This window comes from Callorhinus ursinus, unplaced genomic scaffold, assembly GCF_003265705.2.
Source record: "Callorhinus ursinus isolate GAN/ISIS: 27379988/994484 unplaced genomic scaffold, GSC_fseal_2.0 scaffold52, whole genome shotgun sequence".
NCBI classification, from domain to species: Eukaryota; Metazoa; Chordata; class Mammalia; order Carnivora; family Otariidae; genus Callorhinus; species Callorhinus ursinus.
The window spans coordinates 5,148,090-5,266,802 of NW_027397114.1; the positions used below are offsets into that span (position 1 = coordinate 5,148,090).

The following is a 118,713-nucleotide window of genomic DNA, read 5'->3' on the forward strand; positions in this document are numbered from 1 at the left end:
GGTCTTCTATTTTTATGCTTTTCCCTTTGTTCTGCCGATAGGAGGTACAGAGGTATTTCCCTCCAACTGAGGGCTTTGGAACTCTCCTACAGGCTTTAGAAATGTCACATGGCACTGCAGTAGCAGCAGCTGGGCAGAAACACATGGGAAATACAGTCTGGAAACTCAAGATTTAATTCTAGCCCAGCCACTCACTCACCTCGCGGCCTTTGGGATGTCAGAGCCTTTCTCAGAATCTGTTTCTTCATCTGTAAAATGAGGGAGTGGGCCCAGTAGGTTACTCTGGGCTCTTTGGGTTGCAAATGACAATAAACCAACTCACGCTAGCTTGAGCAAAGTGGGGACTATTAGCTATTGGTTGCCAAAGAAGAATGGAGTGGCCAGGCTATGGGAAGGCAGCTGGACCTCAGGAACAAATGGAGCCAAGCATTTAATGGTCATCAGGACTTTCTCTTCTGTCTCCTGTCTCCATTTTCTTTTGAATGTTGACTTCTTTCTTTCCCACTCACCAGGTTTCTTCACGTAGAGGCCAACATGGGCCCCGTGGTTCCAGGTCCTCCATCTAACAGCTGGGCTACCTGAGCAATCCAGAAATTAGAGAGACAGCACTGAGTTTCAAGTCCAAAATTCTCATGGGCCCAGGCTGGCTCAGTGCCCACCTTGAACTGGTCAGCTGTGGCCAGAGAGGCAGAGCTACTTAATGAAAAAAATGGCTGCTTCCTAGTCTCACGGTGATGATGTGAATGGGGAAGGGGGTGCGGGTGGAGACAGATCCAAGAAAATCTAGGGGACGGGACATATGGGAAAATATGCAGTATAGTAAGTTTGCAGTTTGTTAATGAAAGTTCTGCTATTGCTGTGTCAACACAGCAAAAACTGTTTTCTTGAGTCTCAAAGTTCTTAACCACCTTTGTTCTGAGAAAATGTTGGCAGGAAACTAAGCAAGTTTTGAGTAAGTTATTGGTCAAATCTCAGCTAACACAATTGATTTTCTCAAACAGATACAATTAAAATATAATCCTGGTAAGAGGATTCTGTGAAGATCGGAGCAGGAAGCAACAGAAATCTATCTCCTCACCTAGACAACAACTGGGCTGGCAACCACTGTCTGATGTAACTGCTTTGGAACTCTGGAGTCCATTAAAGGCTTGCAAGTTCCAGGGGAAGACTCAGGCAGTAAATTGCAGTCAATTTCAGTCAATTTCAGCTCTTAGCACAGTAGCAGCAGCTCATCCCCACCCCCATCCAGGTGGCAGGCAGCTGTGCATGTGTTCCCAGAGCGGCTTGCACACAGCTTGTGGGAACCCCAGTGGGCAAAAAGGACCCTATCCTCCAAATATCAGAGATCTGTGCTCTGACTGCTGATTGCTGTGTCTGATCTCAGAGGCACAAAGAGGGCCCCTCCTAGTAACACAACACCTACCAAAATGAAATAATGAAGAAGTAGAAAATTTGAATAGATCTATGACTAGTAAAAAGTTTGCATCAGTAATCAAAAATCTTCAGGTGAAAAAAAAAAAAAAAGCTCTGGACCTGATGGCTTCACTGGTGAATTCTACCCCATACTCAAAGAAGAACTAATACCAATTCTTCTCAAAAATTTCCAAAAACAATGATGAGGAGCGAACACTTCCTAAGTCATTCTATGAAGTCAGCATTACCCTGATACCAAAGCCAGACAGAGACACTGTAAGAAAACTACAGACCAACATCCCTTATGGACATTGATGCAAAAATCCTCAATGAAATACTAGCAAACTTAACTGAGCAGCATATTAAAAAGATTTTACACCATGACCAAGTGGGATTTATTCCTGGAGTGCAAGGATACATCAACATATGAAGATCGATTGATGTCATACACCACATTAACAGACTGAAGGGAAAAACATACATGATTATTTCTGCTGTTGCAGAAAAAGAATGTGACAAAATTCAACAGTTTTTCATGATAAAAACCTGCAACAAATTGGATTAAAGGAAACGATCTCAACACAATAAAAGCTATATATTAAAACCCACAGGATTCACAGAACTAGAACAAAAGGATCCTAAAATTTGCATGGAACCACAAAAGACCCCAAATAGTTAAAGCAATCTTGAAAAAGAAGAGCAAAACTGGAGGTATCGTAATCCCAGATTTCAAGATACACAGAAAAGCTGTAGTAATCAAAACAGTAGGGTACTGGCACAAAAATAGACACGTAGAAAAAAATATAGACCCATAGATCAGAGGGACAGGTTAGAAAGCCCAGAAATAAACCGATGATTATGTGGTCAGTTAATCTTTGACAAAGGAGGCAAGACTGCAATGGGAAAAAGACAGTCTCTTCAACAAACGGTGCTGGGAAACTGGACAGCAACATGCAAAGGAATCTGGACCACTTCTTACACCATACACAAGAATAAACTCCAAATGGATTAAAGACCTAAATGTGAGGCCTGAAATCATAAATATCCTAGAAGAGAACATAGGCAGTAATTTCTCTGACATCAGCTGAAGCAATGCTTTTCTAGATATGTCTCTTAAGGCAAGGGATAAAAAAAAAAAAACCTATTGGGATTACATCAAAATTAAAAGCTTCTGCACAGCAAAGGAAATAATCAACACAACAAAAAGACAACTTACTGAATGGGAGAAGATATTTGAAAATGACATAGCAAATAAGAGATTAGTATCCAAAATATATAAAGAATTTTACAAGTCAATATCAAAAAACCAAAAAATCCAATTAAAAAGTGGGCAGAAGACATGAACAGACATTTCTTCAAAGAAGACTTACAGATGGTCAACAAACACATAAAATGATGCTCAACATCATTAATCATCAGGGAAATGCAAATCAAAACTGTGATGAGACATCACCTCAAACCTGTCAGAATGGCTAAAATAAAAAACACAAGAAACAACAAGTGTTGGCAAGGATATGGAGAAAAAGGACCCTCATGCACTGTTGGTGGGAATGCAAACTGGTGCAGCCACTGTAGACAACAGTATGGAGGCTCTTTAAAGAAATAAAAATAGAATTATCATAGGATGCAGTAATTCCACTACTGGGTATTTACCCAAATAATACAAAAACACTATTCACAAGAATATATGCACCCCTCTGTTTATTGCAGCATTATTTACAATAGCCAAATGAACAAAGAAAAAAGAGACAAACAAAAAAGCCAGACTCTTAAATGTAAAGAGCAAACTGGTGGTTACCAGAGGGGAGATGGGTGGGGGGATGGGTAAAATAGGTGAAGGGGATTAAAAGTGCCAAAAAACCCACTATGACATCGCGGCTTTCTTTATACTGAAGCTTGGGTGGTGATGTCACAAACACAGAACTGAGTCTAAATTTATAACTGCATCCTGAAATGAAGTATGAAGCTTTTGTTCCTTTTATTGTCAAATAGTTTTATCCAATCAGTTGGGTTTGAGAAAAAAAGAACCCACAGGGAATATCATATTCAATGGTGAAAGACTGAAAGCTTTCCCTTTAAGATCAGGAAGAAGTCAAGGATGTCTGCCTCTGACACTTCTCCTCAACATAGTACTAGAAGGTCTAGCCGGAGAAATTAGGGAAGAAGAAGAAGTAAAAGGCACCCAACCTGGAAAAGAAGAAGTAAAATTATCTCTGTTCACAAATGACAGTATCTTATATGTAGAAAACCCTGAAGATGTCACAAAAATGATTATAACTAATAAACGAATTCAGCAAAGTAGCAGGATAAAAGTCAATACACAAAAACTGGTAACATTTCTATATACTAGCAGTGAACAATCTGAAAAGGACATTACAAAAACAGTTCCATTTGGGTGCCCGGGTGGCTCAGTCGTTAAGCGTCTGCCTTCGGCTCAGGTCATGATCCCATGATCGAGCCCAATCGAGTTCCGCATCGGGCTCCCTGCTCCGCGGGAAGCCTGCTTCTCCCTCTCCCACTCCCCCCTGCTTGTGTTCCCTCTCTCACTGTGTCTCTCTCTGTCAAATAAATAAATAAAATCTTTAAAAAAAAAAAAACCAGTTCCATTTATAACAGTATCAAGAAGAATAAAATACTTAGGGATTAATTTAACCAAGGAGGTGAAATACTTGTACAATGAAAACTACAAAATATTTCCGAGAGAATTTAAAGAAGATATCAATAAATGGAAATACATCCCATGTTCATGAGTTGGAAGACAAATGTCTATACTACTCAATCTGCAGACTCAACACAATCCTTATAAAAATCCCAATGATGTTGGGGTGCCTGGGTGGCGCAGTTGGTTAAGTGGCAAGATTCTTGGTTTCAGCTCAAGTCTTGATCTTAGGGTCGTGGGATGGAGCCCTGTGTTGGGCTCAACACTTAGCATGGAGTCTGCTTGGGACTCACTCTCTCTCTCTCCCTCTCCTTCTGCCCCTCCCCCTGTGCTCGCTGTCTCTCTCTCAAATAAATTTTAAAATCCCAGTTATGGTTTTTTTTTTGTTTTTTTCAGAAATAGGAAAACCCATCCCAAAATTCACACAGAATTTCAAGGGACTCTAAAGAGCCAAAATAGTCTTGAAAACCAAGGACAACCCTGGAGAACTCACATGTCCTCATTTCCAAACCTACTACAAAGCTATAGTCGTCAAAGCAATGTGGTACTGGCATAAAGACAGACATATAGACCAATGGGATGGAAGAGAGAGCCTAGAAATAAACCCTCTCATACAGGGTCAAATGATTTTTGAGGAGGCTGCCAAGACCGTTCAATGGGGGAAAAGATAGTCTTTCAACAAATGGTGCTGAGAAAACTGGATCTGCACATGCAAATGAATGAAGTTGGAGCCACACTTAACATCATGTGCAAAAATTAAGTCAAAATGGAGGAAAGACCTAAAACTGTAAAACTCTTAGAAGAAAGCATAAAGCAAAAGCTTCATGACATTGGCTTTGGTAATGATTTCTCGGATAGGACTCTAAAGGTACAAACAACAAGAGAAAAATAAACAAAGTGAACTTCCTGACAATTAACATTTTTTGTGTGTCAAAAGACAATATTGGGGGGTGCCTGGGTGGCTCAGTTGTTAAGTGTCTGCCTTTAGCTCAGGTCATGATCCCGGGGTCCTGGGATTAAGCCCCACATCGGTCTCCCTGCTCAGCTGGGAGCCTGCTTCTCCCTCTCCCACTCCCCCTGCTTGTGTTCCTGCTCTTGCTATCTCTCTCTCTGTCAAATAAAAAATAAAATCTAAAAAAAGGACAACATTGGGATGCCTGGGGGCCTCAGTCAGTTAGGCATCTGCCTTCGGCTCCAGTCATGACCCCAGGGTCCTGGAATCGAGCCCTGCATCCGGCTTTTTGCTCAGCAGGGAGCCTGCTTCTCCCTCTCCCTCTGCCCGCCACTCCACCTGCTTGTGCTCTCTCTCTCTCTCTCTCTGTCAAATAAATAAACAAAATCTTTTTTTAAAAGCAGGAAAAAAGAGACAATATCAAGAGTAACAAGGCAACCCACTGAATTTGAATAAATATTTGCAAATCATATATCTAATAAGGAATTAATACCCAGAATATATACAGAACTCCTAAAACTCAAAAACAAAAATGCAAGCAGCCTGATTTTTAAAATGGACAGAGGGCTGGGGCACTTCGGTAGCTCAGTTGCTTAAGCATCCCACTCTTGATTTCTGCTCAGGTCATGATCTCAGGGTTGTGAGATTAAGCTCCATGTAGGGCTCTGTGCTGGGTGTGGAGTCTGCTTAAGATTCTCTCTTTCCCTTTCCCCCCAAGCCCTGCTTATCTGCAGTCTCTAAATAAATAAATAAATAAATAAATAAATAAATAAATAAAATGAACAGAGGGCTTAAACAGACCTTTCTCCAAAGAAGATTTACAAATGGCCAAAAAAGCACATGAAAAGATGCTCAACATCACTAATCATTAAAGAAATGGAAATCCAACGAGATACCACTTCACACCCATTAGGATGGCTACCGTAAAAAAAAAAACAAAAAAAAAAACAGGATATGAGGGCAATTTGGCTGGGACATCTGTCACCCTATTGATCGCCAGGGTTGATGAGGCTGATCTGGCTGGCTAGCCGGGTGTCGCCTCCCAGCCCTCACTGCTCTATGTGCATCCCTCCTGAAGCTGCTTGCTCCATAGAAGAGGATGCTCTTCCCTGGTAGAGGGGGACTGTTCCTCCAGTCACCAGTTATACCAGTAGCTGCGTTCTCCTGCTAGAACCTCCAAACAAGCTCTCAGGATCCATTTGTAGGAGAACGTCGGATAGTCAAACTTCCAAGGCTCCAGACACATCTAGATGAGGTGCTGCATGTGGCTGTCTGCCTTTCAAACAAACAAACAAACAAAGAAACAAAGCCAGAAAATGAGTGAAGAAATGAAAACCTTTGTGAACTGTTGGTGGGAATGTAAAATGGTACAGACATGGTGGAATAGAGTATAGCAGTTCTTCAAGAAACTAAACATAGAGGGACATCCGGGGGGCAAAGTCTGTTGAGCATCTTACTCTTGGTTTCAGTTCAGGTCATAGTCTCAGGGTTGTGGGATCGAGCCCCGCATCGGGGTCCGCTCTCAGTGGGGAATCTGCTTGAGATTCTCTCTCCCTCTCCATCTGCCCCTCCCCCCAGCTCATGCTTTCTCTCTCTCTCTCAAATAACTAAACAGATCGTAAAAAAAAAACAAAAACAAACCTAGGGACGCCTAGGGTGCTCAGTCAGTTAAGCGTCTGCCTTCGGCCCAGGTCATGATCCCAGGGTCCTGGGATTGAGTCCCGTATCCGGTTCCCTGCTCCTCAGGAAGCTTGCTTCTCCCTCTCCCACTCCCCCTGCTTGTCTTCTCTCTCTCACTGTGTCTCTCTCTGTCAAATAAATAAAATCTTTTAAAAAATTAAATAAAAAATAAATTTAAAAAACACCTAAACATAGAATTATCATATGATCCAGTAATTACATTTGTGGGTATATACCCAAAAGAATTGAAAGCAAGGTCTTGAAGAGCTATGTGTACAGCAAGTTCAAGGCAGCACTATTCACAATAGCTACAATGTGGAAGCAACCCAAGTTCCATCAACACACGAATGGATACGCAAAATGGTATATGCATACAATGGAATATTGTTCAAGCTTAAAAAGGAAGGAAATTCTGACACATGCGACAACATGGATGAAACTTGACGAGTAAAATACTGAGTAAAATAAGTCAGACCCAAAAGACAAATAAACTGTATGATTCCACTTTTATGAGGCACTTAGTCATATATGAGTGGTCAAAGTCACAGAGGCAGAAAGCAGGAAGGTGGTTGCCAGGGACTGGGGGAAAAGAGCAAGAGAATGGAGAGTTACTATCCAATGGGTATAGTTTTACAGATGAAAGGAGCTATGCATTTGGATGGAGTCCCCACAAGGAGGTGGTGATGGCTTCACGACATCACGAATGCAGTTGATCCCACTGAACTGTACACTTAAAAATGGTTATGGTAAATTTCATGTTCTGTATTTTTTACCACAATAAAAAAAATTGGAAATGAAATTGGAAAAATGAACAAAACCACAACAAAAGCAACCGAACGGCACAAGCAAGCTGGGAAGGGGATGAGATGGAAGAATAAGACTTATTTATATTATGTTTTAGTTCAGAATTCCACAAACTATAGAAGTTGGTGACTGTGTGTATATATACACGAACACACACATATATATATCTCATGCCCCATGGAGATGCACCCAGATGACCAGGAAACATCCCTGAAGTTGAGGTCTTCTTCCTCTTGTCTCTGTGTCTCTGTGCGAGCAGGAAACACATTTGGTGACAAGAGAGTCATGGTCAGGTGTGAAGGAGGGAGAAGATCGATTCAACTTTGCATTCACCACTGCGGTGGAGCGTGTGCGAATTACATACTCCCACGCCCAAATTACTAGTTTAAATGAACCGCAAATTAACAAAAGCAATAAACGCGGCTTTGTATTGGACCCTGGGCACATACACTGAACCTAAATTTGACCTAACGATCTTTAACAACATAAAAAAAACTCTTGAATGTGGAGGCAGGAAATCGATTTTTTAAAATAATTTTTTATTTCGAAATCATTGCAGATTCCTAGGAAGTGACAAAGATAGTAGGAAGAGGTCCCAGGTTCCCTTTGCCCAGTTCCTCCCAGTGGGTACATCTTACCCGCAGTCTCTAAGTCAGGAAACGGACACTGGGACAATGTTCGTGTTTGTCATTTTATCACCCATGTGGACCTGTTGTAACCACCACTGCAAACAAGGTACAGAGCCGTTCTGCCACGACAAAGACATCGTTCCTGCCACTTCTGGATAGTTACACCCACTCCCTCCCACTCCCAACCCCACATCACCCCTGACCATTGGCACCCGCTAATTCATTCTCTATCTCTATCACCTTGAGGAGACTGAGTTTTATTTTTTTTTAAGATTTATTTAGTTTTGAGAGAGAGAGAGGGAAGGCATGTGCACGTGCACAGGGGGGAGGGAGGGGCACAGGGAGAGAGAGAACCTCAAGCAGACTCCCCGGTGAGTGTGGAGCCTGACACAGGGCTCCCTCTCACAACCCTGAGATCATGACCTGAGCCGAAATCAAGAGTTCAACACCCAGGCGCCCGGAGGAGACTGAGTTTTAAATCCAACTTTTGGTCCTGCCCACTGTGTGACCTTGGATAAGTCACGTCTCTTTTCCAGACTTTGTTCATCTCATCTATAATAAGACGAGGTTGGACTACATCAACATTTCTCTCAAATTTCCGTAGGATGATAGGATTCTGAAGTTCCACAGGGATTAGGAGAAAGAAAACGGGTTTTATGGTGAAATAAACTACATCCAAGGAGCTCCTTAACCTGGGTGCTTCTCTTGCGGGAACTTCTGAGCTTTGCTTTTGAGGTGGCCACGAGCACGGTGGCCACAGGGTGAGTCAGTCAACAAAGAGTGACGACTACCACACGGGCATTATTTTAGACTTTGGATGGGACAGGGAACGTGGCAAAACACTGTCCCTGAGGAGGCTGGGTCCAGAGAGGGGAAACAGACTGTGAACACATAGGCACACAGAAAAATAAGAGGCTTCCCAGTACTGCGAAGCACGGTAAGGAGGAGAATGGGGCGCTGTGAGTGTAATAGAGTGCGGTGGTCAGGGAAGGCTTCTTGGAGAAGGTGACAGCTGAACTGGAATGAAGATGATGAGAAGGTGGCCGCCATGGGAAGAGTAGGGGAGAGGCTGAAGGAAGGGGGACAATTCCAAGCAGAAAGGCCATCAAAGGCCCTGGGCCAGGCTGATTTGGGACAGTCAAGGCTCAGAGAGAGGGAATGCAGTGAGGAGGGAGGGGAGAAGAGGTGATTTCGGAGGGTGTGAGAGGGGCCACACCTGGTAGGTCCTGAAGGCCACAGTCAGGGATTTGGAGTTTATTCTGACTGCAATGGGCAACCAGCAGCGGCTTCCAAGCAGGGGAATGACGTGTCCTATTTGGGCTTTAGGAAGATCTCCCTGACTTCAGTGTGTAGGATGAACAGCAGGGGCAAGACAGACACAAGAGCAGCGGAGGCAGGACGCCAGCTGGAATGTCACTGGGATGGCCTAGGCTAGACTTGACCAAGTCTCAGTCTAGGGCTAGAACGGTGAGATGGTGAAAAGTCGTATGGGTCTAATTTAGAGGCAGGATGAGAGGGTAAGAGACGGAGGGAAGTCACAGTCACTGGTTTTTGGCCTGAGCAGCGGGCCGGCTGCCATCTGTCTATTTAGGGAGGGACAGCTTGGGAAGGACTCGGATTTGGGGCGGGGCGGAAGGAAGCTAGAACCTAGCGGTGGCTGTGGTGTGTTCCTTCGGTGTCCAAGTGGAGGTAGTTGAACGGAAGTTAAAGACAGAAGTCTGCAGTTCAAGGGAGAAGCCTTGGCCAGAGTTAAAGATTTGAGATCTGTTGGACAGTAGATGGTCTCTGAAGGCACAGAACCGGATGAGAGCCACTATGGGAGGGAGTGAAGCTAAGAACGGAGCCAAAGTCAACTTGGGTCCCTCACGCCAACTATCCTTCAAAGAAGGTGGAGGAAGGTGGGGAAAGCGAAGGGGCCCGAGAGGGAGCTGTGGGCGAGTAGGAGGAAACCCAGGGAGGGGGGTGTCAGGAAAGTCTGGGAAAGAAAGTTTTTCCAGAAGGAGGAAGCAACCAAGTGTGTCAGATGTCACGGACAGACGGAGTACATGAGGCTAGAGAATTGACTTTTGACTTCGGCAAAATGTAGGTCAGTGGTGATGTGGACAAGAGTCACTGCGGGTCAATGATGGGGACAAAGGGCTGGCTGGAGCAGTATGGGATGGGAATGGGGGAGGGGAGGGGCATGGAACAGCAGGCCCGGGAATGAGAGTATCGGGGCAGGGCTTCTCTAAGATGGGCAGTGAGGCGTACTTGTGCCCAGAGGATAATGACAAAGGTCCACTCATGAGGGAGACATGGCTGATGCAGCATCACTTCGGGAACCAGGTCCTGAGAGGGTACGAGGGGTGGAGCCCCGAGGGGGGATGTCAGGTGTCAGGTGGTTCTCCTGTGACTGTATCCATTTTGGTCTCTGAAGTCTGTGGCACCATCACCAGCTGAAATTGAGGCTGGGAGTGTGGAAGATTCAAAGAGAGGAGAAGGTATAAATTGGTCATCTCAAGAGTGAGGATGGGAAGCTTCGAAGGCGTGTTGGAGGAGTTGAGGGCCCGCTTGGGATCTGCAGTTTTGATTCTAAAGTGAGTTCAACTGCATAGGTGTGCTGCTTCTTGAGCAAAAGCTGGACCCAACCAGAGTCTGGGGTTTTGCCGGGTGAGAACGACGGATGGAGAACGGGGTCAAGGGGTTAGAACCAGGACAGTGCTGATCAGGCTGGATCAAGGACTCCGGGTTGGGTAAGGAGGCCAGTGAGGATGTGGGGGACGGCACTGCAGGGGGGCTAAGCCTTGGAGGGCTCCTGGGCTCAGAGAATTGCTGCCATGGGGCTAATGCAGCGTCTGAGCTGGAAGAAGAGGAGGTGGTGTTCAGGGGGCGGGAGGTTTGAGGGATGACACGCGGGAGTGTGTGGCTGATATGGGGGTGGAGGCAAGGCTCTTGCAGTCAAGGGGGATCCTGAATTCTCTCACCTCCTTAGCCATCCCCATGTGGGAGTCTGAGAGCTACATCCTACCAGAGCTGGAAGGGGGGACCTCTTCACTGTACAGAGAAACAGACCCGGAGATGCCAGGTGCAGAAACTTCCAGGTCGGAAGCCAGAGTTACGAATCTCAGCCCCAGAGTGAGGGGAGATTCTTGTTGGTGTCATCCCTCCCCCCCACCCCCCAGCCTGCCCCCTGCCCCATAGCTTTCCCCTGCACTCCCCCTCCTCTGGGGAGAGTCTCCTGCAGACAGAAGCCCACAGCCACAGGGAGCGCCTTCTTGTTGTTAACCACACCCACAGGTCCTTACAAACGCCCGGTGGCAGATCTGCACACTCGTTCTGTCATTCGGTCTCCCACTCAGTTAATCATTCGCCATTCGTTCGTTCGTTCGTTCGTTTGTTCGTTCATTCATTCATTCATTCAGGGATTCTTTTCACTAGGTTCAAGCTGTTAAGCCAAGTGCAAAGGATGCGTTCTCAGTCACCGTGAAATTGCTCATCCACCCAACCAACCAGCCAGACACCCGGAGTGCCTGCCAGTCACAGAGCTGCATCGGCTAACATGTGGGCATCACATGTCGTCAAACGTCTGGCAGGTGTCCAGGCTTTCCCCCGCCCGCTGCCGATCTCGTCCCTGACTGCCTATGTCATATGTGTGCCAAATGTTGGAGCCCTTCTCGCCTCTCCCTCATAGCAGGGCTATATATGAATATATGAACGGCTGTCGATCAAAGTCCACAAGGAGAGTCTTCATAAACTTCTAAAGCTGCCTCTATTTCCACTGAAGAATTTTTTTTTTTGATTCAAGGAAGCAATGCTTGCTTATTGTAAAAAAAATACAAAGCATACCGAGTAAAAAACCTCCCTTACAATTGGGTACCTCCATCCCTCCATCCCACAGTGCCAACCACTGTTAGAAGTGGGGCAGTGGGTGTGGTTTGGTTCGTATCTTTCTAGATCTTTTCTATACATTTGCAAAGGAAAAATATATATGTATATAAATATGCATGATCAAGTATATATTTACAAATTGAGATCATAAACTATTATTCTGCAACTTGCATTTTCTCTGTGACAGCAAGTGATGAGCGTTGTGACAGGTTGGTGCTGCAGATCTTCTTCATCCTTTTTAAAGGCTGCACTGCATTCACACTATGGATGGACCTGGCATATTAATTGGCTCCCGTCAACGGACATGTAGGGTGTTTTGATTTACACCCCCCCCCCACCTACAATGCTGCAATGGACATCTTTCTGAGTTCCTCTGTCTGAGCTTTTCTGAAGGCTCATTCCCAGAAGTGGAACGGCTGGGTCATGTACATTTTCAATTTGAACGGCTACCCAGTGCCAGGCAGAGTGCCCAACACATAGTAGGAGCTTTATAACAATCCGTGGCGGGAAAGGATGCTGCTAGATTGCCCTCCAGGGTCACACTATTTCCCCTCCCACCAACAACAAGCAGAGAGACCTAGAACTGGCGGTGTCTGCCACCAGGTCCCAGCAATGCTGGGTTTCAGGATGACCACTGACTATTTCTCAGACCACTCTGCTGCTGCTGGGGGGGCTGAAAAGCCTCGTGCCATCTTTGATGAAAAGAAGGCAGCATCCAAGCTGAAGGGGATCCTCCTCCGGGTCTGCAAAGCCCATTGCTTAACGTCCTCCCACTCAGGTGGGTGTTTCCCCAGCGAGGGCAGCGTCAGCCCTGGGACTTCTCTACCTAGGGACAGCCACATTTGCACAAGGCAGACCTATCTTCCTTCTGCTCCCCTAGATCAATCCCTGAAACTCAAGGGAAACTTCTCGTGACTGTGCTCATTCTCCTAACTGCCAACTCCGACATGATATTGTCCCTAACTACTGTTGCTCCTCTGGAGCTCTGTCCCCAGACCCAGCCAGGCAGCCCCTGTTCCTAGCATCTTCGGGGCTGGCTGTGCCATTTCCCTGCCCCTGGCCCTGCCACCTGCCTGGGTTGTGACACTCTAAGGCTGGGTATTATTGAGAGAGCACTGGAGGAGGCATCCACACCCGCACAGAGGGCCAGTCCTACCTCTGATCTTCCCAAGAGCTTTGGCCCGTGTTGTTGCTGTGCCCCGTGTCTGGGGAGGAAGGCTGGGCTGGTGGCATCCATGGGCTGCAGGGGAGCAGGGCAAAGGCAGGGTCATGGTGGAGAAGCCCAACCCTGCCTGAGCCCCGAGACACCAGCATGGTGGGGGGTCTCTCTGCATTCCCCACGCAAGTCCCCCAGCTCCACACTTTGCTGCAGGCCACATGGGACTGATGCCCCCACGAAGACGCTCTCCCGTGATGCAACGGTGAATGCCTCTTTCCTCTTAGGGGTTAACCCCACAGATGAGCTCAGGTGGGAGTGCCCAGAACCAGAAGGGGCTGGAAGAGTAGGGAGAATTTACCCTTTCCTCTCCTCCCTCCAGGAGACTCCAGGGTGGGGCAGATCAAGGTCTCCGGAGGTCCTGCCCCCTTGATGGCCAGCCTCCCCCACACCGCTCTCCTCTGCCCCCTTCCCAACGCCATGGTGAGAAAGGCAGGGAGCTGAGCTCCACATCCCCTGGGCAGAGCAGTGGGAGAGTGGGATGGGGAAGAAAAGAACAGTCACTCTCACACCATCCCCGGTCCCCCGTCCAGGCTCTTTAGCACCCTGAGCCCTGAGTCTGGGTCAAAGTATCTGCAAAGATTCTCTCCCAGACGGTGGTTCACAGATGTACCGTCTGCCCGGGCTCATCATCAACACATCAATGGTGGGATTTTGGGTGCAGTGACCTACCCCCGCCACCCGCCCCGCCCCGTGCCCCAGCAGCACCTGGGCTCACTCCCCCATTACCTCCCCACACAGCCAGAGGCAGACTCTCAAGTGACAATCAGTTAAAATTTAGTGAGGACACATGTGTGTGGAGGGGTACAATGGGGTCTTCTCTATTCAGGTAGACCTCGGAGCCCATGCAGTCCAATCTCCCACAGAACAGGAGTGCTCTCTAGAATATCTCGGAGCTGGCTGTCCAGGCAAGAGGTGTATACCCCACAGAAACAGGGTTCTCAGAGGAGCCCATTCCACCGTCAGGCACCTCAGGTGTTCACATGTCCCTCCTGGCAGCTTCTGACGTGGGATGGGGTGGGGATGGGAGGACGCTGACCCTCCAGACCAGCCCTCGGGACGAGAGCAACTGAAGTGGAACCGGGACAGGAAAAGCAATAAGTTAAAACCAAGAACAGCCCAAGACATGGCAGGATGGGTGGGGGCATCACAGGGGTCCCAAGAGTCTCTGGCTTAATGGAGGCGGCGTTGGAGAGGAGGGGCTGACACTGCAGTTGCAGGCAGGCGGGGGCTCAGAAGGCTGGGTTGTCGATGCCCCTGGGTTGTCGGTGCACCCCAGCATATTCTTCAGGACTGAAGCTGTAGGGAGGGGGTGGCTCCATGGGGGGCAGGACAGGCTTCAGAATAATCTGCAGGGAAAAGAGGGGACATGGAGGCTTTTCAGGGCTCGGCACCAGCCATCACCACCCAAGTGCTGGCTGGAGAGGGACGACCCGATGGTGGCCGCAGAGCCCTCTCTAGGTCTGGAGACCTGGTGTAAGGAGGGCCTCGCTGTTACCTGTCGCTCTAAAAATCTGGACAATAGGGAGGTAGGGCCGGCTAAGGAACAGAGCAAGAAGTGGGACAGAGACACCCACCTCGCTGTAGGGGGGCGGGGGCTCAGAGGTGGGCGTCGTGACCCTCTCTGGGGGGGCAATGGAGGGTGGCTCCGGGGGCCCCTGGTGATCCACTGGGGGGCCCTGCTCCTGTTCTCCACAGCTGCGACAGAACCGCTTAGCCAGGCAGCAGACGCACAAAAGGGGCAGAATGATGAGGAAGGTGATGACGAAGATCCTGGGTGAGGAACCACCGACATCTCCCTGAGTCCCTGGGCTGTCCCCACCGCCCCTCCCACCCCAACCTAGACCGCCCCTCGGGCAGCAAGTCCCGGTGCCCCCCGACAAGTGGGGAGCGTGCCGGACGAGCCGGCCCTGGGCTCACCTCAGGGGACTGGAGAATAGCTCATATTCTTGGCAGCAGTCGTCACCACAGCATTTGAATCCTTTGGGGCAGGTGCTGGGGGTGGGGGATGGGGGCAAAGAGGGGCTGTTGGTACCAAGGTGGCAAGAAGATCCCAGCCTCCCCACAACTCACGCATATCCTCAGGGCAGGAGCCACGGCCCAGCAGGGTGGGGTGTAGGGACCCTCCTTGGGCCCTGTGGGCGAGCTGGGGCTGGGACCCAGGAGCTGGATTCTAGGCTCATCGCACTACTTGTGCCAAGTTACACTCCTTTCTGGGTCTCACTCTCCTTATCTATGAAATGGGTGTAGTGAATGTCCTGTCGACTTCACTGGGCAGGTGTGGGGCGGCATGTCGTAGCGGCTGCAAGAGCCCTCCAAGGAGATGGACAGGGAGGGGAGCAGTGGGAGCTAACTCGAGGGGCCCCTGGCTGGTGCCCGTGGACTAAGAGGTGGGAAGGAGAGGGTGTTCCTGGAACATGCAGGGCTGACTTGATGGAAATGTTCATCTGCTCAGGACCACCGCCCCCCCCAGCCCCTCCTCATTGCGCTCAGGCCTTTTGGCATTTATATATTAGGATCGCCACAGCCGGTTTGCCCGCCCCACCCCCCGGGGGGGGGATACCCTCGGAGGAGAGACAGCCTGAGACCCAGAGGGCCGAAAGAGGGGCGGGGATTAGACTTCAGACACGCCCACAAGTGCGACTCCGTCCAGCTTGGCTGGAGGAAGTGGGCGGGGAGTGGGGGAGTGGGAAACCCTCTTCCCTAGAAAGGCGGAGGTGACTTTCTGCACCCCCCCCATGAAGGCAGACAGGGAAGGATTTGGGGTGTCTCCTCCCCAGACTGGACGTTATAGCCCAAATCCCAGACTTACAAGAAGAGTCCACATTTGGCTGCAGCCTGTGGAAGAAAAGAGGTAGAGGTTAGGGGGGGTCACAAACCAGGGGGCGGCATCTCCACCCACCTGCTGCCCCGGTACCTGAGAGCGTGCAGCGGGTTCCCAATGGCTCGGCATCCTCCCCTGGGCCTGCTCTCCACCTCACTCCAGGTCTGTGACCGGAGCCCCAGCTGACACACCGGGCGCCCCCCGCTTTCCTTTCTCTCCGCACACCAGCTCACCCCCAGACCTGTAAGCTCACGCTTCTGACCACCCCTCCGGTCTATCTCCCTTCCATGCCTCACCTACAATCAGGGACACCAGCAACTCTCTCCTGCTCATCCCAATCACTCCCCATACCACGGGCAAGTTCCTATCCAGCAAATCTGACCATCCAAAAATTCGTTGGAGGCCCCCTTCAGTGGCTCCCTGGTGCCTGGACCCCCAGCGACCAGCCTCTGCCCCCCCTTGCCCTCTTGCACACGCACCCCCTGGGAGTTCCCTGAAAACTCCTGGCTGTTTTACACCTGCGTGCAAGGGCAGGCCCTCTTCCTCCTGCCTTCATCCTTCAGGGTCTGCAAATCCCCATTCATCTTTCAGATCTCTGCCTGGGGTGGGATGGGGGCGTTCCTTGCTCTTGGAAGCCACCCAGACTCTCCTCTCCGGGCCCAGCTTCTCCTTCCCTCCCTTCCTCTACTGTACCAGTTCTGCAGGGAATCTAGGGTATTGGTCCAGAACTTAACGGGATGAATAGCAATGATGTGTATAAGCCCCGCTTGGAACATGCTTACCCCAGGTATCTGCAAGGCTGGCGCCCGCCCCTCTCCCTCTGCCCATCTTACTGGGAACGACATCTACTCCCCCACAGCGCCCCTCACCACGCTTTTCTGCAGCTCCTACCCACATCTAGCATACTGTATGTTTCCCTTTGTCTTGTTCATTGTCTGTCTCATCAGAAGAATGTAAACTCCAGGAAGGCAGGCATTTTTATCTGTCATCACTGGTGAAAAACCCAACCACAATATTGGCAGAATGAATGAAAGAGCATTCGCTGATTACCCGGTTTCATTTCCTCCCAGACTGTGGGGTGAGGGGTCTGGGGTGGGGAATGCAGGGGTGGGAACACGGGAGGGAATGGGAGGTCACCTGTCACTCCGCCCCAGCCTCGGGGGACGAACAACGGTGGCCTAAGAATAAGATGCCAGCTTTGGCAAGACTACCACGTCTTCATACCTTTACCTGAAGTAACTCAATCACCTTTCAACTACTAACAACAGTAAAGCCAAGAAAACCTACAAAGACAGCCAATAACAGGTGGGCTGATTCAGCTCCACCCGGAAGCCTCCCCGCCACAAGCCTTGGCCCCTGGGGACTAGAGCAGGAATCAACTCCCAAAAGCCGGCCCGGCAAGGGTGGGAGCTTCACAGCACATAGAGGCACCTGCAGAGATGGGGACAGACCGAGGGGTCCAGGCACTCAGGGGCACCCTCTTCCCCCTCCAGATTCCAGACCCCGTCTCTCCCCGCTCTCCAGGCCCCCAACTAAGGAGGGCTGAAAACGAACAGCTTTAATAAATTAATCCTGAGTTGTGCTGTTTGGGAGGGTTGATCTCCAAAATTCTCTCCCCCCGCTTTAACCTGGGGGGTGGTCTTGTCAGAGGTGGCTCAGTCTGAGTTTTATTGAGCGTCCGAGGGGTCATGGAGAACCGCAGCTTACTGACCCTGCCATATCAGCTGAGATGGGGACATATCAGCACCTGCCGCCCGACGTTGCTGGGAGAAATCAAGAGGATGCTCAGCTTAGTGCCGGCACCACTGGCTTGCCTAGTGGCTGAGGAGTAGCGCCAAGGCTTCGGGGGCAGAGTCCCGCGAGGCAACACAGTCGTGTGACTGTGCCCTGTTCTGGGGAGGGGCCCCGGGATGTCGCACTCTTAAACTGAAAAATCCCTGTTCCAGGCCCATGTGAGTTGCCAGCATGATCTCCCATCCCAGGACTGGACAGATCTCCCCCAACATTTTCAGAGTTTAATGGAGGAACGGGAGGAATGAGGGGGCGCATAAACCCTGGGCCCCGGTGAGAATCATGGACCTCAGAGGTCAACCCAGCCTTGGGTCAAGCAGCCAGATCAAATCCTGCACAGGCTGGAATCCCACTCCCACTCCCAGGAGGGGTGAAAGGAGCCTTCTCTCCCCTAAGGCACAAGCTGAGACACAGTCCCAGAGAGGGCCTGTGCTTCCTCCAAGGTCACCCAGCACTGGAGAAACAGAGTTAGGGTGACAGCCTGGCCAGGCGTCCAGCCCTCAGTCCCCGCTAGTCCCCGCTTTCTGACGCAGCGGGAAGAAGCGGGAAGGACGAGCTCAGGCTAATAGGGTCAAAGTCCCCACTCACCGAGAGGCACTAGGTGTCAGAGGGTGGTGGGCGGGGGCCGGGTCCCTACAAGGTTCCACCCCCCCCGCAGGCGTAAGAACCCAGGCCTTCTCAGGGCCTCCCTCCGCCGCCCCCACCTCCCCGGCAAAAAGAGAAAGGAAGTCGCTAATTGCGTACGGTCACGAGGAAATCCTGACAATGGAAGGTGGTGACCGAGCTCCAGTAGTAGGCCCCTGACCCACAAGGGTAGGGCCCTGAAAGTTCTATAGCTTTACCTCCCAAGCGCTCACCTGTTGGGGGCCGGCCAGCAGGCCGAGCAGCAAGGTGGGTATGAGGCCGGGGACCCAGGTGTCGGACATCCTGGCACGGGGGCCAAGGAGCTTCCGTGTGTAGGGGGAGGAGGGGAGAGGCGGGGCCGCGACCTCTCCCACGTCTCTCCACCTATGGGGCCCCGCCTCGGGATGGGGGCGGAGCTTATGCACCCGCGAAGGGCTGGACTTGGGGCAGGAAGGGGGTGGGGAGGAGAGGGGAGGAGAGGGGAAAAGATCGGGGTTGGGTCAAGGGAGTTGGGAGGTAGAAGAGATTAACTGGTAAAAAAAAAAAAAAATGTGGGGTCGGGTCTAGAGCTACTCCTTGCCCGTCCCCGCTCCTCCACCCTTAGGTGGCCCCGGGCTTGAGAGGGGCAGTGCTGCGCCGGGCCGGGGATGGGGTGGGGGGGCGCTGAGGGAAAGGATGCGGGCAGAGCGAGCCGCCCATTGCAAGCCCCTTCCCATCTGGGCTTGCGGGGGACAGTGGTTGAGGGAGAGGGAGGCGGAGGCCCGGGAGTGGATTGAGGGCATTGTACGGTGGGTGGCGGCGGGGGGGGGGGCCCCCCTTTTTTTTTTTTTTTTTGGCCAAGAAGAGAGGGACCGGCGACCTGGTTGATTTCAGGAGCACAGCATTAGTACATCCGTGTCCCCCGAGGGTCCCCTGCAATCCTGGGAGGATGTGTTGGTACACTGCCTCCATTTGACTCTAGGGGAAATTAAGGCCCAGGGTTCAGAGACTTGCCCCCTGGCTCGGCAGCTGGGGGAAAAGCGGAAGCTAGGCGAGCAGGGGAGCCGCCGAGCAGGCCCATCCGGATTCCTGGAAAGACCCCGCGGAGGCGGTCCCAGCTGGGAGGGCCGGATTCCGACCCTCGGCGGCCGCGCCCCAGCCCTCCAGGCGCGCTGTGCTTCTCGGGTCCGGCCGGCAGGTGGCAGCATCGCCCAACGCCGGATTCCCACGGAGCCGGGCGGCGCGCCGATGGGACCTGGGGCCGGGTCTCACCGCGCTCCGGCTCGCGGGCGCGGGGGCAGCTGGCTGGTGCGCGGGGTGGAAGGCCGCCTCGGGGGGGCCATAGGCGCCGGGCGAGAGCCAGATGCCCAAACACAGAGGAGACGTGTGGGCCCCGTGCCGGGGCTGGAGAGATGGAGCCCGGACCCCTGGGGAGGGGACGCAGGGGAGATGGTGGGTGGGGGTGCTGCTCCCGGCCCGGGGAGACGGGGGAGGAGGGCTCCCGGAGAGGCTCAGCAACCAGCTGGTTAGGCGTCTCTTGCCGCGTCTCAAATCTGACTTTGCCACTGAAAAAGATCCCCGACTTAGTAGGGATGGACAGACTTCCTCCTCTGGCTGTCTTTTCTTTTTCTCTCACCGCTTTCTGTTTATCTCTGTCTTCGTCTCTGGCTTGTGTAACCTCTCCTTGTCTCTCCCCATTCCTCCCGGTCCGTCCTCCTGTTTGTTCTCCCCATCGCTGTGTCCACGCGGTTCCTCTCCATCTGCGTGTTTGCTTGTTTTCCCTTCTCTGTTGTGAATCACTGTCTCCCTTGGAGTCTGTTTCTCTCTCTGTGTTTCTGTTTCCTTTGTCTCTGATTTGGTCCTGTGTCTCCCTGACTGTATTTCTCACCGACTCCCTGGTCTCTCTCTGTCCCTCTTTCCTGGTCTCTGTTTCTCATTATCTGTTGGCCCTTTTTTTGCCCCTAAGGACAGAATCTTCCATTCTTCTGATCCAAGTGAAATCAGTGTCTGGCTGCACAAAATGGCCTCTATGTCCAGTTCCTGGTGACTCTGAGTTTGGAGGAGGTCATGGGCATCTCTTCCCTCCTGCCCAAGCAGCTGGCTCTGGCCCCAGCTGGCCCTTCTCCCAAGGGGGTCCTAAAACAGAGAGTGCTGGAAACTTCTCCCAGCAACACCCACACTGCTGTCTCCTTGGTGAGGCTGCTGCTGACTTGGGCATCCCTCCTGCCCCTGCCCTGTCGCACCAACACCCATGGCTGGGATCCCCTGCCACCCTGAGCAGACCTGCAGTCCTACAGAGGCGTGGCCTTTAGGGGAGAGGAAGATGGGTGAGCTTAAGGGCAGAGGGTATCTTGGGGAGTGAAATGACAGAGCTGGGAAGGGGATGGAGGAGTTTGAGGGGTGGACGTGGAAAGCTTGGGAGGACTGACAAGGTCAAGGGACCAGGCAGGTGCCAGGGCCCTGAGGAGGGGCAGGCGGAGGGCAGGAGGCTGGCCTTACTCCCCTCGGGCTCTCTGGCACCCACCTGACACAGATCTGTTGTCCGTTGCCAGACAAAATACAGGATGCCCAGTTAGCCTGGAGTTTCAGATAAACTGAATAATGTTTTAGTATGAATATACTAAATATTCCCATGCAATATTTGGAACATACTTATACTAAAATTTATGTGTTGCTTATCTGGAATTCAAATGTAACTAGGTGTCATGTATTTTTATTTGTTAAACCTGGCAACCCTACCTATGTTCCTAAAAATGTCATAGACGCAGACATTTGAGAACAGCTACTCCATGCCCTCTCCCACATCTCCCCAGTGGGAGAGGGAGGCTCATGGGGCAGAGTCCAGAGGGCCCCTGGCACCTGCCTCTTGGTCCCCAGTTGTTTTTTTTTCATGACACCAACCTGCCTTTCTCTGCACCTTCCTGCAGTTGGGGACAGGGTGAAGGACCCGGAGTTGGGTGGTCCCAGCTCAGTCAGCCCAAGAACACCAAACCTCACTGTCAACATCCATCGTGGCTCCCAGGGCCCCAGCATTCTTGATGGGTGAGGTCGGGGTGGGGGGCACAATGGGGCCCCAGGCCGAGGAGACAGGGGACATTCTTGTCAGGAGGCAGGGAGTTCCTGCACAGGGACACCATCTTCTGTTTGACAATCCGGCCACAGGAAGGAAGTGTGTGTATGCGCGTACGTGTGTGCTTAGGCACGCGGGAGGGGAGGCCCGGAGGCCTCAGGCAGTCCGTGGGTCCCTCTAGATTCCGCGCCAAATTCCATCTGGGGTTTCCCAAGAGCAGCGAAGTCGGAATGTCTTCATACTCGCTAGCTGCCTCCCCGTTCGCCCAGTCACTGAAGAACGAAGAACGAGCCGATTGTCTGCATCCTACGAGGGCCCAGCTGCAGGGGTCCTGGAGGTCAGCTGGTCCACTTCTCCCTTCTCAGAGAAGCCAAGTGGGGCCTGGAGGGGTGGGAAGGCCAAGTCACAGGGGACGCTGGCGCTGAGTCAGGACCAGAGCCATGCAGGCCTCAAGACCCCACACCCACAGGCAGCCTTGGAGGAGAAAGCTGCCTGGTTGCTGCGGTGGAGGGAGGGACTCCTCACAGGGGGTTGGGGTGGGAGGTCTTGCCCAGTCCTGAGTGAGCGGAAGAGCCAGGCCGAGTTCTGTGCCTCTCAGCCCCTCCCCTGTACTGTGGTGGACACTGATATCCATGATGACTTATGGCTGTGGGGCTGGATCTTTCTTTTCAAAGTCCGAGGAATGCTGTTCTGCTCCAGCCCCGCTCTGCCTACAGGGAGGGACAGTGTTGTGTTGGCTAAGCGTGTCCCTTACTGCGGTGCGCTGTGTGATCTTAGTCAAGAAACCCACCCTCTCTCTGCCTCTTAGACTCTCTGTGGAGGGGGTTGGGGGTGGAGAACACCACGTCCTTTGTCACAGGGGGTCATCGTGAGGATGACATAAACTGCCCAGTGTTGGCATGCAGTGATGGTAAATACATGTTAGCTTAATCATAACAAGCAATAAATGTTTAACTCCCAGCAGAGGAAAGGGGCCCAAAGCTCCTTCTCTCCATTTCACGTTGAGGCTGAGCGAGGTGCGCAGGAGTGAAGGGCCTTGCTTCCATCTGAGACCCTCTCTCTGGATAGGCCACTGCAGCGCAGCCCCCTCTGCTGTGCATGAAGTGAGTCTGGGCCCCACCCAAGAGCCAGGTAAGAGAGGGCAGGGCCAGTGACCTGCCTCAGAGAGTGACCTGGTGTCGTTGACCACTCTTCCTAGAGAGCCACAGGGGACCGATTGTGGCCGTGGTGCTGGGACCAGAGATTTGAGCGATTCTCTCGGTTCCCGGTCTGTCCCCCGCTTCTGCTCTCCCACTGCCGGCTGAGCCCTGCCTCGGTTGGCTTCCTGGTGGGTGCCCACCTCTCCCTCGGGCTCAGAGCCCAGGCGGGCTACGCCTGTGCTTGTCACGGGTGTCTCCCCTGTCACCGCCTTCATGCACAGTGGCTCCCCCACCTGCCTTGCAGTGGGTGCTCTCTGTGTCCTGCCAGCCACCCAGCAGCCCCCTGCGGCCCACTGCTCGCCCTTCTTCCCCTGCGTGGGCAGTTGTCCCCACCTAGAATGCCTGCCCCCAGGCCCCTCCCTGAAACCTAAGACATTCTCACACATTCTTCAAGGCTCAGCTCAAACACCATCTCCTCCAGAAAGCCTTCCAGGATTCAGATCTTCACACCCAGGCCTTTCCTCTGGGCCTCTCGGCTGGCCCTGGGCCATTCTCCCTAGAAGATGTGTATACATGTTCTAGTGTTCCCACCAGGCTGAGGGGGCTGGCCCAGTTCTGATTCATCTTTCATTTCCCCATGACGCTTTGTTCCAAGTAAACACTGACTCTGTTGTCACTGAATTGAAACTGGTTGGGGGCCTCCCAGGTTCAGGGGCCAGATTTCTCTGAGGGGATAAGGAATGAATTCTCAAAATCCTTGGTGGGGGGGCTCTCATTTCGGGGAGGGGGTTGTCCCAGGCTCACTGGGCCTCTCATCTCCACCGGCTGTGTGTTTTGGGGGAATCCATCTCTTCTGCTTCCCGCCCCCGCTCAAGTGGACACATACCCTCTAAGTGAGTAAGATGTCTCCCTAGGGATCGAGCAACTCCTACGGGGCGAGCTGCAAGGAATGCTTGGCTCACTGTCCACCTTCCAGGAGGAGGCAGGATGGCACGTTGGGTTGCCAACAGGAATTCCTGGCCCTGGGACCAGGATTTGAGCCTCCTTCCCAGCATTGCTTTGGAAACTGAAGTCCACCAGTCCCTCGCTCATTCTCGGGGTGATGGGCACAGAGTGGGGAGGTGACTTCTAGAGTTGATCCCAAATCTGAGCCACCAACCTGTGGGTCAGGAGGGTGGAGGGAGGCGGGCCACCTGACAGTTAACGCTGCAGGGAGCTTATTATCCTAATGAGCGGCTGGAGGAGCTCCACTAACACTCACCTTCCCAGAGGCTTAGCGAAGACAAAAACGGCATTTGGGAGCCATTATCCTTCCAAAGTGTAGGTTTCCGGGGCACAGCCAGGGATGGAGAGAGAGAGAAACACCTCCAAGAGGTGGGGAGAGAGTCGGGGCAGGGGTGGGGGGCTGGGGGGGAGAGGGTGATCTAGCGGGCTGGCAGCTGGAGCAGAGCCGCTGAGACCCAGGTGGGAGGGGCTGAGGCCAGACCAGGCTGAAGGTCTTGAGACACCACCCCCCAGCCCCCCACCCCCTGCCAGCCCTGGTCCCCTCTCTCTGGGGCTCCTTCTCCCCAAGGCTTCCCTGCCCCTCCCCTTCTCGGCAGCCCCACTCCCACCCCCAGCCTTGTGTTGACTGTAGCCAGAGGGAAAAAAAGAGGTTGGGAATCCCCTAGTATCTCCTACTTTCTAGCTCTGCTCTAGTTGACCCCTTGAAAGAGGACCCTCCTGCACCCCGTTTGTGGGTGCCTTTGTGTCAGATCCAGATGTTACGGGGGATTGTAGTCAGACTTCAGAGGAACTTCCCAGTCCCAAAGAAGCTGGGAGTTCCGGCGGCCAGGGGAAAGAGGAGCCCCTCTGCAGGCTGGGCGGATTGTCGGGAGAGCCTCTCACGGGTCTGGGGGCTCAGGCTGAAGTGCAGAGAAGGCACAGCTTGAGACACCCCTGAAGTGGATCACTTCTTAAGGACCCGGGGGTCAGGCAAAGAATGAGGGCGAGCAGAGGGGCGGGAGAAGCGGGGTGGGCAGAGACCACATTCTTCCGCAAACCATAGTTCCTCTCAGGAGCCACATCATCTGGCCCCCGGCCCAGGACAGACTTGGCCCCAGTGGTGTGAGCGCACCCATGTGTGGGCGCGTGCAGTGGGTCTGCCTATGTGTACAACATGCACGTGCACGCGTGTATGCACACCTCCCCGCCTCCCCTGCTGATGTGGTAGCCCCCCTCCCTGCCTTATCACCAGGCCAGCCATTCCGGGGTGGCCTCCAGGATCCCCCTCACCCCAGTGGCCCTGTTAGCACCTCCTCCCTCCCTTGTTAGCGCCTCCCAGCCCCTCTTCCGCCTGCGGCCCCTGCCATCCCTGGAGAGAGGCCCCATGGCTTGCAGCCCAGTTCTCGCCTTCCCACTTCTCTTGGGCGGCTATTTCCCTTCTTCTCCCAACGCCGAAGGCCCCTGCCCTCTCCATCCTCTCTCATCCACACGGAGAGGTCCCTTCCCTGAACAGGGGAGCCTGGGGGATGAAGTCAGGGCCCCAACAGTGGAGGCCGCCCGCCTCCTCCAGGCTGTGGCACCCCAGGAGCCTGGTGGCTGGTGCCGACTGCTGGGTGCGAAGGGGCAAGTTTGGGAGGGAGCCCGGTTCTAGGGGCCAACGCTAAGCCCGGGTGCCCGTGGTGCCCCCCTCCCCAGGGCCAATGCCCAGCCTGTCTGCAGCACTGGGGGAGGCGGAGAGGGGGGTAGGAGCGTCGTCCTCCTCGGCCCCGGGGCTCCGGGCCGGCTGTGGCCCAGCTGAGCCTGGGCTGCTGAGTGGGACAGGGTGGTCCTATGCCCGGAGCCAGGCTGTCAGGCCGCCAGGACTGCAGGTTTCCTCTACTGAAGGGCCCCTTCCTGGCCGGCTTTGATGTGTCTGCGAGGTTAGCGAAGGATGTTTGGCTTCAGGGCCCCAAGCCAGGATAAACTCCCTCTGCCTGCTGGGCCAAACCACTGCCTCCTCACTGCCCGGCTCGCCTGCCTCCCCCAGGCTGGGGCCTGGCCTCCCCCAAGGCCAGCGCCGCCCTGCCTGCCCAGTGTGGTGGGCACCAAGGGGCCGAGGGGCCTGCCGCCTGGGAGAGAGCCGGTGGTCAGTGCATGTCCCCGTTGCAGAGACTGGCACTGGGGGGTCTTGCCTGCCTGCTAGGTGATCAGGCCCGGCCCAGGTGAGGATGGGGGGGGCTGGACCCCAGCTTCTGTGAGGGGTGGGAGTGAAATGCAGTTTGGGGGAGGGGTGTCCGCGTGGAGCTGGCTGCACAGGCTTCAGCGCTTCCAGATGTGCTGAGGCTCCAGATGTGGAGATGACTCAGCCCGGAATGGGGAGGGGTGGGCGGTCCATGCGGTGGGGGTGGGCATGACAAGCAGGGGGCAGTGAGGCCCCCCCAGCAACTGCCAGTTCCTGCTCCCCTTCCTCTGGAGCCCCCAGACCCGGCTCTGGAGCTGCCTGGTGTGCAACCTGTGTGCAGATGGCGAGAGGAGAGACCTCCAGCTAGGAGGTCGCCCAGAGACCCAGAGACAGAGGCAGAAGGGCGGGGGTGGGCAGTCAGTAGGGAGGGGGTGGGTAGAGGAGGTGGGGGGAAGGAGAGAGATGGGGGAGAGGCAGGGAGAAGCTCAGGACTGAAATGTTAGACCCCTCTTGGCTCATCTGGGGGTGTGGTGCTGGGAGGAGGTGTGTGTGTGTGTGACCTCACTGCTGGAGTGTAGGTTCTATGAGGGGTAGGGGGTATCGGGGTGAGCATCACGCGTCTGACACCCGTAAGCTGTATTTGTGAGCTGAGTATTAGAAGATCCTGTGCATGCCGGGTGCGGTGGGCTATGGGGCCAGGTTTCTATGGTCTGTGTGATGGAGAGAGAATGTGGAGCCGGTATCTGTGTGGTGACTGGCAGGGCGGGGGACTGGGACGGTGTGTGCTTAAGTGAAGCTCCACGTGCCTTTGGGTGTGGTGGGTCAGTCCCTCGGAGCTGGGGAGTCAAGAGGCGCCCAGGCACACTGGAGCAGGGCTCCAGAGTCCTGGGGCTTCCTCCACCTCCTCCGGCCTCCCCACTCCCTGGCCCTCCCCCTGGCCAGTGAGACCATCTCTTGCAGCGCTGAGCAGCTGCTGAGCTTTGGGGGGGCTAGCGCCCCAGATTTGCCGCTGTGCTGATGTGCCTCCCTGCACCCCCCTCCCCAGCTCCGCAGAGCTGGCCTCCTTTCTGGCCTCCAGGTGGGTCGCTGGCCGTGCCTCTGGCCACTGCCTGGAGAGCCCCACCTGTGTCAGCTGCCCATGCCAGGGTAAACAGGGCACTTAAGTGTCTGGGCACTGCCTCTCCGCTCCAGGCTCTGCTGAGGGTTGGGTTGCCTCCTCCAGCTGAACGGCAGGTCCGATGCCCCAGGCCCTGTAAACAGGGTGCTCTGGGCGGGTAGGTGTTAAGGGGGCCTGGTGAGCGGCCGGCTAATCAAGTTTAATAGCGAGACGACATGTTAGCCCCTATAAGGCGGGTGGGGGGGGGTGGCTGTAGTAACCGGCACCCACCACGCTGCGGGAGTCCTCACCCCTCGCAGGCAGCATTGGTGGACTCTTCTATTCCCAGCCCCCTCCCTCGCCTACCGGCTCCTCTAGGATCTCAGCACAGTTCTTGGCACCCACTTTATTTGTGAGTGCAAATATCCCCTCAGGGGTGGCCCCCCGGCCCGCTCCTTTTATGCTGTCCTGTTTGCTCTCTTCTCAGTCCGTGGGCGAGCCCTGTCCCCTAAATCACAGGCGTGAGGTGTGAACTTGGGTGTGTACCTGATCCTCCAGACACAGCCATACCATACCCACCGCCCGATCCCCGGGGCCATCTCACTCCTCCTGGGACTCAGGCCTGCAAGCCAGCTCCTCTGGGGCGGGTTCTCCTGGCCTCCCCACTTCTTTACCCCCCTCAGCCCCCTCATTCAGCACCCATCCCCTCCCCTCCTCTGGGGCTGAGGCTAAGGGTGAGAGGGGGCACTTCTGTAGCTGTCCCACCTTCGGAACTCACTGCTGCCCCCACCTGCAGGGCAATGGAGAGGCAGGAGAAGCCTCCGCCCCCAGGAAGCCCTTTGAGGGGCAGGCAGTGGGGATGGAGGGGAGGGGAGGGGGCCCCCGGGCAGGGGTGGGGCAGGGAGGAGCAGCAGGAGAGTCTCCCTCCTGGGGCAGCTTGGAGGCCCTTCACCCACCCTCCTGGAGAGCAGGGCAGTGGGGCCCAGGGGGCAGGGGCCAGGCGTCCAGGCCCACAGGGGCCATGCAGTAGAGGCCGGGTGCTCCCGGGGCCCGCCCTGTCCTCCCAGCCTCCGTGTTGTCACGCACCTCGGTGTTTCTGGGTCTGTGTCTTTCCTTCCTTCTGTTCCTCTGCGTGTGCACATCTCTCTCTATCTCCCACTTTCTTCTCGAGGTCCTTTTCTCTTGCCTTTTCCCTCCCCTCCCTTCTCTGTGCTCCTTGAGGGGAGCAGCTCCAGTCCGGAGCTGGGTTCCCAGAATGGAAGGTGGCTTTTTCAGGGAGGTCCTTGGCCTGGCCCTGTGGTCTCAAAATAACCATGTCCAGCTTCCCACTTTCTTTGCCCAGCCCCCCCCCCACGGGATCCCCCTGTGCTTGGGGTCCTTGGAGCCATAGCAGTCTTGCCCTTGCCAGTTTGGGGTGGGGGAAGGGGCTGCCCATCTTCAGAACTGCTCATTTGGCAACCAGACGGTGAAGGCACCTCTCTCTCTCTCTCTCTCTTTCTCTCTCTCTCATTCCTGAGAAACCCGCATTCGGGGAGAGTGTAGTCTAGGCCCCATTCCTGGGTGACCAGATGCCCAGTGTGCCCAAGATCCAGATCTATGTCCTTGCCTGGGTGTAATTGTTAGCAGCACCCCCAAAGTATCCTGACAGGGACTATGAATGATATCCCCATGCCCCGTGAGACCCTGGGGAGTCTCACAGCCTTCCCCACCCACTTCAACCTCCTGGGAGAGCTGTGTAGCCTGCTTGGGCCTCACCCACCCAAGGACAGCAGGGCCAGACAGCAAAGAAGGGAGCTGTATAAATAGCCATTTTGGGGGGAGGCTCCCCAGCATTGGGCAGGGTGGATCTACTTGCTGGAGAGTGAAGAAGGAGAGTTGTGGTTGCCCCCAGGCAGCATGTAATTTAAGATTTATTTTGGGGCACTCTCTCCAGCTTGGGTGGGGCTGAGGTTAATTTAAGGGTTTAATGGGGTGGGGGCTTAGAGGGGAGGTGGGGAGAGAAGCCTTCCCCCTCAGGCCTGTCTGGGAACGGGGGCCCTTTTCCAAGATTGCCGCCACCCTCGGATCCTGGGTCCGCCTGCAGAGCCCTCCCTGGACCCCCTGCACCTGCTAGCCAGGGCTCGGGCTCATGGGTCTCAGACCTCCTCGAGCCACCAGGCACCTAGCTCAGGGCAGCTGAAGGAAGAAGGAAGGGGTGATGGCAGCAGCTAGCACGTGAGTGCTGCCTGCCGGAGAGGGCCCTGCTGGGGGATCGTGGGGCTGGGGGAGCAGTCGTTCCCCGGAGGCTCTCTGCCGGCTCTCTGCCGGCTCAGCTCCTGCTCCCTGATCCTCCCTTCTCTGTCCTTCCTCAGGGGTGCGGGGCTCCCGAGGTGATGGAGGAGACACAGGCTCTGCCCGCACGGAGCCCTGGGTCACAGGCTCAACTCTCAGTGGCTGGTCATTATTGTCTTTGCAGCCCCTATCATGATCTTCATTTTTAGTCTGTATTTGTTTATGGCTTTAGAGTCTGGGTCTCGTCCTGGAACTTAAACTCTGGGATGGCGGGGACTTTATTCTGGCCCTCCCAGGGTCTTCAGTACTTGCCTGGCACCGCGTAGGAGCACAACAACTATTTCCCGAATGGACGGAGGGATGGGTGAGAAGGGAGACAGCGCCAGTTCAGAGAGCCCCAGGTCAAGAGGCAGCGGTGGACACGGTCGGAGGTCTCCCTTGGTACCCCGCACCCCTGTGCTCTGGCCCCTTCACCTCGCAGCCTCCTGCCCCCTCTTTGGGGCCAGCAGTCACCCTGAGCTACGGGCTGCCGTGCAAACGTGGGCCCCTTTCCACGTGCGCGCCCTTTCTCAGCCTCCCCCTCCTCCTGTGGTTCCTTTGGCTGCCATGGCCACTTGATCAAATCATGCTAGTCCTTTCAGGACCCGGGCAGAGTCAGTCACCTTTTCTGTGAAGTCTGCTAGGGTTCCTCCGCTGGATCCAAACCCCCACAGCTTGTGCTCTGCGCCTCACCTCTCAATCTGCATGGGCCCGCTGGGGTTATCCCTTCTCTCTCCTTTAGGCCAGACGTCCCTGGGGGCCAGGCTGGCCTGGAGCTGTCCTGGAGCCTGGCAGCCCACCAGGATTTAATCTAGGACACCCAGGAGGCCAGAGGTGGGGTGTGTGCTCCCCTCCGGCCCAGCTTCTGGATCTGGGTGATTCTCTGGTGAGAGGTGTACGTGATGGTGTATACTGTTACTATTGGTGGTGGTGGTGGTGGGTGATTTCAGGAACCAGGGATGGCAGCCATGACCCAAGTGGGGAAGGAGGGGCATGGAGTTCCTCTTAGAAAGATGTGGAGCCTCGGGTCAGAGAGAAGGAGTGAGGTGGAAGAGGGCACCTGGGGGAGAGTGAGGGGCACTGAAGGGTGGGGTAAGGCTGGGTGACGGAGAGGATGGGGGGTCTGGAAACAGAGAGTTGGGGAGGCTGGGGTCAGGGAGAAGGCATGGCCAAGGCTCTGAAAACGGCAAAAGCTTCTTGGTCCCTAGACCACGTGTCCCTTCTTGGGCTTCAGCCTGCTTTACCTCTGTGGCCGTCGACATTGTTGGCCTTTAAGAAGACCTCCTCCTTTCGGGACTTTGGGGGCCTCTCCTCTCCTGGTTTCCCGCCTCCCTCTCTGGCTACTCCTTCTCCAGCTCCTCAGCAGACTCCGTCTTCTCTCTCTTCCCTTGGGCTTGGGCCTGGCCTCCTCTCTGCACTCTCCAGGGGCCCTTCACGCCTCCAGCCTGCCTGGTGGGCAGCCCCACTTGGATGCTGTGCAGGTGTATCCAAGTCCCCGCGTTGGGCAGAAAACCGCCCAGCCAGATGTTCAAACCAGAAAGCCAGGAGCCAGCCCTTATCCCTCTGCCCATCTGTCACCAAGTCCTGTGACTTATGTCTCCTAAATCTCCATCAGTCTGGCTTCCTCCTTCCACCTTGCCGCCACCGGCCTGGGCCTGGCCGCTGTCACCTCCCACCTGGCCCTCTGCTGGCAGCCTCCTAGGGACCGTCTCTCCTCCATTCCGATCACTTTTCAGCCAGTCCTCCTAAAATCTTCCTGGAATGCACATTTGATCATGTCATCTCCCCCCCCCCCCCCCCGCCACCCTAAGCACTCCTGCATCTCCCTCCTCCCCTGCCCTGCACACCCTCCCCCCACCCCCGCCTTCCGCCTGCAGCCTCTACACCTGCAGCTTCTGTACTGGGTTCTCTCTCATCCTGCGTCCTTGCAGGGGCTGCTTCCGAGGCCAGCTACGCTCCCCCTCAGGGCTCCACTCTGGGAAGTCTTTCCTGATGCTCTGCTCCCCGAGCTCAGGTCAGGACTTCTCTCCCAGGGGCTGCTGCAGCGTGGAGCTCCCCCGCTCCCAACACACTGCATTGAGTGCATGGCACTGCACTTCACTCCTTGCTTCTGGAAGCTCTCCTGGGGCAGAGACCATCACTGCCCACGACAAGGCTGGGCCCAGGAATTGCTTGTCAGTGGGACATTCATTCAGGGGAGGCTGACAGGGCAGGAAGGACGAAGACAGAGGGCTTCCTCCCAGAGCGGGGCCATGAGGCGGTGGGGTGGGGGAGCTCCCAGGGCCTGGCGACCAGCAGGAGGCCTTGGTTGGGGTGCTGGCCCTGGAGTCCAAGGGGAGGCTGCCCTGGGACTGTGCTGCTTGTCCTGTGGAAACGGACCTCCTTGGGAGACATGAGACTCGGCAGAGGGCTCCCGCTCTCGGCCTCTGCCGCCCAGGATGGGCCGAGGCCGCCCACCTCACCCAGCAGCATCTTCAGCGCGGGGTCCGAACAAACTGGCCACACACAGATATGCCCAGTGTCTCCTCCCATTTTGAGACCAGGTCCCCGGGTGGGGGGAGATGCTGCTCCCTGGCGTCGTGGACAGTCCCAAGTGGAGATCTTTTCTGAGAACGTGTAAAAAAATTCAGAGGCCATTTTACTCCCTACCCTATACGATGTTCTTGTATGTTTTAATATGAAAATAATGCTTTAAATCACTTACCATTGCCGGGGGAAATGGACACTCTGGGGAGATGAGGCAAATGATCGGGCCTGAGCTGTTCTTGCCCTCTGTGTGGGTTTGGCAAGAGTGCAGACCAGGAGCTACAGCCTGGGTCCTAAGCCCTGCTCTGCACGCACTGAGCATGCCTGCAGCTTTCACACAGTGGGCGGTGGGCCGATCATGCGTTGGCTGAAGACCGTGGCCACCATTCAGTGGAGCAGTGGGTGTGAAGACCCAATGATTCACACATGGAACCTTGGGTGCCAGGCTGGCCCTCTCCAGGCCACCTCAGGACCGGCAGAAGCAGAAGGGCGCATGTAAGCCCGTGCCCCTGGCCTGGCCCCCACCCCAGCTTCCGGGGAGCAGGCTGGGGGCTGGGGGTCCAGGCAGCGGCCGCCCTCTCGCCGGCTGGAGGAAAGGGTGAGCTCACCCTCTGGCCCAGGCAGAAGAGAGCGAGCGGGTAGGAGAATAATTAAAATGCCAGAGGTTAGGAGGTGAAGTTACAATGGAAAGAATGAAGCCCAGCTCTGCCGCCACTCGCTGCCGGCCCTCCCGCCCCGCTCCCTCTGCCAAGCCCACATTTGATTTTTATTTCGGGAGCCGCCAGCGCAGCACTTGGGGGGAGCTGAGAAACCTCACTCCTGCGGGCCCTGCCACGTCTGGAGCTGGGGCCCATGCAGGGGAGGGCTCCTGGGGCCCCGAGGAAGAGCCTGGAGGACCCTCACCCCCAGGACCCACCAGGCACAGGGGAGGGCGGCAAGTGGGGCAGGAGTGGGACTGGGAGGCAAGGAGTGGAGACCCTGAAAGAGTGAAGGATATTCCTTCCTGTTTTCATTGGCCTTTGCCCCTTCACTTCACTCATTTGCAACTGAGGGAGAGAAAAATCCTCCAGCCTCTAGCCTGCCCCCCTCCTTGTTCCAACTTTTGCCCCCCACCCCAACTCTGGGGATGTCCAATCTCTTGACATGTAAATAGATATGGACGGGCTCTCCCTCCCACCTTATTCCTCATGACTTGCTGTGTGATCCTGGGGAAGTTACTATCCCTCTCTGGACCTCAGTTTCATCTGTGAAATGGGAAGGTAGGTAAGATAAGCAGGTTGGTGTCCAGAGGCCCAGGCACTGTCTTCCGCAGGCCATCCTCTCCTGGGCCCATCTCATCTGCCCCCTCCAGGGACTGGGGAAGCGGGGAAGCTGCTGGCCCATCCTCTGAAGAGCACTGAGCCCCTTCTTCCTGTAGACGGGAGCCTCGGGGGCCAACTCACATTTTCCTGCTCTCGGCTTTCTCTACCACCCGTAATACACTCCAGATGGTTTCTCCATCCGAAAGCCGAAAGCCGAGGCAGCAGATTCCAGAGGGAAAGTGGTTGGGCTCCTCTCTGGGCTCCTCTTTCCATCAGGCTGGAGAGGGGGCCTGGGTGAGGGACTGGGGTGACTGGAAAAATGGAGTGGGGAGTGGGGGTGGCCCTAGCTCCACAAGAGGAGGGTGGGAGATCTTCCCCAGGCTCCTCTCTGCCAGATAAGGCGCTGGGGTCAGTGGGAGAGACTGCGAGGCTGCGCGGAGGCTGGGGCGCGGCCCAAAGCACCTCGTGGCTTCCCGCAGGTTCTTTCCCCGACGGGGCAGCCCACCAAGAGCTGTTCAGGGGGTTCTGGGCCCCGGGGAGGAAGGCTTTCCAGGGTTTCCAGTGCTGGGGAAAGAACACCATCCAATGAGCCAGACACAGTCCTGACTCTGCCAATTCAAGGCCCTGCAAACCTTGACTTTCTAGAGCCTCCGTTTCCTCCCCTATAAAATGGGGATGACTAATGCTGCTTGGCGTGGTCGTGGAGGTGACATGGCTCATGGACAGAAAGGCTTCCCAAGTCTCCAGGTGTCCAGACAAGCCCAGGGGCTGCCTGGGGGACCCTGTGAGCACACAGCTTGCCTCCCCCTTAGGAAAAAGCCCTGGACTATCCTGACCAGGCGCCCCCTTGCTGCCGCTTCCCAGCGGTTCCTTCTAGGACCCCAAGGGGACTTTAAGTCACCCTTTGGAGGCTGTTTTGGCGATAAGCCTGGGAAGAGGGTGCCATGGGCCTGAGGCTGAACCCAAGCCAGGGCCGGCCTCTTCCCAGGCCCCGCCCCCTCCACCTCAGCCTTGTAGGACTGAAGCCTGGGCCTGGAGAGCCACGTAGAACAAGGGGGCTGGGGAGGGGGGCAGTGTCTCCCAGCCAGGCCCCGCCTGCCCCTCAATGTCCCAGCCACGCTCTAGCCTTCTCCTCTCCGCCTCAGCTGTACCAAGGGGAGTGCTTCGATTTTTCCACCAGAAGAGCCAAGAGCAAAATGGGAAACAAATCCAGCTTGGTCCCCCTGCCTGACCCGTGGGGGATGGAGGGAGGCCGAGAGAAAGCCCCCAGCCCCCTCCCAACCGCCACTCCTATCTCCCCACCCAGGACACTGGGCTGCTCCAGGATCCTGGGGCCAAAGGCCTAACTGAGGAGGGGAGGGGAGAGGTGGGGAGGGACCCTCACTTCCCCACACCCACCATGAGGCAGAAAGTCGGGCTCACACTCTCACTGACCGCCCCCCGCCCCCCGCCCTGGAAGAGAATGAGAAAAGAGGCCACCTCTTCACTTCCCACTCTGAGGCTCTACGTTGAGACAAGCATCAGAGGGGAAGGGACAGTTACTGCTCTCAGGTGCTCCCTGTCTAGACAAAGAGATGGGACCTCCAAGCCCCCTTTCCAATTAATAACCTCCCCCAGGCTCTTCCCCTCATTGAGCTCCCTCCTGCCCCCAAGCTCCCCCCCCCCCCTGAGACCCCCCTCACTGAGTCGCTCTCCCCCCACTGCATCCTGTTCCCTCTCCCTCCTTCCCCCACCCTGGGCTACCCTTCTCTGCAGTGAGCTCACCTCAGCCACTCCAGGAAACAGCAGCCGCACAGAGATGCACAGAGATGCAGGCAACGTCCCAGCCAAAGTCGTGGACACCTGGCAGGCCTGAGCCTTTCCTCTCCTCACCCTATGAGGTGGTCCCCTCTCCTGGCCAAAGCCTGCCTCCCTGGGGCTCAGGGCCCCGCACTCCTGCCCCCACTCCCCTCCCTGATTCTCCGGGTGCTGCCCACATCTCCCACTGGACGGGCCTCCTTCCCATCTGCCCACAGACACAGGGAGGTGTCCCTCACCACCCTGCACTCCTGAAGCCCCGCATCACCTTCTGGCCCTCTCCTCCCTTGTCAGCACACTTCTTCTAAGCGCTGTCTCGGTGGCCAGTGAGCTCACTCCTCAACCTGCTCCCATCTGGCTTACCTTTGGGAACCTGGAAGGGATTCTGTCTGCAAAAGGAAATGAAGTTCTCTGTGGAAGAAGATGACATCAGCCGGAGCCTCTACAACCTGTCACACACAACGTCCACCTCTCGATAAAAGACTGCCAGGAGGCTGTCTTCTTCCTCCTCCTACTTCTCCCTGCTCTCCTCTTTCTCTTCCTCTTCCCTTCGGCTCCCTTCCCTTCAAGAACAATTCTGTCCAGAAGACTTTAGGTAGGCCAAGCAAGGTAGATGTCCCTGGGGGTGGGAGTGGGGATGGGGAATGCAGTGGTCCAACAATGGTTTTGGAGCTCAGGTGAAGTAAGGAGGGCTTCTCTGCTTGTGGGGACAGCCAGAGCAGGACCAGCAGTGAGGCAGGGGGGAGAGAGAGAGAGAGAGAGAGAGAGAGAGAGAGAGAGAGAGAGAAAGAAGAGAGTCAAAGCTCAGTCATGCAAGCAGATAGCGTCACCCAAATGTCAGAGCTCAAGCAGAAAAAGGAAGGCATCCAAGGAGGAAGGCAACCTGGAGTGAGATGTTAAAGCCCAAACAAGATAAGGAAGATATCCACGTGGGGACCAGCTCTGTGAGGGAGATTGGTTGGACCCTGAAGGGGCATTTGACCAAGGTAGTGGCCAAGCACAGAGAAGGGGTGTCCACAGGGGATGAGAAGGGCATCCTTGAAAAGGGGGGTGGGCAGGGCATCCAAAGGGTGTGGGATGTCAGAGCCTGTTGAGGTGAAGATCACGTCCATGTCGGGGAGAGGGTGCTGGTGGTGGCCTGGGGCAGGGTGTTGGAGCCCAGGAGGGCTCAGGAGGGGTCCACATAAGGAGCAGGGGCAATGGGCTATTGGTTACCCATAGTGGGACCAATCCAATAAGGAAATCTATTGAGGGAATGAACCAGGTTTCTCAATGTTGGCAAAGGATGTTAGAAATATAGGAAGGGAGAAAACTAGAATGAACCCTACGATGTAGTGTAGAATGATGTAAGTGTATATAGGTGTTTATAGGTGTTTATGTTTTGTGTATGTGTCAATGCATGTATCTTTACGTATATACATGCATATATTTCCTAGCTTCACCCACTGAGAGGGCTTGGGAGCAGTGACATCTTAATAATAAGGAGCATAGCTAGCAGCCGAGTCTTAATTTCTTTCCTTTTTTTTTAACTGAAGTATAGTTGACACACAAAGTTAACATTAGTTTCAGGTGTACAGCACAGTGATTCGACAACTCTATACATTATGCTATGCTCAAGTCTTGATTTCTAAATACCACGGTCCACCAGAAGAAACCAGGACTCCTTTCAGGAAATGGCTGATTACAGGGCCGGGGCAAGGAAAGTACAAGACAAGCCTGAATCATCTCGTGCCAGAAAATAAAGAAGTACTCAGAAATGATTAAATAGAGTTACCATATGACCCAGCAATTCCATTTCTAAGCATATCCAAGAGAAATAAAACCACATGTCCACACAAAGACTTGTGCAGGAATGTTCACAGCAACACTGTTCATAATAGTCAAAAGGTGGGAACAGCTCAGATGCCCAACAACTGATGAAAACAAACAAAACATGGTATATCCATACAATGGAGTATTATTCAGCCATAAAGAGGAATAGAATAATTATACATGCTACACCTTGGGTGAGCCCTGAAAACATTATGCTAAGTGAAAAAAGCCAGTCACAAAACACCACATATTGTATGATTCCATTCACATGAAAGTCCAGAATAGGGAGATGTATAGAGACAGAAAGTAGATTAGTGGTTGCCTAGGGCTGAAGTGGGGACAGGAGCCTACAAGGAAGATAGCTAAAGATTACAAGGTTTACTTTTGAGACAATGAAACTGTTCTAAAATTGATGGTGGTGATGGCAGCACACATCTGTGAATGTACTAAAAACCACTGAATTGTACGGTATGTGAATTATACTCAATAAAGCTCTTCTAAAAATAAGTACTCAAAGAATGATGGAGACATGTCAAAAGAGTACAGAAGCCAGCTGGAAAGGACTTTCATTGGCTGGATCTGGTTCTTTTGAGCATCAGAATAATTAATGATATTAATAGATTCTAACTTATTGAATAAAATGGGAATCCATGACTCCATACTGATATAAATAAATGAATACATGGGAAGTCTGTTGAGGAATGAGATATTTACACATTCTCAAAGTACTTTCCTACAAAATATTTATCAATTGTAAAGGGAAAAGGGTAACTTTACAGTGGAGAAGGCTGGCAGACACCAACTTAATCAAGTAGTCAAAGTGAACATTGCAGTAATGGGACAAATGACAATCATGCACTACCCAATAGGGTGCAACGGGAGAGAGACATAGTAGTATCATTTCTGCGACATTCCTACATGAAATGCTCAACCTGAATTTAATCAAGAGGAAACATTGGACAAGTCCAAGTTAAGAGACGGTCTACAAAACAACGGGGACCTATAATCTATAAGAGTGTCATCGAAGTTAAGGAGGGACTGAAACACCATTCCATATTGAAGGAGACTAGAGATATCTGAGAACCACATATAACATGTGATTCTGTCCCAGATCCTTTTGTTACAAGGACATTATTGGGATCACTGGTGAAACGTGAATGGGAGGTGTGGGTTAGATGGTAGTAATGTTCGTGTTAATTTCCTGACTTTGATCATGGCATTGTGGTTATCCAGGAGAATGTCCTTCTTCATAGGAATCACACACTGAAGTGTTTGGGAGATGGTGGCTACTTACTCCCAGATGAGTCAGGGAAGTAGTTTTTTTTGTACTATATCAGGGACCATTCTATAAATTTGAGATTGCTTCAAATTAAATAAAATCAATTATCATGTATGTGAAGAAACTGGACTAATGCCTGAAATCTAAGAGAAAAACAGATCATAGAAAATACAACCTCACAGGAGATCCAGATAGTGGAGTTACCAGACGCAGTTTGTTTGTTGTTGTTGTTGTTGTTTTTCAATTCTGAGCTCAGATCAATGTAGAAACCTTCACAGTTACAAAGGTCAGTAGTAAAACCTTTCATCATTGCTCAGAACTGATTAGCCTTTTATATACACACATTCCCCCACAATTCTCATTCAACCATCAGCAAGTCCTCAGTTATCCACTGTCATCTTTACAAACACACTCACACCCCACAGACATAAGCCTTATTGTTTTAAATTCCTTTATATATTTGCTTCTCAGAACTCCAGAGATCATGCATTCGGTAGACTGGAAGGTCTTCTGATGCTCAAATTTGGCTATTTTCATAAGACACATTTTTAAAATAAGATTATACTGTGTAACAAAATGGATAAAAAGCTGTAGGGTTTCATAAAAGAATTGGGATTAATGAACAATAAAGAATCAAATGGAATCTTAGAATGGAAAAAATACAATAACTAAAATTAAGAATTTATTACACAGATCTAAAGGCATTGTAGATGGAGCAAAAGAGAGAATTGGTGAGCTGGAAGAGAGTTCAGTAGGAAATACCTAGACTGAAGCACAGACAGAAAAAAAAAAGATGGAGAACACAGAAAATAACACTAATGTTATATGCAACACAATAAAAGTTCTAACATATGTTTCTGGAGTACCCAAAAAGGAGAAGAGAGAGATAATGGGGTAGAAATAATATTACTGGCCAAAATATACTAGCCAAAAATACTCTATACTTGACATAAGAATCAAACTAAATAAGGTAATTACAAAGAAACCATACTCAAGCACATTTGTAGCTAACTTGCTAAAAATTAAAAACAGAGATAAATCTTAAGAGGCACGTTACTTCAAGGAAACAACCCTAAGACTGACAAATTGAAGAGATGAAACATACACAATCTAAATGTGTTTTGAATATAGTTTGAACAGATGGGATTAACAGCATATTAGACATTGCAGAAGAAGAGATCAGTAGACTTGGAGCCATACGATGACATATCAGTGGAATGTTTCTGAAAGGAAGCACAGAGAGAAAAAAAAAGAAGCACACGGAAAACATAAGAGAACCAGTGACTTATGAGAGGCTATCAAGTGCTCTAACATACTTATAGTGGAAGTCCTGAAAGAGAGGGGAAAATGGAAAAATAGTGACCCCAAATTTTCCAAATCTGACAAAAACTAGAAACAAAGATCCAAGAATCTCAGCACTCACCACAAAATGATAGTGAGGTCCATTATAATCAAGTTGCTGAAAGTCTGTGATAATGAGAAAATCTTGAAAGAAACAAGAGCAGACAAAGGACATTACATACAGAGAGATAAAATTATCACAGCCTTATTGTCAGAGACTACACAAGCCAGAAGACAGTAGACTATAAGTTTTTAAGTTGTGAGTAAAAAAGCTACTATCAACTTAATTTCTAAGCTTAGTGAAAATATCTTAAAAAGGAAGGTGAAATAAAAACTTTTCCACACACACACAAAAGTGAAGGAATTTATCATTAGTCAGCCTGCACTATAACAAAGTTTTATAGGCAGAAGGAACAGGATGCCAGATGGAAATTTGGATCTACACAAAGGAATAAATAGAATCTGAAATGGAAAATATGTGGTTAAATATAAAATATATTTTTCACACTTAAAAATTTGTTTAATAGACAATTGACTATTTAAAAAAAGAATAAAATGTATTGTAGGGTTTATAACATGTAGAAATGAAATGTATAACAACAACACAAAGTGTTAGAGGGGAAAATGGGACTATACTATTTTAAGTTTCTAACTTTTATATGACATGATATAACGTTATTTGAAGGAAAACTGTTATAAGTTAAAGATCCATATTATAAACCTTAGATCAAGTGTTGGCAATATTTTCCTGTAAAGGGCCAAATAGTGAATATCTTAGATGTCAGAGGCCATACAATCTCTGTTGCAACTAATCAACTCTACAGTTGTCATATAAAAGTAGCCATAGACTATATGTAAATGAGTGAGCAGAGTTGTGTTCCAATAAAACTTTACTTGTGGACTCTGAAGTCTGAATTTCAAACAATTTTCATATATCATAAAATACTATTCTTCTTTTGAATTTTTCAACCTTTGAAAAATGTAAAAACTATTCTTAACAAACTGCCCAGGCAGAAGAACCCCAGATAATTTATGTAGATACTCTGTTCTTAAGGTGATCATAACTCTCCACTCTTTACGTGTGGGCTAGGCATGGTGACTTCCCTCCAAACAGTACAATATGGAAAGGGATGAAAGGGTAATGTTAGAGAATCCTGACAAATACTACCTCAGCCAGATGATCAAGATGCATCTAAACAATGATAAGTCATGTTGATAGTATGTACTCTTGATGTGATGTGATTAAATGACACTTCAGGGGCGCCTGGGTAGCTCAGTTGGCTAAGCAACTGCCTTCGGCTCAAGTCATGATCCTAGAGTCCCGGGATCGAGTCCCACATCAGGCTCCCTGCTCAGCAGGGAGCCTGCTTCTCCCTCTGACCTTCCCTCCTCTTGTGCTCTCTCTCTCATTCTCTCTCTCTCTCTCAAATAAATAAATACAATCTTTTTAAAAAAATAAATAAAATGACACTTTACCTGTGTGGTCTTCCTTAAAAAAACCACAACCCTAGTCAAAGCATGAGAAAAACATCAGACAAATCCAAATAAAAGAATATTATACAAAATATCTGACCAGTACTCTTCAATATTGTCCAAGTTATAAAAAAAATGAATGAATGAAAAAGAAAAAAGAGAAAGAATGAAGAGAAAGAAGAAAAAGGAAAGTCTGAGAAATTGTCACCGCCCAGAGGAGCCTGAGAAAACATGATGATTAAATGTAGTGTGGCATCCGGGATTGGATTCTGGACTGACAAAAAGACATTAGGTAAAAACTAAGGAAATCTCCCAAGTAATCACTGATGGATGAGTGGGTAAACAAAATGTGGAATATACATACAATGGGATATTAATCTAGCTTAAAAAGGAAGGAAATTCTGACACAGCTACAACATGGATGAACCTGGAGGACATTAGGCTAAGTGAAATAAACTGGTCATGAAAAGATAGATACTATGTGGTTCCACTTATATAAGGTATCTAGAGTAGTCAAATTCATACACATAGAAAATAAAATGGTGATTGCTAGGGAATGGAAGAGGGAAAAATGGGGAGATGTTTAATGGGTATAGAGTTTCAGTTTTGCAAGATGAAAAGACTTCTGGAGATTTGTTGCACAATGATGTGAATATACTTAGCACTACTGAACTGAACACTTAAAAATGGCCAACATGGTAAATTTTCTTATGTGTATTTTATTACAATTTTTTAAGGTTTTATTATTTATTTATTTTAGAGAGAGAAAGAGAGAGTGTACAAGCAGGGGGAGGAGCAGAGGGAGAAGGAGAGAGAGAATCCCAAGTAGACTCTGCACTGAGTGTGGAGCCCTATGTGGGGCTCAATCCCACAACTCAGAGATCATGACCTGCGCAAAAATCAAGAGTCAGACACTTAACCAACTGAGCCACCCAGGCGCCCCTTATTTTATCACAGTTTTTAAAAAGTAAGAAAATCTGAATAAAGCATGGACCTTAGTTAATAATAATGCATCAGTATTGTTCATTAATTGTAACAAATGGACCATACTATAACATAAGATGCTAATAATAGAGGAGACTGAGCACAGGATATATGGAAACTCCATACTTTCTTCACAATTTTCTAAACATCTAAAACTGTTCTAAAAAATAAAGTTTGTTATTAAAAAGAATTATTCCACGGGCCATAAAAAACAGTCCATGGATCATATGCTCCCTTTGCCCTAAAACAACCACTAAAAATATTTAAAAGCAATATAGATATTAAGGCATTTGTAAAGATCAAAAGAATATTTTTAAATAATCAATTAATTTTTAAAAAGGCAAGAAAAGAAGAGAAAAGAAATAAAGAATACATGGGACTCAAAACAAATAACAATGGATGGAACTGGAGGGGATTATGCTAAGTGAAATAAGTCGTCAGAGAAAGACAATTATCATATGCTCTCACTCCTATGTGGAATTTAAGAAACAAAACAGAGGATCATAGGGGAAGGGAGGGAAAAATAAAATAAGATGAACTCAGAGAGGGAGACAAACCATAAGAAATTCTTAACTATAGGAAACAAACAGAGGGTTACTGGAGGGGAGGTGGGTGGGGAGATGGGCTAACTGGGTGATGGGCATTAAGGGGGTCATGTGATGTAATGAGCACTGGGTGTTATTTGCAACTGATGAATCACTGAACTCTACATCTGAAACTAATAATACATTATATATTAATTAATTGAATTTAAATAAAATTTTTAAAAAAGAAAAAATATAACAACATGGTAGATTTAGACCCAACTGATCATTACATCACGGTAAATGATCTAAATACTGCAAGACAGATTATCAGATTGGATCTTTAAAAATCAAGCCCCAACTATATGCTATTTTTAAGACATAAGACTGACATCTAATATTTCCACAAAAATGATGGAAATGAGAAAACAATGAAATCACATATTTGAAGCACTGCAAAATAACTGGCAAACAAGTGAAAATATCTTTAAAAGATAAAGATGATTCTCATCTGGCATGTGAGAAGCTTGGAAGTCATAATCCCATCCTAAAAACAACTAAAAAGCTGAACAAACTGAAAAAATCAACAGTTCGTCTCAGATCCATGACAGGGCAAACTCCTGTTCCAATACTGGATAGACAGATAGGCTGATACTGAGAATCACAACCTACCTGAGCAGAAGTCTATGCAGGGACCAGTGCCAAGGTGGGAAAACCTGAGCTATAACTGATGAATTTCAAGAGGCTCAGTGTGGAAAGCCTGAAAAGTTAAAAATTTCAGAGGGATCCAGGTATAGAGGAACCCGACACTTCTGTGAATTTTACTTCCAAGAGCTCCAAAAAGTTTCAATCAGAGAAAAATTCCCTAATGTTTCCACGAAGGAGAAGAAGAAAGAAACCATTGTGAAATATCTTGTGTACATTAAAAGAATAATAAAGGAATATGATGAAAAACTCTATGCCCACAAATCTGACAACCTAGATGAAATGGACCAATTTCTTGAAAGATACAATTTGCCAAAACTCACACAAGGAAAAATAGACAATTTGAATGGGCGTATATCTGTTAAAGAAATTGAATTGATAATTCATAACCTTCTCAAACAGAAAGCACCAGGCCCAGTTGGGGTCCCTGGTGAATTCTACCAAGAATTTACAGAAGAAATTATACCCGTTCTCTACAATCTCTTCCAGAAGATAGAAGCAGATGGATTATTTTCTATCTCATTCCATGAGGCCAGCTAAATTATCCTAATAGCAAAACCAAAGACAGTACAAGTAAAGAAATCTAGAGACCAACACCTCTCATGTACACAGATGCAAAAATTCTCAACAAAATAAATCCAATAATACATCAAATCAAATCAAATCAAAATCAAATCCAATAATATATAAAAAGAATTATGTATCACAACCAAGTGGGATTTATCCCAAGTATGCAAGGCTGGTTGAACATTTGAAAATCAATTAATGTAATCCATAATATCAATGAGCTAAAGAATAAAAATCACATAATCAATAGATGCAGAAAAAACATTTGACAAAATCCAACCCATTTGTGATAAATACTCTCAGCAAACTAGAAATAGAGGGAAACTTCTTCCCTTAGCAATTATAGAAAAGTTAAAGGAAAAAAAAAAGAACTTAAACCAATATGAGTGATATATATATATATATATATATATATATATATATACATATATATACACATATGTATCAGTGATACATATAAATTCATATAGGTAGATAACATATATATATCAATGTGGCCAATAACTTCAGGTTCATGTGCATGGAAAAATTACCAAAATTGACCTTATACTAGGTCACAAAGAAAGTCTTGGAAAATGTCAAAGAATGGAAATCATACAGAGTATGATCTCAGACAACCATGGAATTGGGCTAGAAATCAGTAGCAAAAGGATAACTTAAAAATCTCCAAATGTTTCAACATTAAGCAATACACTTCTAAATAACCTGTTACTCAAAGAAAAAATTATGCTTGATATCAGAAAATATTTTAAATAAATTATAATGAAGTATATTAAAACTTTGGGATGTAGCTAAAACAGTTCTTAGAGGGAAATTTATGGACATATATACATTAGAAAAGAAGAAAGTCTGAGAAGTCATTTAAAATAACAAAATAGACACCGGGCCTCCTGGGGGAACATGAGGGACACCACAGATTCCGTTTGGAGGCATCTTTGAGCTCGCCGAGTAGACACCATGAGCAAAGCTCACCCTCCTGAGTTGAAAAAATTTATGGACAAGAAATTATCATTGAAATTAAATGGTGGCAGACATGTCCAAGGAATATTGTGGGGGTTCGATCCATTTATGAATCTTGTGATAGACGAATGTGTGGAGATGGCAACTAGTGGGCAACAGAACAATATTGGAATGGTGGTAACATGAGGAAATAGTATCATCATGTTAGAAGCCTTGGAGCAAGTATAAACAATGGGTGTGTTCATCAGAAGAAATCAACTGCTTCCACATGTCCCCTCCATAGTACCTGTTTTACCACAATATTAAAATCAGGTCATGTGCATTTTCATATTGAAATTTTTGTTAAATAAACTTTTATAATAGCCAAAAAATAAATAAAATAAAATAACAAAATAAACCCCCTAACAAAACAAACCTAATAAAATAGAAGGGAGAAACAATAAAGACCAAGAATGATCATGAAAGAAATAAAGGGCACCAATTACCAACATTAAGAGTAAGAGGTCATCACTATAAATCTTACAGACAATTAAAATATTATGAGGATATTTTAATCACTGTATGCCAATAAGCTTGAAAATTTTGATGAAATGGGCAAATTAATTGAAAAACATGACTTACCAATCTTACAGAAGACAACATAAAGAATAGTCCTGTATCTATTAGTAATATTTGTCAGTAATTAAACATTTTCCTACAATGAAAATTGTCAGTCCAGCTGGCTTCACTGGTGAATTTTTCCAAACACTAAAGAAAGAAATTACACCAGTTTTACACAAACTCTTACAGGGGAGAGAGAAGAGAGAGGGAGAGAGAGAGAGAGAGAGAGAGAGAACTGCCTAACTTTTTGGATGAGGGTGACATAATATTGATATTAAAACCCAACTAGGACATTACCAAAAGAATAACTACAGAATAATATCTGTTAAAACATGGATATAAATTCCAAACAAAATAACAGGAATCAAATCCAGTGTTATATAAAAGATGATAATACATCATGACAAATTTGAGTTCATTACGGGAATGTGAGGTTGCCTCTACATTTGATAACGCATTATGTAATTTACTGCATTAAAAGTATAAAGGAGTAAAGTCATATTTCAATAGATACGAAAAAAACATTCAATAAAAATTCAACATTTATTCATGATAAAAATTTCATAGCAAACTAGGAATAAAAGGGAATTTTCTTAATCTGATGATATCAAACAAAAAAAGTTATAACAAATATCACACTTAATGGTAAGGTATTAGAAGCTATCTTTTTGAGACTGGAACAAATGAGGATGTCCACCACCACCACTTCTACTTAATTTTATGGGAAGTCCTAGCCATTGCAATAAGGCAAGAAAAATAAATGAGATGTAAGATTTGAAAAGGAAAAAAAGAAACCTGTGATCATTTGTTGATGGCATGATTATGTATGTTGAGAATCTTTAAAAATCTATAGGTATGCTAGAAGAAAGAATAAATTTGGCAAGGTTACTAGATGCAAGAGCAATACACAAAAACCAATTGTATTTTTATAATTTGACAATAAGCAATTAGAAAATGAAAAAAGATTTCATTGACAATAGCATTTTTTAGATTAAAAAAACCCTAAGTATTTAGGAATAAAATCTGGCAAAATATGTTTATAATTCTGCAGAGTATTATGGAGAGAAAAAGAGACTATTTATTTATTTATTATTTTACGTAGGCTCCACACCCAGTGTGGAGCCCAACATGGGGCTTGAACTCACAACCTTGAGATCGAGACCTGAGCTGAGATCAAGAGTTGGATGCTTAATGGACTGAGCCACCCAGGAACCCCAGAAAAGAGACTTTTTAAAAAAAAGAAATAGGGATATACTATGTTCATAAATAGGTAGTGTCAATATTGTAAAGTGGTCAGTTCTTCCCCCAATTGTCCAACAGATTCAATTCAACCTTAATAAAACCTCATACACTGCTGGTAACAATTAAAAATGGTGAGACCTCTTTGGAAAACAGTTGGTTAGAAATAGTTGGTCAGTTTCCACAAAGGATAAATATAATGTTACTATGTGATCCAGCAATTCCAATCCTAGGTATATGCCCAAGAGAAATTAAAACATGTCCACACAGGGACGCCTCGGTAGCTCAGACGGTTAAGCATCTGTCTTCAGCTCAGGTCATGATCCCAGGGTCCTGGGATCGAGTCCTGCATCAGGCTCCTTGCTCAGTGGGGAGTCTGCTTCTCCCTCTGCCTGCTCTGCCTGCCACTCTCCCTGCTTGTGCTCTCTCTCTCTCTGACAAATAAATAAATAAATAAAATCTTAAAAATAAAACTACGTCCACGCAAAAACTTGCACATGAATGTTCATAGTGTCATTATTCATAAAAGCTCAAATATGGAAACAGCCCAAATGACCATCAACTAATGAATAGATAAATAAAATGTGGTACATCTGTACAATGAAATATTATTCAGCCATTAAAAAAGAATGAAATACTGACATGCTACAAAATGGATGAACTTTGTAAACATTACACTAAGTGAAAGAAGCAAGTTATGAAAGACCACATATTTTATGATCCCATTTTTGTGAAATGTCCAGAATAGGCAAGTCTATAAAAACAGAAAATAGAATTAATGATTGCCTAGGGTTGGAGTGGGGAGAAGTGACTGCTAATGGGCTTGGGGTTTTTCTTGAAAGGTGATGAAATTATTCTAAAATTTATTGTACAAATGTTTGCACAACTCTGTGAATATACTAAAATCCACTGAATTACATTTATTTAAGTGTATAGTTGTATGGCATTTATATAATGATTTATATGATGATTTGTATGGCATGTGAATTAAATCTCAAAACTATTAGTTTTTTAAAAACTCAATTAAATATTTCTGAAGGGTTTTTTTTTGGTGGAAATTGATAAGCTGATTCTAAAATTTATATGGAAATTCAAAAGGCAAAGGATAACAAAGATTGTCTTAAAGAAGTACGAAATTGGGGCGGCTGGGTGGCTCAGTCAGTTAAGTGTCTGCCTTCAGCTCAGGTCATGATACTGGGGTCCTGGGATCCAGCCCCACATTGGTCACCAGGGAGTCTGCTTCTCCCTCTCCTTCTGCCCCTCCCCCCATTTGTGTGTTCTCTCTCTCTCTCTCTCTCAAATAAATAAATGAAATCCTAAAAAAAAAAGAAGTATGAAGTTGAAGGACATAAACCAGCTGTTAGGAAGACTTATTTCAAAACTACAAAAATTAAAACAGTTAAAACTTATAGACAAATAGACTAATAAAAATACAATGGAGTGTCCAGAAACAGATCTACACTTATATGGTCCAATGATATGATGTGGGGAAAGAATGATCTTTTCAATAAATGGTACTGGATAAATTTACTATCCATCTGGGAAAAAAAAACTTTGTTTGATTATATAAGAATAGTTTGATTCTTACCTCAAACTATACAGAAAATTCATCCTAGGTATATCATTAATACAAGTGTAAAGGACAATAGAAATATGCCTTTGAAATTTGAAGGAAAAACATTTGTCACCTGGAACTATATACCCAGTAAAAGCATCAGTTGGGTGTGAGGGTAGATTAAAGACAGTTTCAGATGTTCAGAGTTTCAGAAATTATATCTCCTTTGCACACCTTCTCTAGAACTTATTGGAGGATGTATTTCTAAAAACAAGAGAGTAAGACAAGAAAGAGGAAGACACAGCCTTCAGGAAATGAGGGAATTTGATGTAGGAAAGAGGCAAAGGAAACCCTAAGGAGGATGGTGGAAGGTTTCAGCATGAGAGCTGTTCATGGGGTTAGAGAGACATGGGATTGGGGTGGGTCCACAGTCTGCAGGAGAGGCTGCTTCAAGAAGAGGAAGCTGACACAACACCTGACGTGTCAAAACATTTTAACAGGAGATTTGGACAAGTAGGGTTGAAATAATGGTCATTACTTAGAAAACTAAATGAACGTCAGCAGCAACAACAAAAAGATAATTACTAACTCTAGAAGAAAAAGCAAAAAGATCATAGTACACTATACAGCACAGACATGAATAGCAATCACATAATCGTAATAGGGTAAACACTGAAAACTGGCCTAACCCAAACTATCATGTAACCATATTGGGAGGTTTGGTGGGACTGGAAGTGTGATGAAGTGTGGTAGAGGCAAGGAATTAAAAAGAATTAAACCTTCTTAAATAACACACACAACTAACCATAAAAAAAGATTGTATTTTTGTAAAATCAAAGACTTCTATTTATTAAGAGACATGATTGGACGAAAATGCAAGCCACAGAGTGAAAGATATTTTCAGTATATGTATCTGACAAAGATCTTGTATCCATAATATATTAAAATTATCCTACAAAATAAGAGAAGAAGATAGACAATTTGATTGTTTTAAATGGGAAAAGACAACATACTTTTCATAAAGGAAGGTATACAGATAGCTAATATATACATGTAAAGGCATTCAACAGAGTTATCAGAGAAATGCAAATTAATACCACAATGAAATACCACCACACATTCACCAGAATGACTAAAATTTAAAAGACTGATAATACTAAGTGTTGACAAAGATGTGGCCACTGAACTCTTACATTGCTGGGAGAAGTGTAAATTTGTCCAATCACTTTACAAAAACCCTGGCAATAACCACTAAAGCTGAGCATATGCATTCATTATAATTCAACAGTTCCACTCTCAAGTACATATCCAATAGAAGTGCACACAATACATGCACCATAAGGGCATTGCAGGTTTGATTTTAGCCACATTACTCTTAATGGTAAAAAACTAGAAAGACTCCAAGTAGCCATCGGTAATGGAATGGATAGATAAATAGTGGTATATTCATCCAATGGAATACTGTACAGCCATGCCAAAGAACACTCTATTTCTACACGAAAAAACATGGACAAATCTCACAAACATAACACTGAGTCAATGAATATGAACATACTATAAACATAAGAATATTCTTATAAACAAAAGAATATACTATGTGTTTCTATTTACGTAATGCTTAAAAATAAACAAAGTTTATTTATTTTTTCCATAGTGCTAGAAGTTAGCTATCTTGGGGAGGGCAATAATTGGATGATGTATGAGGGAGACTTATAAGGTGCTGGTAAAATTCCAGTTTGTAAAAGCTCATGATGTATGCTCTTAAGATTTGTGCACTTTATTTATTTATTTATTTTTGAGAGAGAGAGAGTGTTTGTGTGCTTCAACGAGAACTTTGGGGGAACAGAATTCAGTCCACAATGGGGACAAATCAAAAAGACACAGATGCCAGCTTGAAGACGTTCTCACTGGCAGAATCTGGACAATTTGAACATCAAAAGAAATAATATCAATACTGGCACGAATAAATGAAGGAATAAATGAAGAAAAGATGAGGCTTTCCATTGAGTAGAATAACAGAAGGGAGGTGGGACTAGATAGTCACCATTTGGCAACTATCATAATAACAATATTTCAGCCAAGAGAGAGCAATAGTTACTAAAATTAATGTCCAAGTTGGATGACAAATGACAGTTTGCATAGTACTTTACAAAGTACCTCCCCATGAGAAAATTTATTAATTAAAATAGGAGAAGAGATAATCTTACAATAGATAAACCTGGCAGACAACATCTTAAACCATCAAGGTGAGCATCATCAGTAATGGGAGAAAGTAAAATCATGCATCACCCGAAAAGGTGCATTGGGACCACAGCATCCCTTCTGTGATGCTCTTGCCCCAGATGCACATCTTGAATCTAAATCGTGATACTGGATTGGATCTTTTGGCTACCAATGACGTTATTGGGAAAAATGGTGAAATATGAATAAATTACAATAATGCATCTCTAATTTCTGTGGTTGCCTCATGGTTATTTAGGAGAATGTCACTGTTTGCAGGATTTTTACTATTTGGGGGTGATGGGACATCATGTTGAAAATTTGTTCTCAGATGCTTTAGGAAAAAAAAATGTCTTTGTGCGATTCCTGGAACGTCTCTGTAAATTTGAAATTATTTCCAAACGACGAAAAAAAATGGTGGCAAAAAAAGCTTATAAAAATTCTGTGTATGGAAAAAGTATGTGTGTGTATATATGCTAGCAGCCAAGGGGTGGGATGTTTTCAACATCTATGGCTTCTGCCTTTCCTTGCATTCATTCTTCTTTCCTCCAGAAACAGCCTCCAGATTTTATTTTGGGGAGTTGCCCCTCCCCCACACCCGGTCCATGTGTTGCTGGTGTTGGCACATGCCCAGGTCAGCTAGCATATTTCATCTGCCTGGCCACCGTCATTGGTTTAGGGCTCAAGTCAGCCCAATATAGGTCAACACTGGGATTTTTTTCTGAAACTATTGTGAAAGAGGCTGTTTTTCTCCTGGGGTTGCTTAACTTTTGGAAAATAAACCTGGGACTGCTTGAGACCCCCACATGGAGCCGGACTGTTTCAGGGCACAGAAAGCCATTTTAGAGGAAAGGAAAAAGAAGAGATAGAGAAACCAAGTCCTCTTGATTTCATTTTAGCCTACAGACCCAGCTGTACTTGGACTTCTGGGTTCAGTAAGCCAAATATCTTTAATGTTCCGCTTAAGCCACTTTGAGTTAGGCTCTTGGCACTTACCACTAAAAGAATCATGACTAATGTTAGCAATTCCTAATTCAGCCGGGCTAGAGTTCAGGGGGAGGAAGGGAGAGAGAGCTGGAGCTGCTAGCCAGACAAGACAGGGCCTCTGGGCATCAGGATTCAGTGGGAGTGTGGGGCCTTCAGGAGCACTTGAAGGTACTTTTGGAGAAGTGGTGAGCAGGTGGTAGGGAGACAATTGCCAAACAGAAGTCCTTCAGTGACTCTAGGCAAAGCTTGGGGGCTTAAGACTTTATCCCCAATCAACCCCACCTCCTAAGAGCTTGCTGCCCAGCCCACAGCCCAGTGGCCACACTCTTGGCACAGTCCCGACCAGAGCCGCTTGCAGACTTGGTCCTGCTCCCCACTTCCAACCCCATGGTGACTTTGCTTTGCATTTCTTCACAGAGCCTCCATTTACAAAGCACCTTGTCTCTGGTTTGTGCAACTGAGCATTGGGACAACCCTATGAGGACGGCAGGGCATATGATTTCCGTTCTACAGGTATGGAAAGTAAGGTTCAGAGAGCTAAAGCAACCTGCCCAAAGTCACACAGCTGTTCAGTGGCAGAGCCAGGACTAGGGGACAGGGCTCTTCTCTCCAAGTCCATAGCTCTTTCTAGAGCTCTCTGAACTTTGGAATTTCTGAGCTGGGGCTGAGGGATGGCACCTCTACCCTGGTATGGGAGGTGTGTTGGAAGACAGAAACTTTCCCATTAGATTTTGAGACTGCCCTTGAGTGATTGGGGAGGGGTCAGGCTTTCAGGCGCACATGAACTTTCAGGAGAGGGGAGTCAAGTGGGAACACTGTCAGGGGTCAGGATGCTGACTGGGGCAGGGTAGGGGAGCTTCACAGAATACTCAGTGTATAACCCCATGCCATGCACTGGGCAGGGCCCTGAGGAGTCCGGAATTGAGAAAGAATCAGGTTGGACCCCACACGGAAGAAGCCTGCTGTTTGGTGGAAGAGACACGTACATATGACATATGCTTACTTATGCCAGATACTGTTCTAAGTGCTTTAGCTTCTCACAGCAAGCCCATGAGAAAGATCTATCATTATCTCCATTTTAGAGATGAGGAAACTGAGTCACACCGCTGTTAAAGGAGGGGCTGGTGTTGGGACTGGAAGTCTGAGCCCAAGCTCTCAAAAGCTCCATTATTCTCCTACCAGATTCACTGAGCATCTACTACACGCCAGGCCCTGTGCTACTGCGGAGCCAGAATGAACAGGACAGACAGCCTCAGTCCTCCCAGAGCTGCTCCGCAGGGAGGCTGGGATGGGGGAGGGCAATCAGCCAGGCAGGGCCTGGGCTCTCTACCGGAAGCGTGGGTCCTGCGGAGCCGGATGCGGGCGCATCAGAGCCGGCTTCCTACAGAAATGGTAGCCAGGGTGAGTCTCTGAAGGATGAGGAGTCCAGGAGGTGGCGAGGAGAATGCTCCAGGAGGCAGGACGGCCTCAAATCACCCCTGAAGCCCTGGAGGGTGGGCAAGGTTACGGGGCTCCGGCGGTTCGAGGCTTCTGGACCTCAACCCGAGGGCCCAGGAGCCCTGTGCGCAGCCGGGCCGCCGGCACGTTGCCTGAGAGCCGGCCTGGGGGGGCGGTGGGTGCCCGTTTCCGAAATGCAGGCGGGACACTGGGGGCCTGCGGACAGGCAGGATGGGCCCCGGATTCTAGAGACACTGAAGAAAACGAGTCTACAGAAGTGACAAGAGAGCCGTCTAGGCACACGATTCAAACCAAGGAAAGCTGGGCCCAGTAGGGCCACGGGGAGCTCACCGGGAGGGGCCAGCCCCCTCCCCCCGGGGTGCAAGGGGTCCGCGGGGAGGCCATTGCCCAAGGCTGGGGGGCCCAGGAACGGAGGGCGGGGAGGTGAGGGGGATCCAGGTGGGCTGGATGCAGGCGGGGGTGGGGGGGTGAGGGCCAAGCGGGGGATCCAGGCGGGGATGGGGTGGGGAATCCAGCTGGGCAGGACGCAGGCAGAGGGAATCCGGTCGTGGGGACGCAAGCAGGAGGGACCCGGGCAGCCGGGCAGCCTGGACGCGGGCGGGAGGGATGGGGCGGGGAAGGCGGGCAGCGCCCAGGGGCACGCACGTTGGGAGCGGGGAGCTGGAGGCGCGGGAGCTGGGGAGGCAGGGCCCTGGGGAAACAAGGGCTAGGGCCCTGCCCAGGCGAGGGGGGCCACTGGCGGGGGCGGGGGTCAGAGCGGGGAAGAAAGAGCAGACACGTGCCCAGAAGACCACCCAGGCCTTTTGGAGAAGGGCTTGGACAGGAGCGAGAGAAGAGTAGGAGGCTGTTGTGAAGAGGATTCGTAGAGGTGGCGGGCCAGGGCCAAGGAGAGCGCAGCGCGGATCCGAGCCCAGGGATCCAGATTTTAGAGGGAGAAGACACCCCCCCCCCCCCCCCCCGAGCTCATGAGATGTCTGTCTGGGGGCGGGGTGTTAAAAGCCCGCTCTTGGCTGTGAGACCTCAGTTTGAGACCCATGTTGCCACTCCCTAGCAATGCAACCCAGGGCAAGTTACCTAACCTCTCTGAACTTCAGTTTCTTTGTCTGGAAAGTGTAGCTAACGATCTGTTTATCTTATAGAGCTGTTGTAAAGGTTGGAGCAACATAAGCAAGGGGCCTGGTACTCAGTAAGTCCCAAGTGAACCATAGCCATGTTTAGTCTGTAGATTAGGTGGTTTTGCAAGAAAGAGCCTTTTGGGGAGCATAAAAAGTCATAGGTTCTTGTCCTCACTCCCTCTCCACAAGCTGGGTGGCTTTGTGAGGCAAGCTCCCCAGGGCTTCTGGGTCCTCCTTTGTAAAATGGGGACACTCGTACCTCCCACCCTGGACTTGGAGCGAAGCAGATGAGACATTGTGTGAGCGGGAGCTTGTGACCCACCGGGAGAGACTGGGATGGCTGGTCCAGCTGGCACGCGGGCCTGCGCCACAAGCTGGGCTGCCAGGTCTTAGGGGCCTCCCTGCATTCGCTTTAGGGATTTCTTTATCTGCCCTGGAATGTGCCGGCAGTCTTAGGCAATAGGGAATAATGTTTCTCACACTCTTACATCAGCAGTCCCCTAATAGGCATTGAACTCACACACCAACCACCATGTTTAAGCAAATTTTAAAAGAACGTGGTGTTTCTAAAATAATAAAAATGCAACTTTGTAAAAGTAATATGAAAGATAACTGTTTTGTATCATGAGAGGGATGATACCTTCTGAAAATCTCCGCCAGTGTATCTATGCCCTGACAATAAGAGGCCATAAGGGTTTTCACATCCTGTCAGTTTCTTTTCTTACTCCTTATTTGTACTAAATTAGAAAATTCTAAACCACAATTACAGGTCATTAGAAATGGCAGCACATGTGTGGTGGCTGTCAGATGGTTGTGGATTCGGACCAAACAAGAATCCAGAAATCACAGAGCCGTTTCTCCCTGCAGACTGTTTTCCACTCTTCTGGACACTAGGTCAACAGGGACAAAGCTTCTAAAAGTTAGAAGACTGAGTATTTCACCTAGAGAGAGAGAGTAGCAGACAGAATTTAATCCTCTCTTTAGCTGAATTTGACTCTAGAAAGAATTCTTTAAGTTCTGATGTAATATTTGGATGTGGTTTTATATTAATCTTAATAATATGCCATTGATTCCATTCTCCTGCTCAGAAACTAAAGTCACCAAATGTTGAGACAGAATCAAACTCTCATAATGGAGCAGTCACACTGCAGTTTGGTTTTAAGAAATGTGTCTAAGTTGATCCTCAACCATGAACATCATAATAGTTCGGTGATGTCTGGGCAATATAGAAATGGAACAGAGTGCCATGTGAGCAGGACACTTAAGATTCTAGAACGGGGGGCACCTGGGTGGCTCAGTCGGTTAAGCGTCTGCCTTCGGCTCAGATCATGATCCCAGGGTCCTGGGATGGAGCCCTGCATTGGGCTCCCCGCTATGCGGGAAGCCTGCTTCTCCCTCTCCTGCTCCCCCTGCTTGTGTTCCCTCTCTCGCTGTGTCTCTCTCTGTCAAATAAAAAAAAAAAAAGTAAAAAAAAAAAAAAATCCTAGAACGGGTCTTAAGTGGCATTATCAATGACACGAGAAAATGGTTTTATCTCATCATTCTTTTCAAAACTTCTTGTGGGAACCTTTTTCTCCAAAGCTAGAATCTCTCAGGGTGGAAGAGTAGACTCTTGGACTTGCTGCCCTTGTCTTCGCATAAGATGCTGAAAAGGAGTATGGTCAGTGAACGAGACTGGATCATAGTCACGGTTTTGACTGTTTCCTTCAACTCTATTGGAGAGCATTTTGATTTGGCCATTCATTACAGAGATCCAAAATAACAGGGGCTTAAACAAGACAGCAATCAATTTCTCTTCTGGATGGTAGTCCAGAGATAGGTGGTCCAGGGTGGGAAAGTGGTCATTCCCCATTAGTTTGTCCAAAGATACAGGCTTCTTCTATCTTATTGTTCTGCTACCTTTAGGTCTTGCCCTCACTGGCATGCTCCAAGGTGGCTCACCATGACGTGAGATTCCAATCAGGAGTTGAAGGAAAGTGGAGTGGAAAGGCATGCACAGTCCCTATAAAGACCTGAAAGTCATACTTCAGCTCACATTCCATTGGTCAGAACACTGTCACATGACCACATCTAGCTGAAAGGGAGGATGGGAAATGTAGTTTTTATTCTGAGTGGTCATGCATCCTGCTAAAAACTGAGAGAGAGGGGGACAAGGGATATTGGGGGACAATAGCTGACATTACTAAAATGTGGGGGGAAATCAGGAAACAGATAGAAACTGGCTTTCAGGCACAGTCTCTTTTTTCCTTGGAAGGGTGCCCTTCCTGGTGCTCCCTCAGTAGTGATTGCCAAACCATCTTTTCTTTTCTTTTTTTTTTTTTAAGATTTTATTTATTTATTTGAGAGAGAGAGAGAGAGAGATCACGAGCGGGGGGAGGGGTAGAGGGAGAAGCAGGCTCCCTGCTGAGCAAAGAGCCCCATGTGGGGCTTGATCCCAGGACCCTGGGACCATGACCAGAGCCGAAGGCAGATGCTTAACCGACTGAGCCACCCAGGCACCCTCAAACCATCTTTTCAGTTCATATCATGATTCATGAAATAATTCATGTAAGCAAAGAATCTTTTTTCCTGAAGCAAGGATTTTTAGTGATAAAACTAAAAGTTATCAAATGCTTTTCTCAGTTATATGAACCACACACATGCTAAGTGTGGTTGGATTCAGCACATTATTGATTTTAAATGTTTTTTTTTAAAGTTTATTTATTGAAGTAATCTCTACACCCAACATGGGGCTCGAACTTGCAACCCCAGGATCAGGAGCCACACATTCTTCCTACTGAGCCAGCCCGGTGCCCCTGCACATCATTGATCTAAGCCAATGTCACATACACGGGCCCATATGAATGTTTGAAAAAAGAGATGAGTTGAAACTGTTTCTTCAAATCATTGATCACGCCACTTCAGACCAGTTCTAAGATCTTAAACAGCTTGCTCAGATGGCGATACGTTCATTTTCGATAGTCCAAACCTAAACTTAGAGGAGCAAAAATGTTCAATGTTTAGTGAGGAGTGTAAGATGGCCGGGTTTATTAAAACCAAATTATTTTTTCCTAATGTATGCATCTGGTACTATGCGATGTCCACACTGTCATTCGATAAAGGAAGTTTGCCAAAAGCTGGTTCTGCTTTCTCTCTGAGAAACATGTGTCATGAATAAACAGTTCTTTCACAAGCTTCTCAGATAACATTACTTGTATCTGTGTTTGACTAAGAGGAGTGCAATTTTAAATGCTGCCTGTGTCATTTTGTTTTTCTTCTTGCCTTTAGTGGGGGGAAAAATATCAATCAGTTTAGTCCTGGAAAGCTTATTTTACTCTTTGTTCTGGGAAAAAAAAAACAACCCTCTAATGGTTTACCAGAAAGGTCACTGTGCTTTGTTTAAAAATGGTATTAAAGTCTTGATGGTTTTATGCCGCTATTTGACAAAGTTTCATAACACATAACACACTGGGGATTAAGATGGGCTGGTTAGCTGGTTCAGTGAAGTCCAGTGTTGGATATTCAATATCACACTCATTATTTACACTTTTTTTTCTCAGCTGCTTGTGCAAAATCATCACATGTGTCCTGGTTCTTACAGATTTACATTTTTCCAAACTAAATTCTTGTTCACTATTTACTTTCATAACACTGTGCTCAGTTGTAGTATTTGGATTACTATTTTCATCACTCTTCTCAAGCTTTAATGAGCCACTTTTGAGCTGTTGACTTATTTGAGTTGAGGATATTACACATCACAAAACTAATAACTAAAACCCATAAATGACAAGAAAATATATCGCGGGAGACAAACTGCCAAGATGGATCAACCAAACGCAAACCTTATAGCTCATGCACAATGTTGAAAAATGCGACAATTATTAAGGACATAATGGGGTTGCTGTGAAAATCTTAACTTTGCACTTGAATGTTGTGAGTAAAATAATTCGATCCTTTCTTCCTTGGAGATCTCTGCCACTTGCAGACCACTTGTAGACTTTTAGGGACCCCCCCCCGCCAACTGTCGATGGACCACACTTTAGGAAAATTTCTATAGCCAGCAAGCCTACTGTCTGAGTCATGGGATGGAGGGTGGGGGTGTCCTGGCCACTGGTCTCTGGCCACCTCCAGTTGGAAGTGAGTGTCCTTAGCTGAGTGACATGTTTCATGGGAGGAACACTGATGGACACATCAGCGGACACATCAGCGGACATCCAAGAGAGATCTAGGGCAATATAATGACAAGAAACCCGGGCAGCTCAGTTTGAAGGAGACTCATGGAAACAGGAAGCGTCTGTCAGAACCCAGCTCGTGATGGGCAGTTCCCGCCACATTGTCACCTGATGTCCCTGCTTAGGTACTCTGCCTCGACCGGGGCCCTGTGGCATAAAAGAAGCTGTTTTTCAAACAGTGTATAATCCTCCAATGCAGATGGCCTTTCTCCAAAACCCTAGGGGGCTACACTGTGATTCTCCTACTGGGGTGTCAAAGCCTTTTTTGATGTCACAAATACCTCTAATACCATAGGGTCCGAGCGTCCGATTGTGCCAGTGGCCATGCCTGAAACAGTTACAGAGCTCTTTCCTGCTCTGGGTCTCACTCAAATTTGGGAGCCTTTCATGTCACCTGTAAATGGGTCAGAGCCGTGTTCCCAAATGTAGAATATGTTTTCTCCAGCACTAGCAAAGCCCTAAAGATGTGCTTTCTTATTTGTGGCGAGAAGTACAAGATGCAATTATTTCTCCCTGTCTTTGGAAGGATGTCCACGCATGCCCCAGACCTCTAAACCCCTAAGAACTTCACTGATGTTATGAGCTTCTACACTTTGGCAGCGTTTTTTCCTTCCCATCTCCTGGGATGCACACGTCTTGTGAAAGCTTCCCCCACTTCTTGCTCTCTGGTCCACTCTACATGATGTCAATTGTAGATCATCAAAATAGTAGATCAATCTGATATTCTGTAGAATGTCCAGATGATCCAGGTCCCCTCAGACTGTTATCACAGAGAGTGGGAGCGTAGTATACTCTGGGACAAGACCTTAAAATGTGTACCGTCATCCATCCCAAGTGAATGCAATTGTTTCTGCTGCTCCGGACAGGGAGGAGAAAGAATGCACTTGCTGGACCAATGGCCACATACCATGCACCCAAGGTGAGCTCATCTGCTTTAGTAAAGCTATCCCACCTGGCCCAGCACCTGCAATGGGATTAGTTGGTAGTGTCCACTGAGGTCCTCCAGCAGCTATCTGGTTGACTTTCTGGTTTTACAAGACTTATAACCATTCTAGCATGCCTGCTTCCCTGCGCCTTTCCATCCCTGTCTGTCTCCTATGGCAATTCTAGCATTTCTACTTTACTTAGTGTGAAGTTGGCCCACAGTCGATCCCGATCCCAAATCCTATTACAGAGTCTGCTTCCTGGGGCTCCTGGCTGCCTCAGTCAGTAGAGCACATGACTCTTGATCTCGGGGTTGTGAGTTCAAGCCCCACATTGTGTGGAGAGATTACCTAAAAAAAGAAAATCTTAAAAAGATAAAGGCTGTTCCCTTGGACCATTCCTGGTACCAACTGTCTTTAGGACAAGTCCCTGGGAAATGGACTCTGTAATGGAAATTTATGTGCAGGAATCTGTCGGGGAGTGAATAAAACAGGACTTAGCAGAGGGAGATCGTTAACTGCAACACATTCCAAACAGAAGCCTCAGCCGATCCCACCAAGAGCTCTGGAGCTGAGGTGGCCCTTAGGAGTTGGACCCCTTGAGACAAGGGGTTGGGGCTTTTGTGCCCTCACGTTAACCAGTCAGAGGTTGACTGCCTCTGCCGAGGGAGCATGACCTCTGGCGAAGAACATCACTTTGGCTGACAGTGATTCTTGGAGAGGGCTGGGGAGCCAGCAGCCTTCCACATTGCTATCTGCGGGGGAAATGGGTATCTCAGGCCTGTGGCAGGCGTCTGGGCAGCACACCCCGGGGGTGCCTACAGCAGAGGCTGGGGCAGGGCAGATTTCAAAGACCTCTCCAGCCACCGGAGCTTCTTTGAAAGGTAGTGATGGCCCCGTCACCGGAAGTATGTGAGCCTGAGTCTATAATGACCTGTCCAGGGCTTTACAGAACAAAAGCATGGCCCGAGCAGAGCTTGGCCTCAATGAATGGTTTTCAAACGGGGTTCCGTGACACCTGAAGGGTTTCTTAGCGTTCTCAGGGGGCTGCGTGGCGAGTCTGTATTCAGGTTCATCCACGCCCTTTCCCTTCACTGCTGTGACCAGAACAGCCCCACTTTCATCTGCGCATAGGCTAGGGCTCTGCACAAGGTTTTGTTTGCAGGAGGGCTTTTGCTGCTGAAAAATAACACTAGGAAGTTTTACAGAATACCTAACCAGGATTCCTCAAGCTGGTGAAAAATAAGGAAATACGGAGAAACTCTCATAAGCCCGAGGAGACCAAGGAGACATGACAAAACCAAATACGGTGTGACATCCTGGGTGGGATCCTGGGACAGGAAAAGGACATTAGTAGAAAAACTAGTGAAATGCCAATAAAATCTGGAGCTTAGTTATTAGTAATGTACCAACACTGGCTTCTTAGTTTTGGCAAATGTAACATGGTGCTGTAGGCTATGAACATTAGGAAGAACTGGATGAGGGGCATATGGAAAGCCTGTTTCCTTTGCAACTCTGCTGTAAATCTAAAATTGTTCCAAAATAAAAAAAGGTTGTTTTAAAAAATTGCATTAGGAGCCCATCAGACCAGAGATGAGGCGAAGGATGGGCTTTGCTGATGCAGGAAGGCACCCCAGGAAGAGGTCAAACTTGGATATTAGGTGGGGTGAGATATCAGAACATTGGTGATTGGGTAGGATTCTTGCCCACAGATTTCTATGTGGAATGTTGGATTTTCATGTTCCTGTCCTTCCCTATCTCCAGCTTCTCCAGGGAAGTAAGGACCTGTCTGGGAAGGAGGGAACTGAAGTTGGGCTCACCTGAGTAGACGGGACTATTGAAACATTAAAGTTTGAACAGACTTTGAAGGGAGATCAAGAGGCTGGTTTGTGTGCTTCAGTCCCTTCATCCTGGCTAAATACTCTCCAAAGCAGAGCCCAAGCTAAGCCCAGGAGAAGCCGGAGGAAGGAGGAGACACAGGCCCTGCCCCCAGTCTGAGGGAGGAAACCTGAGCTATGACCTCAAGGAACCCCAGTGTGGTGGGGAAACACAGAGCCTGCCCTCAGGGAGCCCTCAGTCTAAATGAGGAGACATAGTCCCTACCTTTGGGAGCTCTTGTCTGATGGGAGGGACACAGTCGGAAGGGGGAGGCAGGATACATTCCAGACATGCCGACTAGTGATGGCTAGGCTGACTTTCAGATATTGGTACTCGGGGACAGGAGAGCCTGGGAGGAAGGCTTGAAGAGGAGTGGACTGTGCCCTTTGTAGAAAGAACCCAGTAGGAAGGGTCCTGGGACTGAGCTGATGGGTCCCCTGGAAGTGGGTCCTGCTCAGACATGGATATCCGCTCAGATGGTGGGTAATCGAACCTCTGATCCATTGTCCTCACAAGGACTGAGAGCAGTTGACAAGCAGTGAAGGGACAGGGAAGGGCAGGTGAGGGATGAGGGAGGGATACACACAGAAAGACAGCAAGGGAGAGAATCAGCCAGAGACGCCAGGAGAAGATCTGAGATGGAGAGATACGGAAGAGATGTGAGCATAAGACCAAAATAGAGGCAGAAGCAGAGAGCCCCGGTCCCGCCCCACCCCGCCTCTGCCCCTGCCCTCCCCACCTCAGCCCCGACCCCCAGCTGACCCAGCCCTGGCCCCCAGCTGGCAGACCCCATTTGCATCTCCCTGCCTCTGTGCTCTCATTCAGGCTTTGGCACTGCCCCGGTGTTTTCCCTCACTAGACGTCAAATGCAAACTAGAGCCAAAATCCACAGGTCCTGGCTGGCTGGGGAGGAGGTCCCTGGGAAGGAAGGAGAGGGAGACGAGGCGCAGCCCTCACCTACTGTGTGGTGCTGGGCAGGGGCAGGTGGAGGAGGCGGGGAGGACCTGTTCACCTCCGTGTGCCGAGGGCCTGGTACAGCGCTGGGCACAACGGGGCAGTCTGCAGTGGTTCCCGACTGGCTGAATGAGTTGTACCTGGCCATTCTTAGAGAACGGGCTAAGGCATGGTGGTGAGAGCCTCAGGTCAAGTGTCAGCTTCACAACTTCCTCACTGTGTGACCTTGAGCAAGTTACTTAACCTCTCTGAGCCTCAGTTTCTTCATCGGTAAATTGAGGATGAGGATATTAACAAAACCTATGTCACAGGATAGCTGTGGCCATTCAGTGAGCTAACATCTATCGGGCCCTTAGGACAGTGTCGGGCATGCAGAAAACAGCAAATAACTCAGCCTGCAGCATGTGTATGATTTTCCTGCGTCTGTTACCCGCATGCATGTTCAGTGTGGATGTGGTGTGTGCAAGGGGTGCTTCTGGGCTGGACCACAGTGAAGGCAGCAGCGATGGAGAGCAGTGGGGGAAGAGTGCCGGCTCTGTGGCCAGGCCAGGCAGGCGTGGGATCTAGTCACAACCTCACCACTTCTTGGTTGGGGGCATCCCCAGCAAGGAGCTTCTCTAGAAGCCCCTTATACAGAATGGGTATAAGACCTTCCTTGGGGGATTGTCCCTGGGGAGGAGCCGACTGCCTCTTGAAGCACGACCTAGGGCTGTCATTCCTTCCCATATTGTATGTGGTCTGTGGTACGTGGCTATGCGAGTCTGGTGGTTGCATGGATTTGCAAATACGAGAGACATGAGGCAATGGAAAGAAGCCTGATCTGGCAGTCGGGGCACCTGAGTGCTCTCCTAACTCTAGGAAGGGTGTCTCGGGGCAATGCCTCAATCCTTCTGGGTCTCGGGTTCTTCATCTGGACAAGAGAGGTGTTGAGACCGACCTCCCAGAGCTGTCAGAAGGATCCGATGAGATGGTGTGTGAGGTGCCACCAGCAAACAGCACTTCTCAAGAGCTTTTCAGCCGCCGGGGTGCCCGCGGCTAGTTTCCAGCCACCTGGCACGGCGATCCTTCCCATACATGCGCACAGATGGAGTGTGCATGTTTGTGCAAATAGCCACTTCTTCGGGCAAGGCAGGAGGGCATCTCTTGGCATCCACCCTGGGTCTCTTGGACCTGTCCAGTGGTGGTGAAGCCTGCAGGGCTCTGGAGCCAGGCTGCCTGGGTGTGAATCCCAGCTCAGCCACCTTCTAGCTTTGTGACTCCAGGCAAATGACTCAACCTCTCTGTGCTTCTCTTTCCCCCTCTGAAATTGGAGACAATAATAGCACCCTCCTCAGAGAGCTTTGTGAGGAAGACACAGTTCAAACGTGCAAAGTGCTTACGGCCCAGCCTGGTACAGATGTTTGTGGTTATTCCTGAGTTGGACTGGGTCGGAGGGGTGCACTCTGCTGCCCAGTTCCCACGTCTTTCCTGGCCAACAGATAGCTCATCCCCTGGAACAGTCCTTCCTGAGCTCTGACCAGTTTCCCTTAGGCAGAAGTTCCTCGAAGGGTGCAGCCTGAGGCACAGCAGCCAGAACAAGCTGCTAAAATAATCACATTTACAGGAGGCCCAGGATGTCGATGGGACAGATATTTTTGAAAGTGAATGTTAGTGAGTTTCAGGAAAGAGAGGCGGGGGACATGCTTCTGCAGGTCCCCAGCTGGCTGGATAAGAGCAAGCTTTTCTGCACTCGATTCCTCCCCCTCTCAGACCCCGTCTCACCCAGAACCTCACAAGGAGGCTAGCCACCTGAGGGGGCGCATGGATTGGCCTTGGCAGGGTCCGATCTCCCTTCCCACGGCTCCTGCTATGCCCTTGCCCTGCCAGTGACCTCGGGAGGAGGAGACCCAGGAGCCAGAAAATGTAAAAGGGTGCTGGTGGGGAAGGGGGTGATAGGAATGAGAGAAGAAATGCGGGGCCATCAGAGAGAGGGAAATAGAAATGGGGGGGGGAGTCCACCAGACCGAAGTAGGCAGAGGGTCCTGTGCACACGCAGATGGATGTGTGAAAGAGTGTTTGCCAGAGTGTGTGAGTGAATGTGTGTGAGAGGGTGTGTACGCGTTTGTGCCTGAGTGTCCGTCTGACCGGGAAGAGACAGATTCACAGACCCACACCACCGGCAGGGACTGTTTCTGACCAGACTGCTGTGCCACAGATGGGGAAGCGGGCTCAGGAATGAAATGTCCAGTCCCTGGGCAAGTCAGGAACGAGACCCTTGGTCCCTAGACAACTAATCCAGAGTTGGGGGGTGGGGATGGAGGGGGAAGATGAGGAGGAAGGCGGCCAGGGAGACCCGTTTTGCGGGGAGAGGATTGGGAACTCTTCCTAACTCCTGCATTTGCCCTTGGTCTCCCCAGCGCTGCCCCAGAAGACAGGAGAGGACAGGGGCAGGGGCAGGGGCGGGCAGGAGCTTCGCAGGGTGCAGGGCCCCTGGTGGGGGGGGGGATGGTCCAGCATCGGGCCTCCCCCTTTCCTGCAGACGTGGACTCCCCACCCCAGCCAGCTGGGACGTGTCACCCCTGGAGCCCCCGGCAGAAGCCGTGGCCTCTCCAGCTTCCTACTGACCCAGACTTGAACGTGGGGAGGGCCCTTCAGAAAGAGGTTTGGGCCCATTCCCAGTTTGGCAAAGCTGAGCCCTAAAATGGAGCGGGGAGGAGCCTGAGCCCACCGAAGTTCTGGCCCTCTCCTCCCTGTCCCTCCTCAGTTTCCCCCACCTGGGCAATGGCAGAAAGGCCAGGACATTCTATCTGTGAGAGGTGAAGTGGAATGGGGAGGGGGACTCTGAGCAGGGCCTCACTGGCTCGTGCATATGGCTTCCCTGCTCCTCCTCCAGAGCCCCCTGCCTGGGAGGAGCACCCTCTGTCCTTAGGTTGAGGGAGGAGGGGAAAGAGGGTCCGCAGCTGGGGAAGGGAAACTGCAACCAGAGCAGACATTCCCAATGACTCACGGACCCGGAACGCCTCGAGAGGGGGCAGGACAGCCCTCTGCTCAGCTGGGGCAGCCGGAGAAGACCCAGGCCCCAGGGGGCCGGGGGGGGTGGTGAGGGGAAGTCAGAAGGGCAAGAAACAGAGCCCTGGAGAGGCTCAGGGAAGGTCACTGAGAGGTGCCTTAGGGAAGAGCGACCTTGGGCCTCCCCACTTCCATCCTAGCCACAGATGGTGCTCCCACTGCAGCAGGCACAGTGAAGGTTGGCTGTTACCCCAGACACCCCCCTTCCCTTCCCCGGCCTTCAGGGAACTCTCTTTCTGGAGAATGGCTTGAGAGAAGGAAAACGTTCTGCACCTACCCCTTCCTGGGACTGAGAATCACACCTTCCCGCCCTAAGGAGGCAGGGGGATGGCACTGATGATCTCCACGGAGCAACCCCCCCACCCCGCCATGTTCCTACCCACTCCAACTTCCTTCACTGCCATGCTCCTCCCGTGACCCCAGACCCCTCCATTTGCTGGGCCTCCTCTCTGGAGAGGGGAAACTGAGGCCCAGAGCAGACTGGAGGTACAGGGCATACAACTGCTCCCTCCCAGGTCTGCCTGACCTGGCAGAGCTCTGGGCTCAGGGTGCCTGTGTCCAGTCCCTCCTCCCCCCAGCAGAAGAGGCCGTAAAGCCTTTAGTCTACGTGGCAGGCAGAGGGGGGCCTGCGAGGGAAGGGAGCTGGGAATGAGGTCAGCGGGTTGGATGGGCCAGGCTGTGGCTGTGAAGGCATCTGGGCTGCAGCAGTCTGGAAGGTAGGGGCCTCCGGGCCGGCCACTCCCAGCCCCAACCCGCCATCCACCCGCCCACCACGGCCTGTCTCCCGGCTCCTCCCCTCCCTGCAGCCCACACTCCAGCCAGGCCAGATGGTTCCCATCAAGCCTCTTCCATGTGGCAGCTCCACCCTACCCACCAGGCTCCCTTCCCCCTCCGGCCACACGGCTCAGCGGAGAGTAGGGGAACAGCTCTCCTGCCCTGCCCTCCCCAGGCCTGGACTGGTATCATGTGGGATCCCTGCACACGTCGACCCCCTATCCCCAACCCCAAGTCCTTCCCTGGCCCCTCCAGCTCTCCAGCAGCCGCCACCACTCAGGATCTTGAAGTGCAGCAGGGATCTTGCCTCAGACCCCTCCATCTCAGCTGTGTGACTGCAAGCAGGTCAATGCCCTACTCTGAGCCTTAGTTTTCTCATCTGGGCAAGGCAGGGGGGAACACAGGGCAGAATGAGCTCAAAGTTTCATTCTACCTGAACATCAGTTGTTGTATTGTATTCCCACTTTTAAAAGAATGTAAAGTTCCCAAATCTAGCAGCAACAGAACACCAACTCTGGAGGGGTCATCTGGTCTACCTCTTTGCCCGCTCCCAAGCCGTGTTTCCTTGATGGTCTGAGACCCACAGATCCCACACACTTTCCTTGCATCTCCCCCTCTCCCCCAAGGGCTCCAGCCTTCTAACTTGAGCTCTGCTGCCACTGAGGTAGAGGTTTTCTGAGCAATTCCTTGGCAAAAGGCTTATAACCGTACGCTGCTCAAAAGCAGTCACTGGCTCTCTATGGCCACCAAGCAGATTTTTAAAAATATTCTGCCAGAATGCCAGTCCTCTAGAAGTTGGTCCCCGCCTACCTTTCCAGCCTTATCTTCCACGTTTCCTCTGCCCAATGCCTTCTCCCCACCACCTCTGTCTCTGTTGGAGTCAGGGGGAGGTTTCCCAAGTTTGGCGGTGCCCTCCCTCCCGTTCCAACCCTGCATTCAAAATCTGTCACTCACCTGCAAGGCTCAGCTCGAAAGCAGCTCCTCCCTGAGACCTGACTTACCTCCTATTGGCATTCTCATCACCTTTGCATCTCCCTGGAGACTTCCATTTACCAAGCATGACACAGGCCAGCAAGGAGGTCTCACTACTTACCCCATTCCGTGGATTGGGGAAAGGAGGATCAGAGAGATGGAGAAACTTACACAAAATCACGCAGCCAGCACTGCCCTGAGTGAGAGACATTTCTGTCTTTCTTTTATTCCCCATCCAGACTTCCCATTCCCTAAGGACAGGAACTGTGGTCCCCAGAGCTCTCCTCAGCACAAGGCTGGCCCCAGGAGGTCTGTAATAACCATCCACGAAATAGAATTGACTAGAGTGTTTGCAATAGACACCAAACTCAGGATGTTCTTCCCTACATGGTGCCCTCACCCAATCTTTCCCTTCCAGGGAACCACACCATCCAGTCTCTCAGAAGACCAGGAGTCATCCCTGCTCCTCACCGCCACACTCCCACATCCGCCCACCCCGGCGCCTATAAAATTCTGCCTCCCAAAGTGCTCCTGAATCTATTCTCTTCTCTGTTTCCATCCCCTTCAACCAGGTTGGTCCAGGCTCCCAGCGTCTCTCAGCCCTGCAGCCGCTGACTTCTACCAGAGCCCCCCCGAGTGACAACGGCCATCTTCTACAAACACAGACCTGACTCCGCCCCTCCCTGCTTCAGACCCTCTACTGGGGCCCAGACCTCTCAGGACCTGACTGAAACCCCTGATGTGCCTTCGTTGGCCTTCCGGCCTTTGCTTCCTGTGCTCCAGTCACCCTGGCCTTCTTGGATTCCGTGGACATCTAGAATTTGCCATGCTCCCCTCTGCCCCAGAGCCTCTGCATATGTGGTACCATGACACTCACTGCCAAACCCCCACCCTGCCACCTATCCCTTACCTAAGGTGTCCCTAGCTCATCTGCCAACCTCTTCAGGACAGCCTTACCGGGCCCCTAGGTCTAGACTCCCCGGGGTACCTACTACTGAGAGTGCCATGTTACTTTCCTTCATGACCTTTACAGCTGCAATGACGTGTTTATTTATGTGATGTCATTCAAGTCTGTCTCTACCAGACATAAGCTCCATGAGGACAAGCACCGACTGGCCAGGCCCCAGAGCAAAGTGCCTGGCGGACAAATATGGTTGAATGAGCAATTCTGGACCCTTTCTCTGTCCAAGCCACACTCTGTCTAAAGGGGTGCTCTGCCCAGGACTGGTACAAGTGAGAGGACTGGGATCCCTCATCCCCCACTCAACCCCACCCCCAGAAACTCCAGAATCCTAGGTTTTCCAGGAAGAACTTGTGGCCAAGGTAGAACGGGAAGACACCAGACACCTGTGGCCAAGGCTTCTTTGTGGGGGGAGGGATGAAGGGATCAGCTGGGCTCTGAACAGATGCCTCTATCTCACAGAGGTTCACCCTACCCCTTGCTTTTTTTCCTTTCAACTCCAAGCTTCAAAGGAGCCTTTGCACCCACCTCCTCGGCACTTGGACCTGACATCTGGCTGTGGCACGAGCCTTGGCCCCCTGGGCCCCGCCCCCTAGGCTAGGGGCTCGCCCCAGGTGGAGGCTTGCATGCAGCATCATCACAGCATCGAAACACAGAAGCATCGGAAGACAGCCCCAGGAAGGGACGGAGGAGCCAGAGATACCAGAAGAGAATATGAGAGAAAGAGAAGGAGGGAGGAGGAGAGTGTGGGTGGGCGGGTTGGAACAATGGGACCAACAACGCAGAGGAGAGAAAGAAAGGGGAGGAAAAAATCTAAGAAAAAGAACGAAAATACATGAAAAGGAGAAATGGGGGTGGGGTGGGGTGATAAAAGAATAGGGAAAAGGGGGGAAGTGGGGAAAGAGAACGGGGCTAAAGCAAGTACAGAGCAGAACCCAACCAGAAAGAGGTAAATAGCAATTCAATGAAACCTGCTCTGCCCCCAGACCAGGTGAGAGCTAAAGATGTGATCAAGCCCCTGCCAGGTCCCTGACCTGCGAGCTCACGCTCCAGCAGGAAAGATGGGCATTGACTCCTCACTTGAGAGCACCACCGAGCAGAAGCAAGAGCCCATCCAGCACCTTACTCTCAGTTGGGACCCGCTGGGGACCTGGTGAGGTGGCTGGAGTGGGCCTGGGGAGTCCTGATGTCACTGATGGATCACGCTCCAGCCTCTCTCCTCCGGGTTGTCCCAGCCCCTTCCCTGGTTCCTCTGCCTCCACTTTCCCCTTCTTGGACTGCGCCCCACCCCCCAAGAATGGGGCTGGCCCTGCCAGGACTAGAAGTCAAGGCTTCTCTTCAAGAGCCTGGACTGAGGGCACAGTCTAGAAAAGAATGAGCTGCTGGCTGGGCCTGGATGTGAGGTCGTGTGTGAGAGGAGGGAGAGCCAAAAGCACAGGGGACCCAGAGAAAGAGCTCAGGCGAGGGAAGGGTGGAGAAAGGACCAGAGTCCTATGGGAGAGAAAGAGGAGGGAGGCAGGGGACAGACAGACAGACAGGAGTGGGGGTGGGGGAGAGCAGGGAAAGAAAGACCGACAGGAGGGAGGATGGGGCATCTTCTCACTCTCCTCCCCTCACAGCTAAACTCCTCCTCCAAGCTCTGTGCACTCTGACCCCATTTCCTGGCCTCCCACCTGCTCCTCAGGCCCTCCAGCCTGGCTTCCTCACCCATCACTCCACTGAAACTTAGGGCACTAATCCATCGCCACCGTGCTGCCAAACCCAGGGAGCATTTTGCCCCTCATGGTACTAATTCTCTCTGCAGCATCTAATTCTCCCTACCTCTAGAACAATCTTCCCTTCCCTTACAGGACACCCACCATCCCTCTCCTCCTTGCCCTTCTACTCGCACTCTCGTCGTGTCTCCTGTGCGGAGGGGCTTCTCCTCCCCTTCCCACCCCTTCAGCCCCCAAGGGTCCTCAGGCTCTGTCCCGGCCCTTCATCTGTCCTCTCTCCATGCTCGCTCAGGAGACAAGTCCTTCCACACCATCGTCCTGGGGGCCCACGTTTGCCTTTCCCCTGAGCTCTAGACCCAGACACCAAAAGGGTTGCCCCCGCCTTTCTGCCTGGATGTCTCACAGGCACCTACCTAACACTCCACATGGACGAACTTCATTCCTCATCTTCCCTCTAAACCTGGGAAAGATGAAGAGACAGAGGGACATCTCTGAAGCCTGAGGGACTTGGGTTGAGGCTGAGAAAGAGCAGAGCCGTGCCTGGAAGCTAAGGAACTTAGCTGAAGACCCAAGGGCCGGGCCAGTGTGTTGCTGAGCAAAGGAAGGGCGAGAGGAGCGCACACACTTGGGGTCTGCCCCAGACTCTGCCCCCAGGGACCCTCAACAGGACCAGAGCACACCTCCATGACAGGGACGTGTGGAGACCAAGCTGTTCTCATGCCTCATCCCTGAAAGCCACACTCTCAGACTCCCTCTCCTTCTCTCTCCTCAACCCTCTCCCAGGGACCCTCTCCCCACACCCCCCTTTGGGGCCAGGGTGAGGGGAGAGGAGCATTCTGGAAGGTCAAGACCGGGGAGGGAGGGCAGGGGAACTTCAGAGCGGCTGGAAAGGGCTGATGTCCACACCCCCCCACCACCACCAGGTGCCCTACTTCTCCCTAGTCCCACACCACAGAGTCTAGACTGGGGGCTTGGGGGGCTCCTGAGGGAGGGGGGCACTGGGGATCACAGCCCTGCCCCATCTCTCATGGAGGGAGGGCACTTGGGGAAATTTGGAGAGGGAGAGAACTCAGAGCTCAGCACTTTCCCCTTTCTGTTTTTCTTCTTGAGGAATTTTTTTCCCTTAGTGCTGATGACTTTACCATTGCTTGGGGGTGTGTAGGGGGGAGATTTTGGCTTTTGTCTCCCCCCCCAACTCCAAATGCCCGACTAAGTCTAACATTCCACAAGAAGCCAGAGCTTCAGAGTTTCCTAAAGATGAGGTGGCGTCTCCTCCCCTCTCCCAGCTCCCTCCCTCATCCCTACCCCCCCAAGTCTCAAGTCCAAGGAGGCCCAGCCAGGCTGGGAGGAGACCCCAAGCACATTCTTCCTCTCACTGTCATGCTGCAGAAATTAAAGACACATCTTCGGGCTGGGCGCCCGCCAAGCGTTTCAAGTCGAAAGTGGCAGAGGAGGCCCTGGGCCTCAGCTCTATGCCACGTGTAAAGAATGCTTGGAAAGCCTCTGCCCACGACTCCTGGGGCAGAGGTCTGAAACTGGATGTTGGGGCTGTGGCTGTCACACACCACACATACGCAAAGCCCACCCCACCCCCCCACCCCAGGGCTCTCCGAACATCCTTCAAGACCCCAGGCCTGAGCTGTAGCAACTCCTCCTTGTCATCCGAGGCGCCATCTCTTCTTTAAGACAGGCCTGGGATGCCCGGACCAGGAGCACCCAGGGAGTGGACTGGAGGCTGGAGTCCTGGCTTCCAGAACTCAGCCGGGGAGGTGGGCAGGACACAGCAACCCTCCTCCCAAGCCTGTGACACCCGGCCCCAGACAGCCGCTGCAGAGGGACGGGACCCTTGTCCCCCTTGTCCCTGACCCACCCCCCCACAGGAGGTGGAGTGGGGGGGTGGGTAACTGCCATCTCAGCAGCCCCACGCTGTCTTGCCCTGCAGTCGCTGGCACTTAGGCGGGGGCAGATCCTGGGCCATAAGTTGCTGCCACATGGTGGGGATAATTGATGAAGGCCCGTCCCACCATTGCTGTCTGCAGCCCTGCCTCTCTGGAAACTCTATATTTTCCCTTTAATTATAGCCCCTGCACTCTCCCTCCGCCGCCCCACCCGCACTGCTCATCCTGGCTGCCCATGGCCTACGTGGCTCCCTCCCCTTCTGTTCCCTTGGTCTTTTTTTTCCTTTGCCTTCGTTGCACAAAACCAGCCGGGGGAGGGCGTGGAGAGGGGGGGGGGGGGGGAGGCAATGGAATTTTGGATGGTTTGGGGGAGGCGGGACTCCCCGCTTCCACGTTTGCAGCTCTGGAGTGATGGGGGTGGGGCACCCGGGCAGGAGGGACAGGAGTTGATGGACACTGCAAAGGGACCCCAACTGCCTTCTCTTGGGCCCACAGATTCCAGTAGGACCAAGAGTAGAGTGCAGCTGGGAGGTTGGGAGATGGGGAAGCGGGGACACTGACTTCTGGGGGCATCCCCCCAAATATAGCCTGTTGTTCTTGGGGTCTCCAGCCCCTTTCAGGGTACAGGTGATTCTCTCCTGGTTCCAGGGGCAGAGAGCAATGCCCTGGGTTTTCAAGAAAGAGGTGGGGCAGCAGGGAACATCCTCTAAAATAAGGTCACTCAACCGTCCCTGCAATTGCATCCCAAACCCCCAAAGGCAAGTCTCCCCCTGACACCCAAATTCCCCCCTATGCTCCAACCTTGAGTCCAGGTACAACCGAGGAGGGGCTTTCTGCAGCTCCCAGAAGGAGCACCCTCTCTCTGGTCCAATGTCTTCCATCCAAGGGCTGCCCAGTTTGACTCTGCGGGGTCGGAGGGTCTCTAACCAGGCCCTGGCCGCCGCCTGGGCCGGCCCTCACACAAGACCCTTTTCTAGGTCACTAGGGATCCCAGCCCTCCTGTACAACCTCACCGCCCCGGGAGGTGGGAAGAGTCCCAGCAACTTCCCACCACCACTCTCCGGCCCTATCACTTAACCCCCAAGCTTCCTCCTGGAGAGATCACACAGTCAAATTTCTCACCCAGTGTCTCAGCCTCCCTACCCCATCTCTCTCAGTCACACCTTGGGTTTGGGGAAGAGCATTCGAGTCCATCTTGGAACCTCAAGCGAGGCAGAATTAACGTCCTCAAAATAAACCCCCTCTTGCCAACAACCCCCACCCAAGTATCTCATTCCTAATGTCTGCGAAGGAATCTCTAACTCGTTTCCCAAAATATGCCTAAGCTTGGTATTCCTGCCACAGGAGAAGACACCCCTAAACAGGCACATCTTTTAAATTCTCTGGTTCTCCTGTTTTAGAGGAGAAGCCGGCCTCTTCATGCTCATCTCTTAGCTCTTGCCAAGGATGTCAGTAGGGTGAATGAGGCATGGCCAGGACTACCCTCGCCAGATCACCCCCATTCCTTCTACCTCTGGAAGCTTCCCCTCCTAGCTCCCCAGTTCCAGTTCCTCCCGATGGGAGGGCCCCAGGAACAAAAGCCCAAGGGGCACCACTACCCACTCTTTAGCCCACACTATACTGAGGACCTAGCCGCACCTCGGCAGCAGCATCTCTGGCCCAGGCTGGGCTGGGGGGCTGGGGAGGCAGAGCAGCGAAGGGGGGAGATGTGCGGTGGACTCCCTTCCCTTCCCTCCTCCTCCCCCTCTCCCTTCCAACTCCCAAATTGGGGGCCGGGCCAGGCAGCTCTGATTGGCTGGGGGACGGGCCGCCGGCTCCCCCTCTCCCCGGGGCAGAGTTCCTCCCCGCTCTCTGTCAGGATGGTATAAAAGGGGCCCGGGCCAGTCGTCGGAGCAGACGGGAGTTTCTCCTCGGGGTCGGAGCAGGAGGCACGCGGAGTGTGAGGCCACGCATGAGCCGACGCTAACCCCCACCCCAGCCGCAAAGAGTCTACATGTCTAGGGTCTAGACATGTTCAGCTTTGTGGACCTCCGGCTCCTGCTCTTCTTAGCGGCCACCGCCCTCCTGACGCGCGGCCAAGAGGAGGGCCAAGAAGAAGACAGTAAGTCGCAAACTTTTGGGGAGTCCAGGGCTACTTGGTATCCTGCCCTGCGCTCGGTCCCGGGGGTCCACGACGTAAGCTGAGACTCGGGATGCTCCGGAGACTCAGAGATGGAAGGGGGATGGTGAGGGCTCTTCCTGGGCGCCGTGGGAGAGAAGGCAGTGCACCCCGGGTGGGGGGTGTAGACGAACGCCCCCGGGTAGTGAGAGGGGAGGATGGAGCGCCGCGGGAGTTGGCACAGGAGGGAGTACTGAGCGTGCACTGTGGAGTACCACGGGGGGGAATGGGCGCCGGGTGAGGGGAAAGTACGTCGAAGGTGGGACTGGGGCGCCGTGCTGGGAGTTTGGAGCCCAAGATGTAAAAGCGATCGGGAAGGCTGTGGGATGATTCATAAGGAAAGATTGTTTGCCCTCTCTGCAGGCTAGACAGTGTTCCTGGGGCCGCGGGGGTGCTGGGCTGAGGGGGGAGGGGGCGCAGAGAGTGGGCGGGTTGGAGGATGAGAAACTTTGGCGCGGACTTGGCAGGGCGGGGTCCTTGCGCCCTCTGCTGAGCCACACTGAGCCCCGCGCCTCCCGGTCCAGCGCTTCCCCGCGCACGAACTACACCGAGTGCACGGGCGTTATTGCCGGTTGTGGACCCCACCTCTAGTCCTGGAAAATAAAGCTGGGGACTGGGTAGCCTCAGTCTCTAAAAGAAAGTGGCCGGTCCCAGGAAATTGCTTGGTGTTGCCCGCCACCTAGTGGCCATCTGAGTAGAAGCTCGCGCGGTGGGCGTGGTTAGCTAATTTCATTACTATTTGCGGACGTTTTGGTTCTCTGGCTAAGGAGTGACCCAGAGGCCCTGGCTAGCTTTAGGAAAGAGAGGTTGTCCCGAGAGAGGGCTTTTGAGATGTCTGGACGCTGGAGGTTAGGGTGTATCCTATTTTGGGGGTACAATTCAAGTCTCTGGGCGGGACCTCGGGCCAATAGGCCCCGCCCCATCCTCTTAGCCCCGCCTACGCCATCCCACCTGCCCTGGGATGGGGCGGAATGGGGGCTGGACCTCCCTTCTCTCCTCCTACCGGTCCCCCCCCCCGACCCCACCCCCGTCTCCACCCATGCCACGCCCCCCGAGTCGGCCCGCTTGATGGGGCCCCTCCTGTTCTCTCTCCTCCCCACTCCCCCACCTCCCCTCCCCCACCTAGTGGCTTTTTTATTTCACTTGGCTTCAGCGCCGATGGGCTGGGGTTGGAGTTGGAAACAACTCTGGCTTAAAGCTTTGTTTAAATTCCTGAGAACTGGAAAGAGTTAGGGCCGCCCTGGCCAGGCGCCTCGGCGCTGTCACTGGCCCTGATGAGGAGCAGATGAGCTTTTAAGGATTTGGGGAAAGGAGCGGGGACGGGGTGGAGGAGGCGGGAAATGGAAAATCTAAAAGTGTCCTTACGACAGACGGGAACGGCGGGCAGTGCTGGGGTCCCTGGAGCCCCGAGGTGGGGGGCTCGAGCGCCGCTGACAGCCCCTCCTTTCCCCTCTTGCCCCAGTCCCACCAGTCACCTGCGTACAGAACGGCCTCAGGTACTATGACCGAGACGTTTGGAAACCCGAGGCCTGTCGGATCTGTGTCTGCGACAACGGCAACGTGTTGTGCGATGACGTGATCTGCGACGAAACCAAGAACTGTCCCGGCGCCCAAGTCCCCCCGGGCGAGTGCTGCCCCGTCTGCCCCGACGGCGAGGGTACGGTCGGGGGGCCTGGGGCTGGGGGAGGGCGGGGCCGCCGGGAGTACCCGGTGCAGACCCCGCCGCTCACCCGCGTCTCTTCTCCCCTAGCGTCTCCTACCGACCAGGAAACCACAGGAGTCGAGGTAATCCGCTGCCCTCGACTTTTGCCACCCGCCCAAGGGTCCTCAAGCGCCTCCCGTCTCTAACCCGGCTTCTTTTGTTTCTTCTCCCCCCCTCCCCAACCCTATAGGGACCCAAGGGAGACACTGGCCCCCGAGGTCCAAGGGTAAGTAAGCGTGACCTTCGCTCGGCTGCAGGTGGGCGTGGCTCCGGGCCTGCGCTCACCGCTGACCGCCCCCCCCCACCCCGCACCGCCGCTGCAGGGACCTGCCGGCCCCCCTGGCCGAGATGGCATCCCCGGACAGCCTGGACTTCCCGGACCCCCCGGACCTCCCGGACCCCCCGGACCCCCTGGCCTCGGAGGAGTAAGTGAAGACTTAAGACAGCCCTGGCAGGCCCTGTGTGCTCCCCTCACCTCCTGTTCTTCTTCGTCTTCTTTTTTTTTTTTTTTTTTTGTGGGTTTTTTTGGCAGATGGCATACTTTATATTTTGAAATGATTTCAAACTTACAGAAAAGTTTCAAGACTAGTGCCAAGAACTCTCACATACACTTCACAGTTTGTCACATTTGCTTTATCAGTCTCTATGTATACACATAACCGTCACTATTTTTCCTTCTGAACCGTTTGTGCCAGAGTTAGTTGCTGATGTTATGTCCTTCGCCCCTAAATACTTTGGTGTGTATTTCCTGAGAACAAGGACTTTCTCTTATGTGACCGTTGCACAATGATTACATTTCAAAGTTCTAACATTGATACGTAACTATCATCTAACATATCGTCCCGGTCCAAATTTCAACAATGTCCCGATAATGCCCTTTACAGCATCTGATCATGAATTGCATTTAACTGTCATGCGTTTTCAGTTTCCTTTACTCTGGAACGTTCTTCAGATTTCCTTTATCTTTCACGACGTGGAAATTTTTTTAAGAAGCCAGTTGCTCTATAGAGGCCAATTGTTTTTATAAGACGGTCCCTCAGTTTGGGTTGGCCGGATGTGTCCCCATAATTAGAGTTGGGCCCTGCATTTTTGGCAGGAATATCTCACAAGTGATGTTGTCCTTCTTAGTGCATCACATCAGGAGGCATATGTCAACATCCTGTTGTCAGTGACATCTTCCGCCTTTCAATTCACTGATTTCTCGTACACTCTCTCTTGTTTTTTTCTAGAACTTTGCTCCCCAAATGTCTTATGGCTACGATGAGAAATCAACTGGAGGAATCTCCGTGCCTGGCCCCATGGTGAGCCACTGGCGGGGGCAGAGATGACAGAAGAGGAGCCAGTGGGGATCCAGGCAGGATGGGCCAGTGGTGCCATATGGGGGTGTTACAGGAGGTCAAGACGACCTTCGGAACCTAAAGTCCAGAGAGGAAGACAACTGGGTGGTCTCAACAGGAACCACTGGGAGATAGCAAGACCACACCCACATGGCACTTCCCTACAGAGCTATCACTATGGCCTCTTTTTTTCTTTTCCCTTCTGTAGGGTCCTTCCGGTCCTCGTGGTCTCCCTGGCCCCCCCGGTGCACCTGTGAGTATCCAGGATGTCGCCATGTACCAGCCTGGGCTTTGGTCTTTAGAAGGGACAATTGGGAGAGGGTAGAGAAGGTGCTCCGAGAGATCTCTTAGTGATCTGGGGAAAGATTGGTAGGGACCTGTCCTTCTAACTGAATCCCTCTTTCCTTGTTCTCCAGGGTCCCCAAGGTTTCCAGGGCCCCCCTGGTGAGCCCGGCGAGCCTGGAGCCTCAGTAAGCCCCCCCGCCCCCAACGTGTACTCTATACAAATACACACTCTTCCTACAAATACGTGGATTCTCCTACTGAAGGACCCCTCCACACCTGCTGTCTGGGGTCTTCCCTACCTCCTCCTTCTAATCCCGGCCTTCCCTTTCTCCCCCCCCCCATCCTGGTTATTCTAATATCCTTTCTTCCTGTTTCCTCTAGGGTCCCATGGGTCCCCGTGGTCCCCCTGGCCCCCCTGGCAAGAATGGAGATGATGTAAGTAGCCCAGGCCAGAAGATCCCATCTAGCCCCCAACACCTCCATCGGCTCGGTCCCTGTAATCTCCACCCCAGTGCCCCACCACCTTCAGGGGTGATGCCCAGAGAAAGGAGGCCAAGTTCCCCCTGATGCACGGGACTGCCCTTGACCAATGATCTTCACCCCTTGGGGGATGTTTCCCCATCTCCCCAGTGGAGGTGACTGGCCCTCCCCTCACCCCAGCCACCTTAAAGCATTCCCCAGCCCCGTCCAATGGGGTGAATGACTTCCTTAGACTTAATGGCTCTGGGCATTCGATTTGCTCTCCATCTACAGAAATAAACAGAAATACCTTTGGAGGGACTCAAAGTTCACCAAACAAGGATTTTACGGTAGCTTTAAGCTGAGCTCTAAATTCAAAGATAAGATTCCGGGCTCCTAAACCTGACCTTCAACAGTACTAAAAAACTCAGACCTTCCACGCTTTTCTAGCCCACGGAGCGGGGAGGGGGCTGGGGCATGATGGCCTTTTTTCTCCCTTCCAGGGTGAAGCCGGAAAGCCTGGTCGTCCTGGTGAGCGTGGACCGCCTGGACCTCAGGTGAGTGGGGATGCGTGGCTGGCCATGGACTTCGCTACAGGTGGGCTTCACTTGGGAGCTGGGTCCTCCGTGGCATCCTCTAATGGCCCTGCCTTTCTCCTCCTTTTCTTTTCTCTCCAGGGTGCTCGGGGATTGCCTGGAACAGCTGGCCTTCCTGGAATGAAGGGACACAGAGTAAGTCCCCTTTGAGCCATCTAAGCTCCCCAAGTCCCAGCACCCGACCATTCCAGCCCCTCTCCCCAAAGGATCCTGTGTGCGCCCTGGAGGGTGGAAGCTACAGAAGTCCCAAGGGATAGGGAGTCGCCATCCGAAAGAACTTCCCTCCATTGGGAAAAGAATCTCAGTAAAGGGATTGCGTGAGCTCTTGGCCCAGCTGGGGTTTAGTCTAGCCCAGAGACAGAGCCTGTGGTGACCCCCGGAGGCACCTTCTCAGGTCAGAGTGGGGCTTCCATCGGTACTCACCTTGGCCCTTCCTATCTTAGGGTTTCAGTGGTTTGGACGGTGCCAAGGGAGACGCTGGTCCTGCTGGCCCCAAGGTAAGAAGATGCCTGAATGTCATGGGCCTCCTCGTCCCCCTCCCACCCCACCCCACGAACGAATTCCTAACTTCAGTCTCCATTCTCTAGGGTGAGCCCGGTAGCCCTGGTGAAAACGGAGCTCCTGGTCAGATGGTGAGTGTGTCCGGTTCTAGAAGGAAGAGAGGGAGCAGGGTATAAGGGCCAGATGAGGTTTGGGGGGGAAAGTGTATGCCTCCCATCTCACGTGGCTTTCCTGGCTTTTGTTGTCAGGGCCCCCGGGGTCTGCCTGGTGAGAGAGGTCGCCCCGGAGCCCCCGGCCCTGCTGTAAGTACTCCTGGCCCCCTGGGGGACGCCCGGGCTCTGACACGGGTTCCTGATGAGTTACGGGTGGCCCGTGCTCAGTGCATGTAACTGGGGCTCCCCTCTCTCCGGCAGGGTGCTCGTGGGAACGATGGTGCTACTGGTGCTGCTGGACCCCCCGTGAGTATGACCTCTGGACCCCAGTGTTGGGGAGTGGGGAAGGCTCTCCGCTCGGGCCGGGGCGGGGCTTGGGGCTCGGAATCCCAGGACCTCTTCTGTCCCAGGCTCTGACTTGCAGCTGTCCCCTTCCTTCTTGCTAACATTTCCATTTCATTCCCAGGGTCCCACTGGCCCCGCCGGTCCCCCTGGATTCCCTGGTGCTGTTGGTGCTAAGGTGAGCCCCCTGCCCTCCTCTGAGCACAGCTCCCACGGGCCAAGGGATGCCTATCTCCCTGCTCTCCAAACCAGAGGGACCCAGAGCGGTCTATTCCCCAACACCTTTGTCCTGGGATCCCCTTCTCCCATCTGGGAGTCCAGATTCTTGGTCTTCCTGTCCCTGCCCTACACACACACACACACACACACACACACACCCCGACATCCAAAGGTGAGGTTGGGCTCCCAGGCTGGCTCCTGACATGTCCCTTTTTTCGCATCCAGGGTGAAGCTGGTCCCCAAGGAGCCCGTGGCTCTGAAGGTCCCCAGGGTGTGCGTGGTGAGCCTGGCCCCCCTGGCCCTGCTGGTGCTGCTGGCCCTGCTGTGAGTGCCTCCTCCTTACTGCCCCCGGGGCCACCCCCCAGTTCCCAGTCCTGGCCTGTCACTCACCGGCCCCTCTCTCTGTGCCACAGGGAAACCCTGGTGCTGACGGACAGCCGGGTGCTAAAGGTGCTAACGTAAGTACCCTGCGGGTCTCAGAGCTGCCCCGGTGCCCCCCTCCCGCAGGCCCCGTGCCCTCGGCTCCCGGGCTCAACCTCTTCTGCCTCCCACAGGGCGCTCCTGGCATTGCTGGTGCTCCCGGCTTCCCTGGTGCCCGAGGCCCCTCTGGACCCCAGGGCCCCAGTGGTCCTCCTGGTCCCAAGGGTAACAGCGTAAGTATCCCTCTGTCACTGTGGCCCGCCCCACGCGCTGGCTCCGGTGGGGCCCTCCCCTGGGCAGCAGGAGGATCCAGGACAGCTGAGTACCCCCGACTCTCGGCTCATCCTCTTTCCTCCCGCGTGCAGGGTGAACCTGGTGCTCCCGGGAACAAAGGAGACACTGGTGCCAAGGGAGAGCCCGTAAGTGTCCCCCCCACCCCACCACCTCCTCCCGCAGCTCAGCCTGTCTGCCCTGGGAAGCCCTGGAGGGAGACCCCGGATGGGGGGAGTGGGAGCCCCCGCCTCACACTGCAGGCCGCCCCCCGGTCTCCGCCCTCTCCAGGGCCCCACTGGTATTCAAGGCCCCCCTGGCCCTGCTGGGGAAGAAGGAAAGCGAGGAGCCCGAGGTGAACCTGGACCCACCGGCCTGCCCGGACCCCCCGGCGAGCGTGTAAGTGTCCCCTTCTTTGCCCCCCAGCGCCCGCCTGGTGCCCCTGTGTCGGAGCTCACCGGCCTCTCCTCCTCCTGCAGGGTGGCCCTGGTAGCCGTGGTTTCCCTGGGGCAGACGGCGTCGCTGGTCCCAAGGTAAGTGCCCGTCACAGCTGGGCTGCGACCCCGCTGTGCCCCGAGCATTCCCTTCTCCCACGTCCAGCCCCAGTCCTTACTGCTCCAGGCTGTGACTGCAGACTCTCTCTCCACGCTGGGCTTGCCCTTGACCTTCGCCCTGCTACCAGTGCCCCTGAGAGCACCCCCCGCGCCCCCCGCCCCCACCGGGAGGAATAAGACGCTGGCCCATGGTAAAGAAGCCCAGACCCGAGACCCTGATTGTCCCTGTGACTCCTCCAACCAGGGCCCCGCTGGTGAACGTGGTTCCCCCGGCCCCGCTGGCCCCAAGGGTTCTCCTGGTGAAGCTGGTCGCCCTGGTGAAGCTGGTCTGCCTGGTGCCAAGGTGAGCCCCGGCCCCTCTGCCCGTCCTGTGCGGGTCTGAAACGGGGTGCCCTGGAGCAGAACGGCGGATCTGCCTCCTGAGGTGCCCCCTCCCCTCCTCCCCACCTGGCTCACACCTCTCCGCCTCCCCCTAGGGTCTGACTGGAAGTCCCGGCAGCCCTGGTCCAGATGGCAAAACTGGCCCCCCTGTGAGTATCTCTTTCCCGCCCCGGGGGCCCCTCCCGCCTTCCCGACCACCCACCCTCCGTCCTCACCTCCAATTCTGTGCCTTCCATCCTTAGGGTCCCGCTGGTCAAGATGGTCGCCCCGGACCCCCAGGCCCCCCCGGTGCCCGTGGTCAGGCCGGTGTGATGGGATTTCCTGGGCCTAAAGGTGCTGCTGTGAGTATTCATTGAGGAACGCTCCAGAGCCAGGGACAGGCACTCCTGGGAGATGAGAGTCCTGGGCGCCAGTCCCAGCTTTGCCACTGACTTGCTGTGTGGCCTCAGGCCACTCACTGCCCCTCTCTGGGCCTCAGTGTCCCTATTCATAAAATGAGAGACCTCTCCTGACTCTACTCCCATTGCTCTCTCCTTGGAAATAAGTATTGTTGGAGCCGCCCCCGCCAGGGGTAGAATGGGGCCTTTTAGGTGATAGTCACCCCTAAATCCTAGTGGGTTCTTTCAGGCTGAAAAGGAGGTACCAGAGGACATGGAAGCCCTTTGCAGCTCCGGTCACCATAGGCGTAGGGTGGCAAGAAGGAAGGGTGGGGGTGGGGGCAGCAGCCTCAGGGACATGTGGTCTGGGGGAGGGGGCTCAGGGAGACATGCAGGGACCAGCTGTAACAGCCAGCAAAGCGTTTCCCCAGGACCAGAGCTGGGAGAAAAGAAAACCCCTTAAAAAGTGTCACTCGGGGTAACCTGGAAGGACCCGGGAGGCCTGGTCTCCCACGGAAGCCCCGTTGACTCTGACTCTCTTTCCCCACAGGGGGAGCCTGGCAAGGCCGGAGAGCGAGGTGTGCCTGGGCCCCCTGGTGCTGTTGTGAGTATCTCCCCGTGGTCCCTGTCCCCTTGCTGCCCCTGCTCGTGACACATCTGCTCTGTCCCCTGCCCGGCGCCCCACCTGCCCCTCTGCCGCTAGCAGCTGCCCCCTTCCCCACCCTGAGTCCTTTGCTCTCTCCCCACAGGGTCCTGCCGGCAAAGATGGAGAAGCTGGAGCTCAGGGAGCCCCCGGCCCTGCTGTAAGTGTCCCTGACAGGCAGCCTGGGGAGGGGACGCTGGGGCGGTACCCTCCCTGTCCCCCTTTGCTCCTGGCCCTTCTGGTGACCACAGCGTGCTCTCTGTGACAGGGCCCCGCTGGTGAGAGAGGTGAACAAGGCCCCGCTGGCTCCCCCGGATTCCAGGTGAGGCCTCCCGCCGGGCAGGGGCTGAAGGGCTGGGGTCCCCCTGGCTCTTTTTCGGATTCTAATCCCACCCTCTCCCTGCCTCCCCCATTTCCCACCTACAGGGTCTCCCTGGCCCCGCTGGTCCTCCTGGTGAAGCAGGCAAGCCCGGTGAACAGGTATGAGGGAGCAGGCAGCCAGAGAGGTGGGGAACGCAGGGCGTTTGAGGAAGAGGCCAGCCCTCCTAGCTAAAGGGATAAGCAGCAGCTAGCAGGATCCAGGTTAGACACCCTGCAGGACTTCCCGTCATGAAGGGAGCCACCCAGAGGGAAGCAGGGAGCAGAACATCTGCATGATATTCTGGACGGCCCTGCATGGCTGCTGGTCCCGGTGACTTTTTTTTTAGAGCTACAGGCATAACTCTGACTTTTCCCTCAGTCCAGAGTTTGGGGAGGGGGCTGTCTCTGGCACATCCCCAGGAGGATGAGAGGGATATGCCCAGTTCAGTGCTGAGAAGGAGTTGGTCTCTAATGGCAGTGCCCAGGGGCCAGCCCCCGGAGGAGAACAAGAGTGCTTTCTAGTGGGGAGGGTCAAGGTGTGGTTGGCTCACTCTCTGTCCTTCCCTCCCCCTCAGGGTGTTCCTGGCGACCTTGGTGCCCCCGGCCCCTCCGGAGCAAGAGTAAGTAGAGCCTCTTGCCGCTCCTGCCAAGATGCCCTACGCTTGGCCCTGTCTCCGGAGCGGCCATCACGCGCCCTGTCCTTCCCTTCCAGGGCGAGAGAGGTTTCCCCGGTGAACGCGGCGTGCAAGGCCCCCCCGGCCCCGCAGGTCCCCGGGGAGCTAACGGTGCCCCTGGCAATGATGGTGCTAAGGTGAGGGCAGCAGGGGGACCAGGTCCAGCCCCTCTTGAGGTGGGGGTGTCCGGCTGTGGCCAAAGCCCCCTAGATGTGGGTGAAGGGTGGCAGAGGGACAGGGCAGGGTGGGGTCCATGTGCAGCCCGAAGTTCTGGGCTGGGAGCCTTTTCTCTTAGCTGGTGCTTATCTTTGTCCTGGGCACCGAGACTGGGAAGTACCAAGAGGGGGCTCGGGGCTGTGATCCACTCCTGGGACCCCATGCCTCATGCCAGTCCTCCTGGTTGTCACCTAGGGTGATGCTGGTGCCCCCGGAGCCCCAGGTAGCCAGGGCGCTCCTGGCCTTCAGGGAATGCCTGGTGAACGAGGCGCAGCTGGTCTTCCCGGCCCTAAGGGTGACAGAGTGAGTTAACCCCCCTCCTCTGAGCCGTGTAGGGCTCCCCGCCTCTGTCTCCCTCTGCTTTGGATGCTCCAGCCTCTCTCTCTTTGCCCTCCCTGGGATCATTACCTCGTCTCCTTAACCCTCCCTTCTTCCCCTCTGGCCTCTTCGCTGATAAATCCTCTACCACCCTATCCAGGCTCTTCTCTCCCTGTGACTTACCACGGTATCGGGAGGAAGGGTGACCTCCTGGACGGGGGATCCCTTATACATCCCTCTACACAAGGCATGGGCCTCTTACCCTAAGTTCCAGCAGAGCCCCACTGGAACCTTTTCCTCTGAAAGATCTTGAGTTCCAAGCACAGGCCGGGGCAGGATAGAGCTGGGGAGGAGTCCCAGACATGCTCCGTGTCACCTCCCTGTCCCCCACTGGAAGTCTCAGGCTTTCCTGTGTCTTTAGGGCGATGCTGGTCCCAAAGGTGCTGATGGTTCTCCTGGCAAGGATGGTGTCCGTGGTCTGACTGGCCCCATTGGTCCTCCTGGCCCCGCTGGTGCCCCTGGTGACAAGGTGAGGTGGCCCCACCATCTTCCCTAACACACAGCCTCCCCAGCAAGGCTGCGCATGGCTCTTGTGGGGAGGCAGGTCCTGCCGTTCGGAGCTGGTGACCTGAAGGTGGGAGGACCGGAAGGGAGGGGAGGCTCTCCTGGGGTCATCTGCTGGGCGTGCTCAGGGTGCGTCCCTGACCTGAGCTTCTTGTCCCTCCCTCTCAGGGTGAAGCTGGTCCTAGCGGCCCCGCTGGTCCCACTGGAGCTCGTGGTGCCCCCGTAAGTACAGGGCACTCTGCCCTGGGCTTCGTACTTCCCGCCTCTTCCACCTTCACTGTTACCTGCTCTGGGTCCTGGGGGATACTCCTCGGGGCCCATCTTCCCCTTCAACTCTGTTCCACCCCAGCCCAGGGCCCTACTCCAATCTGCCTCCTTTTCTTCTAGGGAGACCGTGGTGAGCCTGGTCCCCCCGGCCCTGCTGGCTTCGCTGGCCCCCCTGTGAGTACCAAGACCCCCATTATTTTCGATCACCCACTGGGACCTGGGACCTTGGGAGACCGCATAAGGATAGAGGCGTGGGCCGGAGTCAGGGAGGGATGGGGGAGGGGATGGTGTCCCATTCGAGCATCTTTCTTCCTGGAGTGGTGGCCCTTCCCAAGCCCCACGGAACCACCTGATTCCCCGCGCTGCCGTACCCCGCTCACCGCTCCCCCTCCTCCCCCAGGGTGCCGACGGCCAACCTGGTGCTAAAGGCGAACCCGGTGATGCTGGTGCTAAAGGCGACGCTGGCCCCCCTGGCCCTGCTGGCCCCACTGGCCCCCCTGGCCCCATTGTGAGTATCTCCCCCTCCGGGCCCCCAGCTGCAGGCAGGCCTGGCCATGGGACCAGCCCGGGCTTAAGGGCGCTGTGCTCCCCTCCAGGGTAACGTTGGTGCTCCTGGACCCAAAGGTGCTCGTGGCAGTGCCGGTCCTCCTGTGAGTATCTCCCTGTTTCTCTCCTGGGGGTCCTTCCAACCTGTGTTCGGAGGGAGGGAGGGAGGGTGGCCGGGCCAGCTGAGCAGGCTGTTCTCCCTCTGAACTCCCTGTCCTCTTCTGCCAGGGTGCTACTGGTTTTCCTGGTGCTGCTGGCCGAGTCGGCCCCCCCGGCCCCTCTGTAAGTAACTGTGGTGGAGAAGCCGCTGCTCTGGGTGGGTGGGGGTGGGGCGGTGAGGGGCCCAGGTGAGGGGAGGGTGGTGGGCCTCTGCGGGCCTCCGTGGGGCTCCAGAATCCACTGGAATCTGACAGCCCCTCTTCTCCCTGCCCAGGGAAATGCTGGACCCCCTGGCCCTCCTGGCCCTGCTGGCAAAGAAGGCGGCAAAGGCCCCCGTGGTGAGACCGGCCCCGCCGGACGTCCCGGTGAAGTCGGCCCCCCCGGTCCCCCCGGCCCTGCTGGCGAGAAGGGGTCCCCTGGTGCTGACGGACCTGCTGTAAGCGCGTACTCCGCAGGGGTCCCGAGTGGGTGGGGGGTGCTCCCTAGCGGCTGCAAGGCACCTCACCTTTACCTCCCCCTGCCCCCCCAGGGTGCTCCCGGCACTCCCGGACCTCAAGGCATTGCTGGACAGCGTGGTGTGGTGGGCCTGCCCGGTCAGCGAGGAGAGAGAGGCTTTCCTGGTCTTCCCGGCCCCTCTGTGAGTGCCCCCTCACCTCAGGGAACCCTGAGAACAACCATCACTGGGACTGTGCACTTGGAGGCCCAGGGCCCTCCCCCGACCCCGTCTCTGTCCTGACTCTCTCTTCTCCCTCAGGGTGAACCTGGCAAACAAGGTCCTTCTGGAGCAAGTGGTGAGCGTGGCCCCCCTGGTCCCATGGGCCCCCCTGGATTGGCTGGACCCCCTGGCGAGTCTGGACGTGAGGTGAGCAGTCACCAGCCCCCTGCCAGTGCCCTCAGTGAGGCCATTTTGGCCTTTGCCTGAGCCTCCCTTCCTTGGCTGATGCTCACCCATCCCTCTCTCTCTGCAGGGATCTCCTGGTGCTGAAGGCTCCCCCGGACGAGATGGTTCTCCTGGCCCCAAGGTGAGATGGTTGCTCCCCAGGGCCACGGCCCCACCTGCCGTTCCCCTGCCCCAGCCTGGCCCCTTTAGCGGGGACTGACTCCTAGTCCTCTCCTCTGCCGCTCTCAGGGTGACCGTGGTGAGACCGGCCCTTCTGGACCCCCTGGTGCTCCCGGTGCTCCTGGAGCCCCTGGCCCCGTTGGCCCTGCTGGCAAAAATGGCGACCGTGGCGAGACTGTAAGTAGCTGGGCTCTAGCCAGTCATCTCGGGCCGGACACTCTCCGGGCTGGCCCGTGGGCATCTGACTTCACTGAGGCTGGGGGAGGAGAGGGGGTCTTGCAAGAGGGCCCCTGGCCTCCCTGAAAACCTGAGCCACAGCCTGGCCTCGAGGCCCCTCTCCCGGATGGGCCCTCACTTCCCCTGGGAAATGGGGTTTGTCCCCAGGTGCTTGCCGCAGCTCACACGAAGCCTGGATTCACCTGAAGTTTCATCTGGGGCTCAGGAGGGATGGACGTGGTGGGAAAGGATGTGAGGAAGGACGGCCATGGCCACGGGGTGGTTTCATCCACAGCTCAGGCCGTAGCAGGATCTAACACGCTCTGTGCTCTCCCCAGGGTCCTGCTGGTCCTGCCGGCCCGATCGGCCCCGTGGGTGCTCGTGGTCCCGCTGTAAGTGCCTGGCTCTGGCGCTCATGTCATCGTACCTGGCCCAGATATGGACTACACCCCACTTGGTGCTAATGAACCCTCCATCTGACAGCCTGTCCCTCTTCTCTTCTAGGGACCCCAAGGTCCCCGTGGTGACAAGGGTGAGACAGGCGAACAGGGTGACAGAGGCATAAAGGGTCACCGTGGCTTCTCTGGTCTCCAGGGTCCACCTGGTCCTCCCGTGAGTATGCTCAGCAGCCCCCAGCTGCCATTGAGCCCTGTTATACAATGAGGGGGGATGTTGCCTCAGTTTCCCCTCTGGATAGTCATTCTCCTCCCTAGCGGGGACCGAGGTGTAAAGATTTATGGACGTTTCCAAGGGGCTTCTGGGAGGGTGAGGGACACACAGAGGGGGTGGAGGGGGTCTTAGCCTGTGGACACCTTGGGACTAGAGGTCCAGAATAATGGGGCAGGGGGCAGGTTGCTGGCCATGTTTGACCCACACGGGGTCTTACTGCCTTTGCATTTGTCCTTCAGGGCTCTCCTGGTGAACAGGGTCCTTCCGGAGCTTCTGGCCCTGCTGGTCCCCGAGTAAGTCATGCCTCTATCTAGCTTCCCTTGCTGGGGCCCAAGCCCAGGCTCACTTCGGGGCCCTGTGTCTGGGACACAGGTGTCCCCATCTCTCTGTCGAAGGGTCTGGGGGCAGGGGTTGGGAGAAGGGAAGAAGAACCCTGGCTATTGTTGCCTGACTGTGGGAATGAACAAGGATGGGACCGTGGAGGCCAAGCCAGGCAGGGAGGTTGGTGGGCTTCTCCACAGAGTTGGGCTGGTGGTCCTGTGCTTTCTAGCAGGCTTCCTCCAACCATCTTCCCCTTTTCAGGGTCCCCCCGGTTCTGCTGGTTCTCCTGGCAAAGACGGACTCAACGGTCTCCCAGGCCCCATTGGCCCCCCTGGTCCTCGTGGTCGCACTGGTGATGCTGGTCCTGTTGTACGTAGCCCCCCATCCCATCCACCCGTGGCCCTCAACCCCGAGGGCGCTTGGACCCTGGTAATCCCGGCTCTTCTCCCTCTCTGTGCAGGGTCCCCCCGGCCCTCCTGGACCCCCCGGCCCCCCCGGTCCTCCCAGCGGCGGTTTCGACTTCAGCTTCCTGCCCCAGCCACCTCAAGAGAAGGCTCACGATGGCGGCCGCTACTACCGGGCCGATGATGCCAACGTGGTCCGCGACCGTGACCTCGAGGTGGACACCACCCTCAAGAGCCTGAGCCAGCAGATCGAGAACATCCGGAGCCCTGAAGGAAGCCGCAAGAACCCAGCCCGCACCTGCCGCGACCTTAAGATGTGCCACTCTGACTGGAAGAGCGGTGAGGGCCTGCCCCAGCGGCGCCGCGCCTCCTCGTCCTCCCGCTGCCGTGACAGCGCTGAGCCCTGAGGGGCCCAGATGCCCACGTGTGCCCCACCGCCCATACCTCCCCTGACTCCATCTTGCTCTGTCCCACCGCAGGGGAATACTGGATTGACCCCAACCAAGGATGCAACCTGGATGCCATCAAGGTCTTCTGCAACATGGAGACAGGCGAGACCTGCGTGTACCCCACCCAGCCCCATGTGGCCCAGAAGAACTGGTACATCAGCAAGAACCCCAAAGACAAGAGGCACGTCTGGTACGGCGAGAGCATGACCGACGGATTCCAGGTGTGTCAGCTGGACCTGGAGCCGCTCTCCCGAGATGGGGCTGGCCCAGAGCTCAGAAGGGGCCGGAGGGGAGGTCCTGGGGGGACTAGACCTCTGCTAGGGGGGACGGACAGAGCTGGGCTGGGAGGCAGGAGTCCTGGGTCCTTGATTCTGGCTCAGACACAGGGTGCCCACGGATGAGCAAGGGGTGCTACTTCTGGATGGGAGAGGGGTCACGGGGATGCTCTTAGCGGACTCCAGGGAGGGAGGCTGGGACTAGAGGCTCCAGCGTGGTCGCTCACTTGCTCCTCCCCCCCCGACACCCCCCTACAGTTCGAGTACGGCGGCCAGGGCTCCGATCCTGCCGATGTAGCCATCCAGCTGACGTTCCTGCGCCTGATGTCCACCGAGGCGTCCCAGAACATCACCTACCACTGCAAGAACAGCGTGGCCTACATGGACCAGCAGACCGGCAACCTCAAGAAGGCCCTGCTCCTCCAGGGCTCCAACGAGATCGAGATCCGGGCCGAGGGCAACAGCCGCTTCACCTACAGCGTCACCTACGACGGTTGCACGGTGAGTCCCCGGCCCCTGTCTGGGCTCTGGCTTTCCTGGCAGGCCGTTCTTGCCCTCACCCCACCGCTCCCGCCCGGTGACACCCCTCTCCCGTTGTCTCCCAGAGTCACACCGGAGCCTGGGGCAAGACAGTGATCGAATACAAAACCACCAAGACCTCCCGCTTGCCCATCATCGATGTGGCACCATTGGACGTTGGCGCCCCAGACCAGGAATTCGGCATGGATGTTGGCCCTGTCTGCTTCTTGTAAACTCCCTCCCACCCTACCCGGCTCCCTCCCACCCAACCCCCTCACCCCTGACCCTGGAAACAGACAAACAGCCCAAACTGAACCCCCCAAAAAGCCAAAAAATGGGAGACAATTTCACATGGACTTTGGAAAATATTTTTTTCCTTTGCATTCATCTCTCAAACTTAGTTTTTATCTTTGACCAACTGAACATGACCAAAAACCAAAAGCGCATTCAACCTTACCAAAAAAAAAAAAAAAAAAAAAAAAAATAAATAACTTTTTAAAAAAAGGAAGCTTGGTCCACTTGCTTGAAGACCCATATGGGGGTAAGTCCTTTTCTGCCCGTTGGGCTTATGATACCCCAACACTGCCCTTTCTGCTCCTTTCTCCATCCCTCCTTGGGGCCTCCCCTCCACTGCTCCCCAAATCTAAGTCTCCCCAAAAGGCACAGGAAACAATGCATTGTCTGCCCAGCAACCAAAGGCAATGCTAAAACGCCCAAGTGACCCCCACACTCCCAGCCCACTCCCTTCACCCAGCACCCCCAGACCCTGGGGGGACCTGAGGTTCTCAGACTGCCAAAGAAGCCTCACCATCTGGCATCCCTGTGGCTCCTGCAACAATCCCCTCTTCGTTTCCGAGGGGGCATGCTGGGGGACCACGGGCCCCTCGCTGCCTGCCGGGTTTGCTGGAAAGTCAGGAGGGGCCACGACAGAGCGGAAGGAAGCATCGGATCATTCGGGGACACGTGTCAGTCCCCCCGTGCGACAGGGCTGGGTGGGAGAGACTGCTCTGCTCCTTGTGTAATTGTGTTGCTGAAGGACTACCTCTTCTTGTCTCCGTGTGTCACTGGGGCAACTGCGTGGGGGTGGGGGTGGGGGCAGGGCGGAAGAGGCTCCCCATTTTATATCAAAGGTGCTACATCTCTGTGATGGGGTGGGGTGGGGAAGGAATGACTGGTGCTATAGAAGTTGGGGCACCCCACGCCCCAGGCCAGCAAATGTTCCTTTTTGTTCAAAGTCTTTTTTTTATTCTTTGGTTTTTTTTTTTTGTTTTGTTTTGTTTTGTTTTTCCTTGCGGATGGGGACTCGTGAATTTTCTAAAGGTGCTACTTAACTTGGGGGGAGAGAGTGTCGCAGCTCAGTGCTCCCTTCCACCCCCTCTCCGCCCCCCCCCCCCCCTCTCTCCCCCTCTCTCTCTCTGAAACCCGCTCCTCAGCTGCACCCCATCCTCCCGGCCTCTCTGCCCTGTGTTCTCTCTCTGGGTTTCAGAGCACAACTTCCCAAAGCACAAAGCAGTTTTTCCCCCTAGGGGTGGGAGGAAGCAAGACTCTGTACCTATTTTGTATGTGTATAATAATTTGAGATGTTTTTAATTATTTTGATTGCTGGAATAAAGCATGTGGAAATGACCCAAACATATCTGCAGTGGCCTCCTGATTTCCTGCCTTGGAGTCTGGGGCGTGCGGGGTGGGGAGCCGGGGGTGGGCGCTTTGGCTGGGGGCGGGCGGGTTCTCCTGTTCTTGCCCCTTCCCTCCTCCTCCTCTTCATCTAGCACCCTCCACAGCGGCTCCCCCTTCCTTTTGCCTTTCTTATGCCTTAACCCTTCCCCCCTCCCTCATGCAGCCTTCCTGGCATATCTCCCAAATGCCCTTCTTCCTCACAGTGCCACACAGACCACCCCCACGGGCGGCAACACGCACGTGCACACAAGCCTCGCTTCAGATCCTGGGCTGCCCAGACCTCAGGCCCACTCTCCATCAACACCATCAGCTCCGCTCTCCGAGGCTGCGGGCACCCTGCAGGGTTGGGGGGCCGGGGCACGGGGCTGGGGGGGGACATCGGGAGGCCGGCCCATGGCTGAGGGAGGTGGGACAGGCGAGGACCACCCGGGAGCCCCTCAGCAAGGCCTCTCCCTGGGCATACACGGAGGATCGCCTGGCATCTCCTCTCTCTTCGCTCACTCTGAGCTCCCCCAAAGGAGCAACAAACAGAACACCTGAGGGTCCCTCCCTCAGGGTCCCTCCCTGAGTCTGCCTGGAGCCACGGAAGGAGGGAGGGAGCCGGCCTGCCCTCAGAGGAGCCTCCCCAGGGCTCTCGGAGAACTTCAGTCAAGGCCCTTAACAGGGTGCTGTCCTGCTGGCAACAGGCCTTGACCCTGCTGGGCAGGTACCAGGTCCCTCTTGGCCTTCTAAGTCCCCATAACACCTGGGTGCCGGGTGGCCTAGCAGGTCCGTTGGCCCAGCCTCTGCCTCCTGCCCAGGCCTGATCCTTTTTAAAAAATTCTTGCTTCCTCTGCCTCCTTCTCCTCCCTCCCTTGCCTTCTCCCTTCCCCTCTGCCTGCTCCTACCCCCGCCTACCTGAGAACCGGAGGCCCCTACCCCCGCCTACCTGAGAACCGGAGGCCCCTGGAGGGACGGTGACTGGCCAGCTCCCTAATCTCAGGGAAGGGGAGCAGCTGTGAGCAGTCACTGGGGCCACAGAGGTTTCCAGAAGCCTGGAGCAGACCAGACCCCCAGAGACCTGGAGACAGGGAGAAGTTGAAGCTGTGCCCCCCACCCACCCACCCAAGGTCTCGGGGCCTAAACATTCAAGGCAGGAAAGGCGCCCCCACCCCGTCCCTCCCTCAGATCTCGGGGAAACGGGGTGGAAGAGGCCATCGGCAGCGACGCTAACTCCGTTGCTGTCAACAAGTGGCCATGACGGTTAATTGTGCTTCAATAATTCATCATTAGCTCTTCTACCACAATCTGGACAGTGTAGAAAGGGAATTAGTCTCGAGTGATTAAGAAATTATGACACATAAATGAGGGTTTCATCGTAGGCGAACTACCCGACCTGTGTGGTGATGGATGGGTGATGCCTCGGTAACCCCCATCGACCCCAGCCTCCAGCAGGCCCCCCCCGCCCCCAGGGGGCAACCAAGGCTCTACTTGGCTGCTACCCACATGTCCCTTCTCACTGTCCCTTCCCTTGCCCACACCTATCACACCAGCCAGAAAAGGTGACCACAATTCTCATGTATGCACCCCACTCTCCACATCCAGGCCTTTCTTTATGCCTCTTCCTCTGCCTGAGCTGACAGCCCTCACCTCTGCCTGCTCAGCCCCCCACACTCCAGGCCACATGTCCCCTCATTCCCCTGCCGCTTTCCACGTTTTCCACTGTTATGTTCTCCAGGCCCAGCGGGGCTGACTGAGGCCAGAGGCCAGGCGTGCCATCCAGGGCTGGGCACAGAGCCCTGCTTAGAGACTGGGGAAACTAAAGCGAGAGCGTGAGGTGGCAAGGGGGGCTTCCTAGGCCGTTGTGTACAGGAGCGAGAGGAGGAGCAATGAAAACCAGCCCCCATGGGGGGGCAGACCGCAGTGGAAGGCCCCAGGCCAGTGCTTCCTGCACCCTCGCGGCACACTCTCTCGGGGGTCCAGCAGCGTAGCCACTAGCCACACGTGGCTCGTGGCTCGGGAGCACTTGACATGTGGGTAGTGCCATGGAGGAACGCAACTTTAAATTGTATCTAACTGTAATTAATTTTAATAGCTGCAAGCGGCTAGTGGCCACCGTGTAGGGCATCTCTAGACAAATGAGTGAATATGCCTCTTACTAGGTATGCACAAATCCACACACGGGGGCATGAATGTATGCGTGCGTGTGTGCACACGCCCGTGGGAGGGCACATGAGGTGACACCGTGTGGCAGGGCTGTGCTGTGGTGCGAGGCCAGAATGCGGTTTCAGTGTGTGTGCAGGCCGGAGGGGAGGGCGACAAAGGGGCCATTGTACCACATCCCCGACTCAAGCCCTCCTCTCTGCTGACATCACGGCGGCCCTAAATAGAGCTTCCCAGACCCGCTCCCCCAGACCCCGGCTGCCCCCCGCGTCGTGGCACAGCACCGGCTGCTCCTGCCGAGGCTCCACGGGACTCACCTTTGTCTTCTCTGTGAGGAGATGGACCACATTCCTAGGGCGGATTTCTCAGTCAACTTCAGATGGAAAATTCTAGAAAGGAAGGAGGCTTCGTTTGGATTTTTTTTTTATTGTTGCTGCTCTCTCAGAATCCTGGGTCCCTTTTGTGGGGGGAGCCCATCTCCTGGCAGGATTTTGTCCTGACTGAAACATGGCGGATGTCCCCTCCTCTTTGGGGTCAGCTCTTTACCCCCAGCTGCCTCGGTGCCTCCAAGACTTTCCTGGATGGACATGGGTGAGGGTGAGGAGGGGAGAGGTTGTTGGGGGGGCCGCCTAGCTGGAGTGTGGGAGCCTCAGGTGAGGGGGACAAGCGGAGTCGTGTGTAGGGCAGGAGAGGAAGTGTGGGGCTGCTCTCAAAACCAGGAGCCACAGGGGAAGGCTGCTCGGGGGCTGTGAGTGTGGGAGGCTGTGTCAGTGGGTGAGGTGGGTAAGAATGTGTCTGCCCACCCATAAACAAACGTGGCTATGTTCAAAGGGGCCCCACACGCGGGCGGGTATGTGGGGGAAGGGTCGGGGTGGGGGCGTCTGTGTATGTGAGGACTGCTTCCCCACACACACGGGGGCAGAAGAGATGCTGTGTGAACTGAGAAGGTAAGGGTCTAGCAGTAGGGTCGTGTGTGTGCATAGGCGCGACAGAGGGCATAGGAGGGCCTGCAGGTAAATGGGGGCAGCTGATCAGGGAGGATGTGGGGGAAAAACCAGGAGAGGCTGGGTGTGGGGAGAGACCACCGTCCTAAAGTGTCAGGGCCCGTGGAGCCCTAGCGCTGGTGAGCGCGTGTCTCTGTCCCCTTCCTGCTGTGCGCTCCAGAGGGTTCCAGGTACAGCTGAGAGATGTCCACGGACCAGGGGGCAAGACCTGGGGAGAAGGATGGCCCTGGTCTAGCAGGGTAATCAGACCCTTCTGCACACGGAGCCTTCAAGGCCTTTGCAGAGCACATGCACAGCAAGCCCAGGAGGGAGGTGAGTGTGGCGCCTGCAGGTGCCAGCGGGCGAGTAGGGTTTTCTCGGCCTCGGCAGGAGGCCATGGGAGGAAGTGGAGGATGGGCCGGATGACACATTTCAGAACAGAGGCCACATATTCACACTCTAGGTGACTTCACTGCTGTGGGGCAGACCCCTGCCCCCCGCAACTCCTCCAGCCATCGGAAAATTCATGCATGCACAGAGGTCTGGTACAAGCCGGTGTTCTGGAGAGGGAGCGAGGAAAGGGGCCGAGTTCTGGGTTTGGGTCAGTCTGGAGTGGAGATAAAGGAAGAGCCGTGAAACCAGCACTGCCCAGTAAAAATAGTATGCGAGCCACAGATGTAATTTTTCATTTCAGCCACATTAAGGCAATAAAAAGAGACAGATGAAGTTAATTTTAATAACGTGTTTTATTTGACCCAATATACCTCAGAATATCACTTCACTGGCCAGCAGACCAGCACCAGGAAGCACGGGAACTTCAGCCTCCACCCCAGACTTAGAAGGAGAGCGTGAGCCTTCACAGGGCATAGAACGTAAACGGAGCTCATTTAAGCTGGACCTCAGGGGGCAGGGGGACCCCACGGGCCTCTGGTTTGGCCTTGCTCACGCGAGGGTTCATGTGTAATAATGTCTCCTTTCTTGGGAGCTGCCAGACGCTGGGCACTCGCCTGGGGCTCCCAAATCCTCCCAACAGCCCCCAGGCAGTTATGATTAATGTCTTATGAGTAAAGGAACTGTCAGAGCTGCGATTCGAGTCCTGCTCACTCAGCCCAAATCCCAACAAACCCACCCTATAAATGGTGTGTGTGTGTGTGTGTGTGTGTGTGTGTGTGAAGAATTGGGGAGACACAGGCCCTGTGGGGACTGAAGCCAGCTGTAGGTAGGGTCCTGTGTTCCCCTCGGGCAGACATCCTCCTCCCGGACTGAGAGCTCCTGAGGGAAGGTGGAGAGTCAGGCCACGGTGGGGCCCTGTTTAGGGTGAAGGTGGAGGCCCCTGGCTCTCGGGGCAGTGCTGGCCGTGGGACTGGAGGAGCCGAGGGTGGCGCAGGGCATGAGGCTGCATCTCAGGGTGGAGGGGACTCGGGGGCCACAGGGGCTGGTTTCCCGTGGCTGTGGAGGGTTGGGCGTGACTGCTGTGGGAGCTCGCCCCCCAGCGAGGAGAGACGTGCTGAGTCCGGCCGTGCCCTTCCCACGTGCTGCCAGGGCGCTTGGGTGTGCGCGTGTGTGTGCCCAGGCTTGGTGTCCTCCGCAGTCACGCCATCCTCCCAGCTACTTGTCTGGGCCACTTCCTCCCAGGCCAGCAGCCAGGCTCCCGTGTGCTCCTCAGAGCCAAGATCTGAAGGCAAAGCCGTGCCCCAGAGGGAAGCAAGGGGCTGGCTGGGAACGCTCCCAGCCCTGGCTGCCCCGGGCAGGAGCGCAGAGACCCGGAGAGGGCAGCCCCCTCCTCAAGGGGACAGGGATGGAGGAGGGGCACCCCGGAGAGCAGGCTGGCGGCTCAGAGCCTCCAGCCAAGGCAGACTCTGCGCAAGTCCAGGTTTCGGCCAGATGAGGAGCCTCGAGGCAAAGGAGGAAATGAAGAGACAGAGACACTGTCTTGTCAGAGGACTCGTGTGGGTGGGGGGTGGCCACCCCTACAGGCACTCGGTCAAAAACTACTGAGCACCTCCCCTGTGCCAGCACTGAGCCTCTGCCCGCCTCTGGAGATGCTTATGGGATAACTAACTAACTAACTAACGGGGATGGGAAGCCCAGCAGGCAGGGCAACCCCAACATAATGGCAGACGCACTAGCAATGGCCTTGCCCACCCCCTTCGCTCAGAGAGGAAGAGCAACTTCCTTAAGCTTCCTGAGCACACCCAGACCCGAGCATCAGAGCCACCTTCCTGAGCACCTACTGTGCTCAGGCGCTGCCCCCATCTGCAGAGGGCCCCCGGAAACCTGCCCTCCTGGAGCTTCTATCTAGGGTGGGAAGCCAGCCTGGAACAGGGCATGGGGGTGGGTGCAGGGTGCCCTGGAAGCAGGGGGCCGGAGGGGGCTCTCTGAGGAACTGCCACTTGGACAAAGACCAAAACTACGGCAGTTGGGGGGTGGGGTGGATGGGGGCGGGGGTTGGGGGATCCTGGCAGCGGGAAGGGCAGGGGCAAAGGCCCTAAGGCAGGAGCGGGTTATGAGACGGTATGGCTGCAGTGGCCATGTGAAGAGTAGGAAGGAGGTCAGAGGGCTGGGCATGGCCAGCACGCCCAGTCAAGAGCATGGATCTTACCCTCTGTGACCAGAAGGCATTGGAGGGTCAAGAGCAGGGGGGTGTGATGCCCGATCTTTCTTCTGAAAGGATGGGCCCCGGCTCCTGCTGGAGCTGAGACTGGAGAGGCAGAAGGGACAGGGTGCCACCGGGAGGCTGTTGCAGGGGCCTAGGAGCCAGATCCTCGTGCTGCACCGGGAAGGTCAGAGTGGAGGCCGTGAGAAGTGGATGGATTCAGGCCATACTTGAAGGTGGGGGTTCCGGGGAATGAGAGAAAGGGGAGGGGTCCAAGCGGACACTCGCCAAGCCCTTGCCTGTACATTTCTGAACACGTGGAAGCAGTATTCAGAAACTTAGCCATCCTCAGAGGCCCTTGGCCTAGGAGGCGCCACCATGAGACTGGGGGCTGCCCTCCCCATCAGCCCCAAGCCTGGGCCCCTGTCTCCAGGTAAGGGGAAAAATTCCATGTGCAGCCCCCCATCTCCACCGCCCACCGCCCCCTGGGGGGAGGGAGAGGGATGGTTGAGAGTCAGCCCCAGGACCGTGGGTGGATCCCAGGCCTGGTGGGTCAAACTCAAAAAGCGATTTTGAGGTCACCACGAAGGATGGCTTGTCCTTGTTTGGATTTTCTTGGAGTTGCCACCCAGATCTAGAGGCCTGAAGCCTAGGCCATAAATCCCAGCTCCTCTGCCATCCCTCCTTTATCTGGGTCCCCTCCCGGGCCTGATCTCTGGCTTGGCCTCCCAAGGCAATGGTCAGATGTGAGACTGGGTGTGGCTCAGGACGGCAGTGGGCAGGGGCCCAGCTGGTCTGGTGTGGTTGTAGCCACCTGGGAGCAACAAGCGCGGGCCTCTTCCTAGCCTGCTGAGCTCTCCAGAGCCAAGCTGGTGACATTCATCCCAAACAAGGGTGCCAGGTCGTGCTGTGTCCCCTGACCTCCGCCTGGCCCCTGGGGAAGCCCACCAGTAAGGGGTCATGGAGTCAAGGCATTCAGGGTTCCCTACCCCAACCCCTCTCTCCATATACAGACTGGACTCCCGCACAGCATGAGTTACAAAGGGGCTCTTCCTCTAGGGGATCCGGACAGATAAGAGCCTGGACCTCTTGCTTCCAGAACCCTTCAGCCCTCCAGAAGGCAGCATGGAGGTAGACATACCAGGTTCTAATCCAAACTCTGCCACTCGCTTGCTCTGTGACCTTGGGTAAGTTGCTTACTCTCCTTGGGCCTCAGTTTCCTCCTTTGTAAAGTGGGGATGAGGAGCCAGTAATACCTCACTGTCAGGTTCTGTCCGAGGATTAAGACGAGGGCTGCAGATAGAAGGTCCTTCCCTCTTTCTTCCAGAGAAGTTGAGAAAACAGCAAAATGCCAAGAGTCCAAAGGGCAGGCTGGCAGCCCCTGGCTGCCTCCAAGGGCTCCCGGAGGCAGAAAGGGAAACTGAGGCAGCGAGTGCTGGTGGGAGGCTGCTGAGAAGAAGGAGCTGACAGCCACAGGTGAGCAGAGTGGCATCTATTTATTCTGGGGGTCCTGACCCCAGACATCCTCACCTCCCCCACTGCCATCTCTCTGCTTGTTCTCAGCCTGGGGGCCGTCAGGCCAGGGCCCAGGATCCTGAGGAAGGATGTGGCCATGGGCTAGCTGCTCTGCGCGTGGCGGGAGGAGGAGGCCGGGTCTGGGACTGGAACAGCAGAGGGAGGGCGTGAGGGGCTGTGATGCCCAGGTCCTGGTCCTCCTGCCTCCCCAGCCCAGCCCTCTGACCCTGAGTGTTGGGCCCTGGGGGGCATAGCCCCGGCCCTGCCAAGCAACCCCCACGGCTGCCTCAGAGGAGCAGGTGGGGCTGTGTGCCCCTTCCCTTGACCTCCCCCTCCCCAACATCTGCCCCAGCCTCAAGCCAGAAGCCACCTTGTTCCCAGAAATGAGGCTGGCACCGCCCGGCAGGCCCACCTGGCTGTTGCCCTCAGTGCTGGTCCAGGATGAGGGGCACCTGGGCACTGTCCACTTGCGGAGGCAGCCGCTCGCCCGTGCGCACGTTGAACATGGGCAGCGTGGACAGTGGCCGGGGCACCTCCCGGCTGGATGCCATCTGCCGCAGCTCCTCTGTGTTCCCGCGGATGGTGCAATGGTGGACCATCTGGATGCTGGGGGCACAGAGCCGGCAGAGTCGTCAGTTCTGGGAGTCAACCCCCACCCCCCGCCCAGGCCCAGGGAGGCCTCGCCTCTGAGGCACCCTGCAGTCCTCCCCACTTGCTATGTAGGGAGACACTCACACACATGACGCGTGGGGGGAGGACAAACAGGAAGGTCTTTGGTGCCGGCTCAGTGTCCAGTGACGGAGGCATAGGCTGTGGGTATAGACAGCCTGGATTCAAAGCTGTGTGTCCCTGGCAAGGTACTGAACCACTCTGTGCCTCAGTGTCCTCAACTGTAAAATGGGCATAATACTAGAACCTACCTCCTAGCACGGTGGTGGGAATTAAATGAGAAAAATGTTTAGAAAAGTGCTTGGCGCATGCTAAGAACTCCCGCGATACTCGGCATGAATAGATACCCACAGTGGATCCATATTTCTAGAGGCCAGCATTTGCTGGGCTTTATATTCCGATGACCCTCTAGGTCCCTTCTAGCACTCAGTTCCCTCCCCTCATACTCTCTCCTACCATTGACCATCCAGTCCTCCCTGTCTCATCCCGGTCTTAGTCTGGTAAATGTCCCCTCCTCCATCTCTTCCCACCTCCTACTTTGGCTCCTGCTGTTTCCAGCCAGACCTCCAGGGTCCCATCTTCCCGCTCCTCCCAGCTAGCCTCCCTGGCCTTTGTACCTGGACCTCTCCCACCCTGCCCCAGGACTAGCTCTGGACACTGAGTCTTCGCTCTCTGGCTTTATTCCAGACCACAGCTCCCTGAGGCCAGCCCCTGGCTCCGCCCTCAGTGGGCCTGAAATCCCCAGGGCAGTCAGGAAGTCCTTTCTGAGTTCTAGTCTTTCTAGAAGAAGATTTTCTTCTTTGTTCTCAGAAAGCCGAGCGGCATTCTCATTTGAGATCCTCACGAGCTTGCTTTCTGCTGTCGGGGGCAAGCTTCAGTTCATTCTGGGAAGTCGGGTAGCACAGTGTAACCAAGCATGAGGACTTGCTTTGGGTTTGAATGTGAGTTCTGCTACTTACTGCCTATGTGACCTTACGCAAGTCACTTCACTTCTCTGTGCCACTATTTCCTCAATCACAATGCAGTTTTTGTACAAATTAAATGAGTTAATATACAGGAAATACTTCGATGTCTCCTGGTCAGCCTCACAGCAAGTGGTAGCTAATATTACAGGGAGCCTGATGTGGCTATCATCATCATCAGTGTTATTTTATTATAGTAGGTTCACTGATGTACCTGGCCTCCAGTAACGGGATGCCCCTTTACATGAACCTACCCACATTTGTGAGTCCAGCCTGGAGATATTTTCCCAGACTACCTGGTTGCCAGGTGAGACAGATAGCAGGGACTCTTCATTACAAACAATAAGAATTAGTTTCCTTGGGGGGGGCGCCTGGGTGGCTCAGTTGGTTAAGCGACTGCCTTCAGCTCAGGTCATGGTCCTGGAGTCCCGGGATCGAGTCCCACATCGGGCTCCCTGCTCCACGGGGAGTCTGCTTCTCCCTCTGACCCTCCCCTCTCTCATGCTCTCTCTCTCTCTCTCTCATTCTCACTCTCTCTCTCTCTCAAATAAGTAAATAAAAATCTTAAAAAAAAAGAATTAGTTTCCTTGGGACAGCTGGGTGGCTCATTCGGTTGAGCATCTGACTCTTGATTTCTGCTCAGGTCATCATCTCAGGGTCCTGAGATTGAGCCCCGAGTGGGGCTCCACGCTCAGCCAGTCTGCTTCTCTCCCTCTTCCTCTGCCCCCACTCCCGACCAACTCTCAAAACAAATAAAGTCTTAAAAAAGAAAAGAGGGCGCCTGGGTGACTCAGTTGGTTAAGTGTGTGACTTCAGCTCAGGTCATGATCCCAGGGTCCTGGGATCGAGTCCCACATCATGCTCCCAGCTCAGTGGGGAGTCTGCTTCTCCCTCTCCGGCTGCCCCTCCCCCTGCTTGTGCTCTCTCTCTCGCTCTCTTTCTCTCTCAAATAAATAAATAAAGTCTTTAAAAAAAAGATTTCATTTCCTTAAAGGGGTGGGGGCCCGAGGCAGGGTATACCCTACTTGACTCTGGGTTACTGATCAAATGGGGGAGGGGCAATGATCCCCACCCCTGTCCAAGTCTCAGTTAGTGGACACCAACACCAGCTAGAGCCTGAGAGATTAGATGACAGGTCAGACTTTCTAGCTTCCTGCTGAATGGGCCACACTCCTTGGTGGCAGGGAGAGCAGGACCAGGTCCTGTCTGGTGGACGGGAGGAGGTGGAGTCAGCCTCTAAGGCCAGGGGAGGATCAAGATGAGCTCTTGAGTCTGGAATTTGGCAAGCAGAGTTGTCCAAAACACAATTTTCCATTCCCAGGCAAGCGGAGGCTGAGGGAGAAAGGAAGCAAGAAGCATGTGGATGTTTAGGGCCAGAGGCAGCCAGGCAGGTAATGCCCTGGCAGGGGAAGGCCCCCTCCCCGCCCCCAGCCCCGCATCTGGGTCTCATTGCTCTGGCGACACACACAGGTGGAAAATATTCTGAGGATGTTTTTCCAGAGCAGGAGCAGAAGGAGCAGAAGCCAGCCCCGCTGCTGCCTTCCCCTACAGCCCTTCCACATCAGCACCTGGGCAGACGAATGAATAGGCAGGCATTCCTACACACACACACACACACACACACACACACACACACACACACACAAACAAACACTCTCTCTCTCTCTCTCTCTCTCTCTCTCTATCTATCTATCTCTCTCTCTCTCTCCACCACCAACACACAGCCCTGGAGCCCTGTCTCTGACACACAGACTACAGAAGAGGGTCAGGCTGGAGGACCTTCTGACCAGCAAACTCTGATACAGGCAGCAGAACCACAATTTGTGGATAATTTGAAAAATGGTAGACATTGAACAAGAAAAAAAAATGGAATCTGTAGAAATAAGTCCATTCAAAATCCAAACCAACAAGGGCTAATATGTCACACGGTAAGCCTGGTGATTGATTCAACATTGATGGAGGAAGCACATTTTCCTGAGAGCTCCCAAGCTCCAAAACTGAGCCAGCAGAACGGGCCGTGCTCAAAATCACTGGTCAGAAGAAAATTTCCACAATGGCAGAAGGTATAATTGATCAAATTTGGCACAGGCCAAAAAAATTGAGGAATGAAATGTTCCTTGAAAAACTGACATGGAAAATCATTCATCCCAATGGGAAAAAAATTCTATCAAATAAAAATGAAAATAGGGAAAAAAAAAAAAAAAGGAAAGCAGAGCCTTTCCATTGCTTTGTGATCAAAGTTGACCCAGGAATCAAATCGACCTGGGCAGAGCAAGGAATTACAGTTTTGTTCACTGTGGAAAATACTTTCCCCATAACAATTCAGAAATGTGGGTATTATTCTGATGCTAAAAATATTTGTATTCCTCAGCCCAATGGGTTGAGATAGTGGGGTCAAAATGGTGGGTTTAAAACTGGGGTCTCAGGGGGCACCTGGGTGGCTCAGTTGGTTAAGTGTCCGACCCTCGACTTCAGCTCAGGTCATGAGCTTGGGGTCCTGAGATGGAGCCCCATGTCACACTCCACACTCAGTGCAGAGTTAGCTTGTCCCTCTCTCTCCCCTCTCCCCCCGCCACCGCTTGCTCTCATTCTCTCTCTCTCTCTCTCTCAAATAAATAAATAAGTAAAATCTTTTTAAAAAAACTGGGGTCTTAGAACACCCTGAAATCAGCTGGTTCAGGTGCATAGGTTTCTAAACACAAGTGCACACGCATGAACACACCACGTGAGTCCACCCATCCACCCACACAGCCTCAGCCTTTCTTCCTGGGGTACCTGGCTTGTCAAATGCCCACACTATCTGGCAACTCCCGTCTGCATCTCCCGGGAGGGAACAATGGGACCACTGTGACCCTCACAGGATTCTGGTGGCCTCACAATGTCCCCCTGAGGTCATCAGAGAGGTAACCTTGCCACCCCCTGCCCCTGAGGCACAAGTCGGCTGAGGCCAGCCGTGGGTGATCATCCTTGGTCCTACTTTTGGCCACCCAGGGGGAGGCTGGGGCTGGAGCTCTCTGAGGAAGCCTCTGAGGGAACCAGGACCAGAGACTCGCCTCACCCACCGAAGAGCAACCCAGTGGAGACTTCCAGCCGCCACCCTGGAGGTCCCTGCACCTAGTTCCCTTCAACCGCCCCAGGGAGAGATGCAGAAAGACACTTTGGCGCCTCCCCCACCTGCACCCTTGGCCTCGAACACTGCCCAGGGTGAAGGCAGGCAGGCCAGCACCTCTGGGGCCCCTAGCAAGAATGAGACTGGGCGCCACGCCAGCCCCAAAACCCGCCGGAAGCCCAGCATATCCAAGGTGATCCTGGGGGTTGTGACGGACAAGGGCATGCACAACTGCGTGAGTCTAGCCACCCTGAAGAAGGCGGTCACCGCCATGGGCTACGACATGACCTGGAACGCCTGGCGCTTCAAGCGAGTGCTCAAGGGGCTGGTGGACAAGGGCGTTCTCAAGCAGGTGACCGGCAAGGGGGCCTTGGGCTCCTTCCGCATGGGCAAGAAGTTTGCCTCCAAGTTCAAGCTCAGGGACCAGAGACAGCGCCAGTCGGGGCAGCGCCGGCCTGGGAAGCGGCGGCCTGGGCAGCGCCGGCCTGGGGAGCGCCGGCCTGGGCAGCGCCGGCCTGGGCAGCGCCGGTCTGGGCAGCGCCGGCCTGGGCAACGCCGGCCTGGGAAGCGCCGACTGCTAGTGGGCTCCCAAAGGGGGCACAAGCAGCTACGCAAGGAGGTTCGCAGGGTGGCCAAATGCCGCCGCAATTAACAAGGCAGGCCAGGCAAGCAGGCAAGGGTGCCAGGCCCGCCACAGGCTCAGTGCAGTGGGAATAAAAGGAGCCTAACTTATTTCACACCTGCCTCCTGGAATCTTTGGAGCTCAGGGGAGTGGGAGTGGAAGGAAGCTGGGGACAGAGGAGGAGTAAGGCTGTTGGGGGCGGGAAGCTGAGTTCCCAAAGTAAGAGTGAGATGGATTTGGGGAAAGGGCTGAAGGAATTGAAAGCATCCACAGACATTAGCTAGTTCAATGACCCCGTCATCTGAAACCAGGGCCAGAGAGCGTCATGCAGATTGTGTAGCAGAAGCCAGGCTGGAGCCATACCTAATGTCAGACTCAGGGAGGTGTATGTGTGTGCGTGTGTGTGCACGCGTGTGTGCGCGCGTGTGTGCACGCGTGTGTGCACACAGCCTCTTAAGTGGCTTCTCGAACCCTTTCCCCCAGGGTGGCCACAGGCCCCCACACCTGGCCGGGTCCGCTCCTGTGCCCCATCCCAGGTTAGAGTCCTCCACGGAGACGCAGAAAACGAGAAGGCCGGGCCAGGAGAGGTCAGACCCAGCAACCAGCCAGCCCAGACCTGGAGCTCAGAGGCCAGGCGTGGCCCCCATCAGCTCAGAGTAATCTGGCTTGTCTGTGCTGCTCATGGAGGTTAGGGAGGGGGGGTCTAGCTTGGCAGTCTAGGGGTGCTCCCACCCAGCCCCCCAGCTTTCCCCTACTCACTCTGAGGTGGCCAGGTCTCTCTTCAGCCTGTGGAAAATCGAGGGAGGGGGTTAGCTATTATCCACACCCCTCCCTCCTGGTGCCAGGCGAGGCAAGAAGTCCCCACCCCCTCCCTGGCTGAGGACCCCGCTCCCTGAGGAGTCTGTGTCCCCAGGCAGCACAGCGCCCCAAGGAGCCCCGTGGGGGTGAGCAACAGTGCCCTCCCTGCCCTCTGTCCCCCACACTCACCGTCCCTCCCGCCGGCAGCACATGACGTAGGCCAGCCCCAGAGTGAGCAGGAGAGCCACCAGCAGGGGCACCAGGAGGGTGACCAGCGCGTCGGTGAGGAAGTCTCGGGCTGCGGCCTCAGTAGGTGGGCAGAAGAACGGGTCATGCTCCAGGATCCCATCACCTGGGGTGGGCACCTCATCTGCGGGCTCTGGCACTGACTTATCCACCTGCTCAGAGAGCCCAGGGCTCACTGAGGAGCCGTTGGCTGGACACAGAGACTCCCTCGGGGGACGGGGCAGGGGTGCCCCATACAACCACAGGGTTTTCTCCTGCCTGTCTCCCCCAGCTTGGGTGACGTCTCAGGACAAGCACTGGACTAGGAACCCAGACAGAAGGACGAGGAGAGGCAGGTCCATACAATGGTTAAAGGCACACCTCTAGGGCCTGACTGCCTGGGTTTGAATCCTGATCCAGACAAGTGCTGTGCTGGATGACTTCCCTCCAGGTGCCTCCTTTCCCTCACCTGGAAAGTCAGAACGCTAATAGTGGTCCCTGTTTCTGGGGTGGTGGTGAGGGTAAAGCATGTTGATTGGCTAGAGCCTAGCAACACGCACGGCAAGTGCTCGAGGATGTTGTTGATGATCAGTCCCTGGCTGCACTGTTGGTCAATTCACAGGAACAGAGAACTCCAGGGGTTCCCAACCTGGGGAGTCAGGGTCTCTAGGGACCCCAGATAATTGTGCTCAACATCCCAAAGAGGAGTAGTGAGCATCTTTGGTTTATAACTTGGAGTTGAGAGGTATCTGTTCCTTATTGCAGGCAGATTTGCTAGGTGACACCTTAGAAGGAAGCAGAGCTGTCCCAAAGAGTCCCCTGGCGGGGAAAGGGTTTTTAGAACTGCCCTATTGGAGTGATTGTTCTAGCTGTTGGGTTGGGCACATCAAGGACTTCTGGACCCCAGGATCCCTTTTCTGGACTATGGACTCTGTCGCCCTCTTGTGGGAGGAGATGGAACTTCAGAGCGAGCGCGCACACGCGCGCTCGCCACCCTGGCCATAATCAAAGAAACAGGATGGGGTGGGAATAGGGCTAGGGAGGAGACTGTGATGGGGGTCATGCCCCATCCCCACCCCCGGATCCAGGGTCCCTCCTCACCAGGGACACATTGCACCAGTCAACGCGGAAATGAGGTGCCAAGGTGTCATAGCAGGACAGAAGTGGAGGCTGACCCTGGGCACAGCGAGCATGGCTGTCGGGAGATGCCACCATCTTCAGGCAGGTGGAGAAGGGTGAGGCAGAGCCCACCTTGATGTAAACCCTGGGCCCAGATAGAAGCCACCGTTAACATATTGGGGGGGGCACTGGGCACTGGGCACTGGAGATTTGGGGTTGCAGGACCATCTTGAGACCTGGAGACCACACAGAGCACCCCAGTCTTCCTGGTGGCCTTATACTCCCAGGAATGTCTTTTGATAGCTGGATCTTTTATGTCCTCATGGGGCATCAGGGAGTATAGAGTTCAGGGTAACTAGGGTTTGGGCCCAGGAAGGGCAAGAAGATGAAGGGGTGGCTGGAGGGAAGTGGACGGTGATGTGAGAGATACACATGGTATGAAGGTGCACAAAGGTGCTCCATGCCCGCCCACCCCCCAAGAAGGCCAGCTGCCGCCACCTCCTCCAGGAAGCCCTCTGGGGTTGCACACTTACCCTTCCTTGCGACCCTCAATGGGAAGGGGGACGCGGCCCCCACGGTCCAAGGCGGAGGTAATGTTGAGTAGCTGGAGCTCTCCCGGCTCCCAGAGCGCTCCCAAGGCTGTGAGGAAGTGACTGGCAGGCGTTGAGGGCAGCACCTCCTCCACATCATGGCTGCACACCAGGAATTCAGCTTGGTATGGCAGCAGGGGGCCTGGAAATGCCAGGTTGGCACTTGAGGCTCCACACCGAGTCCTGCACGGATCTTTCCCAAGCCTCCACCGCCTCAAGCTCCTCCCCATGCCCCCTCGGACTCCTTCCTTCCTCCCTAACTTCCCATCCCTCACAGGCCCCAAATGCCCTTCCCACAGCCTCAACAACTTCCCAAGGCCCCAGAGACTGTCGGCAGAATGGCCAAGAATACAGCTCTAGAGCCCGTCCAGGACGCCCTGCTCCCACTACTCCCAAGTGTCCCCTTCACATCCCCTCCCTCCTTCCAAGAGAAACCCCCAAGACCGGAGTTGGGGGAGGGTGGAGGTGGGGAAGGGTTGGGCGGGGCTGACGGTACCTTCTGGGTCCCCAATCAACAGCACCAGCCTCTGCCAGGTGGTGTCAAAGCTGTCCCGATTGTAGGCTGTGACCTGGGGTGGGGGGGATGCAGAAGAGAGCGGAGGGGTAGGGCGAGGGGAGAAACATGGAGGGGACTGAGACACCCTCCAATCAGAAGCATCTAAATTATGTAAATGAGCATGCACGAACGCCCACACGGGACACAGCCACGGGGGTCCCTGCTGGTACCTCGATGACCTGGCGCCCACGATCTTCGGGGGTGGGGGTGCCATAGAGGAAGCCAGGCTGGTGGGGGCTGCGCTGGGTGTAGCGGAGCCACTGAGGCAGGTCTGGGTGTCCCCGGAGGTGGGCGTGGTAGGTGACAGGGGTCGTGGGGGGCACATCTGGTGGAAGGGAGGACAGGGGATTGGAGAAATGACAGGAGGCTCCACCGGCCCCTGGCCAGGCACCGCCAGCCCGCCGATGGCCTTTAGGCCCCTCTCACCGACATGCTCGGGGTGACGCAGGGCTGCTTCCCGGTCCAGGGTGTGCACAAAGACGCGGCCCACAAGAGGCTGTAGGGTGGTCTGCTGGGCCTCAGCGTCCCCCAGCCCTGCCAAGAGACCTGTGGGGACCCCACAACCCCCAAAACACATGCATCAGCCTTAGTCCTGGGCCGGGGAGAAGCTCCTGGTGCCCCTAAGAGAGAGGAGAAGTTGTGGGGGGCTCCCAGGAAAGGACAGGTGGAGGGGTCCTCGCTGTGCCATGCGAACTTAGATCAGTGACAAGTCCCAGACCTTTGCTGGGTTTGGATTCATGGGAACCCCCTCCCCCAGTCCTCATTTTCGGCTCCCTTTGAGGGGTCACCCGGGGCAGGGACTGCTGTCTGGCTGAGAAGGGCGTGGGGTGTGCGGGGGTGGATGCGTGTTATGGGCACTTGTAAAACAGAACCCTTAAGAATGCGGTGTTAGGGGCGCCTGGGAGGCTCAGTCGGTTCAGCACCTGACTCTTGACTTCAGTTCAGGTCATGGTCTCAGGGTCTTGAGATCGAGCCCCGGTCGGGTTCTGCCACTCTGGGCATGGAGCTTGCTTAGGATTCTCTCTCTTTCTCTCCCTCTGCACCTCCCCACCCCCAAGGGCACACTCAGTCGCTCTCCCTGCTTTCTCTCTCTCAAAATAAATAAATAAATAAATAAAAACAAATTTTAAAAAAGAATGCTGAGTGTCTGGGAAGCTTGGAGGGGAGGGGGAGAGTGAGGGAGGAGGTGAGTAGCCATTCTGGGACTCCCTCCCAACTCCCTTAATACACAGGGGGAAAGGGGCCCACAGTAGAAGCCAATAAAAGCTGAGCAAATGGGATCCTGAGCCCCAGGGAAAGGACCTGCCCCAGCGGGCCCCCACACCCTCCCAAGGCCAAATTTAGCCTGGGCCTAGAAAGAAGGCAGACCAGCCAGCCCATTAAAGGGCCAACGACACTCCGGGCCTGTGCTGTCAGGCCCACCTCGGCCTAGGACACCCCACCCTTCAGAGCTCCCCGTCCCCCACATCCCAGAGCCCCACTCCCAGCCCCATTTCCCTGGACCTCCCCCTGGTTACAGCATGAACACCCCAAAGTCCTTCTGGGCCCTGGGCCCAGACCCCTCCCCTGAGGGACCTCTGTCTGTCCACCTCTGCACCCGTAAATCCCGTCCCTTCGTCCTGGGCCTCTCCCAGAAGAAGGCCCCAACTTGCCCACAAGAAGAATCCAGATTAGAGCTGCGGCCATGGCTGCCCCAGCCTGCCCGGCCCCTGTGAGTGACAGAGACAGGAGCAGGGGGGAGGAGAGAGGGAGGGAGGGATGACGGGGGAGGTGTCCCAGAGCAGCTGACCCCAGCTTCTGCCAGTGGGTCCCTCCCCATCCCCACCCAGAGCAGGCACTGAATCCGGTGTGAACACTCTCCTCACATGACCAGGTCCCTCCAGCGATCCCCTCCCAGTGCCAGAGAATGTTCTCTAAACCACCAACCTGACCACCTCAGTCCCCCCTGAAAACACTAAGGGCTCGCCTTGCCCTGAGTCCCCAGCTGTTGATGGTTTTCTGGACCTGGCCATCGTGTCCAGAATCCTCTCCTCTCACCCCTGCCAACCACACACACACACACACACACACACACACACACACACACACACACACACTACCCCAGGCTTCTCTGCCCAGCCTCACTCTGCTGCCCACCCCCCACCCAAATGACATGCTCACTAAGTCCTTTGCATAAGCTGTTCCCTCTGCTTGGGGTTCCCTTCCCGCTCTCATCCCACCAGCCACTTGGCACTCACCTGGCAAGACTCAACACAGGCCTCCTCTCCTCCCCGTGGGCTTTCTGTGCTGCCTTCCTCTGCTAGGCCGAGCTGGGTGCCCGCTTGGCCCCTGTGCACAGCACTGCAGGGCGGGGCGTCTAGAATCTTACTATCTTCCTGTCCCCCGGACCTGGCACAGGGCCCAGCAACCTGCAGGTGTAGGGGGGCCTGGGCGACAGCCTCCTTAATGGCACACAGAACAGCCGGGTGCCCATTCACCCAGCCCTGATCCCCAGAGCAGGCACCCCCAGTATGTACCCCAGGTCTGGGAAGAGAGCGGGCCCCGGACAGGACCAACCAGGGAGAGCCAGGGGAGTGGAGGGGCTGCAAGCCGGCCCGACACGAATCCCACCTTGACCCCTCGCTGGACACGCGGCCTTGAAAAACTCAACGGCCCTGCCTCGGCTCTGTTCCCACAACTACAACCTGGCAGGATAGTGCTCACCTCTCGATGTGCTTGTGACGAACCACAGCCTCATGAACTCAGCGCGAGCTTGCAGGCTACCCCCTGTGTGCCGGTCCCAGAGGAAGCGGAGAGGGACAGACACCTGCCCCACAGAGCTTGCACGTGGGCGGGTACTGCCAGCAACCCCCCCCTCTCCCCGCCACCGTGTGCCGGGCTTTCCGTTCACGGACGCAGGGGGACTCCTTCCGTCCCTGCAGTTCCCAGGAGTGCTTTCATCCCCATTTTCAGATGAGAAGAGTGAGGCACCAGTGCTTTGTGATCCCCCCTCCCCCCCAAGGCCATACTACCTACCACCCAGCTGAGGCCCGTGCCTTGCTGCCGGGGCACCCGCCCCCTCCTTCTTGCCTCAGTCAAGGATCTGGGTCCAGGTGTGAAGGGGGTGGGATGCCCTTCTCTTTGGGGGCTTCTCACTCAGAGCAGGCAGAGGGGACTCTCCTTAGATGTCCTGAGGAGGAGGCAGGGACCCGCAGGTGCCAGGGTTCCAAATTCCTGGTGTGTGCGTGAGCATCCCTCCTGGGCATCGCCACCTCCCTGCCGTACCCAGCACCCCAAACATGGACGCCTGGGACCCGCTCTGGTCGGGCCTGAGGGGCACAATGTCGGCCTGCCAACTGGAATGACCAGTGGCAGTTTACTTAGTCCTCACCTTTTTTTCTCTCTCCCTGCCTGACCGTCCCTCCCTGGAGAGCCACCAGATTCCAGAGTCAGCATCCACTCAGGCTCTCAGACAGGGCAGGGTTTGTCCCAGAATCACCTCGGCGCCTCTCCGCCTTCTCAGAGATGGAGATGGAGGGCTTGAGGGAGGAAAGTTCTGGAGGCAGAGGGAGAGTCAGAGGGCGCTGAGGGAGCAGGCAGAGCTGCCCGATTCTGGCCCGCTGCCCAGGCCTCAGCCCCTCGGAGGCTCCATGTGACTCCCCTGCTCTTCTTTGGAGCTCCCCCTCACACCCTCAGCTGTCTTAAGGTAGCAGTGCCCAAACCCAGTGCCACCAGGCCCCCAGAGGCGAGTCTCCTAATGGATCCTTCTCCCTCTCCCCTCAACCAGGGACTGTGCCAGAAGCCAGCCAGAAGTCCCCTGGAAGTCCCCTGTGGCCGACCAGAGGATCTCTCCACCTCAGAGCTGTCTGGATTGCAAGCTGCTGCTAGGATGCTCAGCATCTCTGTTCGTTGGGGCCTGGGCATAGAGAGTGGGTTCACAGGTCCTTAAACTTCTTAGTTGGCAAATTTAATTTTATTTTAAGTGGACCCCACAGCCCAATGAGGGGCTTGAACTCGACCCTGAGATCAAGACCTGAGCTGAGATCGAGAGTCAGACGTTTAACTGACTGAGCCACCCAGGTGCCCCTTAGTTTGCAAATTTTAAACAAAACCAAAGTCTACAGAATAAAAGAATGAAATCTCCATATATCCATCCCCCAGGTTCAACAGTCAGCAACTTCTGGCCAATCTCCTGTCACCTGTACACGCCCCCCCCAACTTTCCCTCCTGTTTCATTTCCTCTGTCAATATTTTAGCATATATCTTTGAAAGATGATGACTCTTCTATTTTTATTATTTTTAATAGAATGACTCTTTTTTAAACAATGACAATTGTTACACCTAGTCCATTAATATACCTTAAAGTTAATAATAATTCCTTAATATCAGACCTAGAGTGTTCAGATTTCCAATTTCTCATAAACGTCTTTTTTTTTAAGTGTATTTGTTTGAATCAGGATCCAAATAAGGCACACACACTGCAACTGATTGATGCGTCTCCTTTAAATCCATAGGTTCCGCATCCAAACTTCTCTCTCTCTCTCTCTCTCTCTCTGTCTTTTTCCTTGAGAGAACCAGGCCATTTGCTGTGCAGTTTTCCAGTCTGGGTTTTGCTGATTGCATCTATAGGGTGTTCTTTAACACATCTCTCTGACCTCTGTACTTCCTGTAAATTGTATTTCCTGTACATTGTTATTTCCTGTAAATTGTAGTTGGATTGAAAGTCCTGATCAGTTGTACGTTCTATTTTCTTTGGCAAGACCACTTCACAGATGGTGGTATTGCTTCTTCCATCCAGAAGCACAGCAACCGCGATGATCTGTACCTCATCCATCAGTCCCCCCCCTCCACACACAAATGGTGACACTTACATCCAATCATTCCTTCCTTTATTAGCCAGAGTAATTCTCGACACAGAAACTGCCCCTCACTTACTGTTTGGTTACTGAGTGTTGTAGCTCATATAGGAAAGATAGGATAAATACTTGCTTCTCTTCCTGTATTTGCCAATTTCTAAATAATGAGTTGATTCTCTAACAACCCTCAAACTTCAGCCTGTTAGCTTTTCAAAAAACGGTAGAATAATTATGAATTTATGGCTTTAAGCATATTTGATTGCTTTGGTCCATTGTGACTAGTGTCCCTCCTGGTCCTCAAGCTGTCCCTTCTTGAGCTCCCGAGGCAGCTCTCACCAGTCAGAGCATCCGTCTCTGGGGACAGGTGTGTCAGGTCTCTGCCTCTCCACACCTGTCTCCCCAGCTTTCTGCCGGATTTCCGCCTGTCAGTGTCCCGATTTAATTCCTCTGGTCCTTTGTCCCTGGCTCTCCCCACTCAGTGAATATCTGCTGAATGAATGAATGGTTGATCGAATGAATGCATCATCTCCCCAACTCTCTCCTTCCACTTCTGTCTTATGAACCTCCTGATTTCTGAGGGCCATATTTTCTTCATCTGCATCTACAACGGGGGATTATATGTTGTCATGAGGGACAAAGGAAAGGGATTCTCATCACGGTGATCTGATTGTCGCATCTGCCTCCCAGACTCCACCCCCATCCTCCCCCCCTTCGCTGCCCCCAGCGCCTCAACAAAGGATGCGATCTGTCAGTCAGCCACGAGAGGGCGCGTTCGCGGCTGCAGCCTGGACCTGCGCCTGCGCAATATTGGGGCGGGGCGGGGGGGACGAGGCGTGGGGGGGGGTTGGGTGGAGGGGCGGGAGCGCTCCGCCCCGGGTTGGGCTTGCGCGTCAGAAGTGTTTGCTGAGCACTGTAGCTAGAGGGGGCGACGCAGGAGGAGGCCCACGGCCCCGAGTCTTACTTCGTCCTACCCTTCCGGGTCCAGAGGATGTCCTACCAAGCGGGGAGGAGAACCCTCCTGGAGGCGGGGGGCTGGACACAATGCCCTCCTTCCCACCATCCCCATCATTTGTATCAACCCTCCGACTTCCAAGGACATGTTCCTATTTTCCCACCCCCCACGACGTTTGGGGGCACGAATCTGAGGACCTACGTGTACCCAGATTCCTCCTCCCTTTTTTTTTTTATCTTTGGCCTTCAGCGCTCAAAGAGGTTCCTTGAGCCTTGTGACCGCCCAGAGCAATCAATCATGAGTCTGAGAATACCAGAGACCATCCCTGGCCAAACTTTCTAGCTTACAGGAGAAACAGAGAAGGGGAGGGACTGTGAGAGGGCTCCCGGCACAGTAGTTTGCCCAGCTAGATCTCTGGACATGGAGAAGAGACACTCCGTCTATGTAAAGTGGGGGTAATAAGGATCCATGAGGTAATGAAAACAAAAGGGCTTTGTAAACTGTAAAGCCCCGGAGAGAGTAAGGGGTCTTTTATTTATTTAGAACTGAAGGTGCAAGACCAGGGCTAAGCCACTGCCACAGCCTGAGAGCTGGGAGAAGTCCGATTTAGAAGCCACAGCTCAGTGATAGGAGGATTAGGAAAATAAAAGAAACAAAATCTCTGACAATTTTTTGCAGATGGTATGATTATTTACATAGACAATCCAAGACATTCTACAGGCATGCTATTAGGGCTGTTAAGGGAGATCGGCCAGGTTGCTGGACAAAACTTAGTATCCAAATACAAATAAAATACAAAATCCAGCAGTGTTTCTATACACTAACAATAAGTTATTAGAAACTGTAATATCTTTTTAAAAATACATCATTAACAAAAACATTAAAATTGTACAGAACCCAAAAAAAAACTCACAGATACTTATGAAGCAAAATGATAGATTATAAAAGTATAAAAACTATAGGCTCTAAAAGGAATAAGTGGAGAGATGTATTCAGTTTAGGGATGAGAAGCCTCAATGTCAGGAAGAAAATTCTTTCCATATTAATCTTCTGATTCAATGCGAGTCCAATGAATAACCCAATAGGATTTTTCAGAGAGTCAGGCAAGCCGATTCTAAAATTCATAAAGAGCCAAGGACCAAAAAGAGGCTAGACATTTCTGAAAAAAAAAAATAAGCCCCTAACAGATACCAAGACCTATTTAGAAGCGATAGTAATTAAAACAATGTGGTATTGGTGCTGGGCTAGACAAAGAGATCAATAGAATAGAGTGCCCAGAAACAGATCCAAGCATATGTGGGAATGTGATTTATGATGTCTGTGGCACTGCGACTCAGTGAGAGGGGACAGACTAATAAAAAGTGTTGTGACAATTGGCTTTTCAAATGAAAAATCTTCGCACCATCCATAAATATTAATTCCAGATGGATTAAAGACCTAAAAGTGAAAGAAACAAAACTTTAAAATGCTCAGAAGAAAATGTAGGAGATCTCAGGATTGAAAAGATTTCTCAGACAAGAAGAGATGCAACTCACAAAAGATTGATTTTACTACATTACAAAAAAAAGAAGAAGAAGAAGAAAGAAAAAGCTTTCTGCTGTAACATTAGAAACAAAGTTACAAGACAAGCAACAGCCTGGGTGACAATATGGCAGCATGTAAAACAGATAAGAGGACCCGAAAATAATGTAACGTGTGTCAACTGTACTAAAAAAATTATTCGAATTAAAAATAAATACACAAACTAAAAGGTTTTATATACAAGATATATAAAGAATGCCCTACAAATCAATAAGGAAAGCACAGACCTTTTGCGTGCCACCCCAAATAGCATTCCTTCCCTTCTTCCCTGCTAATGGAACCCTGGTCTGATTCAGGAATCTGGAGTATAGGCTTTTGGGGACGCTGGGCCTTCCCCAGTTGCATCAGGTAAATGGTGATCGGTCTAAATACAGCACGATAATTCAGTTCCTCTGGTCAGTGGTTGGTATAGGTGTGGACGTGTATGGAGTTCTGGCCACCAAGACCGGAAGGGAGATCTCCTGTGGGACCTCTGGGAAAGAGACACTGAGAAGAAAATGACCACTTTCTTCTACATCTGGACATTTGTCTGCAAAAGACACCTGAGGGGAGGCCACCATTGTGGACCTGAAGGGGCTGGTCTAAGAGGCAAGCCAACACGGTGAGGAGGATTTTGTGGAAAGATGGTTCTTGATGGTCCCAGCTGAGATGCTGAATTTAACCAACCTTAAGACTTCTTGTTATGTGAAATCATAAAATTCCTTTTTTGCTTAAACCACATGTAGTTGGGCTTTCTATAACTCGTATCAAAAGGTGCACCAGAAAAAAAATAATGCAACAGCTAGCAAAGGATATGGACATAAGCAATTCGCCCAGAGGAACCCCGGATGGCCCCTGAGCATGATAGGATGCTCGACCTCATAGGCAGGGAATGCAGATTCAAATGAGGTATCACTTCACACCCATCAGACTGGCAAAAATAAAGTCTCACAAGAGCAGATGTTGGAAAGGATGTGGTCAGACAGGACACCTTATACAATGCTGGTGGCGAGAGCATAAAGTGGCGCTGTCGCCGGAGAGAGTAGTCAGGCAGAACTAGAGGAGTAGAAAGTGTGCCTGCCCACAGCCCTGGCTCTCTCTACTCCGAGCCCTGGCTCTCTCTACTCCAAGGTATCTGCTCTCCAGGTGGGTTCACACCAGTACAAGGATGTTCACCGCACCCCTGTTTATAATAGCAGAACACAGCAACACCTCAAATGCCCTTCAGTAGAGGAACTGATAAATAAATTGTGGCTTATTCCAATGATGAAATACCAAACAGAAGTTAAAGTGAAGGAATCAAAGCCACATGTATCAGTGTGGCTCCATTTGTGAAAAAGACACCGAATGGAAAAAATGATGCAAGATGATCCACACAGGAGGATGGTTCTTTTGTACGTATTAATAATACAGAAAGCATTACTGTCTGCTATTTTTTTAAAGATTTTATTTAGTTATTTGACAGAGAGAGAGACAGTGAGAGAGGGAACACAAGCAGGGGGAGTGGGAGAGGGAGAAGCAGGCTCCCCGCTGAGCAGGGAGCCCGATGTGGGGCTCCATCCCAGGACCCTGGGATCATGACCTGAGCTGAAGGCAGATGCTTAATGACTGAGCCACCCAGGCGCCCCTACTGTCTGCTATTTTATGAATACTTCAACGTGTAGCGAAAATATCAAATTATGGGCTAGACTATTTATAAAGTAGGAGAATTCTGATGCTACAACACGAATGAACCTTGAGGATATTACGCTAAGCGAAGTAAGCCAGGCACAAAAGAACAAATGCTATATGATTCCCCTTGCATGCAGTACCAAGAGTTGTCACATTCATATAGACACAGGAAGTAGGATGGTGGTTGCCAGGGGCTTGGGGGGGAGGAGGAGGTGGGGAGTTAGTGTTTGATGGGGATGGAGTTTCAGGTGGAAAAGGTGAGAAAGTTCTGGAGATGAATGATGTGTGTGATGGCTGCACAACAATGTGAATGTACTTCGTGCTACTGAACCGAACACTTAAAATGGTTAAGATAGCAAATTTTATGTATTTTACAATTAAAAATAATTATAATAGGGAAGCTAGGCGGCTCGGTCGGTTAAGTGTCTGACTTCAGCTCAGGTTGTGATCCCAGGGTGCTGGGAAGGAGGCCCTCACTTTGTGGGGCTTCCTGTCTAGCGGGGAGTCTGCTTGTCCCTCTGCCCCTTCCCCCGCTTGTGCGTGCGCACTCTCTCTCTCTCATAAATAATAAATATAATCTTTAAATAATAATAATAAATTATGGACTATAAAGGGAGCATCCCAAATTTGTGACAGTGGGTATAGTGGGCAATGGGACAGAGAGAAAGAGAAAGAACCAACTTTCATGTCCTTTCCTATGAAAGAACTGGAAGCAAAAATGACACAAAGCTAGCATTTATAAATTCTTTTTTTTTAAGATTTTATTTATTTATTTGAGAGAGAGAGAGAGGGAGTACGAGCAGGGGGAGGGGCAGAGGGAGAAGCAGACTCCCTGAAGAGCAGGGAGCCCGATGCGGGGCTGGATCCCAGGACTCCGGGATCATGACCTGAGCCGAAGGCAGATGCTTGACCCACTGAGCCACCCAGGCGCCCCAGCATTTATAAATTCTGTTTGTTATGTGATTCGCTGAACTATTCTTATTTTTGAAGAAACTTTTCAAACTAAAATGACATATAACATATATATATATCATATATATTCTTGCATGTTTTTTTTTTTAAAGCAAGAAGAGTTTTCTCAAAGAGAGCTGCTCTGAAGCGGCAGGATTTGTCCCCTCAAGGTCACCTCAAGTGCAAGGGGTTGAGTGTAGGAGCCCGGAGAGCTGGCCTCTGGGGGTTGTTCCTGTGCAGGTACATGCTAGGCTGAGCCTGGCAGAGCCAGTCGGGAAAGGAGCTGGCCTGGGCAAGATGCTCTTTTCCCTGCCCCAGAGCAGGTGAGACAAAAGGCTGGGGGAGGAAGGTAACTCAGAACCAGTCTCCTCCTCAGGCACCCACTGCACAAGATCCAGAGAGCAGATGAAAAATAGAAACCACCATCAAAACACAGGAATGTATATTATTAGCAGTTGGAACCGGCAGTAGAAAGAGTCCTTCGAATCTGCTGATGACAAACTACATTGCCCAATCTTTCCGGGTAATTTTTTCTCTGACCTCCCTGCATATCTCAGGAGCTCCCACAGCTATGGCTGTCCGCATTGCAAAATACATATTTACAGGCCCTTTAAGCCTGGCTAAATATAGGCTTTCTTTTAAGGCAACTGATGACTTGGAGAAATCTTTCCTGTGTCCCACCCCTTCCCCACATGCCAACACACACACATACAAATACACACACACACACACACACACACACACACACACCCTGACTCCTCCTTCTGTGGGTGGATCTCCAGGGACCCCTGTCCCTGCACAGGGAGTGGGAGAGTTGAGGCATCAAGAGGCAGGAATGAAAAGCCATTGGCAAGTAGAGAAGAGAGGTTAACTTCACTCCGGGGATGACCCCCAAAGGTTTGGAGGAACTGCAGGCAGGGGATGCTTCTGTCTCCGATTTCCATATAATTGACCTTACAAGGAACCAAGAGGCTGGAAGTCTCATGAAGACCCACACAGAGATGCAAACACTGACGCCCATTTTGGCCACACCTGCTCACACATGGGCACACACTTCCATGCGTGTTCAGATACACATGCAATCAGTAGCAGCCGACTCACCAAGCTCCTGCTTTGTGCCAGGAGCTGTTCTAAATGTATAAGGCCCTCACAGAACTCATTTAATCATCAGCACTATGAGGCTGCTCTGTTGTCTCCATTTTACAGATAAAGAAATTTGTTGCAGTCCCTTAACTGGGGAGTGGCAGTTGGGAACAAAGTCTGGCTTCAGAGCCCTATTGTGCTCTGCCCCACATAGAGCAAACGAGACTCAGGGTCTCCGCACTCAGAAGACACACTCAGACATTCAAATTGAGCTTTTTGAGGAAATTAGGCTTGGGGAGGGGAAATGACCAGCCCCAGGTCACCCGGCAACTGGGTGAAACTATGATTCAGTTCAGACCTTGTGAACCATAGCCTGGTCTTTCCTCTAAAACTGGGTAAGTCACTTCCCTCTGCACGTCTCAGCCCTCCTCATTCCCCCTGGGAACGGGTCAGCTATGGGCCATGGAAGGCCCCTCCAGCACCGACATCCTGGACTTAAGTTTTCCTCTATGCAATCGTGTAACAACACATAAGCCTTTCCAGCATTTTTCTTATCTGCCCAAGTCCCTGGCCGAAGACAACAGATGAAGGGGAGTGATTGGGGCAGGGACCACTGGCTCCCCACAAAGTGGTCGAAGGGCAGGGTCCAGGCCAGCTCTGCTGAGATGACTGTGGCCACAGAAACACAATGTTCAGAGGCCAAGTTTCAAGGCCCCAGGGCTGGGAAGAGAAGCCAGCCTGGCGCCCAGCCCAGGCCTGAGCCCAGGGCACTGAGGGCTTGGGACTTATCACAGATCTCCCTGCCTTCATCACCCATTACACCTGGTGTTTAAAACTGGCAAGCCTCGAGGAACAGTGTCAGAGGGCCCTCATCAGATCTGGGAGATAGGTGGGAAAACAGGGAGGGGCTCTATCAGGAGAAGGGGCGAGGGCCTCCAGCCTTTTTAGCAAGGACTGGGAAAGGCATCTCCTTCCCCACACCCCCTACCTTCTGTGTTCCAGCCACTTTCCTCAGTTTATCCTCTCGGGGCAGAGACACCAAGTGACTTTTCCAAGGTCACACAGCTAGCAAGTGGTAGAGCCACGATTTGGGAACTCTGACAGCCTATCTCCTGGGTCAACTTTGGGAACCTCACCTTCTCTTCCAGGGCCAGGTGCGGAAGGACCACCATTTATTTATTTTTTTTAACTTTTTTTTAAGATTGTATTTATTTACTTGTCAGAGAGAGAGAGAGAGCACAAGCAGGGGAAGAGGCAGGCAGAGCAGGCAGAGGGAGAAGCAGGCTCCCCGCTGAGCAAGGAGCCCGATGTGGGACTCGATCCCAGGGTGCTGGGATCATGACCTGAGCCGAAGACAGATGCTTAACCGACTGAGCCACCCAGGCGTCCCAAGGACCACCATTTAAAGACCACCAGGCAACTTGGCCATCAGAGCCTTCTCCACAAAGGACAACAGAAAGGCTGGTTAAGTCCCTGTGGGTTACTGAACAGAAGGAGAGGTGAGGATCACAGCCAGAGGAATGAAAATTAGGTTTAAACCTTTCTAGTTGGATGATGACCCTCCCAACCTGCTCTCCTCACCCTCCTGGCAGGTGGGATTTCTGCTCTAGGCTGGCAGGGAGGGGTTGGAGGAGATAATACCCCATTCCCCACCCTAGTCTTGCAGGCCAGCCAGCTTGGTGCCTGACCCCAGGGAAGGAGTGATGGTAA

The 118,713-nt window shown here is 53.0% G+C and overlaps 3 protein-coding genes, 1 long non-coding RNA gene, 2 other non-coding genes and 1 pseudogene across 8 annotated transcripts; 3 read left to right on the top strand and 4 right to left on the bottom strand.

Moving 5' to 3' along the window:
* Positions 1 to 13,986: 13,986 nt before the first annotated feature.
* Positions 13,987 to 18,825, bottom strand: TMEM92 (transmembrane protein 92). Of its 2 annotated transcripts, none has more exons than XM_025859373.2 (5): positions 18,693 to 18,825; positions 16,033 to 16,058; positions 15,141 to 15,215; positions 14,798 to 14,993; positions 13,987 to 14,569 (listed from the first exon to the last, which is right to left on the bottom strand). In XM_025859373.2, exons 1-5 carry the CDS (start codon positions 18,759 to 18,761, stop codon positions 14,453 to 14,455), a joined length of 483 nt encoding a protein of 160 aa, XP_025715158.1. In that variant the 5' UTR covers positions 18,762 to 18,825; the 3' UTR covers positions 13,987 to 14,452. The 2 variants fall into 2 exon arrangements, with proteins under 2 accessions (XP_025715158.1, XP_073739806.1); XM_073883705.1 differs by lacking the exon at positions 18,693 to 18,825 and adding an exon at positions 16,138 to 16,298.
* Positions 18,826 to 38,160: 19,335 nt separating this feature from the next.
* On the bottom strand, positions 38,161 to 38,228 carry LOC112814152 (small nucleolar RNA U2-30). The gene has a single exon (XR_003205687.1). It is a non-coding gene; the product is annotated as a small nucleolar RNA U2-30 (small nucleolar RNA).
* Positions 38,229 to 38,378: 150 nt separating this feature from the next.
* Positions 38,379 to 38,458, bottom strand: LOC112814153 (small nucleolar RNA U2-19). Its single transcript, XR_003205688.1, has one exon. It is a non-coding gene; the product is annotated as a small nucleolar RNA U2-19 (small nucleolar RNA).
* A 6,006-nt stretch (positions 38,459 to 44,464) lies between these two features.
* On the top strand, positions 44,465 to 44,653 carry LOC112813905 (small nuclear ribonucleoprotein G pseudogene; annotated as a pseudogene).
* A 28,209-nt stretch (positions 44,654 to 72,862) lies between these two features.
* Positions 72,863 to 88,879, top strand: COL1A1 (collagen type I alpha 1 chain). Its single transcript, XM_025859370.2, has 51 exons — positions 72,863 to 73,076; positions 74,596 to 74,790; positions 74,884 to 74,918; positions 75,026 to 75,061; positions 75,159 to 75,260; positions 76,065 to 76,136; positions 76,381 to 76,425; positions 76,589 to 76,642; positions 76,839 to 76,892; positions 77,420 to 77,473; positions 77,594 to 77,647; positions 77,956 to 78,009; positions 78,100 to 78,144; positions 78,262 to 78,315; positions 78,427 to 78,471; positions 78,632 to 78,685; positions 78,952 to 79,050; positions 79,140 to 79,184; positions 79,281 to 79,379; positions 79,512 to 79,565; positions 79,708 to 79,815; positions 79,896 to 79,949; positions 80,215 to 80,313; positions 80,447 to 80,500; positions 80,594 to 80,692; positions 81,279 to 81,332; positions 81,478 to 81,531; positions 81,640 to 81,693; positions 81,798 to 81,851; positions 82,307 to 82,351; positions 82,444 to 82,542; positions 82,817 to 82,924; positions 83,361 to 83,468; positions 83,672 to 83,725; positions 83,891 to 83,944; positions 84,171 to 84,278; positions 84,367 to 84,420; positions 84,545 to 84,598; positions 84,750 to 84,911; positions 85,005 to 85,112; positions 85,230 to 85,337; positions 85,444 to 85,497; positions 85,605 to 85,712; positions 86,090 to 86,143; positions 86,256 to 86,363; positions 86,660 to 86,713; positions 87,003 to 87,110; positions 87,202 to 87,484; positions 87,625 to 87,815; positions 88,128 to 88,370; positions 88,475 to 88,879. The coding sequence occupies exons 1-51, from the start codon at positions 72,986 to 72,988 to the stop codon at positions 88,619 to 88,621; spliced, it is 4,383 nt and encodes a 1,460-aa protein (XP_025715155.1). The 5' UTR covers positions 72,863 to 72,985; the 3' UTR covers positions 88,622 to 88,879.
* Positions 88,880 to 93,271: 4,392 nt separating this feature from the next.
* Positions 93,272 to 93,921, top strand: LOC112814054 (uncharacterized). The gene is made up of 2 exons (XR_003205646.2): positions 93,272 to 93,523; positions 93,654 to 93,921. It is a non-coding gene; the product is annotated as an uncharacterized lncRNA (long non-coding RNA).
* Positions 93,922 to 97,133: 3,212 nt separating this feature from the next.
* Positions 97,134 to 107,722, bottom strand: SGCA (sarcoglycan alpha). Of its 2 annotated transcripts, none has more exons than XM_073883829.1 (10): positions 107,604 to 107,722; positions 106,378 to 106,497; positions 106,122 to 106,276; positions 105,892 to 105,964; positions 105,339 to 105,537; positions 104,788 to 104,950; positions 103,651 to 103,766; positions 103,423 to 103,449; positions 97,714 to 97,907; positions 97,134 to 97,447 (listed from the first exon to the last, which is right to left on the bottom strand). In XM_073883829.1, exons 1-9 carry the CDS (start codon positions 107,635 to 107,637, stop codon positions 97,727 to 97,729), a joined length of 1,068 nt encoding a protein of 355 aa, XP_073739930.1. In that variant the 5' UTR covers positions 107,638 to 107,722; the 3' UTR covers positions 97,134 to 97,447; positions 97,714 to 97,726. The 2 variants fall into 2 exon arrangements, with proteins under 2 accessions (XP_073739930.1, XP_025715154.1); XM_025859369.2 differs by having other exon boundaries at positions 97,136 to 97,447; positions 103,651 to 103,859.
* Between the last annotated feature and the right edge of the window lie 10,991 nt (positions 107,723 to 118,713).

Excerpts from the sequence above, each read along its gene's own strand:
- TMEM92 (XM_025859373.2), bottom strand. The coding sequence starts at position 18,761 with ATGTCCGACACCTGGGTCCCCGGCCTCATACCCACCTTGCTGCTCGGC. Across the intron at positions 16,059-18,692 it reads TGCTGGCCGGCCCCCAACAG|GCTGCAGCCAAATGTGGACT; the intron begins GTGAGCGCTTGG and ends TTTCTTCCACAG. Across the intron at positions 14,994-15,140 it reads CTATTCTCCAGTCCCCTGAG|GATCTTCGTCATCACCTTCC; the intron begins GTGAGCCCAGGG and ends TTCCTCACCCAG.
- COL1A1 (XM_025859370.2), top strand. The coding sequence starts at position 72,986 with ATGTTCAGCTTTGTGGACCTCCGGCTCCTGCTCTTCTTAGCGGCCACC. Across the intron at positions 76,893-77,419 it reads CTGGCAAGAATGGAGATGAT|GGTGAAGCCGGAAAGCCTGG; the intron begins GTAAGTAGCCCA and ends TCTCCCTTCCAG. Across the intron at positions 79,816-79,895 it reads CCGGACCCCCCGGCGAGCGT|GGTGGCCCTGGTAGCCGTGG; the intron begins GTAAGTGTCCCC and ends CTCCTCCTGCAG.
- SGCA (XM_025859369.2), bottom strand. The coding sequence starts at position 107,637 with ATGGCCGCAGCTCTAATCTGGATTCTTCTTGTGG. Across the intron at positions 105,965-106,121 it reads GTGGGCGCCAGGTCATCGAG|GTCACAGCCTACAATCGGGA; the intron begins GTACCAGCAGGG and ends CCCCCACCCCAG. Across the intron at positions 103,860-104,787 it reads ACTGGTGCAATGTGTCCCTG|GTGGATAAGTCAGTGCCAGA; the intron begins GTGAGGAGGGAC and ends CTCTCTGAGCAG.